Raw genomic sequence first — 142,379 nt, forward strand, 5'->3', positions numbered from 1 at the left:
ATTAGCGTTTATCCGCATACTGAATGAAATGAAGTAATACATAGTTCTAAAAATAACTACAAGTCTCACTTATAGAGAAATTTTAATAGTTAATATGTTAACATTAATTAAACCTAGAAATTAAAAGACTATTTAACCAAAACGATTAAATGGATACAGATAAAATAAGCATGTATACATTATATATATTAAAAATTAATATTTAAAGAAATATATATATGTATATACATATTCTATGTGATATATTCGACTATGGCTAAAAACATATTCCAAATTCCTTTAACAACAATCGACCATCCAGCATCCGTTTTGAGGCACCCCGTATAGTATCCATTTGTAAACGCAATGGATACCAAGCAAAAAATAAGTATTAGCATAAAATTCACGATGCAGTTATTCCTTTTCTTGAATATGAGATGGTGGCTACTCAGCGCACACGAAACATACATTCATATTTCTAGACCTGTTTTTTTTTCTTCCATAATGTTCCACAATATTTAAATATGAACGATTGTTTCATATATTTGGCTATCAAATGTATTAAATAACAATAATGGAAACAAGTAATCCCCTAAGAAATTCCCTATGGCGGTTACAGATTATTTGGTCTGCATAAATCTTTCTCTATAACAATGATACGGAAGTACCGCAACGTCAAGTACATATCGTATCTACCCATACTGTAGAAACTAAAAGACATGCGAAATTCGTGATTTCTCATTATTCACACTAGTTAACCGACGTTTATTCAGTATCTGCGTAACTTAAGAAATGAATGTTACTTGGTGAATGCAGCGAACACAGCCCAAAGTACCGGATTCGCGTTACGTTTAGTGGCTTCCGCTTCGAAATCAAGATCCAATAACGTCCGTACTCTTCTCATAGCCACTTCATAATCGTCGTCCGATAAGGGCGCAAATGCATTTTCCAATACATCGGCTGCGTGAGCTAAAATAACTAACGCTAATGTTCGTCTATCCATACGACCAGCGTCATTCACCCAGCGGCCTAGCACAGCTTCTTGAATCTAGAAAAACAAGAAGCAACAAAGTGTTATTGCTGTTATTCTTAATTTAGTTTTAGAAATTAAGTAGATTATTATTAAACCACTTCAATTTGCGTTTTCTTTATAATTTCATAAAAAATATTTTTGGATCTGTTTCCATAACACCTTTTCTTTATTTTTATTTTCGTCAAATGTGTTAACTCGATTTAGCCAATAAAACTTGATAATACATATGTCATATCATGCTTTAAATCATTATTTTCAGAAGAATTTTTTATGTTTTTAACATAAATATATTAGATATCTTCGTACAAGTGAACACGCAACCTCTAAATTAAAAATTTCTTTATAAATTGTATTATCTTTTCTCAAAGTTGTTTCAAATAAAACAAGTTATTCATAGTAAATTTATTTAAAAAAGCACATAAAATGGTAAGAAAAGATAATAAATAATAAAATCATGCATATTGAGCTATTATATTATATTATACAGCAAATTCGGTTTATTCTATTATCATTTCAATCCTACACATTCTCTAATCAATATAGGCAGTACAGAGTGTATATAAAGATAAGATAATTCTTTTATAAGTTATATACATATATAATGCCTACATCAAGGCATCATAATATTTGAGAATTAATTGACCCATATTTACTTATTGTAGCAAAATCATTGAAATGCAACATGTTATACATTAAAATAATTATTCTAGTTGTGAGACACAAAAATTCCAACTATCAACTTAATTAATAATTCAGGAATTACCAAAACACTTGGCAAAATAAATGTTTACACAAAAGTAAACAAATAATATGTATAACCAAAATTATAAACTTGGAACTTTATTGTATGAGAGTAATCAATCTGCATAATATTCTATAAACATATTATCATATTAAATGATTTTTGTTAAATAATTGTACATAATATCTCATACATAAGATATCCTGAGCTCATTCTAGATTACTCTGACATATCTTGGTATGAGATGTTCTAATATCTCTTTAGGGTACTCTCTGATCATTATGGATGCATTTAAGGTAATGCTGCAATATGTTATGCTATTTAGGATATTTCCACTATAACAATCACCTAATGTGTATACTAAACATCTTGGATATACATGCTGATATCTCATAGATGCCATACCAGTGTGCATTACAAATAACTAAAGTATATGTGCAAAATTGAAGAAATGGACAATTTACCTTTTTCACAAGACGACTTTTGGCAAGATTATCAGTGAGAGGATGAGTTGTCATATCAAATAATAAGAAATTCTGTTTCTCTGTTGTTAAGACACCCTTCTCAACAAGATTTTTTGCTAGACGTTCTCTGACATTTTTTAGTTGATATTTTAATTTTAAGGGATTCCATGTTTCTCCTGCAATTACACAAAATAGCTCAAGATAGGCATTTGATTTTCTATGTCAAAAATCATTTCAAGCAATTTAGTCATGCAAAAACCAAAATTGCTCAAAATATGTTTTGAAATGTTAGAAATAGAATATTATTCACAATAATTCATTTCTGAAATATTTCTTTTATACATGTACCAATATATACAAAGGAACTAACCACTGAGATACTCTATCCAACTGGGCACTGTTTCAGGCGGATCTGTATCTTTTAAATGTTTCAAAGCTTCATCCAACAATACATCTCCTGTGGGTGCATCATTCTTCAAGACAAGCTTTCTGGCCAACAAATTCTTCTTACGCATACCTGCTTTTTCTAATTCCACTCTACCCCGGAAACCGAGCTCTGCTAAGATACATCCTCTTAACCCAGAACTTATACAATCATTCCAAAAGGATGTATAGCCCTACAAGTCAAAGAAAGGCATTGACATTGGCTCCAAATAACTGGACATACACAAGAGCATTATTTGGAATAGATTTGCTCCATTCTAGCCAAATTCTTCTCAATTTTCCACATCTTAAGGCTTAAGTTATCAATCAACAAACTTATATCAGAGAAAGTTGGATTCGCAAGACTGAAGCTAATGAAGCTTTCAGATTCAATACGCTGAGGAAATCTGCCAAGAGACACACTCATGTGTATGCCCAGCCAATGTGTCGCATGTTGCTTGTTTTGTTTCTGTAATATCAGCAAACCTCCTTGTCCTTTAAACCAAGCAATAGAACCTCCTCCATGAGCGTCAGGCGTGTCTCCTTGTCGTCGTCCTCGTCAACAGTAGGATTGCAATTGAGATCCTTTTGCGAGGAGGAGCAGTCCCCATCTGCACAGTTCTGGCCGGACAGCTTGTCATTACCGTGACCGGTGCCGAGGTCCGTGCACGAGCCGTCCTGACCCAGTCCGCAAGAACCGCCGCCGCCGCCATTGTTACTGTTGACCACGCGTCGCCGCTGCACCAGACCGTCACCGCGATTCATCATGCGACGTATCTAATACAACGAGCCACTTGCCACGGTACAATTTCGGAAGTACGTCCGCGTGGCGGACAGTACGGATACACCACCGCGTCAGCCGTACGCTACGTGCGACGACGCGATTCTCACCACCACCACCGTCGTCGTCGTCGTCGTCGTTGTCGTCGTCGTTATTGTCGTCGTCGTCGTCGTCGTCGTCGTCGTCGTAGGCGACGTCGTCGTCGATAGCCGTGTCAGCCGGTTCTTATAACGAGCTGACAAATGTATGTATCATGCGGTAAACACTATACCGCTGTTGACGTTTGCTCCAAAGCGACATGTCTCTTATCCAAGATGGCTAGCCGTCCTCCTCTCTCTTTCTCTCTCGCTCTATCTCTCTCTCTCTCCTCCTCCTCTCCTTTCCTATCCTCACTCCCTCTTTCACTCCTCTATGCTTTCTCTCTTTTCTTCTCTGTCCTCCTTCTTTCTCTCTCCCTTTCTCCCTCTCTCTCTCTCTCTCTCTCTTTCTTACTTTCTCCGTGTGTGTTTTACTCCCTATCACATTCCGCCTATTACTATTATCACTTATTTTGTATATATGCGAATGTATCACAATTGTACGTGACTCGACGTACGTGGCGTACGCATGCAATAAAGACGAAAAGTAGAGTGCGGTACGCGTACGATATAAAAGCAGCATTTAACCCATTGACTTACCAGACTTGCCGTACGTATGCGTATGTACTGGCATTCATGGAGTCAGTCACATTGAATGGCATGCATATGCACATACATACATTCTTCAGTTTATATATATATATATATATATATATGTATATATAAAGGTAGTATCCTTAAAATTTGTTCCACTGATCGTCCCGAGTCTATCTTAAAATATTATGTAACCAATAAAACAATCCTTGCAACATTTCAAGGCGATCTTACGTACAAGATCTTACAATGAATTTTATCGTAAAATTGCCCGCAAATTCGATATATTAACCTCGCCCATTTGATAACATAATCCATGTGCGCTTGAAATGCAGAACAATCCTACGAAAGGATTAAGGGCGGAGCTTACTACTTAAAATTGTCAATGGCGTTATCGATATCTATCGATGACTCAATCGACGTGGTTTCGATTATAAATCTAGTAACCTAACATTAATCACTCTCGCCAAAATGACGGTTCGAATCTCGACTAAACTTTTTGGAGGCTGGTAAAAAGTGGTTCAAGTCTCAGTTAAAATCTGCCTTTTATCAGTTTCCATAAAATTTAGCTTATTGTTCGGGAAGAATTTGTAACGTAAAAACTGAAAGCACATATTTTAAGGAAAAGGTAAATAAATATTTAAGTATTTATGCAACCTTATGTACTAGATGATTGTGTGTGTACTACAAATGATTCTGTGGTTATTCTCTGTAAAATATATCGAATTAAATAAGAAATAACAATCGTTTCACATTTTCAACATTTTCACATTTTCAACTTCAATTTCATAATCAAAAGAAATGACCTTCAATTTAGAGTTGAATTGTATGAGGCAACAAAAATCTATAATGCCGATGATGTAGTTTTCACTCTTATAAATCGAAGCGTTTTATCAATCAGAATACCATTAAAAGTTTGTTATTTATACATATCGTTGAAATTTCCATTTAGATAAAAATCTCAGCCTGTAAAGGTGATTAGACCGGGGGCTCCGATTGGACTTGCTACGACTAGAAGCGCGTCAGCGACGTGAAACGTCGCCGACCGGTGAGATATATTCAGCGCTCAGTTCTTCGTGATCGCTCGATCGAAAAGGATCCAGGTGATTATTCGTCGAATCGTTCGATTGTGCCCGACCAATAGAAAAAGCAGTACATTGCAGCAGATATTGTGATACCGTGACCCGACGTTGTGTAATTGAAAGAAAGAAGAAGGAAATAAACAATATCGACTTAAGCAAGAAAGATCAATGAGGATGATTCAGCGGATTCTTTATTGAATAGATCATTTTTGTCGGATTGGCCATCAGGTGAGAGAGACCAGCGAAAGGAATTCCTACGATTACTACCGTTGCTCGAGATTTTATGCTCCTTTCTTGCGCGCATAGTTATTCTGATTGCTTGATCCTTGGTATCGTTGATATCGAAACCATTTGAACAATGTCTAAGCAAGTTTTCCACGATTTTTCAAGCTTGGCACAATATTGGACATATGGATGATCGTTTGTTCAATTCTCACAGGTGAAAAGGTCAGATTTTTCAGGAATGAATGACTGTATGTATGAAGAATATTTTATGATCAATGCATTGAAAATTTCTGGAAACTATTACGCTATTTAATTGTTTGTTAAGAGAATGTAACTAAATGAGAGACAAATAGCTATCCTAAGTCATTATCGAGATAACTATAAATCTCGATTTTTCGACATGCACTTTCACACTCATTATTTCTTAATGGTAGTTTCTTTAATCGATCTAGAGCTAATTTTCCTTAATGATAAAATTCTGAATGACTAAAAGTAATGTTGAAATATATTAAATCAAAATGCATCGTATCAAGATAGTAAAAAATAATTAGTAAAAATTAATGAGCCTTACACATATATTAGAAAGATATTACTTTATTAATTTTTATTATATGTATGCACACACATATATACGCACACATTCGTGTACAGAACAATAATTAATAAAAATTAAGTTTACATATAGTTTAATAATTGTTATTAATAGCAGAGAAACTAACAAGTTTGAAGTAGCATTTAAAATTATAAAATTGAAAATAAAAAAGCAGAGTAACAAGTAGAATCAATTATATATATATTATTATATATATGTATTTATATATATACATATATATATATATGTATTATTACATTATATATTATACATTATATATATATATATATATATATATATATAAATAAGTGATGGAATAATTTCGAATGTTCCGAATAAGATGCGTACGGTAACAGCAATGCAGTAACACACTTAGGAATTACATCACGATTACACATACGGCTGACACGATTTTAAATTTCACACGAGCCATTATTTCAATCACATTGCTCGTAGTCGACACTCAAGTCTCTCTCGCAGCCACGTCGAGTCGTCGCTTCGCCGGCCGGTTGTTCGCTCTTTCCACCTCATCGTCGATCTCACAAAAGGGAAACCATGGGAATTCCGCCTAATTATATTATTCATAATTAACTGGGACCGCACGGAACGGCGCGACTCAGCGCGGTCCTAACGATGCGAACAATGAGTTATCACGGTTATCCGAATGCATGATGCTTCGCGCTATAAAAATCAGGATACGAGCTGAGCTCATTTTTTCGTGAGAGTGCGACATACCGCACCATAGTTAAGACGAAGATGGATGTGTAGTATCTGCAGAAATGTCGCAACAAAATGAGCATCTATTAGAGAACATTAAATGTGCTTGCGCTTTTCGGGAAGATTTTATTTTATTTTATTTTATGAAATATGAAAGAGGGAAAGATCTCGGAAATTGTCCACGAGATCACTTGTACATCGCTTAAAACATTATTACACTCTCGTTAAAATTTGGAGATCGCGCGCATTACTATTAGCATTTTATTTTCTATTTGCAGCAAATATTTATCTAATATTTCTGCGTATTTAAATTTTCCTTTCGCCGCACAAACTGTCGAAACAGGAGGATTGCGAGACATTGCGAATCTCTCGAACAAATAATCGGTCGGTGGTTTCATTCAAACTCAGATTAGAGCTCGAATGTTGCCATTTCGGTCGCACGAACTTGTTCGAATCTTTCGTCCGAACTGTGCTGTTTACGTCACAGTGGTATTTGTCCGTCGACGATGGAAGCAGTAGTAAAGCGAAACGGATAACGCACCTGTGCAATCGTTTGGTTCAATAGACACAATTTGGTTAACGGATTCGGGACGTACGGCTGTTCTGCTGGAGATGAAAATATATTCTCTTGCGCTCAAACGAATCGCAGTACATATTCGTTACGACCGACATAGTTTACAACATCATTTCTTTAATTACAGAAGATAGTCGCGATTAGCGTGCATTCAATTAGCGTCCATGTAATAAGATTCCTTCATTAATTGCGATTTTCTCTTCGACCAATACGCGATCGGATCTCATCTTTGATCGCGTGTTTTTCTTTTCTTTTTAGCTTATCAAAATTCTCGATCGTAAAGTCAGAATTATAGAATGAGTTAAAAGAATATCTGTTAACATTATTTATTTTAGAAAGAAAATTTATCGTCGGGAAGTATTATATTTTTCGTTTGATTAGTAAGATTAAATAAAGCGCTTGTTGCTAAAAATAAAAAAATATGTGATATACAAATTTATCGTACAAAAAATTTTTTCGTTAGAAATCCGTTCTCACAAGTCTATCTTTGTTGGATTATAAATATTTGAAAACTATAACATATTTATGAGGAAAAATTATTCTTGAAGTCTCATTACGTGAAACACATTTTCAGATTTGTTGCCATCTGCGCACACAAAATAACATAATAAACAGGACCCACTTGGGTATCGCTGATTGACTCTAGAGATTATTAATGTCCTATAAATAACATCGCGTTTATGTCTTCGTGACAAATTTTTCATTAGCTACACATGCGCATACATCTCGCGGACTTATTTTCATCGAAGACAGCGGTATGTGTATATTTTAGGGTAGACTCACTCGCGACCAGGAAGCGGATTTCGACGGCGCATTTTTAACGACGTCTCGTAAAGCAGCGCGTCGATAAACGCGCTTCCACTCGTAAAGAAATTACACCACATTATACGCGGGTTATACAGGCAAATTTCAAGCGGTGCGATAATAACGCCGAGCAATGAAAAAGTGAACGGTATCTTTAAATATCCTCACCTAAATACCGCGAGCCTGAAATAAATGTTGCGTGAAACGCTATTGTAATTAATTAAGAGACGGAATCTCCGCGTAATTCTCGACGACACACTTCTCCGGCAGAAAAATATCCCTTCGGAGCGTCTTCATCGGCTCAAATTGTCTCTCTCTTTTACATCGGCAGATTGAACGAAGATGCTCCGAGCAGTCGCTTGTAATTTCGTATCCTTTTTCTCTCACATCCTGCATTGCCTCATCTGTAGACACAAGGTTGCGAAAAGTCACTCGAAAACGCGACACTAGCGTCTACGGAATTTCTTTCTAGACTGACATCTGCGCGAGAATCGCACAAATTTACTTGCGATCCAGTTCCCATTTAAACGTAGGTCGTCACAAAAAATACAATATACAATATTAAGAATAGAATTTTGATATAAATATTTGCATTTATTCGGAAACTTAAGATTCCCTTAAGTGGAAAAAAATGATTTAAACCAATGTATATATCTGTTATTAATGAAATATTTACGCAAGTAATAAAGTGCATTAATGTACCAGTGATTAGACATTAGATTGAAATAGATTATGTTCGGATATAATTTGTCCCAATGTTTGACCGCAATTAGAAAATTAGTATGTGCTAACGGGAAATAATATAAATATAGATGCTACCTCTTAATGAATTTATGAACGATTGACCATTATTTTGCCAAACCATGGGTGCATATTTATTTAATTAATTTTTATCTTAATACTTAACATATCAAATTGGGTATATTTTTTTCAACTAATTGTGAAATATTGGAGTTCTTTTTACAATAATTATTACTTTCATTCATTGTTGTTAAAATAAATAGTAAGTATTTTTTTTCAAAGTGGCCGGATACTGGGACGTATCCGGCCATTAGGACGTTTACCTTAACTTACAAAATTACTTGGCCGAGTGTAAAACCGCGACTTAACCCGCCGCTCGCTCGTTCCACTTTAAAGCAATGCCCTTCGATACGCCTCGGGAGGAGATTCGCCAAGATAAATCCTTCTTCTTTTCGTGCTCGCAAGAGCATGAACTATATATAGCGCGTTTTCTTTCTTTCTTTCATTCGGAATAGTAACGGAGCGCATGGACTGTAATTGCTTTCCTTTCTAGTGGGCTTAAGCGTAACGCAAGGAAAAAGGACAGCACTCTTTTGTGCCGTTTGTGCTGGAGCGCGCGTCGAATTCGGTATCGCACGCTTCATAAATCGAGGAAGAGTTTCCGAGCGAAAGTGCAACGAGCGATGTCCACTGAAAAAGATGTAATTTAATATCATTTCATCACGGGCCGCCGATCACTTTCCAGCCGCTCGACGCACAGAGAGGAACTTAACGGCGGTAGAAGGAGAAACCGAGACGTTTACTGATTTTCATTTCGCTCGCGCGACATTTCAAACACGCATGAATAATAATCTCAATCTCGCGCCCAGTGTCTCGGACAATTCTCAGCTTTGAACGAAAAAGAAGAGACGAAACGAAGGAGGCGGGAACACGCGCGTGTCTGAGAGGTGTATCTGAGAGCGTGACGGAAGAAAAATAAGATGAAGTGAAATAAATAACTAAATAAATAAATAAATACACACACTCAACTTATTCACAGGGGAAATACCGGGCGAGTTATGTGGAACGAATCGGACTGCGATACGTCATACATACACGCGAAACGACATTAATTGTGTGGAACGCAAAACAGGTATCGACGGCGAGACTCGCGCAGTCGTAACGTTCGAAACTTTCACTCCACGCGCTACTTGAACGATATTATCTTTTCTTCTTTTCTTTTAAACGCGCGTAAGCGACCGTGGCGAGCGAGCGGGCAAATTGCGTGTAACTTTTTTCCCCGGCGTTCGAAATATTCAGGTGTTCGCGCGCGCGCGCACACACACACACACACACACACACACACACACGTAAGCGTGACCAGCTCGTCAATCGGAATTTTAAGTTGGAATTTCAAGATTGAGCCTCGAATTATTTAGGCCTTTCGGGACGAAAGACGAATTCAAGCTCCAAAGTGGGACGATGTATGATAAGGAGAGACCGAACGAAAGTCTTTAGCTTTCCGCCCGACGAAGAAGCGTCACTTTCGCTCGAAAGTTCCTCGGCACCCGAACCGAATCCTCTTCGAGCATCGTGAATTCCTCGGGGAAGTCGATCGTTGCTCGACTCCGCTCGAACACGTCACACACGAGTTCGGGCGGCGAGTGTGAGAATATCTCTCGATATAAATTACGTAGTGCACAATTTCGTCGGTTCACCGCAGGCTGGAGAGGTAAGAGAGAAGGGCCTTCTCTCGTTCCTTGCCGACGGCTACGCGGATCATGCGAGCCGAGCGTAAGACGCAGTGCGTCAGGACACCGAGTGTCCCGTCGGCACAGCGGCGACGGCGGCGACGGCGGCCTTCTCTTCGCCTTCGTCTCACCCGAGACTCAGGATCGAGGACTGCGCGCTATCAGCCGCGTCGAATAGTTCGGAGCACACGAGGAACAACGTGTGTTAGTCGCACTCGCGCCCGTACTCGAGCCTCGCGCGCTGTGAAATACCGGCAAGTACGTTAGTGGTTCCGGTGCGCTCTCGCGCAGGACCTCCTCGCTCGCGCCGTTGTCTCTCGCCGTTTCGCGAGATGAAGCGGTCGAGAGTCGCGCCGAGTCGTAACCGAGAACCGTGCGGGCTTCCTAAATATTACAGGGAAATTGGATCGCCGATTGTAGCCGCACGGACGTCATTAATGCAGCCGTCGTCCTGCGCCGGGATAACGCGATACGCGGCTTTACGTGTGCGTTCTAGCGTGACGCACCTTGGGGCGGGATCGAATCGAGTGATACGAGACAACTAATCCGGTTTGCTGCGCACGTACACGGGGTTAAGCGAGATTTTTATTGAGGATTTATTCCAGTTACCGCGCGCGCGCGCCGAGCGACGGCGCATTTCGTGCGAACGCGACGCTCGACATTCCAGCCGGCGTAGCTTTCGGAGCTTCCATCGGGAGTTTCGCGTAAGAGCGCGTCCGAGACACACGTAATAAGCATTCCTCCGCGGTTGAGCGCCGCGAGCGCGACTAACAATTTGCGACTCGGCCAAATTCCAAGGACACCCCGATGTGTCGCGTCATACTCTCTCGCGGAGTCCGTTGCACCGGTCAGAACGATACGATATATTTCGCGCGTCTTTCGTATTATGCAGATCGATTTCGGGAGGTCGATCTACAGCGACAAATCTCGGCCGGACTTGTTCGGGCGCGCAAGAAAGAAATGGCGGAGACGGCCCGCCGGAGAGATTCGAACGATTGAACGCGCGATCTCGAAATTCGAATGTCGACTTGAAGATTTCGTCTAAACTGTATCACACCTCGCGCACGCTCGCATAGCCCAGCCAGGGTGGGGCTTAACCCGGTAACAAGCGAGCTTTCATGATCTCGTCTCCGCGTCTCGCGTGCGACCTCAATCGCTATCAGCGCGTACCTGCATGCACGGCCATTCCGTTCCGTCGTTCATAGCGGACATTCGCCTCGGTTAAATTCAGTGTCAGCGACACGTCGCGCGTCGCGTCGCGTCACGTCGGAAAAATCTCATTCGGTATTCCGCTTCGTCGGCGACACGCGGCCGCAATTTTTCACCGGCCGTACGACCAGCACGCCCAATCTCTCGAGGATCATGAGGTCGCGCCAGGTAAAGTCGGCGACGGTGTATCGGCCTAAAAACACAAAAGACGCGAAGACAGTAATTTTATACTTGCACGGGAGCGAAAGCTCCAGAGAGACCGGGGGACGTTTTGAGAAAGATGGAAGTGTTCTATCGGTTCACTCGCGGACGCATATTTAGCGTCCTTGTAGCAAGCTCCAGGAAGAGACCGAGATTTACGAGGGTAGTCCCAGAAGTACCTGACCTGACGTATAGATGGCGGTTGTTGTTTGAAAAGAATGACTATGGTAGAAAGTACCAACCTTTATAAAGCTTAAGTTTGAAGTTTGACGACGCTACGTTGTTTAGTATTTGTTTGGCAGCCATCAATAGTGAACGCTCTCAGTGAATTTGTAAACATGGAGAAAATTGGTCATCGTTATGTGATACAATACTTTCATGTGAAAGGCCTCGGTCCAACCAATATCAAAGCGGAGCTAGATTCTACTCTGGGGGAGTCTGCTCCTTCGTTTACAACAGTAAAATATTGAGTGGCAGAGTTTAAAACGAGGTCGTACGAGCTGCCAAGACGAACATCGCAGTGGTCGAGCAAATGAGGTGACCACGCCAGAAATGGTGAAGAAAATCTACAAAATGGTATTGGATGACCGTCGACTGAAAGTGCGCGAGTTAGCAGACATGGTAGGCATTTCAAAAAGTGCTGTACATCGCATATTGACTGAAAATTTGGACATGAGAGAGCTGTGCGCAAGATGGGTGCCGCGATTGGAACAAAATCAGCGTTGTGAGGATGTTTCAATCGAGTGTTTGGCGAAGTTTCGCAGCTATAAAGGTGAGTTTTTGCGTTGATTCATAACCATGGATGAAACATGGGTCCATCACTTCACACCTGAGACGAAGGAACACTCAAAACAATGGACCAAGGTGGCTTGATGGCTATTTTGAGGAGTTCGACGATTCCCACTATAAACAGGGTATCGAAGCTATTGAACATCGCTGGGAAAAGTGTATTGAGCTAACAGGAGACTATACAGAGAAATAAAGATATTTTTTCCCAAAATTTTATGCTTTCTTTGCTAGGTCAGCTCACTTCTGGGACTACCCTCGTACATCTCTCGTGACAGCGAGACGAACGTTCGAAATGTGCAAGGCGAGAACGCGCGTTCCGGTGCTCTCTCGAGCACTTCGGACAGCGAAAACGAGCGTGGCGTCTCGCTAGATTCGAAGTCGAGTCGTTGGCGGAACAATGAGAGGCATTTCGGATGCAGAATCATACATAAAAGAGAACGGTCCTCCTCCTCCCGCCCTCCCTCCCCTTGTCCTCGGAAACTTCCTTCTCCTCGCGAAAGGGAGTCGGCACGTGAGAAAAGACGGCCGAGAGGCATCTCGCCGCTGGCCATGTCTCCGGGTGCGTAGGGAAGAACCAAGGACGAAGGGATTGACCGACAGGAAGAGGAACGATTAGAAGAAGGAGCGGTTAAACCGGAAAGTCGAGCGTGGCTGAAGGGGGTCGCCGAAGTGAAACTGCTACGTCGCATTGTGCGTCTTGGCAGATATGCCACTTGCGCGCGAGTCAATCCGACGAGTAGCCGCGATTAATTGCACGCCAGGTAATCGTCGTCGGCGGCGCCCGCTCCGGCGTGTGTTCGTCCCGGCTGCCGATCCTGAAGCTCGATCCCGACGAGAGCGACGGTGTCGCTCGGTCTCTACGCTCGTCGAGAAATAATACTGTGCAGAGGCCGCGACGCGGTCTCAAGTTGCGCGTATTTCAAGTGACACTCGATGTTACCGCGAGCGCGATCGAGTGATCCGCAACCGCGCGCGCAGGCAAGCCGCGACGCGACATGGAGCCTGAAGAAACGGCCGTGTTTCCGGTCGTTTGTCACCCGACGATTCCGCCATTTCCACGGAAAGGAGACGTCCCGAGCGATCCGGCGATTTGATTATCTTCCCGAGGCAGCCCTGTCTGCGCGGCTTTCTTCTTCGGACAATGACACGCGCAAGGAGATCGCTTAATGATTGGTTAATCACGCGCAGGCATGTCCTGTTCGCAAAAGGAGGTCTCTCGCGAGCCGAGAGAATAGCGAGGAATGCAATCGATTTCCTGTCGTGCGGAAATAAATCCGACGTCCTCCGGAGCGATACATCAGGCCTGAAATCGGTTTCGGAAACTTTAGTTTTTTGTCGCCAGGTTGGCAGTAGCCTTAAGCTGATCAATTATCAACATGACAAGTAATGAAAAATCTATCCACTTCTCGATCTAATATCGCAAAATTAAAAGCTGAAAGGAAGTTTGTAGACACGGCTGTGACGTCCAAGCGTGATCAGCTGATCAATGACGGATCCAAGTTGGCTCAAGGCCTGCCAACCTTGTAACTGGGACGAAAGTTTCCGAGACCGATTTCGAGACGGACCTGCAGACGAGAACCTGAAGACTGGAATCCGCGAGCCGTGCTCGTCCCTTGGCTCGTCTCGTCGAGATCGCGCCGAATCTCTCGCCGATTGTTCAACGCCGTGCGATTTGCGGCAGCGTTTTCCTTTTTCCTATCATCCCGAATCATCCCGACGCAAAAGCGCGAACAGTGCCGTAGCGAGGCTCCTTCTCGCCCGCTACATGTCGGCGCGATATTATACTCGGCGAATGAAGGATCAAGTAGATTCGATTGTTGCTCCAAAGCCGTCTCTGAAAACCGTACGCCAGATTTCTCCGGCGCATTCTCTCTCTCCCCCTGCCCCCCTCGCCGCCCCCATCTCCTTCTCCTCTCTCTCTCTCTCTCTCTCTCTCTCTCTCTCTCTCTCTCTCTCTCTCTCTCTCTCTCTCTGCCGGGTTCTTGAAGCGACGCTGGAGGAAGGGTTGGCCAGTAGATCGACCTTGGGGCCTCCGTCCTTTACGTGTACGCGCCGCGCGTGTGTCGCGCGTCTTATTTATATGCACATACGCACACACACGCGCGCCTAAGTCGTGCGTGCGCTATGCACTTACACCATGTCGGCGAATGCACGTGTAGCGCGCAGCGCAGCATGGCGCGCAGCGGCGCGCGCGAGGACGGTTGAGCACACAGGCAATACCGAGGGCATAGTTACACGGCTATTCCAGCGAGGAATGCTCGGCATGTCGCTCTCGTCAAATGGCCAGAAAATAAAAGGACTACCTCGCCCCGCGGCCTTGATAGAGCTCTCTAGCGCGTGGACACGCGCGAGATCCTCTCGCTCGCTTATCCGTGAGTTATCATTCGAAAGTCATCTCGGCCGATTAATTGCGCCGCCCGCGCCGCGCCGGTCACGTGGAAGCGGCCGAAATCGCGGCTGTGCGGGAAAAGATTTGTGATTTTGATTACATAGCGATGCGCGATTGCGCTCGCCGACGGGAAGAATCCATCACGCGCTGCGAAGATGCGTCCATTGGGGTCTGTCGAGCCTCCCTCATTTAAATACGTCTCACTTCCCTAGGTTTGACGGTCTTCTAACGATTTCCAACATGGGAGAGGCGGAGCGACTCGAGAGCTTCCGGTCCCAATAATGCATCTTCAAACGGCGAGTAAGACGTACCGTTTCATCCGCGAGCGCGACGTCCGGTTTTTATTCAGCAGCCGTAAAGCGCCCTCGCGGAATCCTCGCCAAGAAATCCGACAATGTCGCCGGCTATCCAATTTAGGCTGTCGAAGTAACGATACACACCGGACCGGTCCCCAAAACATTATTTTATCGCCTCCCCGCCCCCCCCCTTCCAATTCTCCAAATTACGAGCGTGGACTTTTGAGTCGCTTCTTTTTGCGTCGTCATCGAACTCTTATCCACGGCAGCGCGCCGTTTATCAAACAGCGTCGTTAAGCGCGCCGCGAAGTTACATGTCATTATGTTACGACTGCGTTGCAATTAGCCGCGTTAATTGCGTACGCTAGGACATTACTACGACCGTAATCGAGGCTCGGAAGTTGCTGTCTCTGACGGCCGGCCTGTCCGAGCCTGGGCTGGCGATTCGAAAACGGCCGGCGTCAGTGCCGTATAGACCGGACTCTGCCGCGGAGATGATCGGCCGTTCACCGAGCGAGACACTGTCATGACAACGGTGACGAATCTCAGCTTCCTGAGGCTGGAAATAATATCGATCTCGCGACTTTCAAAAAAGAAGCATGACATGTTTTTATCAGAATGAAACTGGACGTCTGTGACAAAGAATAAAGTTAAATAGCGAAAATATATAAAATTTCTACCTAAAATATATAAAATACTGAAGCGACGAATAAATAATTTATAATGGTATAAGTGATATAATATGTGGATAACACTTTGTGTTGGTGATCCATGTCGATCCGAGGACTCGCCATTCCCAACTTTTATTTTTAAACTTTTATTCTTCAGAGACTACAAAAGTCCCGAGATACAAAATTTCCAGATTTCGGTGAAACCTTCCTTTGGTCCTATTTTCGGCGCTTGTAATTCTCCCAGGAGACTGTCTGGTAACCTTTCCAGCGCTCGACACATCCTTGCGGTCCAAAACTGGAGTTACGTAAGCCTCACCTTAGATCCGCCGCTGCGTGACAGTACGTTCGCCGACCTCTCGGTGAGATCTCCGTTTCACGATGGATCGCCGATCGACCGATCGGCTCGGCTCTTGGACGATTCTCAAGGGGCGCGCCCGCTTTTATTTATAACCTCCGTCTTTTTACCATCGCGAGAATTGTGTGTGGAAATTCAAGGTATGGCGTGTGGATCGCACGCTGTGCACGCATCGGATCGCCCGTATGCGTAATGGTCGTGGAGCCCAGAATCCTCCTGGTACACGTTAACAATACCTAGGAAGCGGAGCGAGTTACGACTCGGTAGCCACGCAGCGCGAGAATGTTTTACGAGCATCCGGGGCGCGTCACGCTTTACGTGTACGCGTCACACTTTGTCTCAAATTGCATTCGCTGTACCGACGTGCGTGTCGATTCTCGTCGAATTGACGGACCTCCGCCCGTCAAATGGAAATACCATCTCGCGGCGAAAGGGGGAGGGGGAGAAGGACGAAGTCTCACCTGCAAGACTCTTCTGCATAATTGCGGGAGTTACAATCAAGGAAATTCTTCCGCACCGATGCGTGCGATTTCAGATTCAGATAGCAGACTTGTGCATAAAAGCATATCCCGAGCAAAAAATTGTTAGGGCCATCCTCATGAAGCATAAGGCCCCGATAAGGCTGAAAGTAGAATGTCCTCAAAAGGGATGCCTCATTATTACACATCAGGCTCAGAAATGGATTTTTTAGGGATACCTTAGATTTTACGAAATAAGGCTTAGGTAAAGAAAATTGATGATGGGCTTAGAAGGATTTATTAGGGGTGCCTTAAATTTAATAAATAAGTAGGCTTTGATAGGAAAAGCTGAGAAAGGCCTTGGGATTTTTTAGGGATGCTTTAGATTTTACGAAATAACGCTTTAACATGGGAAACTGATATGTGTGGGCCTTAGAAGGATCCTTTAAAGAAGCTTTAGATATACAAAATCAAGTTTTGTTATAGAAAATTGTATTGTTTTAGTAGGTACGCTGGTTCTTTTAAAGATTTTTTTATTATATCGCAATTAAAGACAAATTTTATTAGTTTTATTAGTTGCCATATTCATTAGTCTCTTTCAAGAATTTTTCTAGTATTGCCTTTATTTTGAGATGCAGCAAATTTTAATAAAAATAGTGGCAGGATTTTTATGTGTAAAGAATACTATATTTTATTGCAAAGTATGCTATATTTTTAAAATAAAAAATTCTTGTTGTATAACTATGTACTAACAAGGTTATAAAGAAATTACAGTTTAAATTTCTTGGAAAGAAGAGAACGAATATTTTTACTTAAGCAATAATAAAATATTTCCTTATAAGCACTTATTAATATTACCTTATAAGGATCCGTTAAACCATTTGTTACACATCTTGCAGAGCTCTTGTTTTTCTATCCCTATTAGGACCCGATTAATGTTAGGGAAAAATAATCAGGCCCTTACCAGAGCCCTATTAATTCTTCTACTCGGGATCTCGCCGAGCTTTCCGCTCCCCAAATTTCGCTTTTGCAGAAATCGCGTTGCTTATTGAGAAAAAACGGATAATCAATTTCTACAGTTTTCACGAACGACTGCGTAGATCGCCTTTAGGCGTAGACCGCCTTTCAAGAGAGGTCTCGGTAGCGCCAGAGGAGAACTTGAATCTCAATGATTACTCGACGATCGTTCTTTTGCTCAACCTGGCAACCCGCCGAAAATACAAGCACCGTCTTGACATAATTTGCGCCGAGTGCACCGGCAGTCCGCACCTCCGTGCGCTTAATTGCGCAATTACTACAGAGGTACAAGTTTTAAGGCGAAACCACGCAGTCTCGCCGCGGGCGTTTTGTTCTTATTGTTCGTTGCGAGATACGCTCCTAGCGATATTTTGCAACTGAATTACTCGCAATCGGAAAAGGAACGTTTGCCGAGAGCGACTCTGAACGATTCGAGCGCTGTTAGATTCAATATCGGCCTCGTGCGCAAAGGGAGTCGTGCACGCACGCGTTTCCTCAGCCTCGGACGAAGCGAGCGACCGGAAATTCTCCGAAGAGTGGATCGATCTCGCTTATCAAGGGTCAATTTTCAGGACTACGGAGAGCTCTTTCGCTTCATGCAGGCCCGACGATTCCACGTGAGCTCTCTCGCCGCGGCCTATTCCCGATCACGCACCTGATTAAGTCCGGCCATTCGTTTCGCGCGTGGGTTGGATCCACGAAAAGTGAAAAGCTAAGCCAGAAAGGCGTAGCCGCGCTGGAAAGGAGCCGAGAGTTGGCGGCACACATATTTCGCATCGGAGAAAGTCGCACGTACCTCCCTGCCCCCGCCTTTTTTCCCTTCCTTTTTCTCTCGTCTCTCTCCCTCCTCCCTTTCACCCCCTCGTCAGTTATGCATAGGTACGTATAATCACGAACCGTGCATTAACGTCTTACGCAACGCGTGCCGCAGCCTTTATTAAACGTACGACGACGGGCTCGAGGAGCCGACGAGCGAACTTGCCGAGCGATTAGGACGAAAAATAAGCCCCGTGTCCTGCCCCGTGTACCTCGTCCGTGTGCCCGTCTGCACCACCTTTCCTTTCGTTTGCGTTGTCTCGAGGGGTACTCGAAGGAGAGCACGGGAGAGTTACCGGGTAGTCGACGATCGAACAGGGCATATTTCAAATTCCTCGATGCCGTCCGACCTTCTTCCACGCCTCTTCTCGAATCGCCGTACCTCCGAGGGCTTCGGCACCTTCGCGGCACCTTCGAGTCCTATCGAAGGTGTAACTGTCATTTTTCGAGATATCTCAGAGGGGTGAGAGAGAGAGAGAGAGAGAGAGAGAGAGAGAGAGAGAGAGAGAGAGAGCGGCGTATCGACGGCACTTCCATAGAACACTTTCGAATTCGGGTCATCCTCCGTTTCGTTAAGTATGACGCGAAGATTACGGTGTATTTAGCGGGGCCAACGCACGGCTAAATATTTTTCTGAACGTCGTCGAGGCAACGGATCGATTTAATCCGTGCTCGTCCGTCCGGCGCGCGGCGGAGAACGAAACGTTAGCCCGACGATTCAGCCGAGCAACGCTCGGCTCTCGCGCGCTCGGTGCGTCGCGCGCGGCTCGTCCAGGTGCGTAATTTCAGGAACGCCGAGAATCACTCGCGCCTCGGACCGTCCGATGCATCTCGAGCCCATCACTACGTGTCATCGGTACGGAAAACCGTGAGCTAGACGACGTGCTGGATGACGTGCGGCCTCCTATCCTAGAAGTACCGTTGCGACCGACGATGCTGATGCTGGACACTCCGTACCGCTCCGTTCCAGCGTACGAGTACATAAATCCAGCGAGATGTCGATATTGAATGATCTGACGCATAGTTGTCCGATACTTGGCGCACATTACGCGGTATTAAGCGGGATCAACATTCGCAGCGTTTGAACTCTGCAGGTCTCTCCACGTAGCGCATGAATCGCGAGACGCTCGATCGATTCCTCCCTTTCCCTTGAAGTGCGACCTCGCGTGAAATATTTCGCGATGATCGAAGAATCTGCTATTCTTACGCAGAAAGAGATACTCGCTGTTGGTGATGGAAAAATCGAGTGTTTTCGTCACGGTGAAATTTTCATCACGACGATGGTTTTATAGATCGCTATGAGATGTCCTTACACCGCCCGATCCTTACGATCATTCACGTTCTCGCGAGTCTCACGCATCTGCAAAGTATCGCGTCAAGCATGCAGTCGCAATTACATTATTCTTTATCGAGTTATTAGATCGCGTCGGAATCAGGTGCAACGCGAAGTGAAAAGAAATGACCTCGAGTCAACGGCAATTGTCGCCATTGATTCCTGCAAATCCCATTCACTCGTCAAGATTTACCGTTTGACTTTTACGACTGGATAAACCACGACGTTGCAGTCATCTGAAAGGTGTCCTTTTGCGAGCGAGATATGCATGAAAATTCTTTGCGTAAAATGTAGCATAACTGATGATATTAATGTTCGCCAAGAAATATGTCGAGTTTTTCCTCGGGAAAGAACGAGAGGCAACAAATTATTTCTAATATTCCAACAATTGTATAAATTATTTCTGATATTCCAACGATTACATAAAACAGCCCTTGTATTATATTTCGTTACTTTCTCTTGATATATAATGGACGTTGTGCTTTCACTCTATTAAACATGTTCCTTCGTTCTTGCATTCTGCTAGCAGTACACTGTGATTTGAAAGGTAGACATTTTGCCGGGACAATTTAATGAATTAATTTTCATGATTAATACGCTGATTATATTGTGCGATTCGTTACAGATATGCGCTGGTTTCGCGGCCACGCCGAGGCACCGAGACTTTTGCGCCTGAGTCCTCTTCGAGCCGACGAAGATGTCAACGAGACGTCCTATCATTTCCGCACAACGTCTCGATGCAGAGGTGAGAATAATCAAGGTGAAGGCGAAGCGACTGTGTACTTTTTACGCAAAAATTATACTTTCCCATCATCATTTGCGACGTGAATATTGAGCGATTGTTTCTTCTCCTCGCAATTTCCATCTTCGAGATTGCCGGAAAATTATACGTCAAATTCTCTCGTGATTCTCTCGATACCTACAAAACAGGCCATCCAAATAACGTTGAAAATATACAAGATAGAAAAAAATATTGTAGGAGGCGAGGGACTTTTTTTCTGGTCTCAATTTTTTAGACTCAAGAATATGCTGTTACAATAGAGCTTTTGTTAACTTGACCTTTGGAAATTTCAAAAACTTTTCCCAAGTTTTCCCTAAATACCTCGAGAAATATCAGACAAATTGAAAAATGTTTCAGACAAAAGTTATTTAAATTAATTGGTAGAAAAAGATAATATAATAAAAAATCTGGGTCTCCATTTGAAAAATTCAAGGCGACCTTCCTGTAAGCTCGATGACGCTGTTCAAGGTCACGCTAATATTGCTATGTGATGCGTCACTTAAAGCCCTGCAACTTTTATATTTAATATTTTTTTCTATCTTGCGTATTTTCAAAGTTATTCAAGTGCCTCACCTTGTATATGAAACTTCAGCCGCGGAAAGTGCAAGAATTGAATTCTCGCACAAACGAGGCGTCTTCTGAGCGTTACGTGTATGGACTCATCGCGTGCCGCCGGTATCGTGTGCGTGGCATGCGTGGCAGGATCCGAATCAGAATTCCGTCCTGAATGCAAGGATTACGACTCAACGTTCCGTCAAGCCTGAGTCCTGAGTGACTCGCTAAAAAGAGAGAGAATAGAAGCAAATTGACACCGTCGGCCTACGCGAATGCGCGTTAATGTAAAGGATCATTGTCGAGGAGGCGATTCGCGGCTTACAAGTATGAGAGTGCGCCCGAGGACGATAATGCAATTGACAGTGACAGCGACGGCGCGACGAATCAGCTCGCTAATTATAATCACTGCTAATAGAAACAATAAACGGGGAACGAATTCATGGATTTTCTCTTCTTTTCAATGTTAACATTTTCAAACACGCCACGTGCGCTCGAGGACATGTTAATATTAATATTAATCTAGTAGATTTTTAAATATAATTATCAATCTTGCGGTATCTTTTATTTTCAATTGAATAATCTCTCTCTCTCTCTCTCTATAAAGAACTCCAGGTTGGTTGTTGGTTGTTGGTTAATTAACAGACTTTTATCCGCAAGATTGTTTCATCTAACCGCACAAATGTCGCGTTAGGACTCGACGTTGTATATTAGTCAGCCCGCTTCTACGAGCTACTATATGTATATAAGATAACGTAGTCGCGCCGTTTTAACGTCAGACATAATTTAAAGAACGATAGGACGTTACGTAACACAAGCATCTGATCTATTTTTACTTATATCCGCTTGAGCGCTCCGTGCAAGAATGTTCATTTAAAATTGCTTGCCACTTAAAATCACTTGCCACTTTATAGTTTTACGCTTTACACTTTGGAAAAAATATGCGCCTGTCTCTTCAAGGCTCAATGGCGGAGAGAGGTCGGCAGTTTGATAGGATTTTATCCGCCTGTTATTCTCGCTTTGCTTCATTTCACTTTACAATCTTGCGCGAATGCGCGCTTTCCCGAATTGTACTTGTAATACCCAAGTGAATGATTGGACGAATCGCGAAGTGCACGATGACGGACTAATTTCAAATGAGCGAATCTCGCATACTCACGTTGCAGATTGAAAATGGTAGAGCCAGTTGCGACAAACGGTGACTCTGTTATCACCGGTCATACATATCGCGATCGCTGGCGAGGTTTCGTCTAGTTAAAATCGCAACTTGCAATGTCGAAGAATAAGCTGCTGCGTGCGCAACTGCCGACACATTTCTTCACGCATTTTCCAGGAATAAAAGCATTTCACGTCCCTCAGCCGACAATTACAAGTCTCATTTTCTCTTTTCTTCTTTCCTTGTCAGACAAGTTCCATATGGATCGATCAGGACTAGGGTTTCCAGTCCCGGGATCCCGAAAATACTCGGGATTCAACATCACAAATCCCGGGATTTCAAAATTTAATAGGGAAAAGAGGACCACCTTGAATTAGCGTATCAATATTTAATGTCAATACCTCCAACAAGCGTAGAATCTGAACGAACGTTTTCAGTAGCTGGGTGTATTGGAACTAAGATCAGAAGTCGACTTGGAGATACCACATTAGATGCATTATTATTTCTGAGATCGTTTTTTCAAAATAAAAAGAAGGAATGAAAGTTATTTCTATTTTCATTGTTTCTTTTCATTTTTATTTTGGATTCTTTTTATTTTAATATTTTTAACTATCGCTTTTGTTTCAGATATTTTTTAACAAAACTTATGTTTTATTATTTTTGAAGTCGCTTTTTCAAATGTGAAAAAGAAGAAATAATTATTTTTATTTTTATTACAAAAGCTTTAATTTTTAATTATAACGGTTTTTGTGCAATCATTAATGTAAGTTGCTTTCATTATTACTGAAATTTTATTTTTTGTTTGTCATAATGTTCTTAAAAGTCTATGAATGTTCTATAAATAAAATAATTCTATTATTTGTAAATATTCCTTGTTTCTTTCTTTACATGTATATAATCCCGGAACTAGTCCCGGGATCTCGGGATGGAATCCAAAAAATCCCGAAATCCCGGGATCCTAAATTGTATCCGGGATTGGAAACTCTAATCAGAACGCTACCTTGAAGAAACTGCATAAATTCATGCATTTTCAGCTTTATCCAGAAAAGTTATCCGGAAATTTCAATGAGCGAAAATATTAAACTGTCTCGCTTTATTAAACCTCGCTTCTTTCGCTCGAGACGTGTTATGTCACCGTGTGGCGTTTTTGTTATCTACGAGAACACTATAAGTGACACAAATTAGTCATAAGGACATCCTGTTTTACGCACATCCCGCGCGAAACGTCAAACGTAGCATCACTCTGTGCGTAATTGTAGATTCGAGGAACTGTTAGTCGCCGAATTGACGAGTCGTTAACCGCCGGACTCGTCAGTTTTGCGGGGAGCATCGAAAGGCTCACAGGATCATTCTGGACTTGGGAGTCGTACAATCCGGATCTCATTAGCGTTTTGCGCTCGTAGAAAGTAGACAGCGATGAAATTGTTCGATCACGTTTATTCCACTATCCGTTTAAAGTTCCGTGAGTACTCTCAAAGTGCATTGCTCAAGGATCTCCACAAGATATGAAAGATTGTTCGTTAGATCAGACCTTTTACAAATTATTATTGAATTAGAAGAGCTTGTGAAATGTCTCGTGCGTATGAAGGAAAAGGAGGAAAAGAAGGAAAAAAGATGCGGAGAGTTGCGTCATCGCGTCCGCGGACTTACTAACGCTTTGCTCGGCTCACCTTTCAGACACGTCGCCGGTGCGGTGGGTCCGGAGGAAATCCTCGAGTTCCGAGTCCGAGAGGAACTGCTACAACGTGCAGACCTCCCAAGTGACAACCGAGCGGGCAAGCAGCAAGAAGGACAAGAAGAAGATCCAGGACAAGCGGCGGAGGGTGTGCGAGAAGCGAAATCCCCTGCTGGACCGCGTGAAGAGCACCAGACTGAGTTTCTTCAAGGACCGGGACTCCGACGAGGAGGACGAGAACGAGAATGAGAACGGGCACGAGCACGAGAACGAGGAAGGCGAGAACGACGAGACGGAGCGCGTTCAGTTCCGCTCGATGTGCGAGCTGAGGCATCGCGGTCTAATCAGAAACGAGTTCCGGCGATCCATCTGCGAGTCCGACCTCCTGCAGGACAACGTGACGGAGGAGAGCAAAAAGAGCCACGCGAAGAGGAAACGGCGCGCCAAGTCGCAGAGCAGGTTGCCGTACAAGAAGCATCAGGAGGAACGATTCTCCTTCTTGGGCTTCCGCACGTCGACTCCTCGGAAGGCGCGGCCTTCCGAGTGGCCGAAGGAAGACGCGGCTCATCAGGAGGACGCGATGCCTTGCGACTACCGATGGGAGAGGAGCAGCAAGTACTTCTTGCAAGAAGGCCGCGCTCTCGACCACCATCGGCCGGTCGCTCAGCAACTCGGCGAGGTGGCCCAAACCGCCGACACGATCCTGAAGAAGGACACGCAATTCGACAGTATCACTCCGTCCAGCTGCCTGGCTGCGAAATTCCGCGCGATGCAGGACAGATACCTGAAGAGCTCGACGAGCAGGCTGATCGCCAAGATCTACAGGAAAGACTGCAAGGACCAGCGAGAGAGACGAAGACTGCGCAGCTTCTCGTACGGCACGTTGCCGGGCCTGGACGAGCTGCGGACGAACCCGCTGTACGAGAACCACCTGGATCAGGACGACAACGACTCCGGCATCCTGGACAACGATTCCGCCACCAGCTCGCTTCTCGACGACAGGTGCAGCAGCGGCGCTTCCGGCCCGCTCAACGGCAGCGGCAGCCAGCACAACGACTCTTGCCTCAGCTCACCGCCGCCTCAGCTTCCACCTCGAAGACCCTTCTCGACCGCCGTGGTGGACATCGACCGAGCCGCCCGGCTGTTCTCCAGCCTGGACATGTACCACGACGAGGTGAAGGACCTCGTGACCGAGACGAGCCTCATCGACGAGTACCCAAGCATCTGCCAAGCGGCGAACGGCACGCTGATAGACCAACGTCAGCCCGCGCAGGTCTCCGCGGAGAAAAGCAGCGCGGACCAAGGGAGCAAAGGGAGAAACGCGGCGGGCGAGGAGCCCAAGCGGAAGCTGCAAAGCGGCTTGCAGGCGATCAAGAGCAAGACCTGCGTGACGGAGACGATGGTGGTGAAGCTGCCCAAGGAGACGGCCGACCAGTGTCTGGGGATCTTCATAGCGAAGACCGCAGAGTCCAACCCGGGTTACCTGGTGGCTCACGTAGTGCCGAACGGACTGGCCGACAAGGAAGGCACCCTGAGGATCGGCGACGAGATCCTCATCGTCAACGGCAAGAGGCTGCGCGGTCTGTCGATGACGGAGGCCAGGAGAATCCTGGGCAATGGCAGCGGGCCCGGTGACGTCGATATCGTCGTCTCCAGATTTTCGGATGTCGATCAACGCGCGAGGCGGCTGAAGGAGAGCAGCGTGGACTACGAGAACGTCAGCATGGAAGACGGCCACGGGACCATCGTCGAGACCTCGCCCGGGTCGCACTTTAGGAAGCACCAGGCGACGAGGAGCCAGCGGGACAGGAAGGACGAATCGAGCAGGTCGGCCTCGTCGGACAAGTTCGCGACGAACCTCGACTGCGGCCTGTCGCGCAGCGTCTCCAAGTTCTGCACTCTCCCCAGGAGACCGAGGAGCACCGTCTCCACGTTCCTCACGGTGGTCTTCGAGAAGGGAGCCGGCAAGAAATCCTTGGGCTTCACCATTGTCGGCGGGAGGGACAGTCCGAAAGGAAGCATCGGTAATTTTCGATATTGTCGCTTCGCTCATCGATCTTCACGTATTCTGTGCATCTGTTGATTAACATTCTGTGTCTTCCAATCTGTCGCAGGTATCTTCATAAAGTCGGTACTGCCCGGTGGACAGGCCGCCGAAGATGGCCGCTTGCGCGCGGGTGACGAAATATTGGCCTTGAACGGCCATGTCTGCCACGACTTGACGCACCGGGAAGCCGTGCAGCTCTTCCGCAACATTAAAAGCGGACCGGTCGCGTTGCATCTGTGTAGACGCGTGAAAAATCGTGAAACGCAGTAAGTCCGCTTATTCCATCCGATGTTTGGTCCGGTACGAATCAATGTCATTGGTATTTAATTTAAATTTAATTAATTTAAATTTAATTTAAATGGGAATGCCAGTTTAGTCGATTCGAGTGGAGAATCGGGAATAACATTCGTCGGGAGAGGGCAGACTTGTTCGCATATCGTTTATTTGAAATCGCTTATATGTCTCTTCTGTGAAAACTCTTTTGTGTCCTCTGTTTGTTCTGTTTTAGAGCACCGAAGGCCAAGTCGTGCGCAGATCTTTTGCTCATAGACACGTGAAAATCGTCGTTCGTCGACGGCAGATAGAACTGCGCCGCAACGACGCGTCGTGTACAAATACGAATTATGTATATAGTGTACATTGTCGGAACTCGCTAGAAATAAAACAATTATTTAATAACAATTACCTAATTAGTAGTAATGCATGATACATGGTACCGTCGGTACCCTCAAAGTACACGATACATCCTCCTTGTTATCCGCTACGATCGAGAAAATGCATACAATGGATATTTCATCTCGCGCCTCGTAATATTATTCGTATAAAGTCTTAATTTAAAGATATGCGATAATAATAGGAGGTTACGGTGCCAATTATACAAATAGCGCAGAGTGGCGCGCGAGAAAGTAGCCCGAATAATAAAGTTTTATTAGCAATAAAGGAGTAACAAAATTACGCTGCGCGCACACACACACACACACACACACACGTACACACGCACACACACGCACATACATACGCATAGACGTTATCTATGCAGCGTAACAACGAGCAAACCTACTTTTTCGCACGCTATTCTGCATCACAATAAGAATAATCGGCTTAATTAACTAGGCAGATGGAGTACCGCGCGGAATAAGTTATGAGAGACAGAGAGAGAGAGAGAGAGAGAGAGAGAGAGAGAGAGAGAGAGAGAGAGAGAGAGAAGAAAGAAACTTGGAAAGTCATTGATTTCTTCCGACAGACTAGAATCCTAAAACGCCGTTTTTTGCCGTGAATGATGATAGGCTGGATTCACATCTAAAGAGCACTTCCGGTGGGCAGTTTTCTCCTCGTTGATACTATTTAGTACGGCGCACTTTTTAAGGTGCTTCTAGGATATCTACAAAAATTATCCCCTCGTTAATCTCGCCTTGCCGAAAACGAGCGTTCACCTGGGTCCTTGGTTTTACCTGTGTCTCCTCGTAATTTCCAGCTCGACGACGCCTTCTCTCACCGTCTTGAACAATTCAATGACCTCCTGATGTGTGCGTCCCTTCAAGATCTTCCCGTTTAAACTCAGTATTTCGTCACCTGGACAGCAAAACACACAATACTTTAGATACTGAATATTTGAGTAAAACGTAGACATAGAATTGGGACACGAATTTGGTGGGGCTGCGACATTAAACAAGAGAAATGACGAAACAGAGATATTCAGTTTTTAATTGAATAATATTACACAGGAATAATATTACAAAGGAATAAGATGTGACAATAAATAAAGTGTATTTTTCTCTCCAGCGTAGAATTATTCCGGCATAATTAATGAGAGTTTCGCAAATATATTGTTTTTGTTTGTTTGTTTGTTGCATCAGGTCGCAATTTTTACGACATCAAATTTTATCGGAAGCTCGTCATCGCGTTGCGATCGAACTTTAATTGTACAAGTTTGAAGCAAAATTTCCGGGAGTTTCGATGACAATAAGCGCAAATGAGAAATAAATCACTCACGAGAATACCACAGAGCGATCCCGCGAGCGAAAATGTGCCTCGGACGCTGACTGTGCTCCTGCGCTTACACAAATCGAGTAACTAGCAGACCGTTATTCAAGTATGCGGTAAGGGAGAGAGCGTCAACGAGGAAACCGCGCGATATAGGCATTTCGTAAAAACTGACGTGCTTGGTTGAAATTCAAGACGTGAGAACGCAAGACGCGTACCATCCAAGGGACCAGCCGGCGGTATATCGGCATGTCGATTTTCCGCAGATAGTACGCTTGACCGCTCAGCGAGTTCTAATGTATCCGACATACTAACGGCGCGTTATATAAATTTGAAGAAATAATCGAACGCACCGAGTATAAAAGAGAGCCTAGGGAGAAGCAGAGAAAGTTTCTACATCTGGATCGAAATGTCCTTTTTCATCTTTAAATACTTTCATAAACGGGCCCCAACGCGAATCTGTTTATGATGTAAGAAGGAAAATAGTTTATTGGTGCGTATGATTTATCTGCGCGGTGTGAAGTGAAGCGAAAGAACGGCAAAGTTAAGATATTATTCGCTCGAAAAAGATGGGAATATAAAAATTACATATTACACCACTCAGGAAGAGTGTGCGGCTAAATTGAAGATAACAGATTGCGATTAGAGCGAAAGTTACGTTTTCTTTCAACATGGCGACATCAAATTTATCGTAGTCACCCGATGTCAACTTGTTGTATCCCGTCGCAAATGTCTGGTCGCAGCCTTCGCGAGAATCTCGCTGGAGGAGCAACCTTTGAATCCCTGCCGAAAGAGTGGAGCATCTAAATTCTGCAGGCGTCACGACGGAGACTCGAGGAAACGGCTCATTTATGCGGATACCGTTGTCACCGATGACGACACGATACATCATCGCTTTCCGATGAAAAGAAGCGGGAGCGGCGGAGGGAAGCGAAGAGAGAGAGAGAGAAAGAGAGAGAGAGAGAGAAACAGAAGAAAAACGGTAGAGCGCAGCACGATTGTTTAGATATGCAAGCGGCGTTAGCTGTCGGATTAAAGATTCGACAGCTGTCTGGCGAGATCTTCGGCTCGTCGTGGTGAATACGAGGCGAGGACTGCTGGAGGCCAGGCGAGGCCGTCCGTCGAACGTGCGCTCGACGTATCGGCTTGCGCGGCGTTTCCTCATCCGGCGACTGATAGCTTTCGAGCGAAAAATATTCGAGCGCGTCGACGTGATCGTACGCGATGACAACAATTCGAAATCGAGATTACCTCAAGTATCATTCGAAAATTTGAATATGCTCACAAGTTCTGAAACGTTTCGGGTATTCTTTCAGGACTCTCGGTGTGTTGAAAATTTTCAGGATACTCAAAACCTTCAGAAAGAGACCTGCAGAAACTCCCGATCCGAGTGTTTATTCGAAGCGATTTGAAACGTTTCTCCTTCTGAGCGATTTCGTGAATTCATAATTAACTCATAAGATCCAGTAGTCTTTTAGCAGCGAAACCCAACCGAGGGACTTCTGGATGTATTTTGGGCTGATCGAATCGATAGAATGATGATTTGAACGATGTTTAAATTGACGAGAGAATCAATTGAGTCTCTAAAGACTCCTTTGGTCTTTTTGTCTGAATTATTATGATTTTCTATAATTTACAAAGTTTACCTTGGAGCAATGACCTGGAAATGTCGGCCTGGCCACCAGGGAAGACTCTTCTGACGAAGATCCCCATGTCGCCTCTCGGACTATCTCGGCCACCTACGACGCTGAAGCCCAGACTCGGCTTGCCGTAGCCCTTCTCGAACCTGGCCACATGTTTCGTCAGGTAATGCTGAGATTCTGTCGCGGGCTCCTCGGGATTGCTGCTGGTGTCCTTTTGATTTTGAGACAAACGCGAGAGCGGCAGGAAGTCGGGCCTCTTTCTCAGCTGGACGGGTTCGGCTCGCTCGCCATTGTCGGCCGTTACCTTCCTCTCGGCGGACGAAACATAACTCGCCTCGACGTCGATCAATGACATGTTGGAGAGGTTCTTCGCGTTCTCCATGAACTCGAACTCGCTGGATAAATTGGCCGGCGGGTTGTCTTCGAACATTTGCGGCACCGTCTCGTCGTAAGCCGTGGTCAGACGTACGGTGTTGCCGGAGAAGGACCTCAGGAACTCCTGGACTTCGTCGAGGCTCTCCAACGTCTTCAGCTCCTTGCTCTCGACCTCCACGATCTCGTCGCCCAACCTCAGTCTGCCGTCCCTGCAAAGCAGACGTCTTTCTTTTTTCCCTCTTCTCCAAAAGCCACTTTCTAAGAGTCGCACTTTCTAAAAGCGCCCGAAAACAAAATCGTGATAAAACCGAAGCGGTAAAAGTGAAATGAGGGACGATGAGGAGGAAGGAGAAGAAAGAAGAACGGGATTGACCTCGTTCCCCGATGAGACATCTCATCTCACCTGTGAGCGATGCCGTCGCTTTCCAACTGCACGATGATGTAGCGCGGCTCTCCCAGTCTCTGCTGCGCCAGTCGGATCCCCAGGCTCTCACTGGGATCCCTCTTGTGCAAGTGTATGACGCGACATCGGCGCACCCTTGTCAGCGGCTGAATGATGTCGCTGAGGAACCTCGTCTTATCCTGCTGCAGCCTCATGCGATGAGGCGACACGTCCAACATCTTCGATGTTGCGCCCGACAGGAAGTTCAGCTTGTCGTCGCAGCTGGCGAGCCGAGGCTCCTCCAGCCTGGCGACAGCCAGATCCTCGTCAAAGGACGAGCCGTCGATGCTGGGCAACATCCTGCCGGAGCCGCTCCGGTGCCACCTGAGCCCGTCGATCCCTTCGATGTTCATCAAGGGCACCGCGTCCGGTCGACCTTCGTCGACCGCGTCGGAGTGCCGCCTGGTCGTCGCCTTGCCGGCGTCCTGGCACTCACTGGGCGTCGAGCTTCTCATCGGCTTCTCCGCTTCCGAGTCGATGACGCTACTGGTGTCGGAGCTGCATTTGAGGCTCGAGCCCTCGTTCTCGGAAACGGCGACAAACTCGCCGCGAGGCCCGTCGCTGTCGTAGCCGGACTCGTTGGAGCTCACGTAGTGCGACGACAGTCGCTGCTCGCAGCTGGACGACGCGGAGTTTCGCCGATTGTTCCTTATGCTGGTCATCACGTCGAGGTCCGTCGCGCTGCAATTGTCCGGCATCGCGGGTTCGATCCTTGTCGCGGCCAAGGTCACCTTCTCCTGGACAAGCTCGTCGCTGATCTGCTGGAACCCGGTACCCTCTCGAAGCGACAACAGGCTATTGTCGAAGAGACTGTAGCAGCCGGCCGCGGTACTCCTCTGCTGGAAGCTGCTCGTCTCCGCTCGTTCCAGGCGACTGGTGTACCTGTCGGTCTCGTATCCGCTGGAATAACGCCGGAATTCCGTGCAGGAAGTGCGTATCAGTCCTGGGGCGTTCTCCTGATCCCTCGCGGGATTACCGTGACCGGTTCCGCTTCCGATTCTCGATCTCCTGCGGCCGAGAGTGGTGGTACCGTTGTAGGAGTCCTCGATCTTCAACGTCGGGAAGTGCTCCTCCGAGGTGGTCTTGAACAGCCTCTCGTCCTTGGCGACCAGCGAGCCGTGACGCTCCTCGGGCAACACGGACAGCTTCGATCGCAGGAAGGCGTACGGGAAGCTAGACTTCCTCGCCTCCTTCAGGTCGCAGCTGCTGCTCTTCCTCATGCACGACGACGGCTCGTCGTCCTTCGACCGTCCGAGGTCGTAAGTGCTGAAGCTCACCGAGGGGCTTCCCAGCGAGCTGGACGAGCAAGAGTCGCGCCTCGCGCAGGCCTCGAAGATTCCTTGCTCGTTGCCTCGGTGCCCGGACGCCAGGTTGTCGCAGGACACCGTCTTGTCCTTCCTCGCTGATATCTGCAGGTCTATCCCTTCGGAGGGGTCGTCGCCCTTCACGTAGGTCGGACTGTTGTTCAACTGGCTGGTGCTGCAGCTCCTGAACAAGCTCTCCTTATCCAATATCTTTAGTCTCTCCTCGATGTTTTGTGACCTTCTGTTGGTTCTCGTCGAGTTCAGCATTCCGGTGGAACCCATTCGGATGAAGAAGGACTTGAAGGGCGACGGAGACCGCTGACCGGCACCCGGCAATTTTCTATTTAGTTTCTCGTCCAGATGCAGCTTGCTCAACTGCTGGACGTTGATGCCGTTGTTATTATTGTTGGAATTGCTGTCGTTGTTTTTGATATTGTTGTTGTTGTTGTTGTTGGCGCCACTGCGATGAAGCTTGTCGGGTCTTTCCGTGACGAAGCAAACGGCTTCGCGAGACCTGCCCTGCCGAAACGAATCGATCTTTTTGCTCATCCGGCGGCCCCAAATTCCTAGACCTGACACTACGGAGAAGGATAAAAAAAGGATAAAAAAGGAGTCGCGTATCAGTGAGATTGTCGATCGCAGAATCCGTCGTTAAAATCGAAATCACGGTTTTGCGAGCGAGATGTCGTGCAATATACGACGAATTAGTGCAATAAGACGCTGCAAAGTACGCTTCATCGTCATTACTTAATATCGCAGCGCAACAAGAGGACACCCCAATGTTACACATTGAGCGCGAACTAAAAAGCCGTTATTCCGTAATTATTGAATGATTCGAAGCGGAAAAACGGCAAGGGGCAACCGGCTGCTGAATCGCTCGAGTCCCGGTCCTCAATGAGGACGGGCGGAAGGTACAAGAAACAAGGAGTAAGACATTGAAACAGTAGCGCGCCAGCACGGAGAGGGGGGGGGGGAGGGGGCGAAAAAACTGCTCGATGAATAACCACTCCCGCGTTCGACATATGGTCGTTCTCAGGAGGGACGTCGCGGCTATCCGCCGCCATATACGAGCCCGAGGCCGCGGTTCCGCGTAGTTTGGGACTACTTTTTCGAGGTGTCATCCCGGCTAACGGGTCCGCGAGCCGCCGACACATGAGTTCTACATAACGAGAAACGATTAAAAGGCTGCTCGGGTATCGGGCACGCGTGTTTTGCGATCGGGCCGCGGCACGGTACGGTGCGCGAGCAGAAAGCGCTATATTGTGTCGCGCTGCAACAGCCTGTGATTGTAAGTGAGCGAGCTGCGATTAACTGTGTATTACGGTTACGCAAAATGCTGCTCGTAGCGATGAAACCGTTGTAGCCCGGTCGGTTCAACAACTGGCTATCGTTCCATTGAGATCTAAGAGCAGTGGAGCCTGTACGAGTCGCGTGTTCGCGTCTGCAGACTCATCTCGCATATTTCCCGAGGAAAAAATTGTTAGGGTCATTCTCGAACGAAGCATAAGGCCCGATAAGGCTGAAAGTAGGATGCCCTAAAAAGGGATGCCTCGTTATTACACCACATCAGGCCTCGAGATGGATCTTTTAGAGATACCTTAGATTTTACGAAATAAGGCTTTAATAAGGAATACTGATGTGGGCCGTAGAAGGATTTTTTCTAAGGATGCTTTAGATATACAAAATCAAGTGTCTTGTTATAGAAAATTAACAAGATTTTAAGCGTGTAATAAAATTGCCATAGTTTAGTATTGTTTTAGTAGGTACGCTCAATCTGGTTCTTTTAAAGATTTTTTAATTATATCGCAATTAAAGACAAATTTTATTAGTTTTATTAGTCGCCATATTCATTAGTCTCTTCAAAGGATTTTTCTAGTATTGCCTTTGCTTTGAAATGCAGCAAACTTTAATAAAAACAGTAGCAGGATTTTTGTGTCTAAAGAATGCTATATTTTGTCATAAAGCATGCTATATTTTTAAAATAAAAAATTCTTGTTGTACTTACTAACAAGATTATAAAGAAATAAAGAAATTACAGTCTAAATTTCTTGGAAAAGAAAGAACGAATTTTTACTCAAACAATAATAAAAATATTTCCTTATAAGGCCCTATTAATATTATCTTATAAGGAGCCGTTAAGCCATTTGTTACACATCTTGTCTTTTTATCCCTACTAGGACCCGGTTAATGTTGGAGAAAAATAATCAGACCCTTACCAGAGCCCTATTAATTTTTCTACTCAGGTTAGGCTAAATCGGAGATTGTGGATTGTCTGACTTCCGAGGGAGAATTTGCTCATCGCTCATAAAGAACGTAAATCCTTCGCACACGTTCTGACAAGTTTGGAGGAGCATTGATTTCACTTCTGGACAGGAAGGATAAATTTACTCTCTCTCTCTCTCTCTCTCTCTCTCTCTCTCTCTCTCTCTCTCTCTCTCGCACGATTCTCAATCACTATTTCATTTGCATGTTTTGCAGGTTGAGCTCTTTCCATGTAATTTCTGCGCTGAGGTGCACAAAGGGAGCAAGACTCGCCTCTGAATCTTGCCTACGACATCGCTGAGCGAAGTAGGAAACGCAAGTCAGGGTGTTCGCGAGTGCACACGAGGCTCTAACGAGGCAAGTGCGCTAAGCGAGTGATTAGTGAAAGGATGCGATGTTTTCCTGGATTAGCGGTAATTCGCAGCCGCTCGAAACAGAGGCAAGTTCAGCAATGTCGGCAACAAAGCGGCAGTACTTCACCGTGCACCGTTGTCGCCGGGTCGGCGGACATTGAAATCATCAGAGCATGGAGTACAATTCAGGGACATTAGACCCGCTAGATGATGACATCTGCGTGTTGCATTGTTCAAAACGATAATCTGCGACCATTTTGCGATTGCGCACTTTCTCGCACGTTGAAGTCAAAATCTCGTCGAGAGTGTGTGTCAATAACTTCACGCGTAAATTGTAATACGCAGCAAAAACAAGCCTTTTACGAAATTAATTTACTGTACAAATGGATGAGTGAAAAGCGCTCAAGACAAATATCAATATCAAGTTTTAATAATTTAAATTTATCGACCGTGAGTAAGTCCATTACTGAAGACGCATGGAAGCTTAATAATAAACGCGGACGCGCACGTCTCCCGAGAGGAAAACTAAAGTACGAAGATTCAAATTGCGCTTCTACGTGGACGAAGCGACGCTAAGAGGCAATCGAATGGAATAATTTAGACTTGAAGAAAGATTAGAGAAGAATTTATGAAACCGCGTCGCGTACTATTTACCTCGTTGCTTTCCCGGATCGTGCTCGACGATGAAGGCTGGCATAGCGGTAACAGTTTGATAGTCAGTTTCGATGACATCCTGTTCGTCGTTTTGCTTCGATCCGAGCAACGTCTGCATCGCCGTCACGTCGCCGCAGCTCCTCCGAGTGTACTTGCTTCTGGAGATCCGCAGCAAGGCGGTGGCGCTCGGATCCTGACTGCTGTCCCGCGGCATCGGAGTGCCCGACGGCTCGTCCAGGGCCACAGGACTCGACACGGACAGAGCGACATCGTCGACGCTGTGACGCCTCGATTTCGACAGACGCTTAAACATTGTCTAGCTGCAGACCAAAGCGAAGTTGTGATGAAACTTGCAGACAATTAAGCTATTGAAAAGAGCAAGAGCGACAGAGGAGAAAGAGCGAGAGAGAGAGAGAGAGAGAGAGAGAGAGAGAGAGAGAGAAAGGGAAAAAGAGAGAGAGGACAGAATTGACTTTTCTTGCGATCGGCCACTTGCGTGAAGGCCGCTTGCTATTATTTATTTTTTTCCTCATCAAGGTTCCCGGATTTCAGTCTCATGCTCTTACGGTGACGTGGTGATTTACGCACGCGAGCTGAGAAAGAAGAAGGCAGGTAAAAACAACTTTCGTGGAATGAAACGCCGTTGCATTTTACCTTCTCCTATCCCTTTCTCTTATTTCGTATCTCTCTCTCTCTCTCTCTCTCTCTCTCTCTCTCTTCTTCTATTCTCGTCACGTTATCATCCTTGATAACCATTGTCGCCTTTATAACTTCATGCACAAAAGTAGTTGCGGTTACCGCAAGTCATACCGGATGAAAGTCGAGAGCGCAGGAAACATATACGCACACCTTATATAATCAAAGTGTGTTACACTATAAATATAAAAAAGAAGAAGCATTCTTTCGATATCAATTTTGCTCAGGCTCAGACTCGTCTTAGTGCTCGTCTCTCCTCGCCGGTGATAATGTCAGCAAAGGTCAATCTTGCAGTTTCCCGATCTTTGGCACTCTAATTTTTATAGAGAAACCTCACGCGTTAAAGTAAACTGCATCGAAATCGCAGAGTTTCAGTCTTCATCGCTCATTCCCTGTAATGTTCACTTCGCCGAGCGTTCTCCCTGCTTAGGGCCGATTTTTCAATAATGGTTTAAACTTAGATCAAAGTTTAAACTCTGTTCAAAAGCATTAGACTGTTTTTCAATGGATAGATCAGAGTAAAACGTTTAATTTAAAATATAGTTTAACTAAACTGTGAATGAGATGACCGTTTAAACATCGTTTAATGGATCAAGAAACGTCGTTAAACAATATAGTATCTCTATTACTAAATTTAAAATCATATTGTTAAATATTTATAAAAGTATAAAATATTTGTTACGATGTTTTATAAAGAATATTATGAATAGAGTAGTGAAGATGAGGACATTTTAGGATATATAAAACAAGTCAACATGAGAAAAAATCATATTGTAAGACGAAGACCAAATCATTTTGAAATTTGAGATGAAAAAGGATTTCTTCAAAAATTTTGCTTATCTCCAAAGCTACTACAAAGTTTATATATTAATAAAAATAAATTCAAGACGTTGTTGAATCACCAACTGAAAGGTATTAATACAATGTGTCATATAAATTAAATGACATATATAAAATATTTTTCAATTATATTAGTTATTAATTAACTAGTTGCAAAATATGGTGTTTACTGATAGTGAATATTATGCAAATAGTATAAAATTTATTTATATTATATTTTTTTTACTTTTTTCAGAAATTAGGCTCTTTCAGTATGTATGAAATGATATTATTAACATTAAGATTTTGTGCTGGTGGATCTTTTTTACGTAGGTGATTTTGTCATTGGTGTTTATAAAAATATGGCAAGTAAAATAATTAATAAAGTTTCAAGGGCAATTACTCAACTTAGACTTGCATATGTAAAATTTCCGAAGAAGATATTGAAAGACTTCATGAAAAGGTTTACAATATTGCAAGATTTCCACGTTGTGTGGGTCCCTTGGATAGACTGCGCTCATATCTGAATTAAATCTCCACATGTCTAAAAGTGACCCCCGCACAGCGATGACTTTTCGTTGCCAACTTAAGAACAACAAAGGTTCATCTAAACTGTCTTCAGCGTATGCTTGAAAAACATACAAGATGTAAAACTGGGTTTATAGATCAAGGAAGGATCAGATAATCTTTAGTTTAAACCACGATTAAAAACCCGGCCCTTATGCCCATTTCTACCAATCTTGGTTAACTCAACCGATTGGTTATCCCAACGAAATTAACCAATCGCATTTGTCGTCAATTAGAATTGTTAAATGCGATTGGTCCGTTCCGATGGAATAACCAGTCGGTTAAATTAACCATGGTTGGTAGAAACGGACATTTAGTCGTTCACAATTCGTAAACTGCCGATGCCGCGGCGTCTCCGCGTCGAACATCGCGTCATTGAAAAATAACGCGATAGAAGTGGCACGCACCTTGTACACACCGTTGCTGGACTACACGAGACTAGAGAAAGTCTCGTTGCGTATGCAGGAACTGCATGTTCGCGCATGCATTTTTGCAGTCGTCGAATATTGCGCGATTTCACATAACGCGCATAGCGCAGCGCTCGTAATGCGTTCACGCTGACGCAGCATCGTCATCGGAGAGGTCGCATTATCAGCGGGGAAGAAGAAAGATCGGCCGACATTCTTGATTTCACCGCTATCGACATCCAATGCTTTCTATCTCGCCCGCGAGCGCGCCAAGTTGTCCCAGAACCGGCCGTCGCAACGGATACGTATTAATCTGCGATTGAAACTTCCTCATGTCGCAACTTCTATGTCAAGTGCACCTCGTTACGTGGCTCTTCGTTTTGCGTCGTACTTTTTCGTTTCACTTGTCGATCGTTAGCGGTGCCTCTCGGACGCTTGCATCACGTTTGGAATTTCCTCCCCGACGATAGCATCTCGCCGGGGCGTTTCTGCCTTCGTATCAATTTCTTTTCTTCTCTTACCAACGTTTCAATTGCCCGCCGGCCGCCGGCCATTTCGCGCTCTGTCATTTTGTTACCTGCGAGCTAACATTACGCGACATTATTTGTCTCGCAAATCTATAACGCACGCACGCGCGATTCCCGCCGACGTCGACGGTCACGTCTTCGTCGCGAGGTGTCGAATCGAGACGGACCCGCGTCCGCATAAACTGCACCTTCGCGACGTCGCATTAGGAGGGCTCAAGGGTGTTTCCGGCGTGTGCACGCACGATTAAGTTTTCAATGCGATTACACGGTCAAGTGGAAGAAGAAACCTACGCGCGCAGCGGACGACATCGGAAACTGAGGAGCGCGAGGATGATTCTTTCGCAACTGACGTTTTCCTCTTTTTCTTCAACAAAGCCGTCTATTTTTAGCCCGTATGACGTAGTAGCCGACGGCAGTGGGGGTTCAACGACCCAGGCCGGAAGAGATACAAAATAACACGAGGACACTCACACGATTCCGGCGAATCGTGCGATCGAGCTCTTCGAGTCCGATCGGGACTGGCGGAATCGATTCGCCCGGACGAGACATTTCGGTTTCGAGCCTCGTCGGCGGGGAGTTTTTCCGCGCTCCCGCATCGTCCGACCTCGCGGCCCGCATACCTACGACTAGCCGAGCATATCTCCGAGCGATTTAAAAACCGATCTTGAACTAGCGCGAACTGTCCGGCCACCTGCAAATTCCGCGCGCCGCGCCGCGCCGGGTCGAACTGGTTTCTCAGTCGCCGGCGATATTAACGGCATATTACGTTGATCCTTTCGATCCTCGTCAAAATAAACGGCAAGCTCCGATCGGCAACCTGACTGCCTAGACAGAGATCGCGAGGCCGCAATTTTATTTCGCCTCTAATGATCGTCCCACGGCGACGCTGGCGCATCTGTTCGCTCCAGGAGGAGAGCCGCGAGCGTCAAAGTTTCTCTCGACGAGAGAGAGAGGGAGAGAGAGAGAGAGAGAGAGGAAGAGAGAGAGAGAGCTGCCCGGGCAAAAGGCCGTTTGATCCGAGGGACAATTCGCGATTGGGACTTTCCGTGTGTGTGTGTGTGTGTGTGCCGAAACGTAGCGCGCTCGCTGATCACCGACCTGCCGCTTCATTTACCCCCGCTCTGCGTCGCAGATATTGTGTTACGCACAAACGGGTAACGAGAGGCCAGCGGAAAGGTATCGGATGTTGCGCGGCATAAGGGCAACGTCGAAGCAGAAGGGGTTGCATCCGTCCTCCTTTTCCTCCTTTTTTCGGAAAGGCGCGGTCTTCGACGAATATCGACTATCCCGGAGCGCCCGGGCGCTCCTCTCGACGCGATACGACCCCTGCGCTGGTAAGACGATGAAGCGAGCGGGATTGTTTATTGTCCGAGTCGTTGAGCGAGCGGATCACCGCTTTATTAGCTCGTCTATGGCTATACGAAGAGCTGAGACTGCCAGGATATGGCAGAAGCTCGTTTCCCAATAAATTTCCCCGGGCTTAATTGGCGAGATGTTTAATGTCGAAGAAGAACGAATAATGATCTCTCTCTCTCTCTCTCTCTTTCTCCTTCACTGCCGTAGCCGAGAAACAGCGCGAGGGAAAGGCAGAGGGGAATTTACAGCTTCAAAGTTATCGCAGCATCTGCGATTGGAAAGTTATACCCCGAGGTTTACGGACACCTGCCACGTAGTCGCGCACGCGTACATAAAAAGTGTTTAAAGCGCCGACCGGAAAATAGGAGTTTTATGCTGCGGCAATCGTAAAGTCGAGTTATAATTATGCGCGAGAGCGCGATACGTGATTAAAGCGAGCTCGAGTCCGGGATATCACGGCTGTGAGATCTGTCGATTTACTACAGCCGCGGACAGGAATCGAATCCGTCTCTCCTGCGAGCGCGTAATTTCGGCGAGCTCCGAAAAAGGATTTTGCGAACTGGCCGACGTGTGGCGACCGAGGCGACCGTCGCGAGTCGCCGCGGATCGTCCGAAGCGGACAGGCTCGGCCGGACACACACGTGAGCGAGCCGAGCGTGAAGTATTTACGACGGCAGATAAGGGTGTATTTCGCGTCATTATCACCGTCCGCGGGCGAATGTCTTCCGTCTCGTCAGCCTCCGCTTTTTACGGCGCATCTGGACGCGCTCGGCGTAACGTCCGCGCGAGCGTGCGTGCGTGAGTGCGTGCGGTGCACCGCGCTGCGGACGTAATTGTATAAGGCGGAGGGTAGTCGACGCCTTAGATGGTTTCAAATACAGCGGCAGCGCGAGCCAGACTCACTCGGCGAGTGCAACTTGGTCTCCGTCTAGGCAAAAACTAGGATAGGCCTAGATGGCTCCTCGTAGCTCTCGCGGCCGCGATGGCCAGCGACGGCGCGCGCGGAGAAAAACGCAGCGGCGGTCACGTGGCGCGGCGAAGGAGAGAAGAGACCAAGCGTCTGTCCCCCTGCGTGTACCTGCGCACGCACGTGCGTTCGAGTCTTCGCCGAAGAGTTCCCGTACGGTAGTCTGCAGCCTGATGAGACATTGCAGTCCAGCGCACCGATTCTCTCGAGTGGCGCTTCGAGCGAGACCGAGAGCTTTCCTCGTGAATTTTCACGAAGCTCGAAGCTCGAGCGCGGTAACGTCTTGCCAAGCTGTGCTTGAAAAATTGATGGGATGAGATGATGCAGGCGGGCACAAGAGTGCGCTTTAATAAGAGTTTCGGGTCGAGTTGAAATCTTCTCGTTTTCTTTTCTCAAGAAAGTTTGAGGACAGTTCGATAACAGTCTTATATTTCAAACTCCACCCTGACTTTTCTTCAAGAAAAAAAGAGAAGACCGGAGAAAATTTTACATAAATTTCCGTCGACGAGACTTTACAAAGATTTTTATTTATTTATTTTGAAGATTTTTGGAAGATTCTACTCCCGTCGTAAATACTTTACGACGCTCGACATGTGTGCGAGCGAATCTACTTTGGACAATCCGAATATTTCATATAAATTTCCATTTAAATTTCATATATCTTATTTTAATATATCATACGTTACATTAGACACGTGTAATGATTTGAAAAGAAAAATAAATGTCTACTTATTTATGACCTGGTAAAAATCTACAGAGAGGAATAAAATATAAGTGCTCATGCAGTCGCAACGAGCGCGATAATTTACCACCTTGATTATTGAGAGACTTTTGCGATACACCGGAGATTGATAAAATATTCAAGACCCCCGGAGAGGATCTGAGGAATTTCCGGCTTGGAACAATATCCGGGAAAAGTCAAGACTCTCGTCGCACGCTCGAGGTGATTCGATGTGCTTGAGCCCATCACTACGCGCGCGTATACGCACGACGTACGCGTCACCGAAGAAAGAAGCTGCAGAGAAGAGAAGCGCGCGAGAGACCGGGAGAGAGAGAGAGAAAGAGAGAGAGAGAGAGAGAGAGAAAGCGAGAGAGAGAGAGAGAGAGAGAGAGAGAGAGAGAGAGAGAGAGAGAGAGAAAGCGAGAGAGAGAGAGAGAGAGACGCGGCTAAGCCTTGGAAGGAGAGACGCGGGAGAAGCAAATACTGCCGGGATAGGTATATATTCAACGTAGTCGACCGGACAGTGCACTGAACTTGGCAAGAAATCCAAGGTTGCACGGCTTAATGATCTAGTTTCTTCGACGAAGATATGATTCACCATTATGCATTCACTCGTCGTGCCGCACGTCCGTTCCCGCAACGCGTGCGCGCGATGCCATCCGGGACCTTTCGCGATACGCCCGCGTGAAAATCCGCGATCCGCAACTTGGCGCGCACGTGTGCGATCTACGCCGATAATCGCGCTGTATGACCTTCGTTCTCTTTCTTCCTCTTTTTCTTCTGTTTTTTTTCTTTTGCTTTTACCTACCTACAACTATGTTTAATGTAATTTTCTTCGCGTGAGTCAGCCGCGCATCCATCTCGTTATTCCGCTCGTAGGAATATCAAGCGGCGACGGCGCTTTCTTTAAGGAGGGAATTACATGCGGAGCAGGCCGTTTTTAAGGCTATTTTTGCGAATTTTTTTTAACAGAAATGGTTGGATCGATGGACTTGAAATTTTCGCAGCGTATTCATTAATGTTCAGAGTATAAAATAAATTTGTTACTATCTATGTGGAAAGTACACATGAAAGTTTAAACGCGTTTATCTGGAAACACCATTTTCTTAAACTGTCGACACGATTACGCACGATTTCGCCTCTACCTCGGACACAGTTATATTTTATTTTATTCATTTTTTAAATATGATTACAAGTTGAAAAGTTTCATTTTTTTGTGCAGTCATTGTTTTTCCAAATTTGGCTTTACTGCCTTCATTTTGGTATGGACTATAATGGCAACCGTATATTTTGAAAATCTTTCTCAGTTTTTGGTTTCAGAGTAGTGAGAAAAGCTCGGAATTATGTCGACAGTTGTGATTGTTGTTGTGATGTCGATCGGTTGTTGTGATTCAACCAAATTTATTGTATACTTTGAACATTAATGAATACGCTGTGAAAATTTTGAGTCCATTGATCTTACCGTTTCCGTTAAAAAAAATTCGCAAAAATAGCCTCGAAAACGATATAATAAAACTTCTGCATATAATTCCCCCCTTAAAAAGCGAACGCTCGCAAGATTTATCATGCTAATCGCGCAAACACACAGAGCCGCGTCATCCCACGAGACCCACAACGACCCACCTGTACGCGGCCGACGATGCAGATTTCGGCTAATTTCGTCGGTGCCGCGACGTCCAATTAAAAAAGTCCCCATTAGCCTCGCAAGCGGCTCGGAAATGTGCCATTGTTTCGAATCAATTGTATTTGAACTTTCGTCGACGCGGCGCGGCGCAACGCAGCGCGGACGGCATTGGCGCCTCGAGGCGGCAAGTGCGAAAGAGAAACCCGGAGAAAACGACGATGACACGACAGGCTTTTCTTGCTGAAACTTCGCTATTATTGATGCTTATCGAAGCACATTAGCGCACAACAGCCGGTGTAACTGTTCCCCCTAATCTGCCAGTGGCGCGTACAGCTGCATCATGCCGCGGAGGCTCTCCGAGGGAGCTTCTTACCGGCGCGTGTAACACGTGGATGTGCGATTGCGAAGGATGCAAAATCAGGTGAATCGAGACACAGACACACAGACCGAATCCTTTGTGCGGCGGCGCGAAGAACGCGCTGCATCATCCACTCGGATAACTTGTGCGCGCGGGGAAAAAGTATAGGAGAGGCATATACGTGTAGTACGTCCCTGGTTTTTGCGTAAATAATGCGGCCTCGCGCAGTTGTGCGCGTAACAGCGAAAGATGCATGAGCTCGCCTCTTTTCCCGCGAAGCATACGCCTTAATTCGCCTTGAACATCGAATCGGATTTATTAGCCGGCTCCTCGCTCCGAGCGTGTGTGTGTGTGTGTGTGTTTGTGTGTGTGTGTGTGTTGACACGTCCGAAAACACGTTTTGTCAACATTGTCGCGTCGCCCCCGAGCGCGCATATATAATCAATCTTGCATAAAATTAACGCGCTGAGACCTGTCGCGCTTGTCGATTCGACGAGATTCCCGCGTGTGCCGCGTGAGAGAAAGCCCGTGGAGGCCCAGAATAGATTCCGCTCAGCCGCCACGACGCCGAGAGTGCGATATTTATTTTGTTAAAAATGACGCACGATCCCGCCGATATTGGCGGGAATAAATTAGGCCTTTCACGAACGGCGGCTGGACCGTGAAATCATGTCAAGGAAAGTCATCCGCGTAAGAACGTGTCATTATTTCGCAAGACGTCCTGCAAGCGATATATAATAACTTATGCAGCCTCAAAGTGGATCGTGTCCACGCGATGTTGACCTCTCCGGGGAGTCATTACGGAGTCATTTAAGATTCCGATTAGGAAAGGTGAATATTTCCCAACGGCGCGACGAGTTTCCGCGCACGATTTTGCGATCGCGACTTTGGCGACGCGATCTAACGATTCTTTCCCAATCGTGATGAGCGAGGCTCATTTGCGTCAACAATTTGCACCGTATTGTGTGAGACGAGGAAAATGAGTGCGACGCGCTGCGGCCGGTCTGATATCTCGGAAACGTAGATGAACGCACATAAACTGGTCCACGAGCAGAAATAGAATCCTACGCGTGGATCTATGGAAGTTAGTCGTCCTAGCCTTGAAACTCCTATGCGTTTTCCAGGAAGGCATTTTCCCAGCCAGGCCAGCCGCTGCATCTGCCGCGAACGACTCGAAGAAGACCTCGCGTTTATTGTGAAATTCAAAGCACGCTTTGCGCGAAGATTTTCGGCGGGTCCCTTCGACGAGCGGATGACACTTCTTCTCGCCGAGAAGAAGAAGAAGAAGAAGAAGAAGAAGAAGAAGAAGAAGAAGAAGAAGGAAGCGCATTCTCCCTTCGGGAAGACGCAGGAGGCAGGATAATAGTCCGCAACCGGCCTGTGCGATGGCAGGGCATCAGCGTCGGCGACTTGGCATGATCGGATGATTGCTCGATGTAGTTCGTCTACCTTGTCGCATTAACAACTACGTGATTTAGATGTAACGGTGCATCAACGAGATTCCCTTTTTCGACACGTCGTAGACTGACGGAAAGCGAAAAGAAGGCGCGCCGTGGGAAAGGAGACAAAGAGTCTCTCGTGTCTCGTGAAGCGAGGAGGACTCTCCGGATCCGTGACGATCGCGCGCTCTCGCCTCTACAAAGAAAGAAAGAAAGAACGAGAGATGGGAAAATCAAAAGCGCGAGAGCGACGCGATTCGAATCGAGCCTATTCGATAGCTCCTCCACGCTTCGCGTCTACGTCCCTCTTCTTCGGCTCCTGAGATCGCTCCTCTCTCCCTCTCGCTCGTTTCCTCATTCTTTCGCTTCTCTCCTTCTCTCCGCGTCTCTCGACATCAGCTTCGCTCGACCTCTAATTCTCGGACGAACAAAAACTTAATCGGTCGCTTCCTCCGCTCGCTGTTACGGTTGCAACAGAAGAGAGAGAGAGAGAGAGAGAGAGAGAGAGAGAGAGAGAGAGAGAGAGAGAGAGAGCGAGCGAGCGAGCGAGCGAGCGAGCGGGAGAGAGAGGATGAAGGGAAAGAATGACGAGCCCGGAGGGTTAGCGCGACGATAACGAAGGGGAGGAGAGGAAATCGGGGGAGAGAATAAGAAGGAGGCGAGAGTCGAAGACTGGCTTTTCCTGCAGAATACGATCAGGATTACCTTCCCGGCGTAATCTACATATCCAGTAGCTATAACCGTCTGAATTCATTTAGTCGCGCTTAGCCGCGATATCGTGTAGGTGCAACACGAAGCTGCCGCTCACAGCCGCAGCCGGTTTTACTTTGAGACGCTCGCGCGCTCCCGGCGCTGTCACGTCGCAGGATCGTGCGTAAAGGTGCTCCATCAAGGCGTACAGGTCGATTGACAGAGTAAGAAACGGCGACGTACGGGAGCGCGATGAAAAGCGAACTCTCGACCTGGGAACGACGCGATTGCGTCGGTCGGAGAAACAAACGTGACTAATTGGCGAAATGAGCCGCAGGTAGGAAACGAGAGCCGCGACAATGATAATGCGAAGACAATGCCGAAGGTGTTTCTCGCCTAGTTGACCTCGTCAGGCGGAAAGTGCAGTGTCACTTTGATCGCAGCTGACTCGGACCGCGCTAAAAGAAATTATGCAGTGTAACTTCCCTGCATAAAATGTCGGATTGAAAAGTATTGAAAAGTATTGACATTTTGAATACTTCTGAATTCTGCTTTCTGACCTGAACAAAGGGATTAAAAAGTATTGGTTCGCATTCAACTTTGCCGCGCTGAATGCGAGACGACAATGCAAACGTGAATGCTTTGCATTGAAAATGTTTGTAAATTTTTACTTTCTTATTATAAGGAATTGTTTCTTCTTTCTTTATTTTATTAATTGAACTAAAAAACATTTGTCTACAAAATTATATATTGTCAAACAATCAAATATATTTTATTTCGCCCTTATGCATATAAGATTTTCACATTCTATTCCCCGTATCGCATTGAAAAGTATTGGCCCGCGATCCAATCCGAGATTTCCGCAAAGCAGAATTCACGACGAAATCTCGTGCGAATGCGAAACAATACTTTTAAATACGATATTTTATACAAGGTTGCAACGGGTAATTAATACTTCATTAGTACGACAAGCAGAGTCCGCTTTAATTTTTGAAAAACATTTTTAGTTGCTTGTTAGTACCTCGCTTACGGTAAGATATAGCTATCGATTTTTCTTTTTTTTAATTAATAAACTCGAATTGCGTAACGTTCGCAATGGCGGTCGGTGCAAGGAGAGAATGTCGCTCGCGCGCGAGGCAAACAGAAAACATTTCGTGCGAAGAGAATTACATTATTACATATAATATTAATTTAACCAACATGTGGCAGCGGGTCTCGTTCTCTTGACGAATTGGATATAATATTTAGCAAGCGGCCGGCGGATGAATAAATATATATATTTATGTAAATAATTCAGCCACTGGCCGCGGGCTGCGACGACAGGATGCGCGGTCCACTTTCCAACATCCGACAGAGCCGTAATCTCGAATAAGTGTCCGTCGCGAGAGAGTCCATCCGCGGCATGTTCGTCCGCTTTTCCCCTCTTTCCTTTGCTTCCTTTTCATTTCCTCTGCTCTGAGATTCCGTTACCGCGCGCGGCGTACAAGTCCGTCTCGCGCAAGAGCGAGCGAAAGATGAATATTCGCGGCGAGCGGCGAAAGAAAGGAGGAAAACGCGGCAAGGTCTAGAAGCGAGAATTAAGAGAAGAAGCAGAGAGGGGAAGGAGGAGAGAAAGGAGGAAGAGGAGGAGGAGGAGGAGGAGGGACGAGTAGGAACGTGCGTTCGAATGAGCTTAGTACGAGGAAGGAGAGAGAAACATACCCGTTTCGCATTCTGCAGCGCGCTAGTCAGCGGCTAACTATAAGAGGAGCTAACTATAACTCCAAGTTTCTACCCGCGCGACTGCTATTTCGAGGTTCCCGCGCGCGCGTTGTCGCACCGCCAAATCCTGACCCCTATACCCGGGAGAGAGAGAGATCCGGCCGCCGTCGCCGCCGGCCACGCCGACGCGACGCTGCGCCGGCCGGCACCTGCGCAAAAAAATGCGGCGTGTATGGGAAACGACCTTCTGCAAAAATAAATCGATCCAACCCTCGATATGCAGCGTAAACACGGATATCGTCCCTCGGCGAGGAGATCGGCTCTCCTCCACCTCCCCCCTCCCCCCGTGGCTGGTATTGCGGGAATTTGTGAAAATTCGGAGTGCGATTTTTCGACGATTTTTTCGACGATTTTCCGGCCGATGGAATTTATGGCCGAGAACTTTTTTCTTATTTTTTCTTTTTAATTCAGTATTGCTCGCAGGCTGTTGCGAATCTTGGAGCAGCCTTTCAATTCTTCGCGGCCAATTCGTCTCGTACGCGCATCGATTTTTTATATTTGCGTAATTAAAAGCTGACTCGATGGAGCGAATTCTACGACGAAGAGGCGAAGATGAAAAAATTGAGCAACGGCGAGCCGTGTCATTCGCGAGCATGTCGCGGAAAATTGGCGCGAGTTAACACAATAACGATTATTACTACCCGCAATGGCGCGCTCGCTATTATTAGCGAGAACAGCAGTTTAATATCCGCGCGTTGTACACTTTGCGAACTATGAGTCGCGCCGCGCGAGCACGCGGCGGCGGCGGCGGCGGCGGCGGCGGCGGCGGCGGCGCTCCACTTCTCTTTAGTACGAACTCACGTGTAATCATACTAGCGAGTTACTACACATAATTCTCAGCTGCTTCGTGCCCACCTGAGAGACCGCGCTAATTTCAATTAGATTTTTCTTACGTTCACGGGGTCGACGTACGGCCGACGATGACGCTTACTACGCCGCTTTACTTCGTTGGCGAAATCCCATTATTTATTTACGAGAGAGAACGCTGCTGCGCGCGTTCGCCAACGAGATCGGCCGCCGCCGACGGCGACGACGACGACGCGGACGGGTCTTCGGCTTCGGATAAGGTTACATCGTGTGCGCGACACGTGTGAAACGCGACATCGATACATCAAACACGACGATTTAGAACGTACGTCTAGAAATCAGAGATTACACCGCAGAGAGAGAAAATCTGCCGCGCGACCCCGTTCACTCTCCGGCTGCACCACCTGCAGGATCGAGACTCGTCGTGACTTTCGAACGATTAAAAGGAGCGAGCGCAATTAACGTCGAACGAGCGACTGGATTAACCTTGCGCTCTTGTTTCACTTGAAAACGCTTTCTTGCTCCGGCGAGCCGTTGCGAAAATCGAACCGGCCCGAGTATCGTATGTTCGGTGTACCGTCAAGATCGCGTGTATCCGGCGGATCGGCCGGCCGAGTATCCTCGGATCGCGCCGCGTTAACCTTGTCGGTTTCCTGAACCTTGCAGAAAAAACGGCCCTTTTTCGCGTCCCGCTCACGTCCGCGTATCACGAGCGCACGCTCGCCGCTAAATGCAGCCGTCTGGCGCTCGAGTTGAAGTAACACTGTTACTTTCATGCGATTCAAATGAAGCCTGCTATCAGATCACCAGGCTCGATACTCGGAATACTCGCCGTCTTATCGGCAACGCGTAATTTAACTCGACGTTACACTCGAGTATCGAGAAATTCTTCTCAGTCGTCGCGCTCGCATATCTTGGAAATAAAGATCAGGATGGCGGAGATGAATATCCTACCCTGCTTCGAGAAAGAAAAATTTATAGGTTAAACTTTATTTGCTTAAAACAATTAAATTTATGATTAAAATTTATAATTTACGAAAAATTACTGTCTCCTACTTTACAAGTTCCAAATCTTCATTGTTCATCCATCAGCCGCAACATGCGAGGATCTTTCTTTCAATGATCGGCGAGATCAAAGTAAAGATGCGACGTTCTAGCCGAATTCACCGTTAAATCTTAAACCGGGATTTCTAACAAATTTCTCCTAAATGAAGGTTGAATTCTGTTCCTCGTTCGCGGAGATATCGATTAATCGATTGTCGCAGCTGACAGGGCACGTGCCGTCCCCTGAACGATTCTGCGACTTTCACGGCGGAAAGCGGAAGAAACGGACACCAATTTCCCTTCGCCCCGCCGAACTAACGAATTACGTCTGGAATAGCAGCCGTCGTAACGAGCGATATCTGCCGATATTATACGGATGGAGGCTCTCGCTTACACGAGGTGTCCCATTCCGCGCGTACTATGTCCGTTCTGCATCGTTAATACAAACGACCCCTGGATCCTTCAGACACGTTATTGCGCATGCAATACACCTGTTACTCTACGCGTTGCGTAAGTCTCCTCGGTGGCGAGCCCACGAGTCAAACTGACCGCAAGAATTCCGAATACTTTCACTCGATGCTGGCGCGCGCGCTCGCGCGCTGCAGCGCGCAGTGCAGCGCGAGACGGGCCGAGAAAGTAGCCCGATATGTGCAGCAGAATCTGATAACTGCGCGCGAAAGAGAGCCTGACCGAACCAGAGAAGAGGCCAGAGGCGAGGAAAGGTGACGAAAATAAAATTTCCAACTCGCGCGCTCGCGGCACGGTGTTACGTGCGAGCACGCACGCGCGTGGGCGAGCGCGTACGCGAATGCGAAACTGCAGAGATATGCATTCCGCGTCGTTCCAGCATCATTCACGGATAGGTGTCATGTGACTGGCGGCCTGTTATTCTCACAAGTCGTGTTCGGGATGTGCGACGCCGAGCGCACGCCACTTTGCAAGATGCCCCGCGAAAATTGTGACGGCGATATGTTTATGTGATATATTGATTAATTGATCGCCTCGCTGCGTCGATTACGTTACGTAAGCGAGGCAAACTCGCCGAGACTTGTGGATTCTCGAAAATCCGTCGAAAATCCGTCTGGATCTGTTGAGAAAAGGTTGTCTTTCGAGGGGGTCCATAAAGCGTCTCTTACTTTGGACTTAATTTGTCACTTGCTGTCACAATTGCAGTTGATTTGTTATTCATCAGATTGCCGGTGAGCAATGGATTTAATGAATCAATTATCCGATAAGATACACGATACCGTTATGCTTCATTACGATTTGCACGCAATAATACACGGCTGTGAAAAAGGCTGTGAGAAAAACTAGTAAAATGTGTAAAACGGCCGTCTTCGGGGACAAACCGAAAAACAAGCATGACGTAAGGCGATCGGGTTCACAATTATGCACGCACGCGAAGGCTGTGCGCTATGCAAACTAACTCGGCCACGCCGGCTAATTCGCTGATGTTATCAATTTATGATCACGCGTGCGCGATTCAGCGTGGCGTCAGCCGCGACTATTTTGAGGGAGAACAAAAGCGAAAGCTGCCCGACGAGAGAGACGCTCGCTCGGATCCACGCGAGGACTTTTTCCTTCTCGTAGATTCGAGGCACGCATGCGAATTTTGCAATACCAATCTGAAATCACACCGTGTAATTGCACACCGTGCAATTACGCTTAGAGCGGTCACAATCGCGGCATCTGAAGCGTAAAGTGAGTGCTAAGTTAGAAGTTCCACATTAACTCTGTAATGACTCTGTAATAACAAAGTATCAGACAGCAATTTTCGCCGCCGACACACTGTCGAATGATCGATAATGCGCCACTAGTAATCTTGCGCTACTTCTTCATGGTGTACCCACGCGATAAAAATTAGAAAGTCTTAATTTTTAAGGTTTAGTTAATCTTTTCCGATTTTCGACAACTTTCAATCTTTATTTAAAAATCAATAGATAGAAGCTTCTCGCTAGATTTCCACCAGATTATAAAGCGAATGCGTTCATAGTTGTGAATTAATTATTATCTTGGACCGCGCGAGACGATACGACCAATTGTAAATTTTTATTCATGGAGCGTCGTTTAGCACTGCTCGGGTCAGGATTTCTTGCAATCATCCGAAATTCGTGAGCCTGTAATTATTAGGTGTAGTAGTTATAATTCTTTCCGATTCTCGACGATTTGCAATCTTTGTTTAAAAATCAATAGATGAAGATTAATCAATGAAGATATTCTCCGTTGTTATCGATGATCTTTCGCCATTTATCGAGCAGTTGCCGAATTCCATCACGATAGAGACTCGGTGGCTTTGAGGCTATAATAAAATCATCGATGAAATTTCGTACGTCGTCAGCTGTCGAAAAGTGTGTATTGGACAGTGCATGCTGCATCATCCGAAACAAGTGAAAATCTGATGGAGCCAGGTCTGAAGAATACGCCACGTATGGGAGAACTTGCCAGCCTAAGTGTAAGATGCTTTCCTTTGTGGCTTCTGCTGTATGCGGTTTAGCATTGTCGTGCAGCAGGATGACTTTACGGCTGCCTTGTCCAGTAAATGGCCTTTTCTGCCAATTGCATCGCTCAAACGTATCAATTGCCCTTGGCAAATCTCCGCTTTAATGGTTTTTTTCCGGTTCCAAGAGCTCATAGTACCCTAGCGCACCCTTCTGGTCCCACAGATGTACAGAGAAGAACTTTTTTCCCCGAAACGTTTGGGTTTTGCCGTCGACATTGTCGGTTTGACCAGAATCTATCCACGATTCTTTGCTTTTAGGATTTTCACACATAATCCATTTTTCGTCACCAGTGCACGATTTTGCGAAAAAGAATCTTTTTTGTTGTCTGGCGAGCAAGGTAACACGCGTGTGATCAATCGGCGACTTTTGTTATCAATGGTTAGCTCGTGTGGAATCCATTTTCCTTCTTCCTGTATCTTTCCCATATGACGTAAACGAGACGCAAATATCTTTCTATCTTATTCCCAGCTTTTCCGCAAGTTCTTGTTGTGTTTGTGCCGTATTTTCATTCAGTAGATTTTGCAACTCGTCGTCTTGAAATTTTTGTTGGCTGACCGGAATGTGGTTAGTCGTGAAGATCAAAATGATCACTTTGGAAAACCAGTTTCAGCAGTACAAATCATTTTGGCTGCTGCTTCAGAAAAGCTGCTTTTTGTTTAAACGCGAAATGCGAAATGCATCGCGTATCGAATATGTTCTTTGTTGACAGCCTACTGATTATTTGAGATTATATGCATCAAACGCCAAGTCATATGTTATTTCGAAAAATTAAATGTCAATCACTTAAAGACCGCGAAAGAGCGGGAGAATATTTCAATTTCCAATTTCGCTTTAAATTGTGAAATTTCATCAGTTGTGTGATTTCGTCGGAACAGGTTGACAGCAATTAATCGATTAATATTCCGCGCACAAATAGTCTCCACTGATCTTTGCAACTATCCGCAAAGATCTTCGCGTCGAAATTCCGCCGCTGCAGCCCTCTCGGGCGCGGGCGAAGCCAAGTAGTCTGCCTATATTCGGCCTATCATCTTCCGTATCTGCGGAGAAGATCCTTGAGGAATATTTCTCTGCGGACTCGTATCTATTTAAAATTGCAAAGCGCAGTGACCTCGCGCGATAGGATCCGTCCGAGAGCGACCAAAATGTACCGCACAAAAGCCCGCAAAGAAGGTCAACCAAACTCAAAGGTCAAGACGAGTCAACTGATGCGATTTGGTTTATGGCGCGAGCTCGTACCTCCTCCCTCGCCTCCCCCGCCCACCCCCCTCCCGCTATGTCTCTCCCCGTGGTATTATTGTATTTTCGACGATGATTTACGATAGGAACGAACGCACGTTTGTGTTTCTTTCCAATTCGTTTTTTCTTTTCCACGCTCGACAACCCACCGCGCCCGACGTCGCGTCGCAGCGATGCGCCAGGATGCGCCGGTGGCTTGTCATCGGCAGTTCTACCTCGCCGTCTGTCGAGCTGACGATTGTTTTCGCGTTTCTCCATGCGCGCGTGAAAAAAACGTCGATATGTAGCCGCTTCTCTCCGAATCACACCGCGCCGGAGCTGTATCATAAATTGATATGTAGGCCACGTGACGCGGTCAATCTATGTTAATCGCTGACAGTGAAAGTCGGATGTGAAAAGTAAAAACAAGCGATTTCTGTCAGGAGAAGAAAGAAAGAAAGAAAGAAAGAAAGAAAGAAAGAAAGAAATCAATCGTGTCATTTCGTTCTTGACTCACATTTTTTCCCTCCTCCCCCAAAATCCTCCCGCGAAGTTTGCGCGCTTCGGGAAAGCGCGCACGACGTAACCGGCAGCTTTGGTGAAGAGATTGGGGGGATTAGAAATCCGCGATGAAGCGTACAAAATGTTATGAATCGTTTACGGGGAAGTAATCGTCGTCCGCAAAAGTCTATAACGCACCTCACACGTAACGCGAGCCACCCATCGGCGCGCTTACTTTCCTGGAGTTCAATGCACCCGGCTTCGCCAATCCCAATGGATCCGCGCTGAATCGCTGTATACGGAAGCTAGAAGAATGGCTAAACGCAGAAATAGTTGCGCAACTGGACGCTGTTACGCGAAAGCGAATTAAGCGGTGCTCCGGAGTAGCAATTTTAAGCAAGTTAGATTAAAAATACGGAGTTTCACGTTGTTAATTCAATTGCGCGTGCAGGCGGCTCGCGCGTTACTTCTCGTCCGCTTATAAGCATCCTCGTTCATAATTCGCGATAAGTCGCGATCGCGAAACTCGCGAGAGTTGCGTGTACACGTAAATCGCGAGGATTCGCCGATCGGTCGTAAATCCTCGGAGTAAAATCGGCCCTCTCGATATTTTCCGCGATTCGCAACGGAATTTCGAGCACGCGCGCTTTTACGCGCACCGGTCGCGGCATCGAGACTCGTACTTGCCCGCGTTCGCGTCCACGGGCAATATATCGTAATTAAAAGCTACAGAACGCGTCGAGCGGGTTTACGAGGTCTATCGCGACCTAGCACGAGGAGAGGAGCACGTCGGAACGCGCGCGCACGAGAGCGAAGTGCCTCTGACAGATGGCAACCAGAGATTTCCACGAGGAAATCAACGTTTACAAAAAACGTCGGGAGAGATACAACGCGACGATGGCGCGCGCAGGCTGTGGAGGACTTCTTAAACGGCGACGCTAATCGCTGATTCTCGCGACTCCGAACGATTCGCCGCGATTTCGAAGCGGCTTGTTCGACTCATTTCCGCAAATTAACAGTCGCATATATCTCCCGTAAGTTAGCCTCTGCTTCATTCGAGCAAGCTCGATTTGATATGTTTTTTACCTTGTCGGATACGTCGACCCTATAAATATTGTTTCCGACGTTTTCGGATTTTATCGTTTCCTTGAGAGAGAGAGAGAGAGAGAGAGAGAGAGAGAGAGAGAGAGAGAGACGTGTTTCTTTTTTAAGTAGCAAAAGAACGATTATAAAAAATCAAGCGAGGTTCCTCAGACTTTAGTCCCGTTTTACAAATTAACGTTCGCTTCTAATGATTGTCGATGTGGATCGATAGAGATAAAAGTCTAGCCCGAAATGCATGGACGTTCTTAAATTATTCCGTAAGATACAAAATTGACCGATAGGAGTCCAATTACACCGCATTACCATAATTTTGACGCCGGAAATTGCGACAATCCCGCATCGTCGCGTCGAACGAGAAGACGCTTTGTCGAACAATCTCACGCGGATGCAAATCCGATTCGTCGCACCTTTATCCGTTTATCCTCTTTTTCTCTCCCTTTCTCTTTCCTTTTTATCCCGTTCCGTTTTAGATCAGCATCCGCGCTGCTAATAGCTTCTTCATTTGACAGAGGCGTCTTACAATCGCCGTACAATATCGGCGCGATGACCGTCGCAAACGCGCGCGCTTATTGTTGCGGCGAAGAATGCGCGAACAGAATACACCTCGGGAAACGTACGCTCGGTAAACATCGATAAATTAAAATTACGTATTCCGGAATGTTGTACGACGCTCGCGTGGCCATGGATGCGGGGCGTATGCAGTGGCGTTACGGTAAGTAAAAGCGAATCGACCGCTTTCACGTGCTTTGCAGCGTTTATACACGGGCATTTATAGCCCGGTGAAACGAACATGTCGCTATCGATCTTTCTATAATTCCGGCTTCGTTCCCAGTTTAACGCGAGACGCGTGATTTATTGAGCACGTGTTCCAACTAATCGCGACGAATATCCGCGCGATACTGCAACAAGGACGGAGAAATTTTGGAACTGTGCGGCGGACCGCACCAAGTGCCGAAGTTTCTTCCTCGAAATTAATCCGAGGTTGGCGACCGAAAGAGAGAGAGAGAGAGAGAGAGAGAGAGAGAGAGATTCTCCTCTCGAAAGAACTGCACCCCTCGGCGAACTCCGCGGCCAAGAAGAGTGTGCACGCTTTACGTGCGATACTTTTTTGTGCGATACAAACATGTTGAGCATTAGCATGCTCTTTACATAACGTCTCTGCTCGATACATTATTCATATTTGATTATAACTGCACAAATCGGCCTCGCTCCTTCATTTACATGCGGCTCCAATTGGCCCCGTATTTTTCTCTCTTGACTTTTTTATAATTCCGGTAATGGGACTCTTACGAAGAGGTCAAAGGACTGGAAAGAGCTGTTTGTTGAAACGCAGAATTTTGCCCCGTGCCTCTCGTTGGCTCTCGATATTTGCAAGAGGAAGAGGTTGCTTTTTCGACGGGGATTAACATGAATTAAAATTGCGGCGAGTGATATAGATTTTTTCTACGGAAAATATCGCAGATTTATTTTGTGAGTAAAAGGCAGGCAGGCCGTCGATGCAAAAATCGAGTTATTTCGAGACGGGAGATACACGGTTACACTCTCAAACGTCAAAACTTTCTTCCCGGCTCTGCGAGGCTCCACTTCCCGCACTAACCTTGCACCTACCAGTTTTTCCTGATTAAGTCGCGTCTCGATAGTATCTTATCACACAACTTTATTGCGTGGAGGATGTAAAAGCGTGCTTAACGTCCACCCGCGTACTTTCCGCAAAAGGAGAGTCCAACACGATGGAAAATCCGCGGAGAATTCCTTGGCGCTTATTAGTGCATAAATATCATTTACTTTCGGAGGTTATTGGAGATTGCTAGAAATTACTAGCAATTGAATTTTATCTTTATGTCGCCAGAAGGCAATCACTTATCGCCGCGACTCAGATTGACTTAAACGTCTCAGCGGCAGAAACACATCGAAGGACTTCCGCTCGAAAACAATTTATCGGTGCTTATCGACGGTCATTTGGAGCAATTTAATACTAGAGGAAAACACGGCGAGCAAACAAAAGCGAGATACAAAACATCCTCGTTGAGCCAATCTGCCGCGGTCAGGTGATAAATTTGTGTGACTCTGAGAGAAAACCGACGTCGGCTTTTTTGAAAATTCACCCCTCTCGATCGTCGAGCGTCGCCTACCTTATCGGACGTGAAGTCAACCGCAGCGAACCGACGTCTTCCGGTTGTTACATAAAATTCCTATGGTGCACCGTGGAAGACACCCCCGCAGTCGCAGTCCTGTCGCTCGGCAGTTCCTCTCGGCAAAGCACAGGTGTCATCGCACTGTCACGATGCTCGCGATTCACGATCGCCCCATCAAGGATGGTTCCGCAGTGTCCCCCTGTCTCTCCCTCCCTCTCTCTCTCTCTCTCTCTCTCTCTCTCTCTCTCTCTCTCTCTCTCTCTCTCGTTATTTCTTCCGCTGCTCTTCGTATTATCCGCTTCTTCCTCCCTCCGTCCGTGTCTCTCCCTTCTTCTTTCTGTCGTATTTAACGTATCGGTAATCGCGGCTGGTGAAACAATCGAGAATTTCGGGGAGTGGATGGAACGTGAGGCTCGATCGATGTCCGTGCGCAGACTGCCCGCAGCACATCGCCGTCGTCGGTTGCCTCGCGTCCGTCATACTACAGTTGCCTCGTTGCCTCTTTCTCCCGCGCGCGTTTCCGCTCTTTCGTTCTTGCTTCTACCGCATGCCCTCGCCTCCCGACTCGCTCGCACGCCACGAATTTTCGCCCGGGATGACATTTAGACATTTTGTGCGGAAAAAAAATTTGCAGGAATGCCGCACAGAGGAATATCCGGGCGGATTATGTAACCCGCAGTGTCCCGCGGTTCCCGAGGCCGCTTTTCCACGGCGGACCCTTGAATTAATTTGCCGTTAATTTTGCCCTCGGCGGGGACACCGCGACGCCGGCAATTGTTGGACAATTGAGAATTGCGAGAGAAGCAGAAAGAGAATTTTCCATTTTCAGTTTCGTGAAGCCTTAATCGAGAGTCCAGGTATGAGAGAAAGGGTAGTTGGTCTCTCTCGTGCGCGCGCACGTGCGAGATGATGTAACATTGAAAGTCCAAATTTGTGTCTCACGTGCGTGAAAAAGAAAAATATTGCGGAGAAAGATAAAAATTTGTTGTATGCTTATTTTTTAAATACAAAATCACTGAGTTTAACAGAATTTGCTAAAATCATTTGACGTCACTCATTTCCTTTCAGCCTAGCAATCCAATAATATATTTCTATTATTTACTTAATAATTATATAACATGAGTTTTATTCTTCTAATACCATTTTACTTATATTACTTTTATCGTAAACTTTAGCATAGTGTGCAATTCGTTTCACGCTTTCATTAGCGGTTTCTATGAACGAATTCACAGACAGAGAGATCAATCGTGACTATAGTCAATGATTCAACTGTTTCCTCAACAATCTACTGTTTATTATTTATATACTAAACATGCTGTCAAAGAATCGCTCGTGCCGCCACGTTATTTCGTGTTATCTTCAGAAGATACAGTTATCCCGCTCGTGTTATCGATGGTATTCTCGTCATTAAAAACTTGAGATCGTGCTGTGAGATGACACCACGATTCACTTTGTCTTACCTTAGATGCTCATTAGACAAGTATTGAAAACTATTGGCCGTAGGTACTGCTTCATGACAGCCGCGGATAATTGAAAAACGCCTGACGTTACCGATGTTTCAGCCATCGGTTGAATGTTGCTTTTCTGACTTGTCCAAATTCTTTTTAATAACAATCATGATAAATGTAACTTTGCAGAAATCTTTTATTGTCAAACAAATAATATAATAGTAATAGCATTAAAATGATGTAATTCCGTAAATATATCGATTAAAAATTTTAGGGCAACATTCTTGAGAATTCAAACGTGAAGAAAGTTTGATTTTTACACACTTTTGTGTCTCTTTATGAGCGCAAAGAACGACTGCAGAAGGATAGAAAAGAACTGACATTTTAAAAGAAAATTTTATTGTTACACCAGAGATACGCACGACGATCCCAATTTAATTAACAAATTTCCATCAGGCGTCTGAAAGATATCAAAAAAACGTCTGGACGATATAAAAATTTTAGGGCAACATTCGCGAGACTTCAAGCGCGAAGAAAGTTTGATTTTTACACACTTTTGTGTCTCTTCATGAGCGCAAAGAACGGCTGCAGAAGGATAGAAAAGAACTGACATTTTAAAAGAAAATGTTATTGTTACGCCAGAGATACGCACGACAACCCCAATTTAATTAACAAATTTCCATCAGGCGTCTGAAAGTTATCAAAAAAACTGTCTGGATGATATAAAAATTTTAGGGCAACATTCGCGAGACTTCAAGCTCGAAGAAAGTTTGATTTTTACACACTTTTGTGTCTCTTCATGAGCGCAAAGAACGACTGCAGAAGGATAGAAAAGAACTGACATTTTAAAAGAAAATTTTATTGTTACACCAGAGATACGCACGACGACCCCAATTTAATTAACAAATTTCCACCAGGAACCTAGAAGATATGAAAAAGACGTCTGGACGATATTCTAACACCCCCGAGATCCCTTTTCTCGGGCGCTCCGCGGACACCTCTAGCATTGTCCAACTGCGAGATTCCGGCTATTTCGCGTACGTAGGGAACGCTATTAAATCTCCCCGGCCGCTTCGAGACGCGGCTTTTCATGTTCCCCTTGCGTGTTTCCCGCAGGGAAATCGCGCACGTTACCGCGTGCGCGACTCCGGCGGAGGCACGCGCGATCTATAGGCGTGTGAGCTTGACATTCGGCCCTTTTTAGATTTTGGGCATCTGCCATCGGATCGCGATCGCCCAGCAGCAATGTTTAATATTCCGTCGACTATGCAACAGCGCGCGTCTCCGCGCGCGCAACCAGTTGGTCGCCGACGAGCGCCAAGTGCGCAGCCCGCGACGATTTCCCTCGCGGTCGCGGTGCGAATCGCGTTCCCTGCCACCTAGCGACGGGTTCTCGATTCGCGATTTTCGGCAAGATCATCGCGCGATCCTCACGACCGGCTCGACAAATTCATCCCGCCGCGCCGATCCGCGGACACTCGGCGGCTGCTGGAACGCGCGGGTGTTTCAGGAAGGAAAAATGTCGGCTGGCCTTGAGAAGCGATAGATCACGGAGTGCACCGGTGAAGGCCTTCCGGTCGTGAACGAACATCCCTGCCTTGTGAACAGAAGAAGAGAATGGAACACATGGATTCGAGTTGTTGCTAGCGATGGATGGCGAGTGACAGAGAGGTGTTTTCCGAACGTTACGAAATCTCCGTCGGAATTGTGATTAAACGAGTTAGAGTATGCCGAATATATATTGTTCATTCTGCTCTGTCGGGGACAGAATCCTTCGTTCAGTTCTGCAGCGTATAATTAAATACATGTGTACGTTCGGCGGCGGCTCAAAGAGAGTTAGAATTTCAAGAGTTGCTCCGTGAGAAGAAACGCAGCTGAAGAAGAAGCGACAGCTCATTGTCGGTTCGGTCCTCCGCTGAATGAATCGCACATTTATTCGCCGGAGAAAGTGCTCCCCTGAAAGGGTTCAAGTAAACATCGCGAATCAGCCACTTATTAATAATGCCCGAAGACTGTGTGACGTCAACCGATCGCGACGGCTGACGTCAAAATTTGAAATTAATTAATGCGCCGCTTCGAACAATTGGTTTCGCAAATTGCATAATCGAAAGGGAGGTCGGAACTTCTTGTCGTTTAGTTTTCATGATTCAGCGCGACGGCACGTGCAGGTGAAAACGGTAAATACAAATTCGACACGTCGGTGTGCGCAATAAAAAATAATTGTAGCGGGAAGAGAGAGATAACGAGCGTAGCAGGTATATACAGTTGAAAAATGTATGCCGCACGGTGTGTCGATATGTTATAACAGTCATCAACTTTTAAGCGTGCTTTGTGTGACATTAAAAAAAATATTGGATAGGATACACGTGCAAGGACACGCGCACAATATACCACGAGAAACTCTGCTATAAATATATATATATATATATATTTCAACAGAGATCATTCGCATAAATAAAATTTGGGGACTCACAAAGTTCAAATGATACAGCGAAACCCAATTGAAGCGTATTATGGTGCACAAAGGTGCACTTAGGAACGCGAAAGCGGAAATTTGTTCATTGATCATTCACGCGCTTCCGCGAGACGCTAAATATTCACGCGGCTATTTACTTCGGCGTGTAACACGATGAATGTCCAAGTGATGATGGTGAATCCTACAATCAGCTTATCTCGTACACGAATAACACGAATCGACGAAAAAACGCGCGCAAAAGTTTTTCTCTTGCTTTGGAGGAGAAAAGGGAAGATGATGATCTTGTACGTTTCCACGCAAGTATATATATAGTTCTCTTGAACATTTTCTCTTTATTAATAGATTAACAGATACCGACCAGCAAGTATAAAATGTCTAATTAATGGCATGTACTCGTCTGCGTGTTCGTTAATACGAACCCGTACGCAGGCATGTCCTTGGCCCATATTCAAAATTCTATTTTCCTGCACGTGTTAGTAAAGTTAAATTATCCAATTTCTAATTAGCAACCGCGATTGATGGTACCATTAGCTGGTAGCAGAGCTTCACGAAGACGGTTTAATTAAAACTTGTGTTAACAAAATCCGACTGCCTCTAATTAATATGCATTGTTATACCAAATTGTAAGGAATTGAAGGTGCAATCTTTTTGTATAAAGTATAAGCTCATTGTGTCTCCATCATTTTCAAACAAATCATTCACGAAGCTTCTTATCTCGACTCTGTGCGATGTAACTCTATTTATATTCTAATTATGCAGTAATCTCAAGGTAAAAATTCAAGCACGGCATACACAAACAGGCGGAAAACGCGACACACTTGACACCGAGAGATTCATTGTCCGCCTTGAGTAATTTTTCTTCACGTATCGATACGTCGGCCGAGAAGAGCGCTTCCAAGTTTGCGGTATATTTAGTCCTTAATCGGAAGTCGGCTCGGAGACGCGAGCGAGATCCGTCCTCCTTCCACGAAGGAATCTTAATTTCCACATTTCGCCAACGACCGACGCGTCTCTGCCGAGAGTATTTTCGGGAAGGTCGCGCGGAAATATAGTACGACCGTCAGACGATCCGTCAGACACGCCGACGACGTCGCGTATACCGTATTATTAACGGCGTCATCGCGCCCCCGTGAGTGCAGGCGCTCGCGCCGTTCCGACACCTGGCCACGACGCGAATGACTAAGAATGAAGGTATTACACGGGACTTATCCGCTCTCGCGCAAGTCCGGATACGCTCAAATTCAGATCGAAACGACGCGATGCGATGCGGCGCGATGCTCCGCGTACTTAATGCAATAGCTCGCCGGCCAAGAATGCCACGCGCTTCGATAGGAGCGGTAATTTCGCGAGTTACGTTAAGAAATATGCGATAGATCCGCGTCGACCGTAAAATCATCTGTCGTGGATTGTTTGAATTATTGTACGCAATGGGTATCCCCGTATATGTCAACATCAATAACCGAGCCTTTGTTGATTACGATGTCGCATTGTACTTTCGCTCGTAATTTTTATCAGCTCGGATGTATCTAAATTTTTGTGATGCTCCACAATTTGAAAATTTGAAACACACCCGAGAAGTGATTTCTATGATTGATAATTACGACATCGTCAAGTCTTCGTATGCAAACGGACGAAATATAATTTTAAATGCAAATAAATTTGAATTTAATAAATTTTTTAATAAATTTTTAAATAAATTTCAAATGTAATTTTGACGCATGAGTCGTAAGCAAAAATGTCAGAGACAGCTTCCGATCAAGTACAGTTCTTTCCTTTTTTTTTTTTTTCTAATAAACGCACACTGATAGTTCAATCAAAATAATCTTTAGTCGAACTCTGAGAGTCCTGAGAAGAGCGGGATCTCTTCCTCATACGCTGCAAGTAGCGTTTCCTTCGCCATAAGCAGCGGAACGAAAACTCGAGTGAGGCAGGGGGGCTCGAACTATTTCCTAGACATTCGCAACGTTTCAGGCGTCGAGTAACAACAACTAAAGTGCCAAGTGCGCGAAGGCGAACGCCTTCGTCCGCCTGGTCGTTCTGGCCGCGATAAATGCACCCTCGAGGTGTCGATCGACAAAGTGCGTCCCAAGGTGCAGTCGCAAAGGTCGCGCGCCCGGAAATCTCGTGTAAATTGTGTGTTTACCCAGACACAGTGATTACATCGACGCTCAAAGTTATATTTACCGTCGCTGCCGCATACTGGCGCGATTCCCGACAGACTATTAGACATTATTTACGGTGCGTCCCGAAAGAAAGAAAGGAAAAAAAAAAGAAAAAGAAATGCACGCTGAAAGACTCTCGAGTCGCCACACACGCCGCCGCGCCGCGCCGGCCCGATGACGTCTCGCTTGTGACGTGCGTGCCCGTTTTTGGCGTCATATCGTGTGCAACTTGAGACCGGCCAGCTCACAGCCGTGACGAACAATGACGAGATGCACGTACAGAGCGCTGAGGATCACGTGGACCCAAGCTGCGCCTCCGACGAGGTTGAATCCGCACGTCTGAGAAGTTGACACGCTCTCTTCGTACAAAACAGAATATTTTTTTAATTGAGATTGTTTCGTTTAATTTTCTTCCCTCTCTCACAATGTGACGGCTTTGCTTTACCCGCGATAAACGCGATTCAGCTTGCATCATGGCACATCGTTGGTACGAGAAGAATCCGAGCCTACATCACTCCGTTTTTAGTCGGCGTTTAGCATCTCGCGGTATATTTCTGGCGAATGATGCGATCGCGCGCAGCGCGCTCTCCAAGTGTCACCGCGGCGACCTCAAGTCCTTCGGGGAAATTGCCCCGAAGGATCAAAAATTCACTCAAACGGATTCTTCCTGGGTGATCATTCGGCTCCGCGAGTAATCGCGAACAATGCGCGATTGTTTCGGAAGAGATTGAAGCCGAGAGTGATGCACGCGCCCCGTCGTTCGTGGAAAAGTTGCGAAATTGCATTTTACAATGGGCCGAATTAATTGTCTACTGGCACAAGCCTCGTCGAAGCCGCGACAGCGAAACATCACTCGCTGCGTTTCGAGAACTGCAAGCCTGCTAGACGCAAAAGTGTCGAGACGGTTACGGTCGCTGGCGAAAATAAGGTGTTTGCACGTGTGGGTGTTCTGTGCGATAAATAATTGTCTAGTGCATTGGTATAACAGTATCACACTATGTAACGTTTTCCATACCTTTCAAGTTCTTTCCTATCACGTTGTAAATTTCCACGTCGGAACCTGAGTCGATAATTTCGGTCTCTCTCGCTGGACAATTTTTTGTCCGAGGAGAATTAATCCAACACCTTCAAATTAATCGCAAACACCGCGCGTCAAATTATTCGTCTTGTATGAAAGAAAAAACGTTATAATAGGCTTCTTCTGTAAATCTAGAATTAGTTATCTTTTGAAATAAAATATGAGGAAAAGAATTTCTGAATTTAGTTATTTTTGCTTCCCTGCAATTTTATTTTCTTACATTTTTGTTTCCCTTTTTTTTTGACGTCTCGGTCGTTTTTTGACGTACGGTCTCAAGTCAAGAGATCAAGTTTCTTGATCTAAAACATTGGAATCAAGACGTAATAAACTCAATAATTAATTATTATTAAATAGTGGGTGCATTACTGAGACACAAATGAATTAAAATCGTAATTGGTTAAAATTATAAGTCGATTTAATGTCGCGACAGGAATTTGATTCAATTCTCCCAAAGCGAAACAACAAAAGAAAAAAGAAGTATCGCTCGTGATTAATTGTTAATAAACCTTTGCAGTAATTATAGCGCAACGCTTTTGTTTTTAGGTTCGATAGGAGCAAACTTTGGGAAGTATGAGTAACAACGTGCTAGCGAGCGCGTCGTTCTCGAGAAGAAACTGGCACGGTGTTGCTGAATGGATAAAACATGACGGTCTCTTATCAGTACGAGGTCGCCAGTTCCACCAGCGGTGGATTCACCAGGCTGCTGTTTATGTGGCGCGGTTCCCTCTACAAGCTCATCTACAGGGAACTGCTGCTCTACCTGATCCTCTTCGGCACCATGTCCGCGCTTTACCGCCATGCTTTCACCGTTGCTCAAAAAAGGTGAGCGCGTTCCACCGAGAATAAGTAAATTGCTCCGATGTTGATTCTCTCGTCGCCTACCGACCGCTCGATATAGCCGATTAAACGTAACAGAATAATAACAAATTCCACTGATGATACTGATAATAAAAAACGGATTAAATACTTTCGCCATTCGAGCGCCAACGTAAAGTGCAATGTATTGCAGAGAGTTCGAGAAAGTCGTCGTCTACTGCGACAGTTTGATTAAACTGATCCCGCTGAGTTTTGTGCTCGGATTTTACGTGTCCTACGTCGCGCAAAGGTGGTGGAAGCAATACAAGGCTATACCGTGGCCCGACAAGTGAGTCCATCGAAATATTCAAATGACATATCTCAAGGGGAGAATTACATGCGGAAAACCGTTTTCAAAACTATTTTTACGAAATTTTTTTAACAGTTAAACGGTAAGATCAATGGACTTGAAATTCTCACAGCGTATCCATTAATGTTCAAAGTATAAAATAAATTTTATTGAATCGCAAGAACCGATCCGATTTGCAAATATAGATAAAAATGCAGTCATCCGTTTGCGAGCTCTATGCTTGCTGTCGACATAATTCCGGGCCCTCACTATTCTGAAACGAAAAAATGAGAAAGATTTTTAAAATATACGGTTGCTATTACAGCCCATGTCAAAGCGAAGGCAAGTTTGGAAAAATAATGACTGTACAAAAAAAAAGGTATCGAAAATGAAACTTTTCTCAACTTGTAATCATGTTTAAAAAAAATGAATAAAATAAAATATAACTGTGTTCGTTTTTTGTGTAAACATTTAATCGTGTCGACAGTTTAAGAAAATGTAGTTTCCGAATAAATGCGTTCAAACTTTTATGTGTACTTTCCACATAGATAGTAACACATTTATTTTATACTTTGAACATTAATGAATGAACACTGCGAAAATTTCAAGTCTATTGATCCTACCGTTTCTGTTAAAAAGTTCATAAAAATAGCCCTGGAAACGGTCTGCTCCGCATGTAATTCCCCCCCTTAAACTCAATCGATATCTTCAATAATAAAGATAAACGAAAACTTTTGCCATTCGGTTGCGCCGGCCATGTTCTCCTTCTTCTTCCAACAGCAGATAATATTGGACAAATGTTTTCTTTTATTCTTCAAGAATTCGAAAGTTTACGAATTCCTCTCAACTCGGCTGTTCTTCTCTGCAGGGTGATGCATCTCGTGGCGCTCTACATCACCGGAAACGACGAGTACAGCCGGATGCTGCGGAGGTCCTTGATGCGTTATCTCAACCTTTCCTTGATACTCGTTCTGCGTTCCATCAGTTCGGCAGTGAAGAGACGGTTCCCTACCCTCGATCATGTCGTTGATTCCGGTAAATGGCTCGGAACGACCGCCGCCGTATAGTCGACGTGGTGACAATTAAAAATTAACGAGCGTGTTGCAGGCTTCATGACTACGCTGGAGCTCGAATTGTTCCAGTCGGTGCCGAGTGTCGAGTTTAACACTTATTGGATACCGTGCACGTGGTTCGTTAATCTCCTCAAAGAGGCGCGTACGAACCAGAGGCTGCCCGACGCGCAAGGCTTGAAGATCATTATGGAGGTGCGATAAACGTTCCTTCCTTCGTTTGATATCTCGGAAAACGGAAAACGGAACGAGTGATGAGAGTCATCTCGCGATTCTCATTACTCGTCGAGAAAATTAATGTCGCGCCGAGAAACGAAGAGCTCTATATATTTTCAACATATTTTCAAATATATTTTCTTCTCATTAATAACAAGCGTGAAAGTCACTTTATGTATGAGCCGCTGCGTTTTCGGGAACAATGTCGTTACGTCAGACTTTTTTTTGTCGCGTCGGTTCTTTTGCGTACGGTCAAAAAATACAGTCACTAATATGGTGAGGCGGTCGCTTTTGCAATCGCTGGTAGACGAAGGAACGATTCGATTCAACGGCCGACTCCTGCTACGGCGAGTCGATATACGAGCGGCTAGAAACAGTCGTAAACCATGCTCGCAGACCATCAAGCTGCGAGCTTTATTTTTCACGATTAGTCACGCATGTCCCGCCAGCATTATGCGCGTACACGAGTGATCGAGTGAAAATTGCCGAAGATAATATTTCATTCTTGTCAAGCGCTACAAGCGCGGGTCCACTTTGACGTGTGAAGTAGCCGCGAAGTTCAAGGAAAAATAACGAAGCGCGACGCAATCGCAAATATCGCAACTGGTTTCTTTCTTTTTTCTTCGTTTTTTTTAGCTTTACTCTTTAGCTTTACGCTCAATCGCGATTACGCGATTTTAATTGAGTTTCTTTCAGAATGGCGCAATTAAATTTCCTCCGAGCTTTCCAACCGAGCAGAATCGGCCGATGCAGAGTCTTAGCTTAACGTAACGTTACTTTCCACGCAAGGATCAATTAATTAACAAGATTGCTCCAATGGTTGCAGGAATTCAACGAGTTTCGGACAAAGTGCGGCCTCTTGTGGAGCTACGACTGGGTGTCCATCCCTCTGGTGTACACCCAGGTGGTGACGCTCGCTACGTACAGCTTCTTCGCGGTCGCCCTGGTCGGCCGGCAATACATCGACGGCGTCGAGAAGCAATTCCAGTTGAAGATAGACAAGTACCTGCCCATCTTCACAATTTTGCAGTTCTTCTTTTTCATGGGGCTACTGAAGGTAGCCGAGCAGCTGATAAACCCCTTCGGCGACGACGACGAGGACTTTGAGCTCAACTGGCTGATCGATCGTCACGTCAAGGTAGGAACAACTAGAACACTTCCTAATGATCTCAGAGGATTCCGAAGTGCAATGTTTACAAATGTGCAATTGTGTGCGAACGTCAGGTCTCATACCTCGGAGTCGACACGCTGATGAACCGTTGCCCGCCGCTCGTTAAAGACATCTATTATGACTCTGAGAACCTGAATCTACCCTATACGGAAGCCGCAGCGGCTTACAAGAAGAAGACATATCGCGGCAGCGTGGCGAATATGACGTTAGTATTTTATTTTTGTACAGATCGTTTATGATAAAATGAACAAGACGTTTAGAGCTACAGCATGTCCAGCTTGCAATTCATGAGGTTTGACTCTGCGCGTTTGGAAACAATATCATCTTCAAAAAGCATGCTTCGTGAATAAATTAATTTTCTCTCTCGTGAAATTGCTTGCGTAAAGCGTTAGCTCTATATGTCGACGCTTCGCGAGAGGGGAAATAATCAGGTAAATGTTGATGTCGGTGCTTATGTTGGTCCTTCAGGGTGCCCGAGGAGAAACAAATGATGTTCTTACCTGGAATTCTGGAGGAGGAAGAGGAGGACGCAGGCAAGGGAACCACGACGCCTCGCACCTCCACTGCAAGTTTATCAAACCCGAATGAGAGTCCAGTGCACGAAAGGCGGTAAGGTCACAATTAGGGCAATTATCAATGTCTCCCGCTAATCACCGTCACTTGTCTCAATGAGAGTCCTCAAGTACAAGGAACTTTGTTACTTTTTTGAGAAAGAGAGCTTTATACGAGGGTAGTCCTAGAAGTACCTGACCTGACGTATAGATAGCGGTTGTTGTTTGAAAAGAATGACTATGGTAGAAAGTAGCAACCTTATAAAACTTAAGTTTAAAGTTTTAAAGTTTGACGACGCTACGTTGTTTGGTATTTGTTTGGCAGCCATCAATAGTGAACGCTCTCAGTGAATTTGTAAACATGGAAAAAATTGGTCATCGTTATGTGATACAATACTTTCATTTGAAAGGCCACAGTCCAACCAATATCAAAGCGGAGCTAGATTCTACTCTGGTGGAGTCTGCTCCTTCGTTTACAACAGTAAAATATTGGGTGGCAGAGTTTAAACGAGGCCGTACGAGCTGCCAAGACGAACATCGCAGTGCTCGACCAAATGAGGTAATCACGCCAGAAATGGTGAAGAGAATCCACAAAATGGTATTGGATGACCGTCGACTGAAAGTGCGCGAGTCAGAAGACATGGTAGGCATTTCAAAAAGTGCTGTACATCGCATATTGACTGAAAATTTGGACATGAGAAAGCTGTGCGCAAGATGGATGCCGCGATTACTCACAATGGAACAAAAACAGCGTCGTGAGGATGTTTCAATCGAGTGTTTGGCGAAGTTTCACAGCAATAAAGCCGAGTTTTTGCGTTGATTCATAACCATGGATGAAACATGGGTCCATCACTTCACACCTGAGACGAAGAAACAGTCAAAACAATGGACTGAAAGGGGAGAATCGGCTCCAAAGAAGGCGAAGACAGTTCCATCTGCAGGCAAGGTCATAGCGTCAGTTTTTTGGGATGCGCGTGGGATAATTTTCATTGATTATCTTCAGAAAGTAAAAACAATCAACGGCGAGTATTATGCGAACTTATTGCAGCGTTTGAGTGATGAAATCAAGAAAAAACGGCCGCATTTGACGAAAAAGAAAGTTTCGTTTCATCAAGACAATGCACCAGTTCACACATCCGTTATCGCGATGGCCAAAATCAATGAGTTAAAGTTCGAACTGCTTTCTCACGCACCCTATTCGCCAGATTTAGCCCACTCGGATTATTTTCTGTTTCCAAACTTGAAAAATGGCTCGGTGGTAAAAGATTTGCCAACAATGAAGAGGTGGAGTCTGCGGTTGATGGCTATTTTGAGGAGCTCGACGATTCCCGCTATAAACAGGGTATCGAAGCTATTGAACATCGCTGGGAAAAGGAGACTATGTAGAGAAATAAAGATATTTTTTCCCAAATTTTTTCTGTTTTCTTTGTTAGGTCAGGTACTTCTGGGACTACCCTCGTATTAAATTCTACAACATGTTAAGTTATATTAAATTACAATTTATTATAGTATTATATATCATGTAATATATCATCAATAATATATCATGTAATAAAATTAATAGTAAATATCATTATATTAATAGCAAATAGTAAAATTAATATAATAAATTTTATGTAATATAGTAATTTTTGCAGTGGTATAAAATCTCTGTATTATTAGTATTAATATAGTGCATGAAACCCCTGTATAAAATGTATTTAAAAGTATTGTTTCGCATTCACGAGATTTCGTCGTGAATTCTGCTTTACGGAAATCTCAGATTGGATCGCGGGCCGATACTTTTCAATGCGATGGGGAGCAGAACGTGAAAATCTTGTATGCTTCGTGAATCCGAAAACAATTAGGAGAAGAAGTGAATATTTTTCAATGCGAAAGTTCGCATTTGAAAATTATCGATTGCGATCGAATGCAAGGCATATTTGAAATGAATTGAATCCTTTTTAATGCAAAGCATTCCCCACTGCCATCTCGCATTTAGCGCGGTGAAATTTAATGGGAACTAATACTTTTCAGTCCCTTTCTTCGGGTCAGAAAGCAGAATTCAGATGTATATTCAAAATGTCAATACTTTTTAATATGTTTTAATTTGACATTTTATACAGGGATTATACAAGAACTCTATTAAATTATACTCGTTTGTTTCAGCCAGATCAGCGGGTCCCCTCCAACGCCTGGGAAGATGGCTCGCAATTGTTCTGAAACGGTTGTGCAGCTGGATGGTCAGGAGCAGCCGATTGAAGCCGAACAGCGACGCGTTCTAACCGAGACCGTCAAGCGATTTTCCTCGCTGGCGAAGGGCTCGACGCCGCGCCCCGAGCTCAGGAAGCCCTTCTTCCCTGCGCTCGCGAAGTCGTCCAAACCGGTAATGCGACCTTGGCCGAGCACGGTGAACATTTCACATCCTGTCCAACAGTCGGTCTTCACACCGACCGTCGGCGAGAGCGAGAATCCTTGGGCCAAAGACTCGAACCTGTCCTGTCCGGCGGAAGATTCCGAAGGACAACAGCCCGGCGTGTCGTCGCAGGGCGAGCCTGACCAAGAGGAGGGTGTCGTCAACACGGCTTTCTCAAGAGATAGGCTGAAGGGCTCGCCGGATAATTGCGATCGCGACGACACGGCGGAGAGGAACTCCTCGGAGCCTGGTCCCACGTATCAGTGCACAGTGGGCTGGAAACCCACGGCCTCTGCGAAAATTCGGAGACTCAGTAACTGATCCTTGGGCAGAGGCAGAGTTTGCACTTGAAGGACGTCGGGTGACTTCACCAGGTCGGGAAACGACTGACACGTGTTGTATACGCGTGGAAATCCCGCAGAAAGAATCACCGACAGTCTTTTCGTCATCACGGGACACAAGCTCGAGCTGGACCTCATCAATTTGAGTAAAAGATTCCTTGAAGGAGTAGGCGAAGGATGCATGAAGCTTCAGAATCGACTCTCCTCGCACGAAGGAGAGTAATTCTAAATTGCAAATGTAGTACATGTATGGATTTCCGTTTGTATACTTCATCGATATATATTTCGTCGAACATTACGAAACACTGGTTGATTTCGACGTATAGTGAGAAAAAAGACACTTATGATGTATTTCTTGTTTTTGATGTAATTTATAATTCAGTATCGTCGCAGTAAGAAAACAAGAGTTCTTATCAAATTTTTATCGCACTTTCTCGTGAGAGAAGACATTCACCGTGAAAATTAGTTCATATTTTATTCCCTCCATGAACGTTTTCCTTTGACACATTGTCACGAAGTTCGACAAAGTTTTTTGTACAGACGCAAAATTGCGTTAGAGTGTGAAATATTAGTGTCGGAAAATCAATATTGGAAGATTGTAAAAATCTATATTTTATTAAATAATCCTCGATTGTTATAGTTACTTGCAGAATGATATATCAAACAGCATATAACAGAGTCAATAAATTTTTGATGGCGTTCAACGAAATATTTTTATCCATATTTTATTTTTTAACGTAATTGCGATTATATTAAAGAATTAACACTCTCGTGACCAATTATTTTCCTAATCGCTCATAATCTTGTTTACAAATGTCCATGTAAATATTGTAAATATTATAGAATATACCTCCCTCACACACACACACACACGCACACATGCACAAAATGTAACTTGAAAAGAATAAAATAGTTATTTATTTATTAGATGTATGTAAAAGTTCTCAGCGTTATCTATTATTACTCTACACTAATAATTAAAGAATTAATAGTTAAGTTTTTGAACAATTCTTGGGACATGGGTGTAAAACCAGAAGGAAATAATTTGAAGGCATTTCCAGAGCGGGAAAATTCAAGGGAAAATTCCTCAAGTTATCTTCGGTATAGCTGAAATAGTCGATACTTTCATGACTCTCAAATTACCCCCAGGCCCCTCGGAACCCCTTTGCCAATATAAAAATTTAGCCAGGGCTGACCGTCTTTAGCCAGAGAGAAGCCTGAAAGCGGCCACGCCGGCGTTTTTGGCGACATGCATTTTGATGACTGATTTTTATGCCATCTGCACCCATTTGTAGTCTTTCTCAACCCGTAATTATAGGCGTAATATACCCACAGGCACGAGACCGCCAGTAAATGGGCGTAGAACGGACACGCATCAAATAGAGACTTTACCGGCAGCGTCTGCAAATGGGCGTAGTCAATGTAATTCCCGGCTACAAATGGGTGTAGATGGCGTTAAAATCAGTCATCAAAATGCATGTCGTCAAAAACGCCGGCGTGGCCGCTCTCAGGCTTCTCTCTGCTTTAGCGTTATCTCGTCAGTGTCGACGGTCCTTATTAATTCTCGTCGGTACATTTAGCCAAGATTCAATCGCGGTGTAACGAATGTAATTCCAACTCAGAAGTGTAGATGGCGCATCAAACAGTCATGAAAATCAATGTTGGAAAAACACCAGGCTTCTCTCTGTATGTACTTTGAAGCAATGTGCGAAGTTGATGAAAAGAATAACATTTGTATCTGTCCGAAGTTTTCAACAGCGTGAATGCATACAATGAATATTGTGTGTGTAATTTGTAGCGAATTACTGGTACCGTCTGATGACGTTTACCACACACCATGTGGACATATTTTTCATTTCCAATGTTTGACAAAGTGGATTGATAGGTAATTTATTGACATTACTAAAGATTTATGTATTTGTTATATACATCCATTGTTTATCAGAAATTGTTACTCTTCATTCAACTGTTGATTACACATGTTACAGACATTATATACTTTTAATAATTATATTTACAGATCAAATACTTGTCCTCAGTGTCGTGAAAAAACAACTGCAAGAGCTATACGCAGAATATACTTCAATTTCTCAAACGATGATTCCAGTGTAACAGATTCTACAGTTTTAATAAGCAAAATTGATTCCCTAAACTTTCAACTGACTCTGACAAAAAAGGAAAACACTGATCTCACAGAGTGCAAAAATAAATTAGAAATGCAAATACTTCCTCTTCAACAAGAAATCAAGCTCTGTGAAGAAAAAATAAAGAGCAAAGACAGTGCAATTCGAGCACTGAAGGAGCAAATTAAATATTGTAAAATACAATGCGCAGATGTAACAGATAAAGATAAACAAATTGAAACATTAAAGCTGAAGTTAGAAAAGTTGCAGAAGTAATTGCTTACTTTATGATATACAAATTTAAGATTATGATCTGTTAAGTTTGCTAGGAACATAGATTGTTCAATACATCAAGAACATTATTGTTCAATATTGTTTAAATAATATAAAAATATCTTTATAGCTATATTTAACATTGTACTCATAAATGCTATTTTTCTGTTTTTTTATAGTGTGCAAACTTTAATAATTGCTTCTACAGATCAAGTAGATGAGATGATGAAGACACATGCAGATTCTTCTACACTACAGACATATATATCAATATTAAAGAGGTATTTTATATTTATATATTATATATAATGTTTGTAGCATTTGCATTGATCGTAGTACAACTGAACTGGTACAAATTTCAGAGAACTTGAAAATAGCATAATCCAGAAAAGACGCTTGAGGGATAAAATATCAGCAAATAACAAGGCATCTATGGAATTGTTAAAAGTTAAAAGTAAGCTAAGGTATACACTGTTTTTATATTAAGTTGTGCTTAAAACTGAAGTGACATCAAGACAAATTTCAATGTTTGAATTGAATCAATTGTGCTTACTATTTTTTGCTATATTAGGCATCGTATTTTGTTTCATATTCATTATTTCCTTGGATTTACATTGTTTTGTAGACAATTGGAAGAAACATTGGAAGAGCAAGAGAAAGAAAATATAAGTTTGCAGAGTAAACTTCTTAACATTCAAACTGCTACACTTAACTGTAAATGTGATAAAATAGCTGCACAAGAGAAAGAATGCCTAAAAGAAAAGAAGTATAATTCCAAGAAGGTACTCGACATCGTGGAAACAGAGCATATATCAAACACATCAAATTCTTGTAGTAACACATCTTTGAGTGATATCGAGATTATTACGACTGCAGTAAGTAAACTAAAACTTATCAACACTAGAATAAGAAAAGGATTAGTTAACAAGTTGTATGTGACATTTCCTTTTGTTACATACTCTTGTCCAAAATTAACACGTGAGTCGCACACACAGTTGCAATATTTTATTCGGAATCGAAATAATGAATGAATATATATCAGTATATGTGGGACACTTTTGATATAATATTTACTGAATTATATCTGGTGACTTTTCACCAGATAGTGAAAAGAATTGATATCTCGTTTCACCTTCTGAAGCGGATCGACGCATGTGGTATTGAAGATTTAGAATATCGAAGACATAACACACATCTCAAGTTTGCGATGTATCAATAATTATTGTAGGATAACGCGGAAAATACGCCACAAAATATAAAATCACAAGGCTTCTTTTCGATGACACAACGCAGTATCAAGAGAATTGGTAGCGGCATAGCAACAGTACCTTCGATACTTGCGAAAAAGCCAAAGATGGATGAAGTAAGCAAGGTAATTACTGCTCGGTTTAGCCATTAACTAAATACTTTTTACCATACGTATATATTTGGTATTACTCGTGCGTGAATAAATATAAATATAAAAAATTTTTTTTTAATATTTATTTTCACACGTAATTTAGAAAGCTGGTAGCAGTGACGTGACTTTCGACGGCTTCGGTGGACATGCTAAATACGATAAATTTCCTAAGTCGCTTCAAAACCAGCACGCAAAAAAAAGTCAGAGATAAAATAAAAGTGTAAAAAACGAAAAGAACATTGATACTGGTGGCAATCAAATCTCAATGGTTTGCTACCAAGATAATAGTTCCTAAATCTAATAATGAAGTTGGCAAAAACATATACTGATTCTATCGTGGTGCTGCCTTGATATCAAAGATGTGAATGTAGAGATATACTCAAGTATGAAAGCAAATATGGCTACTTGAGTGCAATGCTAGGACAAAGCAGCATTCCTGTGCAGAGCGGAATAATGTAGTGATAGCAATTTTAAACTAATAAAAGATACTAAATACGAAACTCTCTCTAAAAGAGGATGCATTTATTTGCAATATCCAGTGAAAATCACTACAAGACAGTGCCACATTGTGATTGTCTGTGGACAAGGGTTGTCGGACGCTCCAAAATATTCAAACTACATAATGACGTTATAAAACTCCACGCATTAAAAAAAGAAACAACAACGCTTCGAAATACTCGTTTAACGTTAAACGGACCGCATGTCATCTTAACAGCAAGTTGCGAGTTTTAAAACTGGCGATGAAAATTTCAAGCAAGGAACTTTGAAAGGATAGTTACAATGCGCCTGAAGTCTCTTGCGATGCACCGAGTATTTACGGAGTAAAACACAGGCTAAATAATGATGTATATTTATTAAATAATTAATTTAATTGACAATATTTTTTAATAAACTTCAATAATATAGTAAATACTTTTTTTCCGTTTGTATGTAATGTTTTGTATATGTGATTATTAAAATCATTTTTATAAATTTGCCATCCACTTTAGTCTCTCCCGATGCACAAGAAATAATATAATATGCAAGTGCATAAAATTTTCTTCGCTCTCTTTTTACAATATCTTATTGAACGACGCAGTTTTATTTTTTTCAATGTTCCCCTCTGTGAATCTATAAAACTTTAAATTGAAACGTATGTGCGAAATCGGGCATTTTGGAGATCATGTGTACAAATTCTTGTAGCACTATGCTACCTGATCCAACGAGATCCATTTCCCGCAGGATCTGAAACAACGGATACATTGTAGACGATTATGAATCATTGTAATCGGATGCTCATCGTGATTCCGCGAGAAATGCACGAGTTGAAAGGAACCGGCGGAAATATTTCGGAGAGCAAAGAGGATATTGGGATATTTTTCTCTCTTCAATTCTACCTGCGGCACAAAACAGTTTGCTTTTCTTTTAAAAAGAGCGAATAGAGAGGAATCCGACGATTTTAAGAGCAATTCCCGGTTTCGATTGATTGGGAATACAATTTCACGGAATTAATTTCTCCTCGCAGCAACCAGTTCCTTTCAATCCGTCTACTTTTTGCCACGGAACCAACAACGGCCACCGGAAATTTGCTGCGATAGAAAAGCCTCGCTACGGCAAAAGGATTAATCGCTTCCCGATTTCATCCTTTGTAGCTGCGCCGAGGACGCGCAGGAATGCACACTGACCATTCGCGCTATGTCTTGCGCGTGTTGCGGATCGATTCGGTCCTGTCCGCGTTCATCTGTACCAGTCAGCCTCTGCACCGTCTCGATCAGATCGTTAAGGGAGATTTCATTGTCGCCATCGAAATCTGAAAATGAAGACAACGTGGCTATTGTTTGTGTCACGAAATTTTTATGCAGCCGAGCGTTGCGTGTGTTTGCGCGCACAACGAATAAGTTTGTATCGCGAAACGTGTCAAAGAGGGCAAATTATCGCAAAGTATGACGAATGACAGTGACGATAGAAAATAGTCGTCGCAAAGAGTTAATTATTTCTGAGAGAGAGAGAGAGAGAGAGAGAGAGAGAGAGAGAGAGAGAGGGAGAGAGGAAGAGAGGATCTGGTTTTTCAAAATATACCTGAAATAATTAATTTCAAGGAAACGCGATTATCCCGTCGTTGATGAAATTTGAAAATTATCGCTTCGAAATTGTTACAATGTGTACAATATGCATAATAAACTACGTTGCACCGTCCGCATCGATGTGCATAATTTTTCGCGAATTTTTGTTCAAAATTCCGTAAAACGTGGAAAATATGGAATTTAATTTCGCGTTGCACTTCAGTCCTCGTCAGATTGTGTCACATTGCATAGTACTAAAATAAACGGCATTTATCGCAAATTGGCGGGACCGAATCTGAAAATTGAACGGCAGGAAGTAACGAATGAAAATCAGCCAAGTGTCGCTTGATTTCACGAATAACACGGCCCGGTTTATCTTCAGTGCAGTTTACCGTAGAAACCTACCGGGCCTTTAAGTTTGTCAGCGTAGACTTGTCACAATTTGCTAAAGGTGTTTCACACGTTTTCGGTGCGGTATGCGTTGCTTCGCAAATAGCGCGAATATATCGCGAATACTAACAACGCAATCCCCTCCTTCCCCCGTGATACTAAAGTACGACATTATAGCACGGAGATACACGATAATATGCCACTCGGCGCTACGCGTCGAGGCGCTTTTTCCTACAACTTAAATAGCAGAATTTTATGCTTGTGTTTTTGACGACTGAAGTATTGTCCGGCGGGCACGTTTAATGAGCGCGTAGGATAGTAGCGGACCGCGGCCGGCAAATATTTGCCGGGACAAAAGTTAGAGTTTCGCGCACACACGCAAAAGGCTGGATGCAGATTGAATTCCGTTCGCGAGCTTACCGAAAATCTCAAAAGCCCATGCAGCCCGGATGCCCCGAGGACAATTCGCGGAGAAGGCCGAGCAGAGGTCGAGGGTGTCCTCGAAGCTCAAACATCCGTCCCGTTGCGACGAGAACACCCGATATATCGAGTCGCGGAACGGATTGCACTGGAAAAATGCGCTCGCCTCAACTCTCCGGAATGCACTTGCAAATCAGTCAGGATGATTCTACTCTCCGAATAATCATGTCCATCGAGCCTTAACGAACAGGTTTTCATCGCGATGAGGTCGGTCGGATGGGATTCAAAGATATTTTATATTACGAAGAACACGGGGCTCGGCATCGTTCGTCGCGTCGCACTTCGTCATCATTCGCGCAAAGAAATTGCTGGCTCGCAGGGAAAAAATGTTAGCAGCTTACCGTCGCTTAAGAAGGATTTATTGCAGCGCGATATACATGATGTTTTGAACTAACGGAAGTTGCGCACTGCGATAATCCAAAACAGCGAGGCGCTGTTGTTTGCCGTCGAAAGTTTGGACGGTGTTCTTTCGAACGATATTAGTCCGCTCAGTGTGTTGTGTGACTTTGGGCAGAATGTTAAAAAAATAATAATAATAATAAACGAGCGACTCACGCGAATCTGCGGGAGAACCTTGTCGATTTGCTCCGCGGGAAAGCGATAGTGCAGATTTTGCTTCAGCTGTTCTGGCTCTAAATCGCTAAGGAGTTTGTAAATTCTGAAAAACATCAGAGTTGATCAGCCGAGTCGATCAGTTTTCGCTGCTTGAATTCGTACTCGCGAGATTGTCCCAGAGCTTGCATGTAAGTCGCACGCGGACAATTATTGGATCGTTCAAAAAGTCATTGCGTTTAGAGATGGCTGTTGGCCAAGTTTTACTTTATTACTTCCGAAAAGGAACGCTGTGCAGGCTTGTGAAAAGTTGTATAGAGTTTATGGCAAAGAAGCCCTAAAAACCGCCAATGTTAATATTGGTTTGCTCGTTTCCGTTTTGGTGACTACAGTGTGAAAGATGCATCTCGCTCAGGTCGGCCACCGGAGGTTGATGGTGATAAAATAAAGGTATTGGTTGAAGCTAATCGACGTTTCTACCATTCGTGAGCTCGCTGAGCGCTAAAAATATCGATTGGGAGCGTTTACCTTAATTTCAAACAACTTGGTTACGTCAGTAAGCTCGATGTTTGGGTCCCGCATGAACCGAAAGAAGTTCATCTCATAAAACGCATAGACATCTGCGATCAACTTCTGAAACGTGAACAGTCCGACCCATTTCTGAAACGTATGATTACTGGCGATGAGAAATGAGTTGTCTACAACAATGTGAAGCGAAAGCTATCGTGGAGCAAGCGCGATGAGCCGGCTCAAAACACATCGAAAGCAGATATCCACCAGAGAAAGGTGATGCTCTGAATCTGGTAGGATTAGAAGGGTGTGATGTTTTTCGAGTTTTCTTACCAAAGAATGCTACGATCAATTCGGACATGTACTGTCAACAGCTCAACAAATTCAACGAAGCAATAGCAGAAAAGCGGCCAGAATTGATAAATCGCAAAGGCGCAAAGGCTCCCATCATGACAACACACAACTGACCACACACAAGTTTGATGACTCGCGAAAAATTGTCGGAGCTTGCATGGGATGTGTTGCCTCATCCACCGTATTCGCCAGACCTTGCACCGTCAGACTACTATTTGTTTCGGTCCTTGCAAAACTCCTTGAGTGGATAAACGTTCGCTTCGAATAACGCGCTATCGAAAGGCACTTGGTTCAGTTCTAAGCTGATACAGATAGGAAGTTTTTCGAGAATGGGATCATGAAGCTTACCGAAAGATGGCAAAAGGTCATCGAACGAAAAGGGCAAAATATCATTGATTAACGTTCATTCTTCGTATAAAATAAACGCTCTTGAAAATCACCGGAAGAAACGCAATGATTTTTTGAACAACCCAATTACCCAAATTACGATGTTTTCGCGGTATACACGTGTCGAGCTCTCTCGCACTCACCGCCGAACTTCATTCTTGCACAAGTACGTCAGCTCGACGTACTCGTCGACAGCCTGTCTCGAAAGAACGGAACCACTGGAACCCCAATTGCCCATAGCGCAACTTTCACTTGACACGTCGACGGCCTGTCCAAGCTGGTCGACACACTTATCGCCTCTCAGCGATAACGCACGTTTTATTTTCTCAGTGCGCGGCAGAAAACAGAAAAAAATCAGTCCGCGAGATAACCGCGGAAGCGACCGGCTGCACCTTCCGCTCGAGAACTGTCGAGTGATCACTCGGTAGCTGTCGCATGTCGTATCCAACAGGTGATTAGATTAGATTCACGGTAGTTAGCGTCGAGACTGTTAATGTCGTTTAAAATTGATCAAATATTACGCCAACGGGAACCGATATCGATACCGTTAATTTCATACGCGGGAACGTTCGAAACTGCTCAACGGCTCAATGACGTTTATGGTAATGCCGTAACATAAATCGAAGCGTCGTATTTACAAGCGTAATTTATGGAGCGGTGGAATTACCGGTGGCAATTTGTTATCTGGCGAATATGCCAAAAATTGATAATTCCGTACATGTCGGCGTACATTGGAGAGAGAGAGAGAGAGAGAGAGAGAGAGAGAGAGAGAGAGAAATGTTTGCACGAACGAAACTATTTTTTGGTGAAACACGAACGATACAGAAATTCCAGGTCGGCTTGTCAGGATTCGGCCGGGACAATCAACATTTCTGCTTGACTCGTGCAGAATTCTGATATTTTCGGTCGAAGTTTCTGGGTAGTTTCTGTTTCACCAGAAAATTCGTTCACTCAGCCAGACATTTTTTTTCCGCGCGGAACAGGACATTTAATGCTCTCGACTGATAACAATTTCACATAAAGCTCATAACGGGGAATTCCGCACGAGAATTTCCGACTCGCTATTCCGCAACGAACGATTTTCCACTCTCCACGTTGGCAACTTTGCCGGCCCAGTTGATCGTCGATTAGCTCAATCAGAATTCGCCGAGAGTGATCGTCCGGGGTGAGCCGAAAAAGCCGGGGTGCGCGCGCGTTGTTCAACGCGGCGGAAATAATAATCCGACTGCGCGAGCGATCGAGTTCGCGACGGCGGCGCTTTAATTAGTTGCTTAACCAGGCTCGCGTGCTCCGTGCGGGTCGGTTCATTAGCCCGTCTTGAGACGAATGCATATTCACGAGGTGCGTAAATAAAGCAGCGCGCGAGCGCGCAGGCGGGAATTTATATATTCAAGCTGCGTCCGCGCGCGGCGCGCGGCTTCGCGGCGGGCGAGGCCGCTTAGAACGAACGCGGTGCGCGGCGCGCAAACGCTTAAACGCGATTACACGCGGAACGCGCGGAATTTCGGCGCGAACTTTAATTAGATCGTTAGCGGCGGTTGATCGTTGATTGGAAAACGCACAGATCGCGCGATTTGCGCGCTCGTCGAGAGAGCGACCGAGGGATTTGCAGTGCGCGTAAGAGGCGCGAGCGCTCCGGAAGACCGCGCGCCCACCCTCCGTCGAGAGGGTGGCTGCGCTCCGATTAATATCACAGCCCGGCACCGCAGCCGAGAATACAAGGGGGAACATGTGAATTAGCCGAGTCGCGGCGTCACGTGCCGACGCCGCCCATTGAAACCGAGTCGGCTGGGTGTACTCGAGCGCGACTGGCTGAACTCAAATATTGGAGATTGCAAGTCAGACACCTTGCGGCGCATCGAGACACTCGTCGACACCAAGCTCGAGCCTTGTCCGGGCTAATGGAGCCCGCCGTAACATGTAATAACCTTACTTTAGTCCTGGCTCAGTTGGTTCTTCGATAGTTCAGCCTATCCATGGACTAACGATGAAGGCTATCCCGAGCAACAAATTGTTAGGACCATCTTCATGAAGTATAAGGCCCGGTAAGGCTGAAAATAGGATGCTCTAAAAAGGGCTGCTTCATTACCAGACCCCGAGATGGATCCTTTTAGGGTTTCCTTAGATTTTACGAAATAAGACTTTGATAAGGAAAACTGATGAGAACCTTAGAAGGATTTTTTTAGGGATGCCTTAGATCGAATAAATAAGGCTTTGATAGCGAAAGCTGATGAGGGCTTAGAAAGGGTTAGAAGGATTTATTAGGGATGTCTTAGATTTCACGAAATAACACTAACATGAAAAACTGGTGTAGAAGGATCTTTTAAGGATGCTTTAGATATACTAATCAAGTTATAGAAAATTAATAAGATCTGAAGGGTGTAATAAAATTGGCGTAGTTTAGTTCATATTGTTTTAGTAGGTACACTCTATCTGGTTCTTTTAAAGAACTTTTTAATTATACCGCAATTAAAAACGAATTTCATTAGTTTTGTTAGTTGTCATATTCATTAGTCTTTTCCAAGGATTTTTCTAGTATTGCCTTTATTTTGAGATGCAGCAAACTTTAATAAAAATAGTGGCAGGAGTTTTATGTGTAAAGAATGCTATATTTTATTGCAAAGTATGCTATATTTTTAAAATATAAAGTTCTTGTTGTGTAACTATGTACTAACAAGGTTATGAAGAAATTACAGTCTAAATTTCTTGGAATGAAAAGAATGAATATTTTTACTCAAGCAATAATAAAATTATGTCCTTATAAGGCTCTATTAATATTGCCTTATAAGGTCCTTATAATATTGCCTTATAAGGACCCGTTAATCCATTTGTTACACATCTTGTAGAGTCCTTGTGTTTCTATCCCTACTAGAGCCCGATTAACGTTAGAGAAAAATAATCAGGCTCTTACCAGAGCTCTGTTAATTTTTCTACTCGTGATGTTATTCGGAGACCTTCTTTTGGATTGTTTTAAATAGCACCTTGAATCTTAAACAGCTTCCGGAATAGCGCCCTAAACGACGTATTAAATGAAACTCGTTTGTCCTGAAATTCGCATATGAAATTTTCCGATTCCGATTTGGATATTATTTTTTGTTTCGAAGAACGGGCAAATTCGCAACTTTGAGACAACGGCCGTGCTGACGATGACTCGACGTGCCGTCGTCGCGTCGCGGCGAAATTTTATCCCTTAAACGGCAGTGTTTTGTCTTGTAACAATTATAAAAGAATCTCACGATTCCGCTGCGCCCTAGAAGTCGCCCTGCGTCGTCGCAACGTTACCGTAAAACGCTCGCGCATTGTCGGCCACCGATCGGCGACGATTGGCGACTAACCGCGCGGTCATATCGCGGCAATTACATTCGCGGCACGATTTCCGACGCACAGTGATACACTGATTGCAGTATTGCGCCCCAAGTGCGGGTTGCCTATCGGGGGGCATGATCATCCCTCTCCTGCGCTATAAAACAATTAACGCGCTCGCCCGCCACGCGAATTAACGCGATTCGCGCTGAGTCCGCGCCGCGCCGCGCGCGATCTCCCTTTCTCGCCCTCTCTTCCCGACCCTCGTCGCCCGCCGCCCGCCGCCGGCCTCCTGTTTGCGCACAATACGGCACAATCCGGCTGTGTTCAGACCCTGTGTCGCGAAAGTTGCGCGGTCAGTGCATATTCACGGATACGTCAGCGACGCGAATCACGCGCGTGTCGCGTTGCGTCGCTGCATACGTAATCGGGCGTCGCGTCGCGTCGCGTCGCGTCGCCCTCGCGTCGCACCTTCCACGCGCGCACACGCACGCACGCACGCACGCACGCACGCACACACACGCACACGCGCTCCTCTGTCATTCATCTTGCGATTTTTATCAGGCGTCCGCACGTTGCGGCGCCGCCCGCTTGATGGCGAAATGAACTTTCCGTCGTGATAATCGCGAGGCGCCGCTTAACGCAGCGGAATGCAAAATGCGGGGGTGAAACGAGCGTAAAGCGGCCCCAGGAGGGTTGTCGTGATTTCGCTCTTGCTGTCTCTGCGTGAATGCGTCGAACGCTTCTCATCGTGAGACTCATCGAGTTTCACGAGCTCGGTTGCGAAAGCACCGCTTGTTTCTCAAGTTGGAAGAAATTTGTAGACTCGGCGATCTGACGTTTTGCGCGGGCGGCTAATGATGAACAAGTTCGACGCCGAAGATTTCTATCGGTACAGAACAACAACAGCGGAACCCGAAGGAATCCGCTATTCGGAGCGAGCGGAATTTCAAAGAAATAAACTCCCTTCCACCCCTGCGAAATTATCAGAATTCGATATCGAAGATATCACGAGGAAAGGCTTCGGAAGAGGGATCGATATTTCACTCAATTAAATTCGATTAATTACCTTGAAGTAGAGTGTCAAGACTATCATGTGGGAGGGCAGTGTTTCGTTGCAGCAAACTAATACGCGAAAACAGCAACCGGCTACATACATTAAAACAACAAGTCTCTCTCACTCCCCTTCACCTCCCTCTCTCTCTCACTCTCTCTCTCTCTCTCTCTCTCTCTCTCTCTCTCTCTCTTTCCGGTAACCATCCGGGTACCATCGGCTCCGAGGGCCGAGTGTTCCAATCAGCCGCGAGCGCGTCCAGCGCAACATTATCCATCCAAACGTGAAACGCGCGTAAATAAAGTCCGCCGCGGCTGAATAAACGTCAGCGGTACAACCCGCGGAAGTACAGCGCGTTGCAAAAGTGCATTTACAGACTGGACCCCCTCGATGTCCCGTGTCGACGGGCCTCTCATGTGGGAGATAGGGGTTGGGCGGCGACGGGGACGACTGCTGAACAACGGCGAAGAGGCGCGCCGGCAGTGGCATTATTGCGCAATTAACGAGGGAGGCAAAACGCGGCCTCGCTGTAACGAGGGTTGGGACTCGCGAAAACTGGCCAATAATTATTACACGACTTTGCGAAGCGATTATTGTCCCAGTTCGACGAACAGGGGAGGGACGGGCGAGCGACAGGGGCGAGAGGGCGAGAGGGGGCGAGAAGGGAAGAGAAGAGACACGGTGGGAGGGAGGATTGGACCGGGGGGTCGCTTTGCGGATAATGGCTGCGCTCGAGAGGTCATGTGAGCCTGACGTTCCAGCATGTCAACAGCAACTATGCATCATCGAATGTCTGCCGCACGTAAACGCCTGTCTCCTCCTTCCCTCCGCTCGCCCAGCCCTGTGCCCCTCTTGGGACCGTTTCTGCTCCAACTCCGACGGCCCTTCCCCTCCCGCCCGCCCGCGCCGCCGAGCCCCCTTTGCCGCCGTGTGACCGAGAATCAGACATACGGGCTCGTTTATTATAATAAGCGGCGACGGTCAAATGAACCCTCGTTAACCGTGAAATATCGATTCCCCGTCCAGGTGTGTGAACCCTCGTCGCCGTCGCGGATTCGTCTTGGGGAACTTGCGAGCTCGTCATAGTTGCCTAATTCGACTGGGCCTCGATTTTTCCGAGGCGAGACTGCCAAGCACGATTGGGGGGGTGAAAAATGCCGAAAGAGAAAAGAAAGAAAAGAGAGAAAGATGGCCAGCATGGCCGATGTCGCTCCTCTGGAAAGTCCATTCCAGTGTTCCATTCCATAATTTAAAAAATAGCGTATCTATCAATTTTGATCACTGACGCATCCAAGAGATAACGTTACGATGTCGTTTAGCGTGCTGGAAGGGTGACTCCCCGTTCCTTACCTTTTTAGCGGCGGCTAGACGCCCGACATCTTTGTAAGCTCGTAACGGCCCGCTGTGTCACAATTGGCGTACTCTCGTGTAATTCTCCCTCCCTTGAAATAGCGCGACACGGGGACACGGACAAGGCTCTCTCCGTAAGAGAGCTCGCTCAGGCTCTCCGTAATCCATTCCGAAAATGTCACGAGTACGCAAACGCGCCAGGCTGCGCGTCTCGCCGATGCGAGGCGACGATAATTCCGCTCGCGGGGCGGGGGGGTAGCCCGCGCTCGACATCCGCTCGCCTTTTTCTCGCCGCGGCAATTTTGTGTCGACGCCACTGGCGGTTCGCATAAATCCCGCTTGCAGTCTATGCATCACTCGGAAATAGACACCGAGTCGGGCGAGCCGTAGATCGCCCGGGTTGCTCTTGACACTACATCGTCGTCGTAATAACAATTCATTTTCGGCAGCGGCATGATTTCGCCGGGAACGTGACCGCACTGCATACGTTGCTCTCAAGGGCGAGTGGTAATGTCGGCGGGAACGTGCGAGGGTCGGGGGCGAGACAGGTGGGGGGAGGGGGTGGGGGGACGCGGGGACTAACGTGCGGTTACTCGTGTGCCGCGCTGCGAAATTACTTTAAATTATGGAGAATGGAGGTTGAGAGAAGAGATTGGGAAGTGCGGCACGTTTCTTGCTGGCCGGCTGCACCCGTCCCGGCAGAAGGAGAAATAGGGGAAAAAAGTTAATGCTCTTTCCCTCTTATACTCGTTCCTCCATTTTCGCCACTCTCTCGCTCTCCCTCTTTTTTTCTTCTCCCTCCCTCTCTCTCTCTCTCTCTCTCTCTCTCTTCCTCGTCTTCGGCTCTTTTTCTTCCCGCATTCCGCCGTATACTCGTTGCTCTCCGTCGTTCCTCCATTTTCATCACCCTTACACCTTTGACCCCTCTGTCCTTTTCCCTCCCCACCTCTTTCTCTCTCTCTCTCTCTCTCTCTCTCTCTCTCTCTCTCTGCACGAGGTTCGTTTTTTAGTCGAGCCTTTTCTCTTGCTCATCTCGCTCTCGTTCCTTTATTCTTAGTCTCTTTTCACCCCTGTGTACCGTCTTGCTTCGTATTTATGTATACACCCCCCCCCATTCCGCTTCCTCCTTTTAGTCTCTTATATTTTAATTTCTGCTCAACGTCAACATGCAGCGGTTGAATTCTCGCGAGAATATTCTCCCCGTCTCATTACGCAGTTTTGCCTCGAAAACGACAACGAAATTGGCCGAACGTTTCAGCCAACAACCCCTGCGGATACCTCTCGACAAGGACAAAAATATATCCGCCGCGCTTCGCAATTTATAAACATCGGTCCATTTGGTTCGCATCACACACACGTTAAAATCTACCAAGACCGCGCGCATCTCCATAATTCGCGCGAAGATTCTCATAATTCCTTTTTCACTCCAACTTTTGTAGCGCGTTTTACTTCTTCGATTCTCTAGAGTGAATAAATTGCGTTCTCTCCCCCTACCGCTCTCTCTCTCTCTCTCTCTCTCTCTCTCTCTCTCTCTCTCTCTCTCTCTCTTGTTCTCTCTCTCTCCCTGTCTGTTTCCAACCCTCGCGCACTTAGCTCCCTACATAGCCGTACGCATGTGCACCCCCGCGTAAAGTGCAGCCCCAAGCCGGTTGCATATCTCCACGCCAGGAATTGGAGTGGATGGCGAACGTGGGTACAATAGTTCGCATTGTATTGGATCTAGCCGAGTGATAGGCCCCTCTCTCGGCCTCCTCCCTCCCTCCCGCCCTCCGGCTCACCCACCCCGCGCCTCACCCTCTCTCGCTTCCTCTCGCCTCGCGTCGCGTCTCACTTGCCTCAACCCCTTCATATGCCCACCCTCCTATCGTATCTCATTTTCTGAAGGCCCGGCGTGAGCGCGTATTGTACCGCGCGCTATGCCCAAATCTCGCTATCTATCGCCATTGCGGCCAACTGCGTCGCTTCTGCCGTTTTGTGCCCTTTCAGCCGCGCTTTGGTTTAAGTGCGGCGTGCATCGCAAGCGGATTCGCTGGACGCATTCTGCGAAGAACGGCCATACCTCGTAACGATCGCAGCGCGATCCTCGCGCGATCACCGGCACCGTCGATATCACCGCGGAGTTATTCTCCATTCGTTGGAAGTGGATAGGGAATGTCCTTTTGATCCGCCCGATAAAATTCCGGCACACCGACTAATCCTTAGCTAAACCGTGCGAATATATTTTATCCTCATCCGCGTCGTAAATCGGGAAGAGCGTAATCCTTCGAAAATGATCAAAGACGACCCTCGCAGATTATTTAATTTACAGATACGTGAAATATTGAAATATTTGCTCTCATTCTGCAGACGTTTGCGTCAGTGCCGCATGTTTCAAAAAAATATAAAGAGGAGAATTTATCTACCACATCTCATCTTTATCTGGCCAATTTTTCTTTTTTTAAATCGTCTAAACACAACACTGAATATCACAGAAGGATGGACCTTATGGATGGACGACGAAACATCAGGAGCGGTAAGAAGGATTCGCTCTCCTCGACTGTTATTATCGACGCGCAAACTTGGAAACCCTCTTCTCTCGCGTCGCGCGCGTCAGGGGTGTTAATTTTTAACACAGTGTCCCGCGCGGATGCAGCCGCGTAGTCGTCAACCCGAAGCGCGTTCCCGCGCGAAAGAGCGCGCGACGGCTAAATACCGATGAAGCATCTGCGAGAAATAATCGTCCGCGCTGATTAACGTCGCGAACAACATGTCAAGCGTGCGGCGCGAATCCGGGCCATTGTGAACATCTGAATATCCGCGAGGCATGCGAATTCCCATATCTGATTGCGCGCGGATAGACTCGGATCTCATTTCCTGAGTACATCCAAGTATTTCATATATGGGACGCACGCGCGCTCCGGGCGAATGTTTCACTCGCGCACTCGCTATAATGCGCAGCACACAACGTGATATTTTGTTATCTTACACCAGGTGCTTCTCGCTAATGCTGTTTATTTTTCCGAAATAAATAGTTTTGCCGCGCCGGGCTGCGCTGCGGAATAATTCGGCGCGGTCCTCTAATTCCTAGCAATTCGTCCTTTAACCCTTTGAGACACGTATTTTTCAGAAAATCCGGATCATATGAAAATTTATATACGGGGTTTGTGGGGTCGCTGATGACGAATCCGTTATCAGATTTTCGAAATTCAGGATGGCGGGTCCAAGATGGCAGACTCAAAAATAAAAAATCGCGATAATTTCGGTGACAATGAGTTTTGGACCTCGAATTCGTAATCAGCGACCTTAAAAGCTAACCAAAGTACAATTTCAGCTAATCATATAAAAATTTTATGATCCGCCATCTTGGAAAATAAATTTTAGAATTTGGACCTCAGATTCGTAATCAGCGAGCTCAAAAACTAACCAGAGTACAATTTTAGCTAATTTTATATACATTCTATGATCCGCCATCTTAAATCCGCCATCTTGGAAAATTAATTTTGGAATTTGGATCCCAGATTCGTAAGCATCTTAAAATCATTCAGTTGTTGCCAGATTTATCTTCCTACCCCTTATGTTTATGATATATGCCAAAGCTGTTTAACTACAGGAAATTTTGATGAGAAGATTTTAGGTAAATGAATTCGGGATATAAAGGGTTAATTAGTATCGAGGAGCCACCGCTCTCGCGGTGGCAATTTGCGTGAGATGCAAGTTTTTGCGATTGCGCTCGACACGCTGGTGGAAACGAGTTCGATAACTCGCCTCATCTTGCGCAATTCGCAATTACACGTGGGAAAAATATGCCGCCGAAACGAGGCGGTAATCCGGCTGCGGGTAAACGAACGGTGCGTTTGAAAATTCGTCCCGTCCCCGATAATTTATCGCCACCCTCGCGACCCCCGTTGAACCACCCCTTCCTCGCCTAAATACGCGGATTTGAGTAATCGGACCCGCGTATGTCACGGTGATCCCAATAACGGCACGCGCGCAGATAATTTGCTGCATTAGTATCGTACAGCGTGTACGAGCCCGTTTCATATAATTAGGCACATGATCGGACGCGGCAAACACGCAATTATGGATTATTCGTTCCGGCGTGTAATGATACGCAAATACAAGTAAGCCGTGTGCGCGACGGGACGCAAGGAAAAGGACGCAACTGTAATCTTTCGCAGCGTGCGCTTCGTTTCATATTCCTGACCCCGGAAGAGTCGCGCAGCGCAAGAATTTACTCATTCATCTCCGCGTCATTTTTCCATGTTTTCCATTTTTATCGCTTAATTGTGGAATTTATCATTCATTCGTGCAGTTTTTTGACAACTCTTGTCCGTCGATGATGACGCGCGTACGACACGCAGGAGGATATTAAAGCGCTCGTGGAAACTCTCTCACAGACCTGCTCTTTCTTTCTCTCCCTCACTCTCTCTCTCCCTCTCTCTCTCTCTCTCTCTCTCTCTTTCTCTCTCTCTCTTTCTCTTTCTCTCTCTATCCGGTCTATTGACCGGACGTCGAAATAGAAACCGGCTGACGACTCGAGGACACAAGGACAAACGAAATTTCACGAAGAGTCCCTGAAAAATGGAATTACGGCGAAACCGTGTTCTCGTCGAAAAAGAGGATAGGGAATTAAACGGCCTTCGAACACGGCCCAAATAATTGATGCACGTCAATTAGATTTGTCAGGCCAATCGTCGTAATTAAATCAACAGGAACGCGAGGCATGAGCACGTACACATAACTGTCAATGGCCGCGCACGCGCGCGCGTACACGCACACACACACACACGTACCTTTGCGTGCGGCGCGACTGCGCCGTATCCGGCTATATTCGAGGGTCCACGCTACGTGAAATTTAAATTTCTCCAATACGGACACCGATAATCCCGTTGATTCGCCGAAACTGCCGTCAATTTGTGCCGCACTTTTCCGCCAACAGTTGACTATCTCGTCGGGCTGGCGCAATCATTACGCTAGCAATTGTCGGTCGCGCGCGGATGAATATCGCGGATCAATTCCGGCGTCTTTGCCGAAAATTCACTCGTTCGTTCGAGCATCGAAAGGATCGGAACGTCGCGTTGGCCGATTCCTCCTCGTATCTCGCATCCAATTGCGAGAAGCGAGCACTTGCGAGTTAGATCCGTGTTAAACCGCGGCGTGGATTAAGCGAGACGAGTGTACTTGTTATCGCGTATCAAATTGCGAATAAATTTTAGCCGGAAACTGAGCTCTCTCAGGAGGAGAAAGAAGAACGGATGCCGGATCGATGCCGCTGCTAATTAAAGCCGTTGGACCGCGAGGGAAATTTGCGCGGCGCTTACTACGAGTGCGCTGTGCTATCTTCTCTTGACCCTGTTGCGGATATTTTTTTTTTTTTTTAAATCACCGCGTTCCGACGGCGAACGCGCGGGGCCTCGGCAGGAAGCTCCGCGTCGCGGAGAAGGACGAAACGGCACCAAAGTTATGGGGATATCGATGAAGTACGAGAGAGCGCGCGTGTTGCTCGCTGACGTGTGTAACGCAACAGGTTTCTTCGCTTATTTTCGTAGTCTCGAGGGATACGAGATTAATATAGGTCGACGCGCGAGAGACTGACATAATAACGCGAATCGCTCGCTCCTGCTGTCCCGATGTATTTCCGGAAGCAAGCGAATCGCTCTGGACGCTTACGCACGTGTATTTCGCTGATCGCACCTCAGTCGATAATAACAGCGGATTGTTTTTAATTTAGCTTACAAATGAAAGTAAAGATTGCACCTTCTACGGAAAGGAAATTCCAAAGTTCATCTGTTCTCGTTCTTAACTTAGTTCGCTTATTGAGCGACTCTTACAGTTTTTGAAATAGAACATATTATTTTGTTTTATTTATCGAAGAGTACATTTTGGTTTTAGCAAACTTTAGTTTAACGAAACCTTCGCTGCGCCACTTTAGTGGCTCCTCAGATCGTACAAATTAAAACATGTATTTGCGGCCGATAACGACTTGTTAAATAAAATAATCTAATAAAAATAATCTAATAAAATAATCTAATAAAAAATAATCTAATAAAATCTAACAAAAAGATTTTAGATTCTGTTTGACAAGCGAAAATAAACCTTTCTTGATACAAATCTACTTTTCCTTTAGTAACGTGAGTCTATCGTTATAGCTTGGACATTATTGCCAGAATCATCGCCTGAACCTTGCGACGCAGGATCTTACCGGTGGGATTCTTGGGTATAGCGTCGACAAATTGCACCCCGCCGCGCAGCCATTTTTGCGGTGACAATTTCTCTGCAAGACAGATTGAATCGTTCGGTTATTACGACGGCCGCTATTAAAGTGCGATATTAAGGCGGAAAACGCGGGAAACTCCTGTCCCCTCTCGCTCCCCCTGTCGTACATTCAAATTAGAAGGAGAACGGCGATAACTGACAAAATTTCGTTAAGAAACGTGACGCTACGCGGCTGTAACTGCGCATTTACAATGGCGTTGCTAATAAGTAATAATCCCGTTAATGCAACGCGACGTTTAATGTTATCGCTACGTCACTCCGCGTTTGCTGCTGGCACACCATCATGCCAGCCCGCGTTCCACTCGCACATTTAGATCCAAACGGGATAATACGCGTCTAATCCTTGACGCGCATCGCGCTGCGAAAGATTCATTCATCATGGCTCCCATCGCGAGAGGCCAATGGACGTGACGGCTCGGGCGTTAATTTGTCCCCCGATAACCTCGTATTTGTTCGAAATTATCCCGACTCTCGTATCGTATTTAATCTTCGATAAAAGTCATCAAAGCACCCGCGTGACAAGTACAAGAGCGTCGACGAAACGCGGCGCGTTTTCGTCCGCCTGACGCAGGCTTCGCAGGGATGGTCAATGAATCTGCGAGAGAGAGAGACCACTCACGTTTGACAAATTCCATAATGTCGTGGGCGGTGAGATTGGCGCCAGGCTGTTTCACTATCACAGCCGCGGGCAGTTCCCCGCTGCGCGGATCAGGTATGCCGCAGACTGCAGCCTCCTTCACCGCGGGGTGCGACAGCAGGACTATCTCGATCTCCGACGGCGAGACCTGGTAGGCATTGTACTTGATCAGCTCCTTCAGCCGATCGACCACGTGCAGCGCACCTTGCTCGTCGTAATAGCCAATGTCGCCCGTGTGTAGCCATCCGTCCTCGTCGATGGTCTGCTTGGTGATCTCGGGATTGTTCCAGTAGCCCATCATCACTTGATCGCCCTTGAAGCAGATCTCGCCGGTCTGACCCACGTCCAAAGTCTCGAGTGTCTTGATGTCTACCACTTTGGAGTACATGCCAGCGATCATGTGATGCAAAATAGCGACGTCGTCCGTTTGGCGATCGCTCACGTGGGTCGCTATAGTCAACTCCGTCATGCCGTAAGCGTTGCATATGTATTTCACACCGAGGCGAGCCTTCACCGTCTTTATAAGCTAGAAATCGGAGAATGCAAAAGGGTTATTCCAGCTAACGTTGCGGCGGCAGGCTCTCAGCTCGAGCATCGTGAGCTCGTCGCGCGAGAACGAATGTTGTCATACGAGCGGCGAACTTTCTCGTACTGGAAGTTTCAAGTTTGCTCTTTCTCCCTCAAATTACCCCTCGCCCTTCCCAAGTCCCGCTTCAAATCCGCCGCGCGCGAGTGTCCTGCCTCAGCGCTGCGATTCGTTCAACTCGCAAGCGCGCAGGACGAAGGTGGCAATCATCGGCCGAAGAGCGGCTCGATGAGGCCCCCGTCGGATTTCACCGTCGAAACTTTCAAAGAGACTCCCTTGCTTGCCTGCGTTCTCAGCGATGAACGCTCGAGAGATCAGTCTCACATTTTCCGACAGACGCGACTGCGAACTCGCGAGTGCGATGCCTTTTATTTTCCACCCTCTCCCCTCCCCTCCCCCCCATCCCCGCCGCCCTGCTCGTCTCTCTCCCACAAGCGGCTGTAAACAGGTTAAACAAAAACGAACGCGGCGGACGATAAAGTTACTCCGGCGCGGCGGCGTGTCTCGTGAAAACGCGACGGCTTCCCAGATTTCCTCGCGCGGTCCCTCGATCCTCTCACCACCGCGGCATCGAGGACTCACTTCGGCACTTAGCTCCCAATGGCTTTTCTTGCCGTGATAACTTGGCGAGGCGGCAAAGGGGTTAAGGATGGGGAACGACAGCGAGGGGTCGCGACGAACTTCGCGGCTGAAGAAAACTTACTTCCTTCGGGAGCGGCGCTGCTCCGCAGATGATTTCTCTCACGCTGCGAAAGTCGCACCTGCCCACCAGCGGGTGCTTCGCCAGGAGCGTCATGATCGGCGGCACGACCGACAAAGAGGTAATCTTGTATTTCTCTATCAACCTCAGATACAGTTCCACCTCGAAGCTAGTCATTAGGACCAGGCTGGCGCCGCGTGTCAGGCACAGCAGCAGCAGGCCGAACGCGTAACCGTGATAGAACGGCAGGAACAGGGAGAATCGGGTGTCCGGCGTTATATTGAAGAAGACCGGCTTGCTGTAGTGTCGAACAACCATTATAACAGTACATTCCGCAGGTTCGAGTTTGGAATTGTACAGGTAAAATACGAGGTTTGATCAAAAAATAACGAGAATTTTGAAATTGCGCGTGCTGTGTCTTGTCTATTCAGTTGATTCCTTTTCGTGTGTTGGTAGCACTACCAGTGACGTATGTGTCAATTTTCAGGCAGGTGCGACGCTTGGTCTGTGTTTGGCGAGCGAATGAGCAAGACGTACTTCAGTGTGTTTGACGATCTTTTGTGTGGCGAAATGTCGGATCAGAGAGTTTGTCTGAAATTTTATGTTAAACACGGAATTCATTGCAGCGAAGCGTTCAAAACGTTAAAGAAGGCCTTTAGCGACGATACTATGTCACAACCACGAGTTTATGAATGGTACAAACGCTTTCAGGAAGGCCGAGAAGACATCGAAGATGACGCGAAGTCTGGGCGTCCTAGCACGTCCACCAGTGATGAAAACGTGGAAAAAGTTGAAGAGATTGTGCTTGCTAATAGAAGAATCGCCATTAGAGAGGTTGCTGAAGAAATAGGAATTTCATACGGCTCATGCGAAGCGATTTTTACTAATGTTTGGAACATGAAACGAGTGGCAGCAAAATTTGTTCCGAAACTGCTGAATTTTCAACAAAAACAGCATCGCGTAACCATCGCAAAACCACCTTATTCTCCAGACATAGCCCCCTGTGACTCTTTCCTATTCCCCAAACTCAAAAGGACGCTCAAAGGACAACGTTTTTCAACAATAGATGAGATAATGGCGAAATCGCAGATTCAGCTCAAGACGATACCTAAAGAGGCGTTCCACCAGTGTTTCTCAAACTGGAAACTACGTTGGCATAAGTGTATAATATCACAGGGGGACTACTTTGAAGGAGCTGGGATAAACATTGAAGATTAAATAGATACTTTCCGAGAAAATTAAAAATTCTCGTTTTATTAAATTTAAATTTTTATTAAGTTAAATTAAAAATCTTCGTTACTTTTTGATCAAATCTTATACCGTCTTTCATTTTCATGCAAAAAACTGAAGTTACTTTCCGAACATATATCGCGGTAGAGAGGGAAAAGACATTTAACGCTTTGATCAGTATACAGGCGTAGTGCCACTTTTGATTGAAACGGTATCGAAATTCAATTTCGTCTAATAGGCGTAAAAGGAATTTGCATTCCAACGTAACGCGGTAGTTGACGTATTCCCGACTTAAATATCGATCACTTCAAGACACGCTGCGCGGTAAGATTTGGCTTTCCTTAGAAAACTAGGCGTTTAGGCCGTGCTCCTTTCGTTGAAATGCAGCGGTGTATCAATTTAACCACGATTCGAAAATACATATAGCAAAGGGTACTAAATACGTAATTATTTACCAGAATTCGATTAAGAATGTTAATAAATTCCTGTGGGACAGTGTCACCCCTTTCGACACTCCCGTGGTGCCACTCGAATTGAGAATCACCGCTGGATGTTTGTTGTTGTCACCAATATCGAGCGCATTGTATCGCAGAAAATCCTCGTCTTCTTCGTTATTCAAGATATCCGCCAGTGTACGCACGTTGGCTGAGAGCGGCTCATCGTCCAGCTCGATTAGTTCCATGTAGGGTAAGCTTGACTGCACCTTCGCGAAGACTCCTTCAGTGCGCCGAGACACAAAGGCTATTCGCGGCATCGAGATGTTCAACAGGTTTCGAATTTCCCCTGGAAAATCATCATCGCGGAGCTGCTCCAAATTCTCATCAATATTCTCGCGCTTATCGAAAAATTAGGTCGAGACGTTGCACGCGTCTCGAATGGATTTCGCTAATTGCGCCTGACGCTCGTAAAATCGAAGACTGTTTCTATTCTTAGCTCGCCGATTGTGTAAAACACAAATGTCCGATATCGATACTTACATTCCGTGTACGCGGGATTGTACGGCGTCGTTATAGCGCCGATATAAAGCGACGCGTAAACCGGCACACACCAATTGAATCGGTTCTCACTCGCGATGCAAATTCTGTCTCCCATTTTGATTCCGTGCCTTTGCAAAAATCTTGCGAGTTTTACAGTCTGCTTGAGCAGGTCTCCGTTCGTCAGATGATTGCCGGTGTGTCCATCTATCTGTTGGCAGGCAGTGGCGAACGATAAAAACACAATTTTAACGTTGATGTGTCTTAGATCGCATCGCAGAATTCATATGAGAAAAAGCGCACACGCACGCTAGAAGCTGTCTGAAATAATTTTCCACTCGTCGTGTGAAATGTACAATCGCTAAAATTGCCTTCAGCAAGTTACGTATTATTGCTTGAAACACGGACTATTATTTAAGTTTCTTCCTTCCGTGCTTGCGGCTTAAATGCGGATTAACATAAAAATGAAACGTGGACAGGTGTGGGACTAGTCATTATGAGCGGTGCATAATGCGACAGCGAAAATTTAGAGATAAAATTCGCGGAATTTCGCCTCTTCCATCTGACGATTAGCGCTGATGGAACTACAAACGGCTCTTGTTCTTTCGCACGCTGTTTCGCCGCTTTTCTTTTTATTGCGCAAGCGATCGGTTTGCGACCAGCGTCGTAGGTGCGCGTTCGTAATTATGACACTTACTAGAAAGATCCGGTCAATATTCTGGCGCATTTTGTCCAGCAGCAATTGTCCCAAGGATACGTCCGGTATCGGATAATCCTTCGGGCGTCCGTATATTTTTCCCTGCTTTTCCATCCTCGCGGTAATATGGAACCTCTCTTGTCTGAAGTGATATTTTTATCTGTGGAAAATGATACGAGAATATTTTCTACAGAACTTTTTATTAATTCAAAATAAATGTTTTCTCGGTTTCCTACTCAAACGAACGTACCGTAATTTTAATGAGCTGTACAATTCACAACAACGTTAAATATATCCTCTTAATTAATGCTCGAGTTGAAATTTTAGACAATATTTGAATAGTATAATAATAATATTAATCGCGGGAGCACATTATCCGTTGATAATCATCTTTCGCCAAAATATTATAATTAATATTACGAGCGTTATACGCGTGTAAAACGCAGGTTCTATCAAAGCGGTTAGAGCTGAGTCGCTTATAATTTAGGTAAAAATCTCAGTCATTCACATTTGTGCCTAAATATTCATACAAAAACCTTCCGCGACTTGACGCTACCGAATCGCCTATCGACGGCGCGCCAAATTGTAACAGTTCGAACGTTAGTACAGCGAGACGACCGCCAGATGTCGTCTCAGTGGCGTGCGATCGTTCAACGGAAATGGCTACGTGTTTGATGTCGCGGCTCGGCGTTCGGGAAACTTTGGACAACATGACGAAAATAATTGTGACAGGTATCCCACGTTACATCAAACGCGACTCGTATTATTGTTCACTGCATCTTTTTCGCGCAAAGTCGCTCATCATGCAGATCGAACGGACTGAATCGGCACAGATTCGATCGCGTTTCAAACGTAGTTGCCTTAGCCTCTCTTTTAACAGTAATCTCACTTTGCGCATTTCAGATCGAGTCGGGCAAGTAGAAAAAATTATTTGTGCCGGAATGAGAAAGACGCGTAAGAAGTCGAGAGAATGAAAAACATCGTAAAAACTAGCACGGTGAGTCACGACGATATTTTATATCATTCTGTGTTGTGTTTATCTTGCGTGTGTTCATCGCTAAGATATTTGGCGCTTGGCGCCAAGTGATTCTTATCGTGACTCGTACATTGAATTTTCATACGTCGAAATATGCGAACACAGAAACTGTCGCGACTCTGAAACTGTCGCAATAAGAATGAAATTAAAATGTTGAGCTTTGGTATGCGCACACGCAGAGAAGGGAGAGACATATTATTTATGCAACTCCAAATTTCTCTCCTCCGTCGAATTGTCGAAGGAGACCATTTTCTTAGGTTAGGATTTTAGCAACTCAACATATTTTCGCACATACGCTTTCTTCAGCGTACCTCGCAAAGATATTGCCGAATTTGAAACTACCAAGTTCGATTTTTCGGCTTTTACACGCGCTCGGTAATTTTCGTATTAATAATTTCGTATACAACATATTTTCTTCCATTTTACGCTAATTGTCAAAAGAAATGAAAATTAAATGCGCATCGATTCAGAGCCAAGCATAACAGTCGAAGCGACCGGAGGGGTTACGAAATGTTTGGCGATCGTTTCCTTTCCATCAGAATGTGTGGCACGGTGTTCCTCTGGTATTCAACTGGATGTCCTTGGATATACAGGGTGATGTAGGGCGGCGAGTGGGAGGCAGGGAGGGAGAGATGGGAATGCGTCCTCTTAGGGATTAGACGTGAGAAGGGATAGAGACGCGTGCCACGAGTTCCATGCCGTGGCCATAATCGTGAGAAAAAAGTACGGGAAATTCTGTTAAATACCACCGTCCGAGTCCCTGCGCTTGGCCATCTTCTGCAACTCGCAGAGTGTGTGCTCTCCTCTCTTACTTTACTTTTTCGCAAGCTTATATCTCGCTAACGGCAATGTTACGTGCGTGGTATACACATAAATATATGATAACGATCACCGGCTAAGATTAAGAACCAAATTGGATCAAAGCTGAAAATTCATAGCATTTGAATTTCAAATGGCAACGAATTTAAATGGACTACACGCGTGCAAATTGCTGCGATATATTTTAATATATTATTCAAGGGGTAACTTAATTTTTATATCACTTTCAGAAGACTCTGAAAATGAATATTACATATTTGAGCGTCGAACGGAAGAAATCTGAATTGGATTTATGAGTCGTTCGCGACCTTCGACATCGCGATTATACATCGCGATTAAAAAGTTGTTCAAATTTGGCAGAATGTTTCATTCAGTTTATATAAAATTACCTACAGCTGGGAGAATGTAATTGTATATAAAGAGATTCCAATATTATTTCGTATCAAGTTCTCGTTTCAAACTAGCGCTTCGTTGCAAAAGACGATCAACAATGTATGAGCAATGGGTGTATGCAGAAAAATGAGGTCCGTCGGAAAAATGTATGTGTCATGTTTATGAATTTACATCAATTTTGCGAAAAGCACTTTACACCGCCTAGGAATTTCACCAGCGATATTAGTAAACAGAAAAATTAATATCACGCGATTATAAAGTGGGAGTCGCGTTTTGTACGCACCGAGAGAAAAAAGTAATCAACGTTACGAAAATTGTCGTCACCTTTGGCTCCGACGACATCTTTTCGCTGAATTCCTTTATATATAGTCGCCGATGTGTCAAACGCATTTTTTCCTCAATCCGCGCGCACGATTTTCCAGCTTTCGCCGGACGGCAGTAAACACGTACGCGGTAAACACGAATTTCACGGCACACACGGTGTGAGAAAGATACACTTTTCTAATTCCACACGTTGAAAACTCCTGCTCGGGAGAGCCGAGAAAGATGGGTCCCAGCGAGGAGAGACCTGCTCTTCAAGATAGCCGCGTAAAACGCTAATCCGCAATTTTTGCTGAAAAGTAACCTCTCTCGCGAAGCATTCCTCGCGCCTCCCGCGCGAAAGGGCATTGCCCTTTCAGGGGACAGGGGGAGGGAGGACGGGGGTTAAACGAAAGAAGCAGAGGCAAACGCGAGGCGCCCACATGCAGGTATGATTAGACCGCGAGCGAATCGACTTCCGGTGTTTCCCGCGACGTATGCTCCGCATCCGCGGGAATGCGTGCGACGGTGTACATCCGGTATCCAACCGCTTGTTGTCGGGTATTCGCGCAGGGAGGGGCAGGGGGGCGCGCGACAGCGGACGGGGGCGCGTTCTCCGGAATCACTGAAGTGCTGGGGGATCGCTCTTCGGGGTTAGTCTCGTCGTCGACGTGGACGAGGTTTCCGGGGGGAGGGAGGAGGGAGTTGGAGAAGCTGAGGGAGAGGAGCGGCAGCCGAGGGCGCGTGCCACTCTGATTGTAGCGGCCATACTGGGACACTGGAGGCACATACCGACGATTCTTGACCTCATGCGACGTGCCTAGACACCCCGGGAATACTTATGATCCCCCGGGGTCGAGGGATGGCCGGACACGCGAGAGGACCCGTCCTCTGAAAATCTCTGCCGAGGTTACTTTTCGTCCCTCTCGCTGTTACGAGCGAGGTCGTGCCGCGCTGAATTTTATTCGCCTCCACCGATATATCCGTTCTCCGCTCTCTCACGGTCGATTTGATCTCCGTGACACCGCCGATCTTTTGCGAGTTAATTGTCGCACGTGTGTCCGGGATGAGTGTGCTTCAGCCCTCTTCGAGTCCGAATCCTACAATTGCAGAAACGAAACGAAGCGGGCCGCTCGTTTCCATATTTGCAATTCCACATGTTTCATTATCAAAATGTTTAACGCGTTGCGTCAGGTAGTTGCAAATTTGATAGCGAGATGGAGAGTCTTGAAATAAATATTTCCGTGCGCCAATTTGCATCCGCAAAAATCAAGTCCGTTATATTATTTCTTTTTTTTTCGACGACAAAATAACACACACACACACGAAAAGTCCTGCAGGAAATCAGTCGTCCACTGATGAGACTCAGCTGAAAACATCTCGCGCGGAAATTCGCGACGGAGGTGTCGAAAAGCTACGCCGAGAATCTCGATGAATTTTCCGTCGGAAACGCTCGTTGCTGCAAATCTCCGTCGTAAGCAACGCTGAATGATTAAATCCTCTCCGAGCGTATATTCTCGCGAAATCTCACTCGGTATCGACATCGCGAGGCATCGCGATTAATCGCGTGGCGGGGCAGGATAGGGGATAGGAGGGAAGGGCGGGCGGGGGAGGGGGGGCGCCTGAGCGAGTGCCGATATCATTTCGGGATTCTCCGTGAGGATACACTCGACTTCCGGCGGAAGCGGTGCTCTCCGACGACGACGGGATCGGGAGCGATTTCGCGGCCCGCCGCGTTGAACGTAAGGCCGCGACTTAACGGAATTAACGACAGGCTACGCGCCGACGGAGGGACGCTTTGAGGGCGGCCGCCGCGAGCAGCGCCGGGGCGGCAACGGGCGGCGGTGGGCTCGGGGGTGGATTTTGATAACATGTGACTTTATCTGGAATTCTCCGGCGCGCAGGTAGTCTGTTTACTTAAGATAATGGCGAGGCGAAGTGCCTGGGCGTGGATGGAAGCCTGGCGGAGCGGAGGCAAAGGGATATTTCACCAGACAATGTTGAGTCTCCGCGAGCGAGCACGGGGTAAGACCGAGGGTAGAGCAGGGGGGGTGCGGCGGGAGGCCGGTGGTATGGGCAGAGGGGACGAAGGGGATGAAGTTGAAGGTTGGCACGATGGAACGAGTGGGAGGGCGGGGGAGGGGAGAGGGAAACGGAGAGCGGCACACGCTCGAGGTGGCGAAGAGGCGCAAGGGTAAGGGTGCTGGAGCGCCGGATAAAGGGGTGGGTCGGGGCTGACGGCGAGATTCTCTCTCGGCGAGGCTACAAGAACTTCATTTTCCGAGCCATTACGCCCCGTACCACTGCGACCGTCCTGGAGAAACCCCTTTACCCCCTTAAATTAATTTATATCGAAATTTTAAATGACACTCATCGGCCCGAGCAATAAATAACGTCGCCGCGACCGCCTGCGGCGTTGCGACCTCCCGTCCCTTTCCGCCCCGGCCGCTCGCCGTGTCCCTCTCTTCGTCGCTTTTTCAACGAACCGCCGTCACGCCCGTAGATCCTTCTGTCCACGAAATTCGCCAGCGAAATAGCGTGAAGATGTATCACGAAAAATCTCGGCCGCGACGCTTGTAACCAGCATCAGCCAACCGTGAGCATAATTTACGCGCAAAATGGCGGGTTTTCGAATCGCGTATCAGCCTGCATGCCGCGTCATTATTCGTGTCTCTCTCTCTCTCTCTCTCTCTCTCTCTCTCTCTCTCTCTCTCTCTCTCTCTCTCTCTCTCTCTCTCTCTCTCTCTCTCTCTCTCTCTCCTCGTGACGAATTATTTATGATTATTTATCTCTGGATGAAAATATAGATTGCGTCGTTCAGCGTGACAGCGGATAGAGACGCGCGGTCATAGAAATGTCATCCGTCAAACGTGCGAGAGAGTCCAGTTCGTGTTTCAGACTTCTTCACTCGGTGTTTTCATCTTTATGAATCTTAATGCGAACTGTAAGCATTACGTTGCGCATTTGCATCGCGTTGCATATCGTTAGATAAGAGCGCCATGAACTTCAAGGACAACCAAGATACGTCTTTCCTACGGCTCAAATGATGATTATTTATATTATCCATATGATACGACCATGTACTTATTATTTCAAAGTTATGTTATCGGTGCAAAGAGTCTATCGCTAATGTCAGAATAAAAGTAAAAATATGTATACATATGTACATATTTCAGGGTAACATAAGATTGTGATGTTTTTATCGAACTTACTTATTTTGAAACGTACGCGCAATTCGGGTGGTCTTTCGCTTTCATTTATGCGTATTATTTCGTGCGAAAAATCGCAATCAATTAGTATGAGCAGTGGTGTTATCGCGTTATTTGGGTGATCAATTTTCTTGTCGAAATCGTGAAAAGTCGAAATACGAAACGTGTCGTGAACCGCGAGTGAGAGGTATAGCAAAGTGCTCGCTCGGGTGTGCGGAAAATCGGCAATAACTCCGGTACTTTGCAGCGAACGCTGACACGGCGACATATTACAATGGGCTCCTTTTATAATAATCGCCGTGGCGTTTTGCAGAATTGGTTCTTTCGCCGGTGCTGCGCGCGGCGGCGTTACGCGCGCTTTAGCAGCTCGGTTTCCGGCTCGCCTAGTTTTGTCAACGCGGGAATTCGTCGCCCGGAAAACCACAGCTAGAATCGTTATTTCTAACGTGAGATCACACGCGGCGATTTCCCGCGGAAAAACCGTTTAAGTCGCGGGTTATTCAGGAAAGAAATGGCAGAGTGGATTTTTACATTGCCCCTTTTACAGCGCGTGCTTCAAGAGATCGTTATTGCATGAAGGAAAGACTCGGCAAAGTGTAGTCGAAATGTGGAGCATCGTTTCAGACGTTTTCTCAACAGTCAGAATAACATCAAGCAGAAATTGCGAAAAATAAATTAATCTCTCTCTCACTCTCTCTCTCTCTCTCCTCTCTCTCTCTCCTCTCTCTCTCTCTCTCTCTCTCTCTCTCTCTCTCTCTCTCTCTCTCTCTCTCTGTCTCTCTCTCTCTCTCTCCGCCGTGATTCGTGATTTTCGAGTCACGTTGCGATTGTGGCAGAATACACGTGATGTAATGCTGGTGATATGAATGATAACGAAGACTTTGAATTAATCAACAATAATACGATGCAATAATAACACGCGATAGTTGGACGGCGGCTCCTGGCATTCCGCGCGATCATATTACGCGCGAACGTTGATTTTAGGATATAATTTGCATTCATGAGCAAAAATGCTGCGCAAAATTTACATAACAACGTTAAACCGCTGTTACCAAGTCATTTTTCCGTTGTACATTAATAATATAATTTCGCGGCGAAAAATATCATCCCGCTGGCGATGTAATGTCATCGATTTGCATTGTCACGCTCCAACTATCGATTTCTCGCGGCGATTTGCAAATGTTTGAAGAGGTCCGCGCGATTTTCTGTCGAGGGCGTTAACAATCCGCTTTACTTTGGCACGATTGCGTTTACCTGTCCGATGTTTGCGCATAATTATCTTTCGTCCGCGGCGAAGAGTGATAAGATCGCTTCAGATCGCTTGGATGGATGAGGAAGCGCTAATGACAAAAGATATTAAGGGCCCTTCGACGTTCGAGACGCGGAACTCGAAAGATACTTTGATTCGTTTGAATCGCAGTTGTGTTATCCCGGGAACTCACGCACAATACGAAAAACGTCAAACGTCTTCGGTAGACCGCTAGTTTTATTTGCAATATTTACTTGCGGCGCGTTCCCCGACTTATTCTTTCAACGGAGAGAAAGAGAGAGAGAGAGAGGGGGGGAGAGAGAGAGAGAGAGAGAGAGAGAGAGAAAGAGAGAGGGGGAGAGAGAGAAAGAGAGAGGGGGAGAGAGAGAGAGAGAGAGAGAGAGAGAGAGAGAGAGAGAGAAAGAGAGAGCGAACATGTAAGGTGTTTGAAAATTATAACTAGGAGCGAGCAATATTTTTCGAGCGAGATCGTTGCACTTATGCGAAATACATTCCAGCGAAATGGGAAATTCTTGTTGCATGAAATTCTGTAATCGCATTATATGAAAGCTCGTCATTTTCCCTCCAAGGCATACATCGGCGCGCAACGCCATGTTTTCAAAGCATGTTTGCAATTACATCTCTCTTTAACGCTAATAAGTATTATTGGCCGGCGAAAAATCGGAAAAATTGTAACATCGGTGTTGTTAAGTCTGATCAGAGTACAACGTGCATCTTAATAACAGAAAACATTCAACGACGAATCCAGCAATTGAAAACAATGAAATAATAAATTCACGTGCAAATACACAGCCCGTTGGATTGTGCTTTCGAATGATAGTTTTGTATCTTCGTAAGTTGTAGTTTTTTACCTTTGTAATCGCTGCTTATAATTATCGCTTCATACCTCGACGCAATCTTGCCGACGTGTAATTACAGATATCTCTATCCTTCCAACACATTTGAACGCAACGTATTCTTATCAACAAACAAGATTCAACCGACTTGTCGCGTTATCAACAACAGAATGTGAGATTGTGCGTGTGAGATATCGAGCGTCGTAAACGCTTGATTACAGACTGTTTATAAACAAACAGTCTGTACCTAATCTAACTTTATACAAAACCCATCCTACTTTATTTGATAAATTACTGAAACATAAAACTCTTTATACGTGAAAAAAACTTGACCCGTTAACTGAATAGTTAACTGAATGAATCAATGGTAAAAATTAATATGTAAATATTTGTGATCCAACAATCACCACAGTAGCGAACAGAATTCACAGCACGAAGCGCTCCGCAACGGAGTTCTGTGCATTAAATAAGTTAGTCAATTTAAAAATAATGTATCGAAGTGTAATTTCGATAAAATGTGAGCAACGGCGAGCCGAAGATCGAAGATCTGAGCTTTTCTCAGTATTGTGCTTTTTCACATAACAAGCTGCTCATTGATTTTCAAACAAGCTTTATGATTAATTACTTACGCAATTTGAAAAAGTGAATAAATAGCGATGGTATAGTAGGTGATAGATATGAATTACGATACGGAATTCGTATTATGTCACATAAAGATAGTATAAATTAACTTATAAATTAATAATTTCTTACCAGTTATGTTTAAAGCCTATTCTCGATAGTCACCTATTCCTCTGCTTTCATTCGCACGATTGTGTTATCTCTTTCGTAAATGGATCGTGACTGTCGTGTTATCGTCTACTGGTTGCTGCTTATATAGCTGCTTATATATACATACATACATATGTATGTATGTATATATGTATGTATGTAGATACATACATATATATCTACATATACAAACATGTTACAATATTACCTTGTAGCTGAATTCATTGTTGTTTTAATCTATATTTTTCGTGATATACGACGCATTTCCGTGATATTTGACGCATTGAAAATCAATGCGTCAAATATCACGAGTGCATCCGTGCGATGACCTTGACATTTCTTATATATTTTACAAGACATAATTCCAAATAATTTCTATTATAACGCAAATAATTTCTATTTTAACGTTGACAATGAAAAAAAAGATAATCAAGATAAAAAAGTGGACAATTTAGGCAAGCGGCACGTAACAATTTTCATACTTTGAACAAACAATTTTCATATTTTGAGTAAATAATTTCACGAAAAGTGTGAAAATTTAAGATCCACAACTTCGCACTCACAAATGTTACATGTGTCAAAAGTCAGCTCAGGGATTAGGAAATTTGATAAAAAAATTATTAATTGAAAATAAAAAGTAATTAATGCTATCGCGTAAAGTTTATCACAGTCTGACCTATGATTGTACATACACACGTTTACAGACACCGATTCACTTGTAGCCATTTGAAATAGAATTTATTATCTAACGGTATTTTAGGAAAGATATAATTCACTCATAATTTATGACTAGTATGATTTTGATGATATATGGACTTCTCTCTCAGATATGTATCCCAATGTAATATTTATATAAGAAGCAAAAGATAAGACAGGAAATGCCGCATACTGATATATTTCATGTAAAAGATATCGCCTTGTCGAAAACCTCGACGCAATGTAGGGATTCCAACATTTTGAGAAAACAGCCATGGATTTATGCCATAGACATAAATTCACGACCTGTTTATCAGTTGTATGACCACATCGTGGCGCATTAACAGTCGAATAAAAGACGAGCCTCGCCGACCGTCCGGTTTTACCGTCCGAAATCTCGAGTTTGCGAGTCGGTCCGACAACTAATTCCGCGCTACAACGAAAGTACAAGAGAGCACCCTCGAACGGCGCTGTAAAGTTAAAAGCTGTTCCGCCCTTTTAGCAAAGACACACTCGGCCCGCGAGAAAGGTCGAGAGGGCCGAACTCGGCACGCCCCGGCAATGAATTGCATTTTTTCTCAGTGAATTCTTCGCATACGCACGTACACGTACGCACGAGTTACGCGGGATGACGAACGCTTTTATTACTTTCGGCTGGATTTTCGTCGCGTAAGCGCTTCCCCCGCACACTTTGTCCGTCGACGCTCTTTCGTTTCGTTGCAACGAGTGTCTGTTGAGTCTAAAATTCGAGTTGTGCGATCAAATTGTTACATCAGCACGCACAACAAAATAACACATGCATTTCATGCATCATTCGTTTTTCTCCGCGGCACTTTGTACAAAGTCGGAAAATCGAGAAATAGAAATATATTTACGAGATACACGGAAAGGCCGGGGGGGGGGGGGAGAAAAATGTCGGTGCAGGCGATGCTGCGCGCGTTGTCATGCCGCGCCTAGTCGAGAAATTCTCCAGCGACAGGCTCGCGCGATTCTTGTCGGCCCGAATCAACCGCCAGATTGCTCGACGTATTTTCTCGAAGAAATCCCAAATACAAGTCGCAGCGGCGATCTCGCGATTCTCGAGGAGCGGCGAGCGCGCAGCCTGCTGCAAACGTTTCGCGATTCCACGTCGTCGGCCTCGGGTCGACCGGGTTGGCTCCGCGGCAAGCGTATCGGTCTCATAACGGGTCGTCGGCGTCGGTGACAAAGTTTTCGGGATTGTATTAGCATTCGTTCCACCGTCGTTCCGGTGGCGGCGGCGGATGCCAGGGCTCGTGTGTAAACTCGGTGCCCGGAGGGCTTGCTTTGTTACAGCCCGCAGACCTCTGATACCGTGGCATACTTCATCGCGGAGTATTTCGAATACTCTCGGCATGAAGTAGTTACACGCCCGGGCCGGGGAAGACCACATTCTCGGTTCCGGCCCCGGGCTTAACTCCGCGGCGGCTCCGCAGTCTTAAACCCCGCAGCTGAATGTCCCGGCGGACTTGCCGCGCTGAGGCATCCCCTACGAAACGGCGGATCCCTCCCGGTGCGCGCGATCCCCTCCCCCCTCCCCACAGGGACACGTCGCGTTAAATTCTTCGCGCGCGCGCGCGCGCGACGAAAAAGCTCGGCCCGGCCGGCCGGCTGGAATAAAAAGTACAGCGACCTCCCGCACGGATTCCTCGGCATTCCTCCGCCGGAGGTCAAATTATCGAAGCGCGGCAGCAGCGGAAAAATCTACGAGATCCGTCTCGTTGTCCTCGCGGTCTTGCCACGAACGCTTGTCGCGAGCGCCGCGGAGGAGAGGTTTCTCATTTCTGCCCCGAATGATTTTCCTCCTCGTGCGCTAACAAAGTGCCGCATTAGCGTGTTATACATCACGCAGTTACGCCTTTTACCCTACGGAAGAAAGAACTGCTGTGACAATTTTTTTTTTTCGGCCGGAGGAGGAGGGGTCTCGCTCCTCGCCGAGAGACGGGAATCCGCTTAGTTTCTTTGACGTTAAAGCCGTCCAATTGCAGCGGTCGCTCCGCTTACGAGTTTATCCGCGGTTATGCGCAAAGGCGTAAATTATACGGACGCTAAGTGATTGCGATTCCTATGAAAATCGTGCAACGGAGCGTAAAGAGAAATAGAGCAAAGGTTAGGTTACAAACTCGCCCGGGCCAGTTTATCTCTCCTGGGTCTAATTGATGAAATTATCTGTGTTGTGAGAACGTTCTATCTCAGCGTCTATTACCGTAAACACAAACTGCTTCTAACAACGCAACAATAAACGAGGCTTACGCAGGCTTGTTTTTTCTATTTTTATTTATTTATTCAGGCGCTTCTGAATCCGTCGTTTTTTCCTGGTCCTATTTATTTCGACATTTAATATCGTTCGCTGTTCGCCGTTCGCGAGAGCGTTTATCTAAATAAAAGAATCTAAAAAAGATCTAAATAAAATCTAGAAAAAAGTGCGTAACGCGCTATCTGGAAATGTTACTCGTACGTAAGAAGTAAAATAGATATTATTTGTCCGCATGTTTACTCGTAGGTTCTTTTGATTTATAATATTGTTTTAATTTGCATAATTGCTCAAATCTTTAGATTACAAACGAAAAATATAGACACACACGTACAAAAAGCCGCAAAAGTCGGCCACTGTAAACTAAACGATTGAGTAAACGCGCGCCAAAGACAAAACTTTACTCTCCATTCGGTGTCTTAGCGGATGTCAATTTAACGAAATTCCAGCGCGAGTGCGTTGCAATTTTTTTACGAAGCACATTTCAAGTTAGACGCTGAAAAGTTACGAAACGCGCATCGCGCAGTGCATAATAAAATTCATGCCGAGGGAATGTCGATTCTAAATTGACCGAGGAATCCGTGGATAAAAGAAGAGACTCGTTGAGACTCGCCTTCTTTTTTTTCTTTTTAATCACCAGTGCAAGAAGAGCGCCTATGCAAACTTCATCGCGAGTAAGTCACCGCTCGTCGGTTAAGCCGGACGTTAATCGCTTTTTTGTGTTTCGATGTTGAAGGACTGTCGACCGGTCCGGCTCTTCGCGGAATTTATCGAAACGGACGATCGCGAAGGGCAAGGCGATATATCACTGCCGCGTTTCTCCTGGTTTCAGCGCGCAGTTACTCCTCGCATCTTTTTGCACTCGACAACTGTCAATCGACGCGCGTCGGCGCGGATTTGCAGTACTTTGACGGATTTTTCGCGCGGACGGGTCTGTCAGCGTGACGCGACACTCGGTTGATTGCAAACAGGATTGGCCATCGGACAAAGGCGAGTCCTTGCGCCGATGATTACGCTTTTCGCAGCCTCCACCTGTAAACTGCACCAACGTATATCTCACAAAAGCTCGGGATAACATATTATAATAGATTGTCTCCGGACGCAAATTAATCTCCGTGGACGCTGAGAGGAGTTCAGGCTTAAATTTCATGAACAATTGGTTGCCTAAAGTGCATTCTCGGTGGAGAAATAAAACATTTCTCGTCAAAGTGGAAGATTCCGTCTTCTGTCTTTCGCGACGAGCTTCTTTCCTTAAAGTTAGCCTATCCAGCAGTTCAAAAATATTTAAATTCCTCGAACGAATCTGATCTCGCTGCATGTAAACAAACGGAGTGAATTGCGCCTTTGCATTGTAAATCGCCGCGAAGGCGTTCGAAGGCACTCGGAAGTTTTCGAGGGTGACGTGAGATCGATCGAAAAATGAGATCTCCCAGTCGTGGATCGTACAGCGCCGATCCAACGTTTATCCTCGGCCGAACTTGCCAAAATCCGATAAACTGCCGATGAGACAACGTCTTCATGGTCGGGCGGACTGCCACCGCGAATTAAGCCAGAGTGCGGCCAAAGTTCGCTCGCCCGGTTGCGCTGACTCGATCGCGCAAACTTGCGCCGCGCTCCACGTAATGCCGAACACACTTCCGAGTTGAGGAAATCGCCGGATATCTGCGCCCACACGGATACGGACACGGATCCGCTTAATCCTCGCGCGCTGCGCGCGGCTGGGATCCGCGTGCGGGAAAATAATACATCGGTGTTATTGCACGTGACGTGTTTCGCGAGGATCGGCCCGAGTTTCGCCCGCGACCGCGCCCGATCGATTTCGAAATTGAACGTTCTCCGACGAATTTTCACCTTTCGCTTCTAGCCCGCCATCTCCGGCGAGATTGATTTCGTGAAACACGAAAACGAGAGAGTCCGAGATTAAAGTTGAGAAATTTTTAAATCACACACACATACACACGCGCGTGCGCGCACGCTCGACGATAAATGATTATACGTGAGTTTTGTCTCCATCCATATGGAGTATTTGACGATAACATATAACACGTGTCGTGTATCGGTTTAAACTGAGTGCCTTCGGAGCGATTTAAAATGCAAAGGCTCAATTTGTTCCACTTGCTCACATGGAGCGAGATAAGATTTGGATCGAGAAATTTTTTAAATATTTTTAAGCTACTGAATAATTTCAAGGAAAGAAGCTCGACGAGAAGGACAGAAAACAGAAAATGTTCCACTTCCAATATCACGAGAAATTCCTTATTTCTCCACCAAAAATATACTTCAGGCAGCCAATTGAGATTTTCACAGTGTATTCATTAATGTTCAAAGTATAAAATTAATTTGTTACTATCTATATGGGAAGCAGACATAAAATTTTAAATGCATTTATCTGGAAACACCATTTTCTTAAACTATCGACACGATTACGCAAAAACTACTGAACCGAATCACTTGAAACTTTTACACAATATATAGTAAATATGTAGTTTTCGCCCCTACACGCTCGAACACAGTTATATTTTATTCATTTTTTTTAAACATGATTGAGAGTTGAAAAAAATTTCATTGTTGATACTTTTTTTTATACAGTCATTATTTTTCCAAACTTGGCTTCACTGCCTTCATTTTGGTACGGGCTATAATGAAAACCGAATATTTTAAAAATCTCTCATTGGTTTTGAAGTAATGAGAGGCCCGAAATTATGTCGACAACAAACATAGAGCTTGCAGACGAATGACTGCATTTTTATCTACAACTACAAATTGGATCGGGGTTCTCGTGATTCAATAAAATTTATTTTATACTTTGAACATTAATGGATACCCTGTGAAAATTTCAAGTGCATTCATCTTACCGTTTTTGTTAAAAAAATTCGTAAAAATAGCCTTGAAAACGGCCCTCCGCATGTAATTCCCCATTAATTTTTCGAAGTGACATACAGCTTGACGTTGGAGTCGTATACGACTCCAAATAATCAACAGCTTTTTCTCCCTCGCCTAATTTACAAGAGAACTTTCCTGTACACGCTTTTATATAATTACATACAATCCTTGGCGAGATCGCGCGCGATTATCGCTGCGCCTGCGAGCTCTTCTCATTTACGCCGCGCGCGCTGCACGCGCGCTGCATGCACGCTGTAACTCGCGTTCGATCAGCGAGCGATGTAAGATTTCCGACCATGATTTACCTAACGGAATGCGGTTGATGTATGCGAAGGGCTCGGCGGATAGGCACGCGGCATTACCGCGCGATCCGCTTGCGTAAATATCGCGCCAGATAGGTGTACTCACATGAGGCGCGACGCGCCCGTGTTTGTCGCACATGCTCGCACCCACACGACCACCCACGCACGTACGCACCACCTACGCACTCACGTGCGTATCTCTCGACCGCGTTGTAATTCTTTCAACCCGGCCGCGCGCGGTGTCGCACTGTAAATCTCCAAGTTCGTCGGCGGCGCTAATTCCAAGTTTGGCGCAGTTTGCCCGCCAATTGGAGCCGCGTGTGCGTATTATACAGACGCACACAAACGTGCATATGCACACAGCTGGGGTGCTGCACAGTCGCTGCAGTCGTTGCTCGCGAGGACGCTCGGGGACGCCGAGCGGGGTCTGGCCGACCGAAGCAGCCGGTGGCGAGGAAAGTCGCGTCTTCGAGGGGAGTTCGGCCGAGATCGGGCTGTACGCGTTTCTCTCTCCCTTCGGCTGCGAATAATTGCCGCGGATGATGGCATCGGGGGTAGAGTAGCGACGACGACGTTGTGCAGGGAGGCGCGCGTGTATGTGTGTGCCGGGGTCGACTGCAAACAGCGGCGAAACTCCGGCAGCGGATTTTGCGAGCGACTCCGCCGGCAAAGCCGCAGCCGCAGCCGCTCTTTACGGCCTCGGTCGCGGCTTGGCCGAGAGAGCTCGTCGACGGGTCTGGACGACGTCGTCGTCGTTTCTAGATGACTCGGCGAGCTCCGCACGACGTTGCGGAACGATCAGCCGATTTCTGTCGCCGCGTATGTCGCGCTAATTACGCTAACGGCGGGATATTTCGCGAGACCGCGCGCCGGCTGACTCCTCTCGTTTCTCTTTCTTTCCGCGAGAATGACGTCCGAGGAGCGAGCAGCGAGGATTGAGGCGACTGCCACGGCGGTATTGGGTAATAATTAACGGCGCTGCGGAGTCGTAAGTACGCGCAGGGTGGCCTTGTAATTCGCGTGGTAATTATAGGCGGTACTAATGAAAGGGGTAAATACGAGGGTAGTCCCAGAAATATCTGACCTAACAAAGAAAACACAAAAAATTTGGGAAAAATAGCTTTATTTCTCTACATAGTCTCCTTTTAGCTCAATACACTTTTCCCAGTGATGTTCGATAACTTCGATACCCTGTTTATAGTGGGAATCGTCGAGTTCCTCAAAATAGCCATCAAACCACCTTGGTCCATTGTTTTGACTGTTCCTTCGTCTTAGGTGTGAAGTGATGGACACATGTTTCATCCATGGTTATGAATCGACGCAAGAACTCGACTTTATTGCTGCGAAACTTCGCCAAACACTCGATTGAAACATCCTCACGACGCTGTTTTTGTTCCAATCGCGACACCCATCTTGCGCACAGCTTTCTCATGTCCAAATTTTCAGTCAATATACGATGTACAGCACTTTTTGAAATGCCTACCATGTCTGCTGACTCGCGCACTTTCAGTCGACGGTCATCCAATACCATTTTGTGGATTTTCTTCACCATTTCTGGCGTGGTCACCTCATTTGGTCGACCACTGCGATGTTCGTCTTGGCAGCTCGTACGGCCTCGTTTAAACTCTGCCACCCAATATTTTACTGCTGTAAACGAAGGAGCAGACTCCCCCAGAGTAGAATTTAGCTCCGCTTTGATATTGGTTGGACTTTCACATGAAAGTATTGTATCACATAACGATGACCAATTTTTTTCATGTTTACAAATTCACCGAGAGCGTTCACTATTGATGGCTGCCAATCAAATACTAAACAACGTAGCGTCGTCAAACATCAAACTTAAGCTTCATAAGGTCGATACTTTCTTCCATAGTCATTCTTTTCAAACAACAACCACCATCTATACGTCAGGTCAGGTACTTCTGGGACTACCCTCATACAGCGAGCTCGATAAGTTTGACTCAACCGACGAGCTTCAGGAGAGCAGCAGAGTACTCGCCTCCACCCCCCCCGTGCGATGATAATCCGCGGAAATGGCGATTGTGAATTTTCAAACGCCGCGCTTGCAAAATTTGCCGCGTTTGTTTTCGCGAACGAAACGCGGGGTAGACGAGAATCGATCGGAGGGGACGAGCAAAGGTGAAGGAAGGAGACCGCGCGAGACAACGTAGTTGTAGTAAAACGAATTACAAGAGCGGGACAATACCGCAAATGCTACGGGAAAAAGCGAGGAGAACGCTCCGAGAGGATGGTAAAACGGCAACGCGCGGTTCGCGAATTTAATCGCGGTTTCTACCGCGCGAGTTCCGTCGATGCGCCGCGGCGGAACGAGAACGAACGTTGCGGGCCGAGTCTTCGTTAATAATACCTTGATCGATCTTGATGCGTCTTGATCTAAAGTTCCGGTCACGCTCGTCCGATTTGCGTATTTCAGCATTTGCCGGCCGTATAATTACGTCTCGAGCATCTGAGTGACAATCGATCGAGCCGAAGCGGTAACAAGAGCCCCGATTGGCGATCCTTTGAATCGCGAAAGATGATTTTCGGACGAAACCCTGCGAAAGCAGAGACACTGCTCTGTATTATCCAGACGACGTAAGAGAAACAGCCGCGTACAAAGGGGAACAAAGTTCCGCCCACTCGAGGAATATCGAAACGGGAGCGACAGACGAGACGCATAGTCTTTAATCATCGCCGAATTATCTGTGCCGCTTGATTACGTTACTTTCATTGTGTCGAAATTGCAAAACAACTAATTGAACGTAATTATCCTTGCGCTCTCCCCCGATACATCTTCCAGACATTAACCGATCCGATATTTCTCGAAAACAGCCGAGCGAAGCGTCGCGAGTCGCGCTCTAAAAACAACGAGCGGCTCAGAGGTCGCGCAGGACCAAAGTTGCTCGATCATCCGGGAGAGGGGGGGGGCGGTATTGTCCTTTCGTACGTTAATCCCGCGACCGTTAAACCGTACGAAATCTTGGCTAAACCGTGGGCTGAGAGCCGTTACTCGTTTCTTACCGCACGACACGCGCCGCGATTTCGATCGGGCGACTACCGGCCGGATTAAATGGATCCTTGTCACCCCCCGAGATCGACCTTGGGCCGCTCCTCCCCCTCCCAGCGGGGCGACTATACGTCCTGCGTGTCCAGAGCAGACCGGATTGCGGGGGCCAAAGGGCACGTAGAAAGGGAGGGAATTTTCTTGCGAGACACTCTGTAGATAGCCCGGGAGAGGCTGGGGGACGGAGAGGAGGGATAATTGAATACAACTTGATCGAGCCGCGCGTTTCCACCCCATTAAATCGGGCTTAAGCTCGTAAGGGTGGGTGGGAGAGACCGTCGGCGGGCCGAGAAGAGAAGGAGGCGGTGGAAGAGGGTCGGAGAGCGCCACATGGGTGCGAGCGGAACGGAGACGCCGAGCGAGGGTGGGCGAGAGAGGGAGCGAGAGGGCAACCCTCTTCGGCAGCAGCCTCGGGAAGGCGAGAGAATGTTTACTGCTGCCCCAGCTGGAGGCCAATCAGTATAGCCGTTCTCTGTTCTCCGTTCGCCGCCACCCTTCCGTCTGTTTCCTTCTACAGGGGGGGGGGGTGCGATATCGTAGCCGTACAATGGAAACGTCGACGGCAATGGCTAGGCCCGTCGTCGTTATACAGCCGGATTATTCCTCTCCTCCTCTGCTCCCCCCCTCTCTCTCTCTCTCTCTCTGTCTGTCTCTCGTTCTCTCGTTCTTCCGCCCTCTCTTCCCCCTTGCTGCCGCCGTTATAGCGATAATCAAATTAACTCACTTCGAGTTTTAAAGACGCCATCCCTCGCCGAGCCACCCCCGAACTCGGCCGAGTCGAGTCGAGTCGAGTCGTTCGGCCGCCAATTCGCCGCAGCCGCGCTCTCACCTCGACTCCACTCGGTCACTCGGTTATATCCCAGCCCCTCGAACCGCGGGACTGTGGAGTAGTTTGCCTCCCTTGTAACCACCCGCTCCCGCCTCCCGTCCCGTCGCTGTCTTTCATGCGCGCCTCGTCAACGTCGCATAAATCGCCCGCGCAGTCTTGGCGTCGCCCGCAAAGTCTATCGATTATCGGCCTCTCTATCGCGACGCCTGATTATCGCCGGATCTGCGCGCCTTTGTCGACGCCGTTGCGGTGTGTTCGGTGGGTGAAAAATGTCCGCGTGAAAAATTAGCCGGCGGGAAGCCTGGGACGAGTGACGGCGGGGGGTGAAAATTTTCGGGCGAAGTGCGTGACGTGGCGTCGCGCGAGGGAGGTTTTGCGATGGACGGATGTCGGCGCAGGGACATTTCTTTGTGATATTTTCCGAGTATGGGGTTGTATTCCGCTCGCATCTTGGTCGGACGATTTCGCATTCCATAGACAGAGGCGACGAAGGGTTGCACGAGGATGGGGGATGACGCGAAGTTTGTTGAGAAATTTGGTTCCAAGGCGCGGACTCGCGCGTTGGGGAAATTTCCGCTCCAGTCGGCAAGCGTTATGCGCACGCACCGCGTTGAAACCGGTTGCGCTGTTTTTTTCATACGCGATTGTAGCTGTCACCGGTTGGAGATCAGTCGTTGGATTTCGCATCGACGAACGTCATTGCGACATTCGTATCTGTGTCATGCAGACTATTTTGCTGCTGCAGATTACATCCGCTGCATTGGGTAGACACTCCGATAGGCCCGAATCATAATGTCACGTGTTTCTCGTTCTACACGGGCGTAGATGTCGAAAATCGAACATAGAAGACACACACACGCGCGTTTCTGTTGATAACAAAATTTTATTCCCGAGAGGATTCCGGATACATGTCAAATATATATCGCGCAAGTCGGAATCAGAATTGACGAAATGTTTGCACTGAATTCCGAGAGTGAGGATTCCCGGGATTTTCCGAGAACATCCTTTGAGAATATCAGTTTCAAGCTCCGTCGGAAGATGATTGCTTGCAATTACACCGTGCGAGCGCGCACCGGCTATTTATTTAAAAATATAAACCGGTTTAAAGGCGTTTGAACGGAATTACTGTTTCCCATCGGCAGTTTATCCTGCCGTCGCTTCGCGCGAAGCTCAAGGGTACTTCCGGATCGTGTTTAACGCGATTTATATCGGTGGAAGCAGAAAATTCGTCGGGCGTAATATTGCGAGCGGTAAGTGACCGCGGCTGGTCGATGGAAAAGAAGTATTTGGGTCACGACGAGCACGCCAATGACTCGCTGCATTTTTTAAAAGGATCTCGCGTTTAATCCGCCAAGGGTACATAGCCCGACACGAAATTTTGCTTCCACATTAAATCTGCAAATTCCGTTCAAAAACGGTGGAAAAAACCACCAATGGAGAATATCTCGAAAATATAGCACTGTGTTGTCTTAGCCTTATATCGCAATTGTCCATTCATGCCGTTTTCTCCGCATTAAGGCTTAAACTTGCTCAAATATTATTCGATATTTATATATTTCATTATCTCTCCATTCTACATTTAATATTTATTCTAAATTTGAATAAATAATATATCAATAGCGCTATTTATTCAGCCGTAATATGTGAAATGAGCAAATATTAGATAATCTAATGAATATTAAATAGAATATTAAATAATAGATAAACAGACTGATATATTTTTATCGTGATAATCTCTCTCTTTTTCATTTTTCTTCTTTCTCGTTTGACACTAAATTCTCTCTACAATATTCAAAGGTATTCAAAGGAAAATGGTTGAAAAGGAAAATATCTCGAGAATAAAGATGACCATTATATGTTCAATAATAGTATTCGCTTGTATTGCGTTTCGTTCAGAAATAGGTTTTCAAAAAACTTGAAGAAAAAATTGATGAATATTACATAAACAACGTCAGATTAGCACATATGTACGCGATGTTTTTTCTACTGCAATTGAAAGAGTATTATTAGTGTCTCTGCAATTGAAAGAGTATTATTAGAACAATTAACCTTCTAAGTCCGTGAGATGACTATAGTCATCGCTACGTGTACTCCTCAGAAAGCCGTGCGATGCTTTAAGGCATTGCGAAATTATTCGCGAAGATTTTCATAAAGCAATATATATTTTTCTTTATCTTTTTATTCCAATATTTAAGTCTTTATGTGTAATTTTGTTTTGTATAGAGAATATGCTCGACTTACTGGGAATTGGAGTTAAAGAAAAATTCGTCCGCAAAGGGTTAAAGATAAAGTGACAACTAAAATCCTTTGAACTATTATTCAGACACGCAATTTTGTAGCACACATCCATCAGGTTAATGTCATCGTAAATAGTTTCAGAAATACAAATAATTATCTACATATTTCTTACTGATGATCTAAACAATTCTCGCTGTATAAAATAAACAAAATGGATACACGAGTAATTAGAGGTGACCTTTGGAAGTTTCCAAATCATGAAGTTACTAATAATCAATAATTACCGAGACAAAGTAAGCTAAATATTGAAAAAGTTACCAAGTTTTCCATAAATATCTCAAAAAATATTAAGCAAATAAAAAATGTTTCAGACAAAAGTTGCTCAAATTAATCGGAAAAAAATGGAAAAAAATAGTATAATAAAAAAGGGAGTTTCCGTTTACGATTTTAAAGTTGTTGTTAATTTGACCTTTAAATTTGATCCTTAAGTCAAGTTCAGCGCTAGGTGTCCATTTCCAAACCCCAAACCTTTTGTATTTAACTTTTGTGTTTTTTTTTTCCAAAAACGTCATCCCTTTAAGTTAATCCGGGATACCTATCTTTCTGGCGCACTTTGTATAACAAACGATTTCACCTGGATCTGTCTTACCTGGAAATGCGTTCTGATTTTCCGATCACTAGAACTTTGTCCTACAATTGTCACTTCAAACGTTCATTCGTACTGATGCTTAAGTAGATCCGAGCAGAGCAACACGTGTTCACTAACACGACGTTTGCAACGCGAGGGTTGCGATAAATATCTCAAAGATCGATAGAGACTAAAACATTTTTATCACGACGAACGATGCACCGAGTTACGCGTATTCGCGGTTATGTTAATCGTTCGACGGTTCGAACAGCAATGACTTGGCTTCCACTTCTTTGAGTGCTATTATAAATATACGAAAGGTCGGTTACGGCCGGTGATCGCGATAATGGCGCGAGATTTGCATAACGCAATATGATAAAGAGGAAGAAAAGAAAGGGTATAATTCGCGCCAGAGCGACGGCAACTCGGTAAGCACTGAAACACGTTAGCGATACTCGGTCGCAAGCAAGGAAATGCATTTAAGTATGCATTACGAGTCACATCGGGAATCCCGGCGGATTAAGCATAATACGCAACGGCACAGAAATGCGAACTGTCACGTCCATTACGCCGTCATATTTCGAGGCGAACACTTATGCGCCGCGAACACAGTCGACCGACGGTATCGACGACGACGTGCGTCGAAATTAAAACCGTCCGCTTTAAATTATGCATCCCGCTTAATGCAGGCAAAATTATCAGGGATGCTTTTAACTGTGCCGTACGTACGCGATGCGGCGAAGTATTTGAGGCGATATGCGGTATAATTAGCGGATCATGCGATGAACTACATTTCTTCGGAGACCATAGCGCGGCCGCGTCTTTGGGGTATATTTTTGCTCTCGCAAGTTCGAAATCTCGCCGTTAAGATCCAGAGATCACTCCGCAAAATAATCACGACTGACGTTGGACAGGGTATCGAGATGAAAGTCGGGCGTACCGTCGAATGCCGAAAAGAAGGATTAGCTAAAAGTAAGAAAAAAATAATAGAATAGAAGAGACGAGCGGAATCAGAGGACCAAGATGGAATCGTCCCGCGAGATAAATACCGTCGACGTTGATCGAAGTGGACGCGACGCGAAAAAAAAAAGGATAAAAAAAACATTGAATTAAGTAAACGCGATCGTGTCGGTGAGACTAATTCAATTTCTACCGCGGATCTCACCCGACGAGTAGAGGGAATGATCGTTCCCTCTGCTTCCTTTATAAGAAATTTAATGCCTCACCGACAAGGATTGCAAATGTCGACGCGAATAATCGATCGGTGCGCGAGATTACGCATGCAGCTGACAAGTTCACCAAATCAGCGGACACGTAACGACCGATACGCTTATAATTAACGTTAATGCGGCGATTAAACGTCGCGTCTGTGCGTTCGACGTCGGATCGTTAATTCCGCCATTATCGCTGCTCATTCGATTTGCACAATTCGTCGCGTTTTTTTTCTGCGACAGACCGCGCGCGCGCAAGAGAATCTGAGATTTCACGGGATTCTGTTTCGCAAGGTAGCGATCCGTATCACCAATCAAGTCCTTTCAACCCTCGACGAAGCAATCGATGCTCTCTCCCTCAACTCTCCTCAACCGCTCCCCCACACCCGTCCTGCCGCTCTCCCCCATGGCGAAGCTGATACTTGCTGGGAACTGAACGTTCCTTGATTTACCTTCGAGCGTAGCTCGTCAAAGAGCATTTGTTCCGGAGCGTCGGCTTCTCTAATGGTTCTTAATATCGCACCCTCGTTTATGGCGGATTATGCAGCGCTACTGCTTCGCTTTATCCGAGAAATATCGGATTATTGATATAACGATGGATCGAAATGCCGAGCTGAAGGAACGTCTATTGCGTTAAACTGCTCTCGTCCGGCTCCTTCCGCGGGGGAGCGGAGAGCGATACTCTCATAACCCTAAATTCTGCGTTCGCCGCGGCTTCGGGTCGCCGTGGAAAATCCACGACAAGCTTTTCGCGGCTTGCGCGATTAAACGACGACGCTTTTTCCGGCTCGGGGAATTATCCGGGCGAAAGAAGTTTCGCGAGAAGTTCCGCCGTCGCGGCCGCGACGATTCCCCGGATCTTCCTTGCAAAGGTTAGCAAAGGAGAAGCAGCGGCCACGCGATCTCGCCCGCGGCGCGGCGCGGCGCGGCGCGGCGCCCGGGATCGCCCGGGATAAAAGTAGCCGACCGTTAACTCGTCCGCGGAAATCACGGCTTTTGCCATCGATGGCTGTCGGTCTTCAAGGGCCAAGGAGGAGCGCAAGCCGTACGACTACGTCGATCCGCGTACATATACAACCTTGAGAGTCTGGATTAGTGCGGGGAGTCTGAAGGCTTTGGCGGGATCGGTCCGACTCGTGTTTAAGCGAGAGAGAAAGAGAGCGAGGAGGCGGGGGGGGGGTAGAGGACGGAGAATAGAAGCGACTGCGAGAGGGGTTGCGTTGTCGGGCCGGCTCGACTCCTCGGCTGAGATTAGCTTAGTTACAGATAACTAAGTCGAGATTCGCGGGGGCGGGGGGGCGATACCGGGTGGAAGAACGGGAAAATGGACGCGAGGGTGGTGGGCCGAGGAATGAAAGAGGGAGAGCGAAATAGAGAGAAAGAGGAATCCTAGAGAGAGAGAGAGAGAGAGAGAGAGAGAGAGAGAGAGAGAGAGAGAGAGATCCGGGGGAGGGGGGAAGGAACGAGCCTCGGCGTGCGCGCACTTGCGCGCGCCAACACACGCGCGCGCCGGTAAGAAGTTTGATTATCTTTCCGGTCGCTGCAGAAGGCAAAGTGGCGGCAGCCGGATGCTACCCCCGGGCGAATGGAAGGATATTGTGATCCCTCGCAGACACAGTTCTCGCTAAGCAACCTCCCGCGATATTACACGCCGCTGCGGAATCGTCGTCGTCGTCGTCGTCGTCGTCGTAGTCGTCGTAGTCGCGAGAACGAGAATACCGAGAGGGCAAGAGAGCGAGAGAGGAGAATGCGAACCAACAGGCACAGATGTCTGAGCCGGAAGATCTCAATGCCCGCTCGGAGTTAATTGCCTTGCCAATGTAGGATTAGAGGGACGAGGAGCAGGGACTTACTGGCCCGGCCGGCCGGCCGGTCGCTTCAGCCTCGACCGACGACGTGAAACTCGTCTGTTTTGTATACCGCCATCTTCTCTCTGTCTCTCTCTCTCTCTCTCTCTCTCCCTCTCTCTCTCTCGCTCGCTGGCGATGTTCCACATGTGTGACCTCGGCATGCTGTCCTCTCAGAGATTAACCGGAAATCGTTTGTACCTTCTCAGCGTCCCAGCCCGTCGCGTCGCCTCGAATGCCCGCGCATAAATCCACTCGCGTGTATTTCACCTTCGCGATCATCCCCCCCGTCCCTTGTCCCTCCCTCCGCGACAGCCGAATCCTTTTCCTGCCGCCCTCCGCCTCCGCCGGCTAGTCTCGATATTTGCCGAGCACGTTGATCCTGTCGAGATGGCAGCGTCATTCCGATGGCGGCGACCTCCTAAGATCGAGCATCCCGGATTCCGGCAGGACCGTGGATGCTGATAAATGGGTTCGCTCGACGCCCAAGTCGTCCTTGACTGCTAAACCACCTGGAAGCGCGGTGGCTTTGGCCTCTCTGCCGGAGTGCGGTCATCAATGACGACACTGCGGCCGTACCTATACATACCCCGAAGGATCCGCGCGCGCGTTTTACTCGGGAATTCTTCGTTTCTCCCGAGCGGCGATAAAGCGACGCGGCCGCTCCGCCGCGTCTTGACATTGAGAGAGCCAGCGCGAGTGATTTATGGACTTTTATACACCGCTTCTATGAGGGAAGTAACCCCCCCTCTCTCTCTCTCTCTCTCTCTCTCTCTCTCTCTCCCTCTCCCTCTCTCCTCTCCTCTCACCCTCCCTTTCACGCGATCGCGTTCAACTTACCACTTCCGCACATTAGTCTCTCTCTTTTTCTCTCTCTATAAATAACCGACACCCTCGCGTGCACGCACCTTGATCAGCCGCGAGTCGCCCGCGGCGCGGGGAACTAATCGGGCCGCGTATTCGGCGGGCGGCGCGTACGCAAACTCGAATAATGCGCGAGCCGAGGGAAGCGCGCGCGCGACGTCTCCGGTCGCTCTCGCGGAAGACTGATTGAGTATCGAGCTCCATAAACGATCGTCCGTCTTCGGGGCCGCCGCGTGGTTGCGGTAGCATCGGGGTTCAAAGCGGACGATCCGTCTCGAGAGTGTCGGGCCGCTCTCTCGCGCCGTCTGCTTGCGTATATATACTTTGGGATGCGTTCCAATTTCTCTCGAGTGGCCCTCTCGCTGCGCTGCACTGGCCTGCGCTGCGCTGCGCTGCGCTGCGCTGCGCTGCGCGCGGCCGCCTCCACTCGAGCCACCGGAGACTCTCGGCGGCTGATTGGCTCTAGAGAGAGATGCACTCGAGGATCGGCGCGGAGGCTGCCGCCGCCGCTGCCGCTATCAACCGGTCGCCGATCGACCGAAGAACAATTAATCGCCGCAATCGGATCGGATCGCGCACGACCTGAGCGAACGCGTATTTCGCCGTGAGAAAAGTCTCCACCGCGTCGCGGCCTCGTTAGATGTACGTAATTGCGATTACCCGGCAATGGGGGGGGGTGCGGGTGAGGGGGGGACTTGCCCGCAGGAGGAACGCATTTACAGAATCGACGAGAGCGTACCGTTTGATTCGACGCGTCTTTCCTGCGCAGCGAGTTGTCTTTGAGATTGTCAATGCGTCGGACAAGCATGTACCGTGTGAACTTTGAACTCTGTCTGAAAAATGGTAGACACTGCATTGAAAAATAACAAAGGAGTCTCGGTAAATATGCATCCGCGAAAAAGCTAAAGTTTTTCAGGATAATATATATCAAATTTGATAATTTCCGAATATTCACCGGAGAATCATCGTGATTGGTATTTTGTTATTGTTTGTCGTACGCGAGTGCAATTAAAAAAACTATTATTTGATCTTGATATAGTTGGTGGGCCCATATCTTCGGCAAGGAGCTTGCGATATATGATTGGAACAATTTTTACAGTAATGTTCAATTGTCTGCTTGTGAAACATGCGACTTGAGGAAAACGATACATGTTTTTAAGAAATTATACGCGGCACTTAGGAACGCTCGGGGATATACATTTATCAAGAGTCTTTCACTCAATTTGTTATGTAAAATGTATTCTGTGAACTTGTCGGTTCAAGGTTCAAGAATTAAAAAATACATTGCACCTCATATAATTAAGAGACTGAATTTAAAGCAATCATTTGCACACGGCAACGAGCAGTCGGAAAGAACAAAAGTTGCAGGAAACGACAGCGGCAGGACTTGATTCTCCTCAACGGTATAAAAAGTATAAAAAGTTTTGTTAACAGGCGCTATCCAATGAGAGGAAAGAAAAGGAGAAGAAAAGAGCACCAAGAGTGCGCGCTAAATTATACAGGCAATGTATTCATACATTATTGATGTTCGACAAAAAATGCAAATACTAATAGCGACGAGCATATTCATTAGCATTATCTTGAATACCTTAGGTAAATGTCGCGTATATCGTTTTCGAGCCTGTTATTTGTACCCCGACGTATAATTCAATGACGTGAAAGAAAAAACAGAAAAAAGAAGACGGGTCATCGCAGCGGCGGACGGAAGATCGACGATGTATCGTCCGAGAGGCAGTCGATTAAATCGGATACGTCCGCGATACGGATTGCTCTTGTGCAGCCCGGGGCGAATTCGGCGCGGCGATTAATAATCCTGGGCGATCTGATTTCCTCGATTAATTATTGCTCTCGTGTAGCGTGAAAACGTTTTCGCGTTCGTGCATATTCGAGGTGCATTTCCGCGGCTAGCTGCATAATGATCGTCGCGCGCGCGCTACAAAAAACGTCTTCTTTTGTCGGCGCGGCCACGAGTGGCGGCCGGCGGGATTAGGAAAGAGACTCTACCTTTTTCATGAAATTCTCATTGAATTCTAATTAAAACCGACGGTTTCTGAGCGACGGGAAGCATCTGCGTATTTTTACGTCGCGTCTCTCTCTCTCTCTTCCCCCTCCCCCTCTCCCTTTCTTCGCAGCTCCCATTCATGAGCGCGGTTTAGTTGTTACTTTATTATGGCGCCGGGGGATATTATCGCCGGAAGAATTAATTGCGAAGCAAATTGGGCGTGGATTCATCGGTAATCGAGCTCCAGTGGCTTTAACGACCTCGATATCCGTTAACGCGGAATAACTAAGCGATAAATGACTTGATTATACTATCAACGTGATTCGAGTTGCGCTTTGCACATCCGCGGCTCCCTTTCGAATCGCGCTTCGCCCTCGCCAGGTCTGAAGCCCAAATTGTTGCTCCATTTATCTCGCCGCGCGCGCACTCGCACGGCGTGTCGTTTCGCATCGGCTGCTCGCTCGGAGAGCGCACAACTCGGAGCTGCATCTTAGAAAATTTGCTCGGCGCGCGCGCGCGCGCGCGCTAAGATTGTTCGGGACACGTCGGGGAGCGGGCGACGATTAATTACAGCGGGACGGAATGCGCCTAGCGCCGCTCGACGAGATTTGATCGGCCAGAAAGGATCTCAAAAAGCACGGATTGGCCATTCTCGACAATCCCGGCGTGAGACTGAGGGAGGGAGGGAGGGAGGGGGTGAGTTAGGTGAGTCGTGTTGTGTTGTGCAGTGTTCCGAGCGCGCGGAGTAGGAGGCTGAGTGGGTGGCCGACTAGGCTCTGCGCTGACGTTGAAAGATGGTGGTGCTCCTTCTCTCTGTCCGCTGCTTCCAGCATGATATAGCACCATCCGAACGCGCTGATAGATCCAATTTACGGGCCGCCTTTAGCGCCGACCCATGCTCGAAACTCACACTTCATCGGCACATCAGGAAGACAATTTTTAACTTGGCGGGGCTTCCGCTCGAATGACGCTCCGCCGCTTTTTTCTATTAAATCGAATTCCCCTCTCTCCCTGCCTCTCTCTCTCTCTCTCTCTCTCTCTCACTCTCTCTTGCCGAAGACTCGCGGGAGGAACGGCCACGACGGTGGTATGGCCAAGGGCGAAAGGTAAACTCCGACGATCACTCGGCTGATTGTGCAGCTCGACTTTTTCCACCGAGATTCCCGGAAATGCGTGTATGAGTGCGGAGAAGCATTGCGCGCTTCCTCCTGCTTCCTCTGTTATCTCGAATTTCAGATAACACCCCGACGCGCTGCTTCTCGATACCACTCCCATCCCCCCGCAAATGATCACACGCGCGAACGACATCTGACAAATATTTGAGTTAATCGCGCGCGAAGAAACACCGGTATTTGAATACTTTCCTCTCGCCGATCGCGCTGTTTGCTCAGTTTGGCCGTTTAAGCAGAGAGAGCTTCTGGAAGCTTCACGAGTTGAAATAGTTGGCGATAAGTCTCCCGGGGGCGAGTTGAATCTATAACTATTATGCATTCTCCGCGAGAAATTGTAAACTTTTGGACTTTAATAGCGCCTCTTCTACCCCCTCCCCTACCCCCCCCCCTCCCCGCCCATTAAATCCACTGAGCGTAACAAGTGCCACGGGCGGAGTGAATAAACGCCGCGATATTTGTATGTATTTCATATACTCGTTGCGAGAGAGAGAGAGACAGAGAGACAGAGAGAGAGAGAGAGAGACAAGCATCCGTCCTGATTAGCCCCGGCGGCACGGGGCGACCGGGCGCTTTCACCCAGATTTAATCGTAAGATCCAATTAGCGTCCGGAAAGAGCGTGAAATTGCGTCGCAGGCGCCATTTCAAAAGGTTATTATTCCACTCTTTCATTCATCGCCGCCCGTTCATTTCCCGGATACCTCTGTTCGACCGGGGCTGCAAGAATCGGAGAATATATATCGTTTTCTATCGGCGGAGATATTAAACGAAAATGACCGGGGGGGGGGAAGGGGGAGAGAGCGCAGCTCGTCGCGCGACGGCCGGACGAGATATTTGAGCGATCCAATTCTTGTATCAGCACGTCGGACTTCCCATTCCGATCGCGCCGTCGGGATTTTTTTCGGACAACCTGCTTTCTCCGATTGAATCAGTAACGCTCGACAGAGATAGCGGCTCTACCGGAACGCCGCATCAGTTTAGCGATCTCGCTTCGGTCTTTTTATGATGTCGTGATCCTCACGGCCGTCTGACTCGACCGAACTTTTTCCACTTCGCGTCGCTGCGCCCGGTGCGGCAAGAAACGTCGGTCGCCGAAATTGTCCGAAGGTCCGGGTCGGCGACGACGGGATCGGCACCGAAAAAAGTCACGGGGATAAACCCTCGAAAATCCAAGCTTGATAATTGTCGCAAGTTCAATGCCGAAAGAATTCAAATAACGTCATGTGCTGCGATTGATATTACGTCAATTTTCCTACTCTACTCAACCCATTCCAAACGCAATTGTTCTACCTTTTAGTTTCAGACATTTACGCAAAATAATCAATATTTGATGAACAAATAGGGTAAGTTCGGAATAGATGGGCATAGTTTTTTTAATTGGAAATAGCACATCTGTATTATTGCAATAAATGATTAACAACATATTAACACACTCAGTGGGAGGATAATGTCTAAGGTACAGAACAATTTTTGTGAAAAACAATTCATGGGACACCAATAATAACGAAATATAATAGAATATTAAATAATAATAATATAAATATATTAATATATAATAAATAATAAAATATATTATCCCTCATAGAATATTAAAAATATTCTACGAGGGATAAATATGAGGGGTCATATGTGAAGAGATATGGTTGGGCATGCCTATAATAGTGTAGAAATTTGTTTATCTTTATTTATCTTTAGTATTTTATATCTTTTTATTAATTATTAACCTTTGTATCAATCCTTTTATTAATTATTAGTAAAATAAAACAATTCCACAAGTTTCTCATAGAAACCAACGACGACATTGAAGAGAAGGTTGAAAAGTGGCGACACAGGAAAAGGCCCCGTGGTGAAACATTGTTTATTAAAGAGAGAGAAATCTATTCGGCATCTTTAATCGAAACAAGAAGTTGTTTAAAATATACTAAAACTTTTGATGTTGGGCACCCAGGGAAAAATGATAGTCGAATAGATACCGGATCGACGTCTTTTAGCGTCTTTTACGTCTAAAGCATGTATAAAACGTCGATCCGATGTCTACTGCTTGCTATTTCTTGTTGAGTAGGCTGCCCATCTAACCCTGATAAAAATGAACCATCCATCCCGTTTGAGGAGTTTGCGTAAAGATGCGTACACTTCGTGAAACGTAGTCTCGCTGATGAATTTTGAGACTAAGTACGCGAATGCGATGTTTTTTTTTTAGTCGTTTAACCCTTTAACGCCCGACTTTTTTATAAGTGTTTTAAGAATAAAATTTGAGTTTTTTCAACTGAGACTACAAGTAGTGATGACCAAAAAAATATCAGAATTTTATATTGGTTTTTTTATCGTTCGTTTGTTGTTTATTGGTAAATATGACTTGGATCCTAAAAACATATACGAAATGAGCAACCTATACAGAGAAAAATGAAGGGTAATCTATACGACATAACTCTGATAGTCAACTTGACATTTTTGAGCTGAAACTTTATTATATTTGTGAGTGAAGTTTATCATTCAGGGCGTCAAGCTTACTATTTCAGAAGAATACCTTATAGATCACCATTTAAATAGTCAATCGTCCCTTCATTTTTCGCTGCATAAAAAGCGCTGTAGGTCACCAGGTTTCACGAAAATAGGTTGATTTCTTGATTTTCATGTCCACCATGTTGGATTCGCCATTTTGAATTTCTGTATTCTTTTAATTTCATATTTTGCATCTGAGAAAGCTTCCAAATGTATAAAGTTATAACAGATACCAATCTGTTCATTTATAGCGCACTTCTAGGTGTCAGTAACAATGCTAACTATGCCTACTTGGAATTTAACAAAACATGTTATCATTAAAACTGAGCTAAAAACAGACTAAACCGAATCTACATACAATCTATATACCACTTTTCAGAAGAAGAATTCACTTTTACAGTGGTGCAAAGAAAACGAAAATATCTTCTTTTTTGACTAAGTTGTGGATTCTTAAATGCGTTTCTGGTAACTATAGTGACCAGCAGGCGTTAAAGGGTTAAGCCCAGGTCTAATGTTGTAACTCAGACTAAACCGTATTCGCAAGGTATAATATTTTTCCGACGTGTAAAACATTTTGGAGGCTAATAGAAACATAAAACATTTATTTACTCGCAATAACAATGTTCTTGTGCATCAGGAAGAGACACACCTACTCGTGGTACGTCCAACTCACAACTGACCGATCAGCGCTGTGACATCTAGGGTATATTAACAAAATTATAACAATTGATCACCTATCTCCTATGCCCACCTGTTCCGGACTTACCTAATATCAATTAAGCTTCCTCGGGATTAACCGTGCTTTCAGCAAAATTCATGGCGATAGAGCGCGGGTGGTTCCCGAAGGTGCTCACGGCGATCACAAGGTCGCGATTCGATTTTTCCTCCTCACGGGCGACCGAAAAGTTTCGCCGGGCGGTTTGTCCGTTGGTGCGAGCGTCTCTCGTCGATGTTGTCGCGATGAAAGCGATGGAAAGAAATTCGGCCGCTGCAGGCTGGAGGAAAGTTTCGCGGCATCGAGCAAAATCGCGCGACTGGACCAGAACGACCCTCTTCCGATCGCGATATCTCGATTATCTCGTCAAGGTGGGCGAGCGCGCGGCTGCGGGCTCGTGTGAGCCCAGCTGACCCCGCACGATTAATGGTGAACTTAATTATTGAATCCCCGTCGCACGAATGCGCCCGCGAGCGCGCGCGGTGTGTGGCAATGTGGCGTTCCGATTAAATATACACACGCATGTACCGGGTGTTTTGAAGACACCGGTATCTCGCGGGGTGCCGCGAAATCTAATCGATAAGTATGCGCTCGGAGGCGCGAGCAAAGGTTACGCGAACGCCTGACCTCCCGGAAGATAACCCTGCGAGTTATCCATAAATCTTAGCCCCGGGGATCCGTAAGACGCTCCTCAACCGCGAATCTGCTCTTTATCGAGTCTTCGTTTCGCACTCGATCGCTTTTACTCTCCCTGGGAAGCGCTGACCAATCGATACTCTCTCCAAGCTCGCTTGGCGCTTGGCGTCACGGAATCGAACTAGGTGGCAACAGCTTCGCTGATGCGTCGACTGTCGGTGTACGAGAGGCGCCTTCCGGAAAAAGAAGACGCTAAAAGTGCGTCCGCGGGGACGGAAGCTCGACGAATGCGAAACACAGTTATTCAGAGGCGGGGGGAGGGGAGGGAAGCGGTTAGTAGGGAAGGAGGAATAATCGCTCGCATACTTTGCATTCGAATGAGTCACGCGCGCGCGCGCGTCAGCGATTCGTTTCGCACTGCGACGATTCAGGAGCCACCCGATGCACGCACTTCCGCCAGATGCGCATTAGCGTCGTGCATAAATACGAGGAGAGGAATGCATATTATATGTGCACACACACACACGCGAGCGCGCGCGCGCGCGCACACACACATACATAGACGAGCGGCGGTTCTGCACACCGGGGACAAACGCGCGCGGGATGTACTTGACGTATTGCTCGAGTGATCGGATATCGATTAGGCCGGCCCGCGGTCAGTCCACAACACTCTCCGCGAGTCGTAACTTGCACTCGAATGCTATTCCACTAATTACCAAGGCGACAGGACCCACTGCGGCTGGCACTTCTGACGGGAGATCCTGACGGTTTCGCGCATATGACCGGCCAGCTTGAAGATTATCGGACACGAGTGCGTGTTATGGTTAATATGGCCGCGGCGTAGCTTAATCGCCACGCATTCTCATTAGGACCGGCCGATGGGATTAACGGAATCGTCGACCTGTCGCGGGGGACCTGTGGCGTCGCGCGCGCGTGACGCTGCGCGATGATCGATGCGCGGAGAAAAATGTTCAGCCAAATGGGAGAATTTTCTGCTGAAATGCGGCCGATTCGGGAATTCCGCTCGGAATTGTGTCAGAATTCGGCCGAAATTGTCGAGATTTCTCGTCAATTCCAATAGAATTCTAATATCTTCTGCCGGGATTTCGAAATCGTTCGTATCTCGTGAGGAAATTCGTCCTTTCCCGACTGGAAATTTATCTCATGGTCCTGATCAGGTTAATCTCATTTTGACATCAGATCCCAATAAGATAATACTATCGAGTCCTAGTAAGTCATGTAATGCAGCGTGGATATCAGGACCTTAGTAAGGTTCATAGTCAGGTTCTTATTGAGTTACCTTGTGGAATCCTTGTTATGTTTTTTGTCAAATTATGGTTCCTGATTACTCGCCACGGCTATATTGGACGATGACATTGGAAATAAGAAATGACATGCTGAAAATTCTTTCATGTCATTTCCAAATAAAAAGATATTTGCATGAAATAATATTTTAGATCGCTTGAGCATACTTGTAAAATGTTTCGTCACAACCAATAAATTATCGCACAACATAAACACGCACTGAGACACGCAACAGATGCACACACACAGAGTTGACGATTGAACTGCTTCTCGAGCGTCTTTTGTCTTGTAGGCCCATATATGGACAAATGCAAGACAAATGAGAGCTGCAGTGCGCACGCCGCTACAGGCAAGTGTCGCCGTTGTGCGATAAAAATACATACGATAAAAATTGAACTGTCTCTAATTATATGTGGCGCATTATAAAAATATTTTTTTACTACTACTACTACTACGTCCAGTAGTACTATTAACACATTGCATGCAGGAAACGAACTTTTACGTTTTTTGCAGTCTGTCACTAGAGCGCGGGTCACGTAAAAGTACATATTTAGTAGATTTGTGCTGGAGATTTGTGGGTATCGTATAAATATGATGGGCATTGTAAGTGTGTATAGTGTTTGTGTTGCTAGGCAACGATTTCCATTGTTTCTTTCTAGAAGTTTAGTTTTTTTTTAGTTTGTTAGTTATTTGTTGTTATGAAAAAATATTTTTGAATAAATAGTAAAATTAAAAATTGTCTATTTTCCTTTCATTTTTAGTTCACTATTCTATATTTACTTGTTAAAAAAAATGTCGTTTTTTTTTTTAAATAATCGTAGAGCATATATTTAAGTGTAAAATAAAAAAGGTTTCGTTGAGAAAAACGAAGTAGTTATCCGCGGCGTCCGCGGCGAAATATACTCGCATGCAATGTGTTAAAGTTTTACACATACACACATGCGCGCGCGCACACACACACACATACCTACACATGCGCGCGTGCACATACACACACATATTCATATTATATACATATAAAATTAATTACAAATGGTTTTTGTTAAAACTTGATAATGCAAATCATATTAGGTACAATGAATAAGATCCCGACAAGGACCTGATTAACTGAACCATATTATATCATATACTAGGTTGGTTTTACCACATTAAGATCCTAATGTGGACCCAATCATTATAACCTTATAAAGGTCTTCCTTACTCATTTGTCGTTAGGACATAATGTCCTACTTAGGATTTACTTAGGATTACCTTTCATTCAGACCTATTAGGTCCTTATCAATGTTAGATGAAAAAATTGATTAAAATTTCTAGTCGGGTTGCTCCGTGTATATCTAAAAAATCGAGCACAAGTTTCGAAGTTTGTTACGTGTTTGTTACGCGATAGACTTTGCGAAAGAAATTTCCCTATCGACGAATCTCAGAAATTGGCAGAGAGAACTTACGAGATTGCCGGAGTGCCTCGACTTGTGGAGCAGCAATACGATCCTGAGGACGTCGTCTTGTATCGACCGCGACAAATTAATCCCGCGAAATTCGAGTAAAGCGCCAATCTCATTTTGTCGAGGAAAAGCGCCTCGTTTTTGGCCAATCAGGCCAAATGTTCGAGGAGCCTCCGCTGATTAAGAGCAACGCTTAAATCGCGGAGTCCTTCGTAGCAACTTCTTAACTATGTAAACTATCCACCGCACGATCAAGACGTCTCTGCCGATAATTCGACACTTCCTCAGCCCCGACAAGCCTCTCGAAATTCAATCGCCGGTGGAATACAACGTATAACGCGTCTACGGAAGCGACTACACCGTGTGTGTAATGAACAGACGGCGATCTATTCGGCTGATCTGAGAGTTCAACAATACGCGCGTTCAACATTTCCCAAGCCGGCCACCTCGAGATCCTCGTAGGGAAATCGCCGAGACTAAGGAAATTCACGAAACTTGACTCGGGATGAAGGAAAGGAGAAGAGGCGGGCGATCGCGTTTTCGATCTGTTGCTTCGTCTCGCGCAATACAAAAGTTTCGCACGCTGGGAACGTCGGGTTGGCGGCGACGCCAGCAGATGTTTATCGTATACACATATTGCGCGAATAAACCTGGTTAACGTACACTGCGAAAGGCGTCGACCGGCGACACGATCGTCGTCTCCGTCGAGGGTATCCGGATCCACGTAAACATACGTGCGCGCACGAGCCAACTCGTGCGTCAATCGAGACACGTGTCGGGAACGTTACTGCTCATGCGACGAATGTACGTCTGAAAATGCCTGCTCCGACCGGGAAGGCATCGCTCTTCGTTACGGACGCGTGTCTCTGGATTATTTCGCTCGCACACACCCGCGAGCACGAGTATGTTCAAGTGTCTCGTGAATTAGATGGCGCGCGATAAACTAGAATTTTTCCACGTAATTTTCCCAGCTCTCACTTTTATTTTCGTATTTATACTTATTTATTCGTATCACGTTGCTGTATTAGGAGTGTGATCTAGTTTTGAAGATTTCTTTCCCAAAAACTGATCTGAACTACTTGAACGAGATAATGTAGGAATATTTTCCTTCGTTTTCTACAACCTTCTCCTATTTTTCTGGCAAGTGATGGATTCCGCGACGATGAAGATTCTTCTTTGGAGTTGATCCAATTTTCAACAAATTTTCGCACTTGTTCCAAGTTATGAAGGTGTGTATCCTCCAGAGCATGTTGCATCGACCGGAACAAGTGATAATCGGATGTAGCAATGTCTGGAAAATATACGGGGTGCGGTAAGACTTCCCATTCCAGCTCTAATAGCGTTTGCTTCACTGATAATGCAACATGAGATCGAGCATTGTCGTGAAGAAGGATCACTTTGCATCGTTTACTCGCAATTGGCGATCGTTTTTGGTCCAATGCTCGCTTCAATTTGTACAATTGTTGTCGATAATGATCGGCGGTGATAGTTTCATTGGGATTTAACAGTTCATAGTACACAACACCTTCTTGATTTCGTCAAATACACACCAATACAGCTTTGAACCGTGGATATTGCACCTCGAAGTAAATGTTACTGATTGGCCTGGATTAACCCATGATTTTTTTCATTTGACGTTATTGAAACAGATCCATTTTTCATTTCCAGTAACAATTCGATATTCGATAAGACTCTTCATTTTTCGTCTGGCGATCAACGAAATGCAAATGTTTAACCTGTTCGCAATGGCATTTTCCGATAATTGATATGAAACCCATTTCCTTCTTTATGAATCTTTCCCATATCACGTAAACGTTTAATAACTATTATACGATCAACATTTAATATTCTGGCAAGTTCTTAAGTAGATTGTGCTGGATTTTCAATAACGCTTGCAAATCTGCACTTTCAAACTTTTTTGCTTGCCCCGAGCGATTTTTGTCGTTGACATTGAGATCACTGTTGAATCGTCTAAATAAATATTCACGTATCTCAATTGATGGAGCAACATCACCATAATTATCTATCAGAGTTCTATGACCTTCAGCCGCTAAGTTTTCTTTTGATTAAAAAACAAAAGCAACGTCGATGTTCTTTGGGAAGCTCCTCATTGTTAAGATGGTCGATCGATACGATATTTACTGCAACTATTGTTAATAAATGACTAGATATCGTGAATATTAAAGCATTAAGAAACAGCAGCTGTGATCGGAATGTCTTCGACAAAACTGACATTAATGCCGTCTCTCGCAAAAAAAAACACTAAATCGCACTCCTAATATAATTGTATCATACTCATATTTGCGTCCCTCGAGTTTTATTTGCGCATTAGAAGGGGATTCCGGAATACCCGCACGTCGGACTTGGGCCGAGGAGGACCCCAAGAAGGAAATCTCCGCGGCCGGGCGGCGCGGCGGAAGGAAAGTCGGCTGACTCGCCTCGTGAATTACAAGAGGTATTATACGCAACATCGGCAAACGGGATCACGTGGCGCGCGATTACTTTCGAACACGTCCGGATTACTCGGAGCCTGCGAGCGAGATTTCCAAAAGCACTCACGCACGCACGCAGTAGAGTGCCCGAGATCGTGATCCTTGTAAGCGGAAGCCGGCCCCTTACTGAGGGTCGCAAGTCGTGGGAGGAGATTAGGAACGTTGCGTTTCCTCCTTTCCTCCTTGGCACGCGGAGGCGCCCTTAGTTGTGCCGAGTCGATGCTTATCGGACGTCTGCTACGCCGCCGTAATTGAATAGAGCCTCAGTGTTCCGGATAGCGCGGCGTGCCCGAGCAAATAGTTTGTTCGCTCAACTGCGCTACTGCGCTACCATTTCCACGTGAGAATATTGGCCGGGGCTTTAAATGCCGAGTCGCGGACGATGGGGATTTATTAGCGCCGAATATACATCGCGCTAAAAGTTCGGTGAGTCGTCGCGATGCATGCAAGGCGATAGATTGAAATGTCCCGTTACAACGGCCGGGGAACGCACGGTTGGCTATTAAATTGATCGACTTATCAGCGACCCGACTAAAAATTTTGATCAGGTTCACCTAGTATTGATAAGGACCTAATAGGGTGAATGAAAGATAATCCTAAGTAAGTCAGTCTTTATAATGTCCTAACGACAAATGAGTAAGGAAGACCTTTATAAGGTTATAATGATTGGGTCCACATTAGGATCTTAATGTACCAACCTGATGTATGATATAATATGGTTCAGTTAATCAGATCCTTGTCGGGATCTTATTCATTGTACCTAATATGATTTGCATTATCAAGTTTTAACAAAACAATTTTTGGGTATTATTTCCAAATATAAAGATGTTTGCATTGAAAAAACACTTCAGATCACTTGAATATATTTGTAAAATGCTATAGAAACTATCTTTTTTTTAGCAGTCAATAATATAAATATATAAATAGTTGTAAAATTAACGTGACATGCAACTTTTCTCTTTAACACTACTTTATGTCTTGTCACCTTGTGATACTTTATGATTTTATGATATTCATTTTATGTTTCTTTTCCGAAACATTTTACAAGTATGCTTAAGCGATCTAAACTATTATTTCATGCAAATATCTTTTTATTTGGAAATGACATGAAAGAATATTCAGCGTGTCATGTCTTATTTCTAATGTCATCATCCAATATAGCCGTGGCGAGTAATCAGGAGCCATAATTTGAAAAAAAAAAACATAATAAGGATTCCGTAAGGTAACTCAATAAGGACCTGATTATGAATCCTTACTAAGGTCCTGATATCCACGCTGCGTTACATGACTTACTAGGACCCGATATTACTTTATATTACTTTATTGGGAACTGATGCCCAAATGAGGTTAACCTGATCAGGACCATGGTATAAATTTCTAATCGGGAACAAGAGATAGGTAGAAAGAGCCTGCACCTTTTCCGATTAATGCGACTTGCGCATTTGCGTTATAATAACTGGAATAACCGAAGCATGCGTGCAAAATAAAAGAAGAGCACGCTTCCACGGTAACGCGTTCGGCGACACGGTTTTGCGTTTTCGCGGAAGGAATACCTCCTTACAATTCGCCAGTTTCTTTTCTTCCAGTCCACTACGCTAATTATACAAGCGGCTTGTAATTCCTCCTCGCGACTTTGGCGCGAGGTAGAATCCACAGAATCCGATTCGCGCCAGAACTCGACGGAGATGCTTGTAAAACCCTCAGCCGAGTGACAGAGTTTTCTCTCTCTCTCTCTCTCTCTCTCTCTCTCTCTCTCTCCCCCTCTCTTAGAAATGTTTGCCCGGCTGATATCGAAAGCTAAACACACGGGGGTGTCGCGGGCGCCCGCGAGAAAACCCAAGAAGAGACGCGCGTCCCGGAACGGGAGCGGCTGTGTTTACCGAGTTAAGTGACACTAATTGAAAGTTCAATGCCGGCATATTGATTGCAACCGCGGGGGACACACAATATCGCGCAAACACGCGCCGGTAATTCAATCTCTGCCCACCGTCGAGTCTAATTCATCCGTCGGCTATCGAGTATCGCGCCGGCCGCAATTGTCCGTCGAAAGCGAACCGCTTTTGCGGCCGGCTACTCCATCGCGGCGAGTTACTGCCGGACGAGCCACCGTCCGTGCGGGAATGCTCTCTCGCCTCCTCCCGAGGAGGGGATGGTGGTCATTACCTGAAGCGAGTGCAAGCTGAGGAATTCAGCCGACGAAATAAAATGTTCTCTACTCGAACCGATAGTTTGGCAATTCAGCGCGTCAACTGCTGTCGTTTACGCGCCTGTACGCTTGCTCGTCTCCTCCTCCCCTGCCCCTCTTTCATCGCCCGCCGGCGATGTCACCGTCGTGGCAAGCGGAACTGCGGAACGAGCGACGACAGCTCCGGAAGTATAAAGTAAACGACCCTCGTACCGCGATTTAACTTTCAGCGATAAAAAAGCTCAAAGTGACAAAAGTGACGAATTGTCCCCGCGAGCGGCACGCAATCGCGCCGCGCAGAAGCGCGATAATGTCAAAATGGCGCGAGCTGAGTCGCCGAACGAGTCGCATAATTAGCTTCTTTTTTTGTAAATGTATGAGAAAACGAAATTAGGCGCGAGGTGAAAACAAAGCGCCCAGGTAATCATTTGGAAAGCCGCGCGGCGGAGGCCGCGCAGGACGGTGAAGGGCGACGTGTTTCGGGGGGGAGGAGGCGAGCCGCGTCGGCGCCACCGGAAGTACTTTTTTCGCCCGTCCCACCGCGTTATAACGCAAGAAGTACGTTGCGAGCAAAAGGGCGAACGATGACAGCGCGAAACGTCCAGCTTAGGCTCCGATTGTATCCGCGGGTAAAAATCGCCCGCGGCGGCTGCTTCCTTCGGGAGGGGTGCAATCGCGCGAATCGCGGCCAGCAACTGTCTGCCGGCAACCCCCCGTTCGCGGCGATGTTGCTGCAGCGATCGCGAGAGGAGCCACAAAGCGAATCGCTATCGGTCTTACGTTCCATCGAGCGGCTCGAAATTAAAACCACCGAACGTAATCAAATTCCTGCGATGTACAAACGTTACGCGCTCTCGACGTCTGACGCGGATTCTGCAATTTTTTCCCTCTCCCCCTGTCTCCTCTTTTTTGCACGCGCGCGCGGGTTTAAATCGCGAGCGGAACGTCCAATCCTGCGCGGCGGCTGCATGAGAGAGAGAGAGAGAGAGAGAGAGAGAGGGAGAGAGAGAGAGAGAGAGAGGGAGAGAGAGAGAGAGAGAGAGAGAGAGAGAGAGAGAGAGAGAGAGAGAGAGAGAGAGAGAGAGAGAAAGAGAGAGAGAGTGAAGCGAGGGCGGTGCAGAAAGGAAGGCCAATATAAGCAGTTAGCTCGCAGCTGTTTGCGCAAACGCTTCCAACGCTTCGTCCTTTGACAACGGGGCTACAAATAGCGCCCGCGGATCGCGGAGATATATTTCCCTGCATGCTTCCCCCTCCCCCTCCTTCTCTCTCTCTCTCCCTCTCTCTCTCTCTCTCTCTCTCTCTCTCTCTCTCTCTCTCTCTCTCTTCCTCCCTTTCTCTTCGTTCCGAGATACACACACGATCCGCTGGTATCAGAATCGGCGCGGTGTCAGTGGTCCTTTTTAATTTCCTGAGTAGAGACAGATAAGAGACTACGCGATCCTCTATTATCCCTCTCGCGCAGTCTCGTCCCTTCGTTTCTTCCTCTGATGCTCCGCCGGTCCTCTCCCTCTCTCGCTTCCTCCTTTCGTCCGTGTCTCGCGGTATCTTTCACTCTCTCTTTCTCTCTCTCTCTCTCTCTCTCTCTCTCTCTCTCTCTCTCTCTCTCTCTCTCTGCTCGCTCGCTCGCTCCTTTTATCCGCGCGCTTCTCCCGTTTTTCCGGTTCTTGCGAGAATTCGCCCTCCCCCCCTCCTCCTCCCTGTACGACTCGTGCGCACACGTCTGTACTCGCGCTAATTTATTAAGCTTATGAGTTTATGAGTTATGAGACCCGGACAAATGAATTCTTCGAGTCTGCTCTCGTAAATGAGGGAACTTTAGCGCTTTATACGTGTCATTAATCACCGCGTAATCCGCGAGGAGAAAATGCTTCGCCAATTATCATTAACGAATCCTTTTAAATGCCTCACCTCGTTCGCTTTCGGGTTCTCAGGATGTTTAATTTCATCTACGCGAGTTCCCTACGCGCGTTTGACTCGCAGGCTCGAGCAAGGACGACTGTGACTTCGGGATCGCTGCAAATTATACCTTTCGATGCTCGAACGCGCGGAGAGAGTTCTCGAGCGAAGTTGACGAAGAAATGTCTGCCGGGCAGTTAAGTAATTAACACGTGGAATTCTTTTCGCATGTTATCAATCACATTATAACCTTCACGATATTTCGGAAGAAACAAGCTGAGGAGACGTTCTCTTCGCGCGAAGAGCCGCGCGAGTGAAACTCTCGAGGCGGGGAGCGGGGGAATTGGAGTTTCGCTCGAAATTTCGAGCATTGATCCGCGAGAACTCCGGAGAGCACGAGATGGCGATTGAAGAGAGACAGAGGGGGAAAGAGGGAGAAGAGCGGCGGGAGGTTCGCAGCTTTCAATAAAGCTTCCGCGGAGGGTCTCCGCGCGCAGCTCTTCCGCGCGCGATGAGGAATACAGAAATTTCCCCGGAGGTAGCCGGCAACAATGGCGAGAAGTCCGTGCCGGCGCCGTTCGGCCGATCAATTTCGAGGCATATTCGAATATAAAGCGCGAGATCGAGGCGTGGCGAGCGCGAGCGCGCGAAGAGACAAGAGAGCGCAAAGAATCCCGATGTTTCAGCCGGAAGCAGCGAGCCGAAGCAAGTTCGGGAAAGGGGCGCGAGAGACACACGGCGATTGATTCCCGCCAAGTTGCGAAGGAAGATCAAACGAAGGGAACTTTGATACTGCCGATCAATCTCGAGTCGTTTCTTTCATAGCGTGACTGGCTCCGGATATTCCCTTACCTCTCTCGGAATCTCAGTTTCGGCCCTCCGTCGGATCGCGAGGATCGTGTAACTTTTGTCTCGCTCTCGGGAGAGCCCGCTAGCGAAATCGAGAAGGAACGAGAGGCCGGAGGGGGGAGGGGGGCAGAGGGGGAAGACGAAGATCAACGATTATCTTTCGGCCCCGATTAAAGTCGCGATGCAACGTGTGTTGTACTAATTCCTCTGTGATATCTTTGTACGAGTTTTTACTTTCTTTCTTTCATTCTTTCTTTCTCTTTTATCCCGACTACTCGTCGGCGAGCTCGGTAACAGTTTCCGGCGCGAGAGATGCCAAGCAATCACCATTTTTCGTTGGAACGTACTTCACTCGAAGAGAAAGTCAAATTCCGACCGTTTGCGAGCTAACGCATATTTTCTCTCTCGCTCTCTCTCTCTCTCACTCTCTCTCTCTCTCTCTTTCTCTCTCTCGCGTCTCACTCCTCCGCTTGTTACCAGCGATTATCTCTTCTGATTCGGATCGCCAGCGGTAACGAGACCGATCGTCGCGATGATGACCGTGCGATCGCCGGAAATGGAGACGCGAGGACGACCGCCATTACGTCCAGATGTAGGCAAGTTCGCGGGCATAAAACTATCCCAAGTCCATCTCGGGGAACTTAGTTAACCGCCTCTTGGAAGTTTCAACGGCCGGCGCGCCCGCGGAAGTAATCTTCCGGCCGTTCCTACTATTTCGCCGCCCAATAAAGTTCGCACCCCAGTTTTGAATTTAGTTGGATAGTTTCGTCGTCGGGCGCGGATCAAAAAGCGCGCGCGCGCGCGCGAGCGTCTCGGCGAAACAATACATTCTCGCGAAGAGAGAGAGAGAGAGAGAGAGAGAGGGAGGGAGAGAGAGCGAGAAATACGAGGGAAACTCCCGGGAGAAATCTTTCCCTTGTATCGACGACTAAATGCGCGAAAGACGGTGAAAACCCGCCGATGCTCGGCGCTCGTTGATTTTCCCCGGAATTAAGCCAGGCGTCTTTTCCTGCCAATAATCGATTTAACGCCGCCTCAATTCCGATGCCTAATTAGTCAGGGCTCAAAGACGCCCGCGGATCGCGATCTCGCCATGTGCGTGCGAGCCTTCCTCGCTCTTCCAGACATTTTTTATGTATATTTTTGCATTATCTCTGATAACGTAACCTCTCCGTCGCATCGCGAGTCTTCTGTCGTCGTTGCATTTCCCTGGATTTCTCTTTCGCGCCATCGTCTGTGAACGTTGACGCGGAAGGGCTAGTCGATTGCGTTCAAAGCGCACAATGTAACGAAATATGCCCTTTCCAATGGAACTCGCGACGGAAATTTGCGCGAAAGGTTCTTAACGCATGTCGCGAATTATTATCGTAACCCCGCGGCGGGACGCAGAAGCGAAAATTCAGTCGTTGGAAAAGCCAGAGGGGCCTTCGGCCGAGCGAAGGATACGTCGCATCCCCTCGCAGGATATGTCGCAGGGAGCGCTTCTTTTACGTTTTCCAACTGCAGGCTCCGCGATACGACTTCGTGTGCTCGTTCACCGTAAACTAGCCGATGCACATGCAGGCTTCTGCATCTCGTTTTCCTCGACACTGCCGTTTGCTTTTCCGCCATCAGAAAGAGAGACGCGAGAGAGGGAAAGGGCTCTTTCCTTCGTACACAGCGGAGACAACAGCGATAACAGTCGGCAGTTGAATATTTGTAGCTGCATATTATCTCCTTCGAGCGGCGCAGTTATCGCGAGCTTTGAACTCGGACGAATAAATGATGACTCGATGGATGATAACTCCGACACGGAGATGAGCGACCGCAAAGAGCCACGTTGCTCGTAATCGGGTTTCTCAATTTTCTCGACGCTCGATCGGCGATACGCTTCGGGATGTGAGTTATTTTTCTTTTTTTTTATAAGCACACACATACACACACACACACACACACACACATACACACGCACGCATAGAGACGGCCGAGAGTTCGTTCGGGCCATAATTTCGCGTTCCATTTTACGCAGCAGCGGAATGCTTTCGGCTCACGATTATTAACTAACGATTATTATCGCAGTGCGTCGCCTATACATCGTTTACGAGGCGCGCTGCTCACTTTTTCGCGGCCCCGCGCGTATAATGCTCGTCGGTTATAAATTATGTTAAATCAAAATATTCTTCTCGCGCCCCGCGGAACAGCGAGTGTTGAATCCCATTTACGTTGCGTTCTCATATTTCCCATTAATCATGGCACGGTCAACCATGATGGATCGCTTTCTCCGTGAGCATGTGCTCATGCACTCTTGTGCTGTACACGCGAGCGGACGCCGCTCGGCGAAAAAATTCCACCGGCGTGTCGCCGATTCCGTTTCCGCGTCTCAGTCGCCGGACGAGGCTGTGCCGATCGACATAATTTCTCCCGCGATAATTTCCGAGGACAGAGGCGAGCGAAAACTAACGCAGCTCGACGGCTGCTCAAAACGACATGAATCTGCGCTCGGCGGGCGAAAAAAATTACATCGATAAGGATTAATCGGCGAACGGACGTTTGAAAACCGCCGCGATCTAAAATGCTCGTTCCGCTCGCATCGGGCGGAGAAGCACGATAATCCACTCGTAATTTATCGCTATGGATTCGGCGGTTTAAGCAGGAATGCAAAATGGTCAAACCCACGCGCGCGTGTACCGAGTGTATCAAAAGTGGCCGCCGAGTGCTTCTTTCTTTTTCCGCTTTAAGCCTTTAAGCTCGAAATTAAATCGCAGCATGTTCCGGCCTGCGTGAAGTCGGCTGAGGAGAGATTGCGACAAGGAGAAAGAGAAAGAGAGAAGAAAATTGTAATTTATATGTATCAGCGCAGCTTAATCGGCTGAAGCGCATCTGAATTCTCGCTCGCTTATCATTCCAGCAACGCGCACCGACACGTTAACACCGAGTTAACACAGAAGAGCCTGTCGCCTCTTCGCCTGCACTTTGCGCTTTGCGTGAGCGGAAGGATCCGCGGTTTTCCGGACACACGGTATAAGCGCAGTCACACGGACGGCCTTCTCCACAAGCTGCGTGCGGGCGTAACACGTGCGTGTGTAACACGTACGACGAGGACGGAAAAAAGGCCGTCTTGCCTCGTGCAAGGAGAATACCGCGCGACGGAGCTTTTATCGTATAAAGTGCAGAGAGAACCGAATTAACGTGCTGTAGGCGGCCGTGGGAAAGTTCGGTAAAGTGAACCGGAGTAATCTCGTGTAAGGAAAATCTCTGCGGCGAGATGAAAAATGCATGACGCTCTTCCGCGTAAATGACGCAACGATAGGCATTAATTCCCGAGCACGGAGCTCCTATTTTACGAACGCGACTCGAGCGCCCGGTATGTGACGTCCATTTCGAGTAATGCGCACGAAGACTCGTCTTTTACGCCCGAAGCTTTACGTTAATGTGGGTTATCTCGAGGGTGGAAAACGGGGCGTAAAGGCACGGGGAAAATTGTTAGACTGTACAAGTCATTTATATGTAACGGCGCATGTAACGACGCGGATGGCAATCGGCGGTGCATTAAAGTGTTTGGAAATGAGCGGACGTTTCATCCCGCCGCTACGCGACGATTTGAACCGACTGCAAGCTGCTCATTTCGCGATCGCACATACCCGAGTCGAAAGTTTGACACTGCTTTGACACTCTTGAGAACAATTTGCGCCTACTTGGATGACCTACAGTCTAGATGAAACCTACTTTGCTGATACGAATACTAATTAACTTTTCTCTTGAACCTTTACTTCTATAGAATTTACAGGATCTAAAATTTCGATGCTACTTTGACGCTTTTAAAAGATAGTTT

The 142,379-nt window shown here is 46.1% G+C and overlaps 7 protein-coding genes across 14 annotated transcripts; 3 read left to right on the forward strand and 4 right to left on the reverse strand.

Moving 5' to 3' along the window:
* Positions 1–221: 221 nt before the first annotated feature.
* sau (Golgi phosphoprotein 3 homolog sauron) lies at positions 222–4,148 on the reverse strand. The gene is made up of 4 exons (XM_011138460.3): positions 3,128–4,148; positions 2,589–2,835; positions 2,219–2,394; positions 222–1,027 (listed from the first exon to the last, which is right to left on the reverse strand). Exons 1-4 carry the CDS (start codon positions 3,407–3,409, stop codon positions 779–781), a joined length of 954 nt encoding a protein of 317 aa, XP_011136762.1. The 5' UTR covers positions 3,410–4,148; the 3' UTR covers positions 222–778.
* A 1,022-nt stretch (positions 4,149–5,170) lies between these two features.
* Positions 5,171–26,976, forward strand: LOC105181591 (partitioning defective 3 homolog B). Of its 2 annotated transcripts, XM_011138463.3 has the most exons (5): positions 5,171–5,403; positions 20,718–20,837; positions 24,259–26,280; positions 26,371–26,569; positions 26,812–26,976. In XM_011138463.3, exons 2-5 carry the CDS (start codon positions 20,720–20,722, stop codon positions 26,858–26,860), a joined length of 2,388 nt encoding a protein of 795 aa, XP_011136765.1. In that variant the 5' UTR covers positions 5,171–5,403; positions 20,718–20,719; the 3' UTR covers positions 26,861–26,976. The 2 variants fall into 2 exon arrangements, with proteins under 2 accessions (XP_011136765.1, XP_025153857.1); XM_025298072.1 differs by lacking the exons at positions 5,171–5,403; positions 20,718–20,837 and adding an exon at positions 23,724–24,043.
* LOC105181592 (uncharacterized) lies at positions 26,729–57,070 on the reverse strand. 2 transcript variants are annotated; one of them, XM_019840638.2, is made up of 6 exons: positions 56,556–57,070; positions 35,320–35,639; positions 30,708–32,628; positions 29,933–30,513; positions 27,755–27,875; positions 26,729–27,684 (listed from the first exon to the last, which is right to left on the reverse strand). In XM_019840638.2, the coding sequence occupies exons 2-6, from the start codon at positions 35,630–35,632 to the stop codon at positions 27,648–27,650; spliced, it is 2,973 nt and encodes a 990-aa protein (XP_019696197.1). In that variant the 5' UTR covers positions 35,633–35,639; positions 56,556–57,070; the 3' UTR covers positions 26,729–27,647. The 2 variants fall into 2 exon arrangements, with proteins under 2 accessions (XP_019696197.1, XP_025153856.1); XM_025298071.1 differs by lacking the exon at positions 56,556–57,070 and having other exon boundaries at positions 30,708–32,569; positions 35,320–35,562.
* Positions 57,071–59,278: 2,208 nt separating this feature from the next.
* On the forward strand, positions 59,279–71,489 carry LOC105181593 (bestrophin-2). Of its 4 annotated transcripts, none has more exons than XM_011138466.2 (9): positions 59,279–60,766; positions 64,266–64,544; positions 64,732–64,866; positions 65,735–65,901; positions 65,974–66,131; positions 66,979–67,290; positions 67,377–67,528; positions 67,792–67,932; positions 70,023–71,489. In XM_011138466.2, exons 2-9 carry the CDS (start codon positions 64,366–64,368, stop codon positions 70,588–70,590), a joined length of 1,812 nt encoding a protein of 603 aa, XP_011136768.1. In that variant the 5' UTR covers positions 59,279–60,766; positions 64,266–64,365; the 3' UTR covers positions 70,591–71,489. The 4 variants fall into 4 exon arrangements, with proteins under 4 accessions (XP_011136768.1, XP_011136770.1, XP_019696199.1 ...); XM_011138468.2 differs by having other exon boundaries at positions 59,279–59,976; XM_019840640.2 differs by having other exon boundaries at positions 70,027–70,331.
* A 785-nt stretch (positions 71,490–72,274) lies between these two features.
* On the forward strand, positions 72,275–75,146 carry nopo (TRAF interacting protein no poles). The gene is made up of 7 exons (XM_011138471.2): positions 72,275–72,495; positions 72,631–73,005; positions 73,186–73,287; positions 73,369–73,470; positions 73,632–73,881; positions 74,235–74,378; positions 74,509–75,146. Exons 1-7 carry the CDS (start codon positions 72,374–72,376, stop codon positions 74,614–74,616), a joined length of 1,203 nt encoding a protein of 400 aa, XP_011136773.1. The 5' UTR covers positions 72,275–72,373; the 3' UTR covers positions 74,617–75,146.
* Positions 75,147–75,302: 156 nt separating this feature from the next.
* Positions 75,303–79,506, reverse strand: LOC105181596 (calcium and integrin-binding protein 1). Its single transcript, XM_011138472.3, has 5 exons — positions 79,264–79,506; positions 77,873–77,975; positions 77,258–77,405; positions 76,070–76,194; positions 75,303–75,629 (listed from the first exon to the last, which is right to left on the reverse strand). Exons 1-5 carry the CDS (start codon positions 79,356–79,358, stop codon positions 75,516–75,518), a joined length of 585 nt encoding a protein of 194 aa, XP_011136774.1. The 5' UTR covers positions 79,359–79,506; the 3' UTR covers positions 75,303–75,515.
* Positions 79,507–90,668: 11,162 nt separating this feature from the next.
* LOC105181597 (4-coumarate--CoA ligase 1) lies at positions 90,669–117,721 on the reverse strand. Of its 3 annotated transcripts, none has more exons than XM_011138474.3 (7): positions 103,785–103,853; positions 95,907–96,066; positions 95,213–95,420; positions 94,691–95,018; positions 93,009–93,303; positions 91,702–92,245; positions 90,669–91,080 (listed from the first exon to the last, which is right to left on the reverse strand). In XM_011138474.3, exons 2-7 carry the CDS (start codon positions 96,018–96,020, stop codon positions 90,950–90,952), a joined length of 1,620 nt encoding a protein of 539 aa, XP_011136776.1. In that variant the 5' UTR covers positions 96,021–96,066; positions 103,785–103,853; the 3' UTR covers positions 90,669–90,949. The 3 variants fall into 3 exon arrangements, with proteins under 3 accessions (XP_011136776.1, XP_011136778.1, XP_011136775.1); XM_011138476.3 differs by lacking the exon at positions 103,785–103,853 and adding an exon at positions 117,474–117,721 and having other exon boundaries at positions 90,670–91,080; XM_011138473.3 differs by lacking the exon at positions 103,785–103,853 and adding an exon at positions 104,523–104,625 and having other exon boundaries at positions 90,670–91,080.
* Between the last annotated feature and the right edge of the window lie 24,658 nt (positions 117,722–142,379).

Source organism: Harpegnathos saltator, unplaced genomic scaffold (assembly GCF_003227715.2).
Source record: "Harpegnathos saltator strain DR-91 unplaced genomic scaffold, Hsal_v8.6 scaffold203, whole genome shotgun sequence".
NCBI lineage: Eukaryota > Metazoa > Arthropoda > Insecta > Hymenoptera > Formicidae > Harpegnathos > Harpegnathos saltator.

What these genes read in the sequence shown, in the direction of transcription:
- LOC105181592 (XM_019840638.2), bottom strand. Translation starts at nt 35,632, where the DNA reads ATGTTTAAGCGTCTGTCGAAATCGAGGCGTCACAGCGTCGACGATGTC. An exon ending in TTCCAGGTCATTGCTCCAAG is followed by an intron (nt 27,876 to 29,932) that starts GTAAACTTTGTA and finishes TTTGCTGTCCAG; the next exon opens with GTGACGAAATACTGAGTTTA. An exon ending in GAAATTACGAGGAGACACAG is followed by an intron (nt 27,685 to 27,754) that starts GTAAAACCAAGG and finishes TAATTTTTGTAG; the next exon opens with ATATCCTAGAAGCACCTTAA.
- LOC105181593 (XM_011138466.2), top strand. Translation starts at nt 64,366, where the DNA reads ATGACGGTCTCTTATCAGTACGAGGTCGCCAGTTCCACCAGCGGTGGA. An exon ending in GCTTGAAGATCATTATGGAG is followed by an intron (nt 66,132 to 66,978) that starts GTGCGATAAACG and finishes CAATGGTTGCAG; the next exon opens with GAATTCAACGAGTTTCGGAC. An exon ending in TGATCGATCGTCACGTCAAG is followed by an intron (nt 67,291 to 67,376) that starts GTAGGAACAACT and finishes TGCGAACGTCAG; the next exon opens with GTCTCATACCTCGGAGTCGA.
- LOC105181597 (XM_011138474.3), bottom strand. Translation starts at nt 96,020, where the DNA reads ATGGAAAAGCAGGGAAAAATATACGGACGCCCGAAGGATTATCCGATA. An exon ending in CAATCCCGCGTACACGGAAT is followed by an intron (nt 95,019 to 95,212) that starts GTAAGTATCGAT and finishes ATGATTTTCCAG; the next exon opens with GGGAAATTCGAAACCTGTTG. An exon ending in CAGCGCCGCTCCCGAAGGAA is followed by an intron (nt 92,246 to 93,008) that starts GTAAGTTTTCTT and finishes TCCGATTTCTAG; the next exon opens with CTTATAAAGACGGTGAAGGC.
- LOC105181591 (XM_011138463.3), top strand. Translation starts at nt 20,720, where the DNA reads ATGCGCTGGTTTCGCGGCCACGCCGAGGCACCGAGACTTTTGCGCCTG. An exon ending in CAGTCCGAAAGGAAGCATCG is followed by an intron (nt 26,281 to 26,370) that starts GTAATTTTCGAT and finishes AATCTGTCGCAG; the next exon opens with GTATCTTCATAAAGTCGGTA. An exon ending in GTGAAAAATCGTGAAACGCA is followed by an intron (nt 26,570 to 26,811) that starts GTAAGTCCGCTT and finishes GTTCTGTTTTAG; the next exon opens with AGCACCGAAGGCCAAGTCGT.
- nopo (XM_011138471.2), top strand. Translation starts at nt 72,374, where the DNA reads ATGCATACAATGAATATTGTGTGTGTAATTTGTAGCGAATTACTGGTA. An exon ending in AAGTTAGAAAAGTTGCAGAA is followed by an intron (nt 73,006 to 73,185) that starts GTAATTGCTTAC and finishes GTTTTTTTATAG; the next exon opens with TGTGCAAACTTTAATAATTG. An exon ending in TCGAGATTATTACGACTGCA is followed by an intron (nt 73,882 to 74,234) that starts GTAAGTAAACTA and finishes TAATTATTGTAG; the next exon opens with GATAACGCGGAAAATACGCC.
- LOC105181596 (XM_011138472.3), bottom strand. Translation starts at nt 79,358, where the DNA reads ATGGGCAATTGGGGTTCCAGTGGTTCCGTTCTTTCGAGACAGGCTGTC. An exon ending in AGGTTCTCCCGCAGATTCGC is followed by an intron (nt 77,406 to 77,872) that starts GTGAGTCGCTCG and finishes GCATTTTTCCAG; the next exon opens with TGCAATCCGTTCCGCGACTC. An exon ending in ATGGGCTTTTGAGATTTTCG is followed by an intron (nt 76,195 to 77,257) that starts GTAAGCTCGCGA and finishes CTTCATTTTCAG; the next exon opens with ATTTCGATGGCGACAATGAA.
- sau (XM_011138460.3), bottom strand. Translation starts at nt 3,409, where the DNA reads ATGATGAATCGCGGTGACGGTCTGGTGCAGCGGCGACGCGTGGTCAAC. An exon ending in TTGGATAGAGTATCTCAGTG is followed by an intron (nt 2,395 to 2,588) that starts GTTAGTTCCTTT and finishes GTGTAATTGCAG; the next exon opens with GAGAAACATGGAATCCCTTA. An exon ending in AAAGTCGTCTTGTGAAAAAG is followed by an intron (nt 1,028 to 2,218) that starts GTAAATTGTCCA and finishes TTGTTTTTCTAG; the next exon opens with ATTCAAGAAGCTGTGCTAGG.